Source organism: Halichoerus grypus, chromosome 5 (genome assembly GCF_964656455.1).
Source record: "Halichoerus grypus chromosome 5, mHalGry1.hap1.1, whole genome shotgun sequence".
NCBI classification, from domain to species: domain Eukaryota; kingdom Metazoa; phylum Chordata; class Mammalia; order Carnivora; family Phocidae; genus Halichoerus; species Halichoerus grypus.
This window is the reverse complement of record NC_135716.1, coordinates 107,941,593-108,085,771: the sequence shown is the minus strand read 5'-3', so window position 1 is coordinate 108,085,771 and position 144,179 is coordinate 107,941,593. Positions and strand designations below refer to the sequence as shown.

Here is a 144,179-nt window from a genome sequence, read left to right as displayed (position 1 = left end):
TGAGAGAATATAAACCCCTCAGGGGCAGGTGTCTTTGCAGATTTTGTTCACTTATGCACCCAAGCACCAAGAATAGTGACAGGTAGAGAGTAGGCACTCAAAAAATAACTGTATTGAAAAAATAGGTCTCCTCCCTCAGGAGACTGTCAGACCCTCAGGAGTAAAAATCATGTTTAATCAGGCTTTGTAAATCCAGCATCCAGTTCACTGACTGAGACTTTTTCAGCATCAACGAATACATGTTGAATTAATTGATTGATTATTTAGAAATAGAATTAATAGAAAAAAACTTTTCCTCCCAATTCAGAGACAGCACATTGGAAGATATCTTTGAGCCACATGTATGTGGCTTTTGATTATCAGGTTTCCTGCAAACTTTTCTAATCAGCTGTGAGTTTCAAGGACAAGAATGAGAAGGTAATTCATTTTTCTATGGTATCCACGCAGAAGTTGATGCAATTCTCAGGACAGAGCATGACTGAGGGTGACACTTCCTAGAACTCAAGCATTTAAATATCACTTCTAGAGTTGCTGCTTCTCCCTGCACCTCTGCTGCACTAATATATTTTTCAATTATTTACTATGAAATTTTAGATTTACAGAAGAGTTGTAAAGATAGTAGGATAGTTCCCATGCACCCTTTACCCAGGTCCCCCAATGGTGACATCTTACATAACAATGGTACTTTGGCCAACACTACAAAATTAACATTGATACACTATTAACTAAGTTACAGACTATTTGCATTTCACCACTTTTTCCACTAATGTCCTTTTTTTATTCCAGGACCCAATCCAGAATACCACGCTGCATTTAATCATAATGTCTTCTTAGTCCCCTGTAACCTATGACGATTGCTCACCTTACATCGTTTTTCATAATCTTGACTGACAGACACTGGAAGATTCGTGGTCAGGTATTCTATAGAATGTCCCTGAAGTTGGGTATATGTATTGTGTCATGATTAGATAAGACTATAGATTTGGGGAAAGAACAGCACAAAGGTGAAGTGTATTTGCCCATTAATTTTTTTTTAGTTTTTTTTTAAAGAATTAATTTTTAAATTAATTTTAAAGGATTTTTTTTTTTAAAAATTGAATGGTTGGGTGAAAACACCTGCTCCTGTTTTGATCCTTCTAGTTACTGATCTCAGCAGCTGCTAGAAAAGAGGAAATAAGAAGGAGACTACTTGGTGGGCATATATCAAGTTACTTATATTGATGTCATGGGGGATGAGATGGTATAGTACTTGACACATAGTAACTGTAATAAATGTTTGTTGAATTAATAAGTAAATGACTAAACAGCCAAGTCACAAAAGCATATCTCCTGGTACCAATGACAGAATATTGGGCTTTGGGGACAATGGATCTGACCCAATAAGTCTGCAATTTTTCTCTTCAGAGGTCATAGTGATCTGAAAAATTAGCTTTATAACAGGTAGTTGAAGAGAAACTGTGAGAAAGATCTCATCAAAGATTACATTGAGTATAAAAGCTAGAAATTAAGTTGAGATACACATAATAAGTTTCTTCTTGCTTTCTTTTTGAACCAAAAGGAAGAGTCTAGAAAAAAATACTTTTGTTTCCCCTATTTTAATTAGATCTATGTATCTAACAACCTTATGTCAAAGCCTTCACATGTTTGACATTGAAATTAAGTGCACTGTGGTCAGTGCTGGCCAGAATTTTCTTTCTCTGGCTAAACCTAACTGTTGTATATATTATTGGTAGTATTTTATTTTTTATTATTTTTAGCATTTCACTTGGAGGAACCTAAAAATTCACATATCACTGAAAAGGCAGTTTTTCTATTTCTGGAATAATTCCTCATTAAAGAATGTTCCTGGCTTAAAGAAAATTTGGAAAAGGTTTTCTCTTTGAAAAAACTCGTACGGTTGAAGAGATTTCACCTTCAAAGAGTTTTACTCCAGAGGGAGCCCCCTTTGAGAATTTTAAGCATTGCATGGGAAATGTATGCTTTGAAGATTTTCATGTTAAGAAACAGTTGCATGACTTGGGTATCCTCTTTGAAGTTTTTTAAAAAACAATATTGAAAGGATTTCCCCCTTTGAATGTTTTCTTGTTACTAAGTACTGCTCATCTGAAAAATGTTACTCTCCACTCAAGTGGTTTGCTTCTTTTCATTTTTTCCCCATTATTACCATACCTTTTATTATTTTAGTCTAATAAGAGGGATAGAAGATGCTACTCTACCAGGGCTCCTCCTACATACTATAAAACTAGAATTGGTTTTCCCAGCCTCACCCTGCATCAGATCAGAATCAGAAGTACTGTAAAAATTACTACTCCATATAAGGAACCAACATGGAAATGTGACCTCATATAGGAGATTTTATAAGAATTGGTGATGTCTGGATGAATTACTCAAGAACATTATAAATTGGTTATAGGTAACAGAGAACATCTCAATGAATAATCTCTTCATATTATCCCTAAATCAGACACTGCTAAAGAAGAGACCAAAAATCAGATGAGGCATATCATGACCAATAGCAGGTTTCCTTCATTTGACTAACTTCCAGTGAGACTCTACTACATCCTGGGTGCCAAAGAGGACATGGAATAAATAAGACATCAACATTACCCTAAAGAAATTTACAATCTTTCAAGAAGGGATAAAATTCACAAAAATAGCTATAACCTAGGGTCTTGTGTTAATAAGTGCATCAATACTAAAAAGCCCTTATCAGACTTTAGAGAAAGGAAAGGCTGTTGGTGATTAGGGGGATAACAGTCTTCACACAGAAAGGAACATTTCAGATAAGCATTAAAGCAATGTTTTCAATTGGAGAATAGTAACTCATTGGGTCAAGACTCAATCTGATGGGATAACATTATCATTCTCTTTTAATGAAATAGAATGGTAGAGAACAGAATACAGTATAATAAAAAAGAAATTTTACACCACTCAAAGTAAGGGGAAAATGTGCTTTCATGAAAATTGTGTTGCATTTTATTTTTATGTACATGTATGTGCTTGTATTAATTGCAATGTAAAATACATTTCCTACAGTGAGTCTCGGTAAAACAAAACAAAACAAAAACCACTTGAGAGCCATCACTTTTTTTTTTAGATTTTCTTTATTTGAGACAGAGAGAGAGAGAGAGAAAATGAGCAGGGGGAGGGGCAGAGGGAGAGAGGGAGAGCAGCAGAATCCCTGCTGAGCAGGGAGCCTGATGGCAGGGCTCCATCCAAGGATCCAGAGATCATGACATGAGTGGGAAGGCAGTCGCTTAGCCGGCAAGTCACCCAGGTGCCCCTGGAGAGCCACTACATTTTTTGGCAACCCTAACAGGTGTTCACTAATGTTAAATGAATGAGTGAATGCTTATATGTGGGGTTTCTTACTGTGACAAAATACATGTAATAAAATGTACCATTTTAACCACTTTAAATGTACAACTCAGTGGCATTTAGTACACTCACATTGTTGTGCAACTATCACCACAATCCATCACCAGACTTGTTCACCATCCCAAACTGAATGAACCTCTATACCCATTAAACAATAACTCCCCGTTACCCCTTCCCTCAGCCCCTGGTAATCACTATTCTACTTTCTGTCTCTATGAATTTGTCTATTCTTGATCTCTCACATAAGTGGAATCATACAATATTTATCCTTCCTCATCTGGCTTATTTCACTTAACATAATGTTTTCAAGGTTCACCTATGTTGTATCATGTATCAGAATTTCCTTCCTTTGTAAGGCTGAATATATGTGTTTTTATTAGAGCATCTTCTTAGAATGCTGGCATAAAGACCACCCTGTAATCCTCATACAGCCTTTCTAGCTTTGCCCTGATTCCAGCACTTTGAGGGCCAGAGTGATGATTCTTCCTACTGCCTATTTACAACTCAACAGCTTTCCACTCCCTGCCAGAAGCCCTAAGTGGGGTCAGAGGTCAAGACCACCTGTAACAGAAGCATGCCACAAACTCATTCCCTTCTTCTTTCCCTGAGTGTTCCTAACTTCAGCAATCATATCTTCATTTTCTGGACTCTGTAGCTTATCACCCCAATTCTTCCAGACCAGCCACCTGTGTTTTCTAGCTTGGCTGAATTTCCTGAACTCCTGACACATTGTCTGACCATAGATCCCTAACAACCTTCTTTCCAACTGCTATTCTGTACTGGGGGTGATACTCCATTACAATATGTTCAGTAAGCAACTTTAGTAAGTATTTGCTAGCATAAGTTGAATTCTTTTTTATTATTTAAAACATTTGTAATCACTGACACATCATTGGCCATTTGAAATGATGTTTAGTTGACTATACATTTAATTCCATAGTAAAACTTTTAAAAATCTTTGGATATATGTTTATATAATAATATTTTGATATAGCTGAGATTTGTTTAATTTTCAGCTCTATTAAAGCAATTTTGTACCATTCTCCATATATATGAGATGGTTGCTAAGGAACTATTCAATGTAAATATCAAGTAATTTAGGTTTGTGCTTCAAAGGGCAAAGAGCTAAATTTGAGAGATCAGAGGAAGATAATAGTGAGTTTTTTTTCTTTCTTTTTTTTTTTCTTTTTTTTTCCACTTGAAAATGCAGAGAGACATTGCAAAGTCTCCTTTTGTTCCTGTGCAAGATGAATCAACCATGGCACCTCATGACTTGCCTCTCATGATACTTACAATGATTGTTTAACAGCTTTCCTCTGGGCTGGGCTATATATATGCTACATGGGGACTGTCTTGTGTTCCTTCTTGTTCCCTCCCCAGTTTCCTGGGCCTAACACCTAGCCAGACCTGTTGTAGGCTCTCCATAAATACTTCTTGTTTAAGTGAATAAAGGGATAAACTGGCTAGACAAATATAGCAGCTTCTTTGCTTTTCCTCAACTTTGCCTGTATTTTTCTTTCATCTAGAAGAAACAATCAGTTATGCAAGCAATCCAGTGCTGGGCAATGGTCATCCTGACCTTCACTCTAAGTGATTAGCTCAGGAATGGGAATGTGACCCAAACATGGCCAAATCATGATCAATTTTGGATTTTTGCTGGAACTCCTAGACAAAGAGAAACCCTCTTTCCTCTGGGTCACTAAACTAAGGGATTGTAAGCCTAGAGCTTCAAGGGGCCTCCCTATGAATAAGGCCAACATAGAGGACAGCAGAGTTGAGAAAGCCTGAGGCTTCCTGACAAACCCTGAGTACCTGAATCCAACTTTGCGTGACCTTTTCTATCTCTGTACTTTTCAGTTTCATGAGCCAATGTATTCCCTTTCACTGTTTAAGAGTTTGAATTTTCTAAAAAAAAAAAAAGAGTTTGAATTTTCTGTCACTTGCAAACAAGGATCCTGCCTGAAATAACAAGTTTTAAGGTCAATGGCCCATTTGAAAAATCATAGTAGTTATGAGCAAAATTTCTCATTGTGGAGGTAATTTTAAATAACTCTCAAAGTTGCCTGCTGTTGTTGTTGTTGTTGTTGCTAACCATATAGTTTTGAGAGAGGACATTGTTGGTGTCCTCTCCCAAAGGTATTTCACAGCTTCACAATGTGAATTAGCCATGCAATTTTAGTAGAATCAACCTTACCTCTTGCTGTGTTAATCTAAGCGCTTGAAATTCCTGGCTCACAGTGATAGTTTAAGTATAGGCATGTGGCCTAAGTTGATCCAAACAGAGTGAAAACTAGAACTCTCATTCAATGGTTGTGAAAAGAAAATCTCCCTTCTGAATGAATGTGGTGTACAGCTATGACCTGGATTTGCTGCAGCCATTTTGCCACCATGAGGAAAACCAGCTTGAGGAAAGAGTCAACACATAGAGGAAGACAAAACTGTGAAAATTAGAAAAAAGTAAAGTCTAATCTTTAATCAATTTAGTCTACCTCTGGACTTTTTAGTTCATGAACCAGTATATTCTATTTATTGTTGAAGCCAATTTAATTTCGTTTTCTGCTATTTGGGTTTGAAAGTATTCTATTAAAATGTCTTAATTAAACCACCAATCAGTCAACTGATAAGAAAATTCACTGCAAAGTGCCTTATTTTGCTAAAATACCTCTTCTGAGGACGCAAAAGTAACATATGTGAAAGTGCCTACCAAAGATCATGGGACATAGGAGTATAAGAAATGTTGATTGAATTGGTGAGTATTACTTTGAATAATAGCTATCATTTTAGTTACACCAGGCAATGCTAAGGACTTGACATGCACTTCTTCATTTAATTCTCACATCAAATTACAATAACCATAATGATTAGTTCAGGGATGGACATATGACCCAAGCCATCCAGAATGAATCCCAAAACTTTTGTAGGAGCTACAGAGAAAGAGGGTTACTTTTTCCCATTGGACATGAAGTTGGAAGAATAGAGGCCAGAATCATCTTCACACACTTGATGAAGGTCCTCTCTTTCTCTTTTTTTAAAGACTTTATTGATTTATTTGAGAGAGAGAGCACGCACGAGAGGGGGGACGGGAAGAGGGGGGAGGAGAAGCAGACTCCCTGCTGAACAGGGAGCCTGAGGTAGGGCTCGATCCCAGGACCCCCAGATGCTTAATGGATCGAGCCACCCATGTCCCCTGATGAAGGTCCTCTCCAAGAATGGGACCCACACAGAAGAAACAGAGCTTAAGAGTTAAAAGAAAAAGCAGATCTTAATGTAATTGTTTCAAGTTCCTGTGCTCAAAGTTTTCATGTGTTCTGTATCAGTTATCTGCTGCTATGTAAAACAAAACAAAATTCCAAAGCTCAGTGGTTTAAAACAATAAGCATTTGTATTTGCTCATGAGTCCATGCATCAGCTGAATAGTTATGTTGATCTGGTCAGGCTGGTTCATTTTGACTAGGCTTACTTTATGTATATGGTCATCTGGGGACTGACTGGTCTATGATGGCTTCATTTACATACCTGGTGGTGAGTTGTTTGTAGGCTTGGGCTAAATAGAACTATAACTGATCTTTCATCGTCTGACAGGCTAGTCCATGTTTGCTCACATGGCAATGACAGTGTTTCAAAAGAGAGAGTAGAGTGTACAAGGACTGTTTACTCTTGTATAAGAACCATCACTTCTACCAAATGGTGTTGGCCAAAGCAAGTCACAAAGTAAGTCCAGATTCAAGTGGGAGAGAATAGACTCTGTCCTGATAGAAGTCCCATCAGAACAGATGTGGATACAGGGAGGCATGAAGAATTGGAGACAGTTTTTAAATAACTCTACCACATGGGCCTAAATTGAGTTTTACTCTTAGAGGTCTCAGTTATATGAAGCAATACATTCATTTTTTAGTCAAGCTTATTTAAGTCTAGTTTTCTATCTCTCATGTCTATCAGAGTTTTAACTGATACAATGATTGCCTCTCCTTTGTAGCCATATTTTGGGTTACTGTAGGGTGAGAGTCACATACATTTATGTCCCTCAAAGTTACTCTCATTAGGTGTTTGAAAATTTTACTATTTTAGGCTACTGTAGTGGAGGAAATATACCGGGACTGTCCAATAGTAGCCAATAGTTTTATGTGGCTATTGAGCACTGATGTGTGGCTAATTTGTACAACAAACTGACTTTTTTTTTTTTTTTTAAAGATTTATTTATTTATTTGAGAGAGCGAGAATGAGAGAGAGAGAGAGAGAGTACATGAGAGGGGGTAGGGTCAGAGGGAGAAGCAGGCTCCTCGCTGAGCAGGGAGCCCGATGCGGGACTCGATCCCGGGACTCCAGGATCATGACCTGAGCCGAAGGCAGTCGCTTAACCAACTAAGCCACCCAGGCGCCCAACAAACTGACTTTTAATAGTATTCAATTTTTTTAATTTTATGTTTAAATAGCCACATGTGGCTAATGATTAGCCTAAAAGCACAGGTCTAGACTGATAATCTCACCTATGCCCCAGGCTAGCTGAATGACGATGGGTCAGTCATATAAGCCTTCTAGTCATAGGTCCCTTACCTATTTGATGAAGTGATCAGACAAAATGTTTTCTAAACAAACTCTTAACTTTAATATTTTATGATTTTAAGTAATTCAGTAACTTTTGCCAGAAGGATGAAAAATTCTGTAGGAAGTTTGATATTTTGTGAGGTTATACAAATGGTATGAAAGATTTTTTTTTCTTTTTTAAAATAGTATGTATAGCTCTTTTTCCTGTAGTAAGAGTAGTACATGAATGCTAGGGAAAATTGATAATAAAGGAAAGAGGAAAATAAAAGTCGACTATAACTGGGATAAGCATATCATTTATTGTCCAAACACAGACACTTTTGAGAGTGGACAAGTGGAATCCAGACTATCCCAGACAAACTAGGTTATATGGCCACTCTGTATATAATCCACAGTATGCCTTAATATAAACTAACAACATAACATGGGGCTAACATAATGTGTCCAGGTGTATATGTTTTCTGATGTTCTGTCATACTATAGGGATAGATTTTATAGTATATAGGGAAAGAAATGGATGACATAGCTTTCAGTCAATTCTTCAAAAATAATTGTTTCCTCTGGCTAGAGCTTCAAAAGGTATTGAACAACAATGAATTAAAGATCAGTATATCAGAGAGAGTCTCTATAAAATATTGCAGACTAAAACCAAATGCACATCTTCTAACAGCCAGTCAAACACAGGGTAGAATTTGCCTCTTCTATTACTTAGAATTAAGTTTCTTGTGAAGAAAATACTTACTATTGCTTTAATTCTAGGAAAATAGGGGAAAAAATTTCTCATTTATGTGAATGATAATTTGCTTACAAAATGAGAAGGTAGTTTAACTATGACAATAATAATGGTGTTTTAGACTTCTTCATTACAATATTAGAAATAATTTTGCTTTGAAAATAAAATGGACCTTAAAAAGATCAAGTACTATCATTTTTATGTAGCATTTCAATCTATATTAACTAATTTATTTTCTTTCTCAACCTAACAGTATCTTTATATTTAAAGTATGTTTCTGGTGGACAGTATATAGTTGGTTCTGCTTTTTATCCAGAAACTGATAATATCTACCTTTTAGTTGAACTGTTTAGCCATTAATATTTAATGTTAGTATTGATAAAATTGGGTTTAAATCTACCTTAGTTTTGCTTCCTCTTTATCCTATCTGCTTCATCATTTTCGTTTTCTTTTTTTGTCTTTTTTTTGGTTTTTGTTTGCTTGCTTTTAAATTTTTATTTAAATTCCAGTTAGTTGATATACAGTGTAATATTAGTTTTAGGTGTACAATACAGTGATTCAACACTTCATATAACACCCGGTGCTCATCACAAGTGTACTCTTTAATCCCCATCCCTACTTCACCCATCTCCCCCCTACCTCCCCTCTGGTAACCATCAGTTTGTCTCTGTAGTCAAGAGTCTATTTCTTGGTTTGCCTCCCTCTCTCTCTCTTTTTTTTTTTCCCATTTGCTCATTCATTTTGTTTCTTAAATTCCCTATATGAGTGAAATTGTATGGTATTTGTCTTTTTCGGACTGACTTATTTCACTTAGCATAATACTCCATAATAGCTCCATCCACATAGTTGTAAATGGCAAGATTTCATTCTTTTTTATGTCTGAGTAATATTCCATTATATATATACAAAATCTTCTTTATCCATTCATTAGTCCATGGATACTTGGGCTATTTCCATAATTTGGTTATTGTAGATAATGCTGCTATAAATATCAGGGTGCATGTATCCTTTTGAATTAGTATTTTTATATTCTTTGGGTAAATACCTAGTAGTGCAATTGCTGGATCATAGGGAGTTCCATTTTTTTAAAGATTTTATTTATTTATTTATTTGAGAGAGAGAGAGAGAAAGTGCGAGCATGACCAGAGATAGACAGAGGGAGAAGCAAACCCCCCGCTGAGCAGGGAACCCAATCTCAGGACCCATGAGATGATGACCTGAGCCAAAGGCAGCTGTTTAACTGACTGAGCCACCCAGGTGCCCCAGGGTAGTTCTATTTTTAACTTTTTGAGGAACCTCCATACTATTTTCAAGAGTGGCTACACCAGTTTGCATTCAACACTGCAAGGGGGTTTCCTTTTTTCCACATCCTTGCCAGCACCTGTTGTTTCGTGTATTGTTGAATTTAGCCATTCTGACAGGTATGAGGTAATAAATATCTCATTGTAGTTTTGATTTGTATTTTCCTGACAATGAGTGATGTTGATATCTCTTCATATGTCTGTTGGCCATCTGTATGTCTTCTTTGGAAAAATGTCTATTCATGTCTTCTGCCCATTTTTTAATTGGATCATTTCTTTTTTGGGGGTGTTGAGCTTTATAAGTTCTTTTTAGGGGTGCCTGGGTGGCTCAGCCATTAAGCGTCTGCCTTTGGCTCAGGTCATGATCTCAGGATTCTGGGATCAAGCCCCACATCAGGCTCCCTGCTCAGTGGGGAGCCTACTTCTTCCTCTCACACTCTCCCTGCTTGTGTTCCCTCTCTCACTGTGTCTCTGTCAAATAAATGAATAAAATCTTTAAAAAATATATGTTTCTTTGTATATTTTGGATACTAAACCTTTTCAGATATGTCATTTGCAAGTATCTTCTTCCTTTCCATAGGTTGCCTTTTAGTTTTCTTGTCTTCTTTTGGATTGAGTATTTTTATGACACCATTTTATCTTTTCTGCTGACTGCTTAGCTATAATTCTTTGTTATATCCTCATAGTGGTGGCTGTAGGTTTTACAATATGCATCTTTGATCACAGTCTCCCTTTAAATATTATACCACTTCATGCATAATGTTAAAAAGCTCACATTATTCTTCCTTTCTTCCCCTTCCATCCCACATATTATTGTTGTCATACATTTACTTCTACATATGATATTTTTTTTCATTACAACATTGGAAAATAATTTTATTATTGAAATAAATAAAATAAATTAAAATGAAATACATGAAAAGACCAAATTTTATCATTTTATATACCATTTCAACCAATATTAATGACTTTCTTTTAACTCACAGTAAGTTGTTATTAATTTCTGCTTTAAGTGGTCAATTATCTTTTGAAGAAATTCTAAAAATAGAAAAATTTAAACATACCCACATATTTACCTTTTCCAAAACTTTTTATTCCATTATTAAGACTCAATTTCTATCTAATATAATTTCTTTTTATCTGAGAAATATTTTTCTTGTTGTGTAGATCGGCTGAGAAATTTTTTCAGCTTTGTCTGAAAAATAATTTTTTTCCTTAATTTTGGAAAGATATTTTCTCTGAATATTGAATTCTAGTTTGACAGCAATTTTTTTCAACACTTGAAAGATGTCATCGTATGTCTGGATTGCCATTTTTTTTTTTCCAGTGAGAAGTCTGTATCCATTATTTTCTCTGGCTGCTTTTAACAGTTTGTCTTTATCATTAATTTTTAGCAACTTGCTTTTGATGGGTCTTTACGTGGGTTTTTGTGTGTTTATCTTGCTTTTGTTTGTTGAATTTGTGGACTTGTGGTTTTATAGTTTCTATCAAATTTGGAAAAATTTTTAGCCATTAAAATTCCCATCTTCCCCTGCAAGTCAAAACTTCAATTGCATGTGTTTCAGACTACTTAATATTGTACCATGGGTCCCTGAAACTCTTCATTTTTTTAGTCTTTTCTTTGCTTTTTGTGTATCAGTTTGTATAGTTTCTATTGATTTCTATGTCTTCAAGTTCATTGATCTTTTCTTCTGCAGTCTCTAAAAACTCCATTCAGCCCATCTGCCAGTTTTTTCAAAATTATCTTTTTCAGCACTAAAATTTCTGTGTGATTTTTTTATTTTGTTATATATGTTATATAATAATAATTTTATATATAATAATCTTTACACTTTTATTTCTGTCATTACATTTATGTTTTTCTTTAAGTGCTTGACTTTATTTATAATACCTATTTAATGTATGTGCTAAAACCCCTCATCTCTAGAGGTTTTGGGTATATTCCTATTGATTGATTGATATCTCTCTTAATATGAGTCTCATTTTTCTGCTTATGTACATGTCTTGTAATTTTGTATTGAGTTCTAGACAGCAAATTTTATGTTGCTGTGTGTCTGTGTTTTGTTGTCTTTAAAGAGTATTGAATTCAGTTTGGTAGGCATTTAGGTTACTTTTGGATCAATGTGACTCTTTCATGATTTTCTTTTTGTGACTTGGTCAGGGATGGTCAAGAGCATTCTTAACGCTAGTGCTAGTTAGCCCTACTGTTAAGGTGTGAGCTTTTTGGGTTTTCTGTTGAATGTCCAAGGAGTTCAACAAAGGCTCTGTACTATGGCTTATTAAAACTCAAATTTCTCCCACTCCTGTGTATCTCCTGGCCCTGTGTGAGTAATGGACATTGCTTAGCCTATAGCTCCTGAATCATTTTTGACCAGCCTTATGGAGTTTCACCCTATGCATGTGTAGCTCAGTATTCACCAGTAGACTCAAGAATAACTCTTGCAGATTTTTGGAGCTCTTTCTCTGTTCTCTTTCCTTTCCAGTTCTCATCAGTTCAAATTTCAGGTGTTTAGCCTCTCTTAAGTCTCATATCTGTCACCTCAACTTATTGAGAGTGTCATATTCTGCTTTGCTTACTTCTCTCCTTACCATATTCCAGGAAGTATCTTCAGGCACAAAGCTGAAGAGATCATAAAGTTCACCTCATTTATTTTCTTTTTTCTCACTTATGCACTGCCTGTTGTCCAGTGTATGAAAACAGTTGTTTCTTTATATTTTTTCAAGTTTTCTAGTGTTCATTTTATTTTATTTTTGTATTTTTTAAAAAAGATTTTATTTATTTATTTGAGATAGAGTGAGAGAGAGTGAGAGAGAGAGAGAGAGCATGAGCAGGGCAGAGGGGCAAAGGGAGAGGGAGAAGCAGGCTCCCTGCTGAGCAGGGAGCCCCATGCAGGGCTCAATCCCGGGACTTAGAGATCATGACCTGAGGTGAAGGCAGATGCTTAACCAACTGAGCCACCCAGGAGCCCCTCTAGTGTTCATTTTAATGGAGGGAGGGCAAGTCAGGTCCCAGTTATTCTTTAATGGCTAAGGATGTTAATGAGCCTAGCCTAGATTCTTATCTGTGGTTGAAATGTCTTGACTGTTTGTTAGGGAAGTTATTGTTTTCCCCTGCATGCTGCTATATTAGTTGAGAACCCTGATTTTATCATACAGAAGTATGTTCTATTTGATTTACTCCTGAGAGCTGGAGATGGAACATAGCAATCTTAGAAAAAAAAGAAAGAAAGAAAAAGAAAAGAGAGTGGCCTACTCCCTGTGGCCATTATTTCTGCTGTAGCTCAAGGATCTTGTCCCCAGTACAGCTAAGCCAGATGCCCAGACTGGTGAACTTTGTTGCTACCAGGGACTCACTCAGGAATTTTGCCATTATTTTTTAACCCAAATGGTATTAATGGTTAATTTCATTAACACTTTCTAAACTGTTTATGAACATTTGCATGCAGTATGTATGAAATATTTCACAATATAAATTAAGAGTTTTGCTTACAATAAGGATAAAATGTTGGAATTATGAAGTTCACATTTTGTATTTTAACCATTGTGAGATAAAAACATTCTGGTGGGCACAGTGCTACCATAAAACAACAAGCAAGCAAAGAAACAAACCAAGAAATAAAAACTTACTTGCCAATGGACCATGAACTCTAAAGGTATCCAGAGGAAATTTTTAATTATTATGATGAATTTGATTAAATATATTTCATATTGTAGTATGGTAAAAAGAATTGGTGGATCAAGGTGAAAAAATGTAGTTTCTACCCTTAAGGACCTACAGGGTATATGTGGTGGTGGAGTTGGGGAACCCAAGCTTAAGGAGATAATTGGAAAATAATAGATAAGAATGGGTGATGGAGAACCACAGAATATTATTACATCACAAAAGGAAAGATTTCATGTTGAAGTGACATATTAAATGACTCTGATAAAATAAGCAGAAATTAAATTAGGGAAAGGGCATATGCGGTGTGGTGTGGTGTGGAATGGCATAGTGCGGGAAAGTTGGAAAAGTCATAAACAGACATAAACAAAGGCATTGAGGTGAAAATGGAATGATGGGTGCAGGATATTGGTGTTCTATCTGTCTGGAACATAAAGTGGAAGACTGGCAATGCCTGGAAATGAGGCTCAACACTATGAAGAGTTTTTACACTATGTTAACAAACTTGGACTTCACCTACGGTGAAATGGAGCCATTAGAGGATTTTAAGAAAGTTAGTTCCATATACAGACTTATTTTTGCACAGATGTCATGGAGTGTAGCATTCATAGGAATAAGAACAGTGGTTAGAAAAGTCAAATGATTATTATAGTAATTGAGTTAAAAGATGCCTGCCCCTAAAAAAGTTTAATGATAGAAGAGGGGGAGTAATTGACAGATCAAGGGCCCAGATAGTATAGCATCAAGGAACTGGAAAAGGCACCCTTCATCCTCAAAACTAGAAGAAAGGTATACATGTGAATGGTTTATGTAAATTATTTCATAGGTGAGAGATCGGCAAATTCAGAGAGATTATGCATTATGACCTCAGTTTTGTCAATGAAAGTGGCCTGAAAGTGAGTGGAGAATTGGATGAGATTTGTGCAGATTTGGAATAGTAGTCGAGGGAGAGGAAACAAAATACAGCTTAAGGGATTAGTAGAAGAAGCTGAGGATCCAGCTGCAGTTTGAAGTTACGATTTTATGGTGGCAGCATCTATAAAACTGGGGGATTTTTCACCTAGTGGCACTCAACTGCTCAGGTGTAGGAAAGAGAAGATGGTAGATTAAAGCTCTGATTCGGTTTTTGTTGCATTGAGTTGAGACAGTAGGGGTTCAGAGTTTTTCTGAGTAGCAATTAAAAGCTTTCTTTTGATAATCAAAACCTACCTTTTAAAACTTCTTTCTCATCTCCTATAAGGAGGGAAGAAAATGTATTCATCAGGGGTCCTCTTGGGAAGAACAAAGTATAGAAATATTTGGAAGAATTAGTTCTTGGAGTTGTGACATCCAGTTGTACATTGAAGCAATAAATGATGCTCACTAGAATGATACGCATGAGCGAGGGAGGAAATTTTGGTTTGCTTCAACAGAGAGAAGGGAGAGTACAAAAACAAGAAGAAATAAAGCAGGAAGAGAGAGGGGCTGCAGATACCTAACCTGCACAATATAACTCCTCATTGTCACCTCTAAATATTCAGGGACAATCTAACAAATACTTGGTAGAAACTAATTTATCATGTCAATTAGACAAGGGACTGAATTTCACCTACAGGTTAATGCAAAATGTACAAATGCAGGAAACACAAACATAGGAACTAGAGACAGAGTAGATTATGAGAATTCAAGCTCCCAGGAATGGACATTGGTGATCCATGACAAGTTTACCTACAGTGTCAGGAAAGCCCCCCTAATAGCTTCTGAAGGACAGGATTCAAACTGATCCCTCGGTATCTCCTGACTGCTTAGCATATGCCTTATACAGAGGAAGCATTCAATAGATAAACTCTATTCTGAGTCATCCTTCCAAGGATGAATGCTACCTTTTACAAGAGGAACAGAAGGAAAAAAAGTGACTGGATCTCTGACCTTTCACTGCCTTCAAATAAACAACTCAAAGCACAGCTCAGCACTGTCATTTTCAAATAACAAGGGCATGACATTTTCAAACATTGGAATACTGTGATAGCACATGTAAATTTTCTAAGAGAGACTGTATAACCAGAAACATATGTGCATTCAGTAACTATTATAAATTCCTGTGGCTAGGCTACAAGGAAAGCCACCCTTGTAACAACTCTGTACCAAAAGCCACAGACGCCTGTTCTTAAAGGTAAGTGCTGGCTCTCAGCTCTCTGGTTGAGGTCATTGTCTGGAAAAAAATTTGTTAGGTCGGTCAGTACAGCAGTTAGTACTGGATTAAGCAATTATCAGGTTAAGTTTGTGTTTAGGATGCCAGCAAAGCTGGGGCACCACATTTTTTTTTTTTTTTTTTTTTAATGAAAGGCTTCCAAGTATAGTATAGGAAAATTTGTTGGGCAAGGCTTACTTTTTGTTTTTTAGATTATACTGGGAGCTGATGAGATGTGTAGGAGAGGAAAAAGTTTTCCTCAGCCTTCTTAGGATCCTTGGCTGGGTCTGAAAATTAAACTGGTAAAGATAGATTAACAGAAGAAAAGTATACACATTTTATTGACTTTTTACATGTATATGGAAGCCTTCACAAGAGAATGAAGAACTGAAGAAGTGACAGAGTAGGAAGCTGTTATTCCTTTTAGGAAAAGAAACAATAAATTTGTGAAGAATTGACAAAACAGAGGGGTTTGAGTTAGGGGTAGCAAGTGGTAAAGTAGTCACTGGGAAGATAAGGATGAGTTTAGTAAGATGAGTTGTACAGATTTCTTGACCCCAAATTCTCCATCTCTGGTGATAAGAACGTCGTCCTTCTTCCTTGTACTGGGAAAATATCTTTTATATGGGAGTTTCATGATCTGTTTCAGGGAATAGGGGTGAGGAGGATGGTGGAAGGTCAACATGATCTTCCTGCTTCTGCCCTTTTCTCAAAATCCTCCAGCTTAAGATAGTCAACATGCCAAGTTCCCATATTTTGCAGTAGCATGTCCTGAGCCCCATAAGATGGAAACCATACTTTTGTTAGTTTTGTTAGTAATTATGTCTTCAAAAATTACACTGTAGGTAGATATTTTCAGCAGACACAATGGCGTTGCATCCTAAACAAAGAAGTGGCAAACAAGTTGGGGTAGTCCCTGAGGAAAAAGAAAATATCCAAGTTCAATTTGATAAAGATAAAGGGCAGAAAATATGTCAGAATTTTGCCTTACTCATTCAGCTATCAAGTCTTAAGCAACTCAAGCTTACAGCTAACAATATGTTGACTGATAAAAATCCTTGGGGGACTGATTTAATGAATAGATAAGAATTATTCACATATTAATTATAATTAGCATATCAACTGTATGTAAATTACTTCTGAAGTATTTGAGGGTATTGAAGGTGCTTAGAAACAGTTGATAGTCTATGTTATCTTAAACATTCTGCTTACACTTATACAATTAAATTGTACTGTTCGTAAGCAAGGAATTATTTTGACAAAGATGAACTTTATTTAAATTTAACTCAAGCTCAGACCTTCTAAATTACACAAAATCTGAATATTGTGGAGTATGTTGAAAGGTTTTGTTGTAGCTGTTAAATTCTCTTTTTTTTTTCCTTTTTTTCTCTTTTTAGTGGTATCAGGAAGGAATTCCAGAAGATGTGCCCATGCTTGACATGAGTAAAAAAGGCCCAAAGATTTATTTCATAAATTATTAAAACCTTATCTTAAAATATACCCTAATTGGTCACATTGCATTCCACAGCCGGTATAACATCTGAGTGGCCAGATTGGTATCTTCTTTTTAACTATATCCTTGTGCCCTATGGGATACAGGAAAAGAAAAAAAAATCTCTTCCTCTGCCTACCTGAAGTTCTCCAACTGGAACCCTGTAAGTTAGGCTGACAAAAGACAGAATGAAGGGGGGGAAATCGGAGGAGGGACGAACCGTGAGAGACGATGGACTCTGAGAAACAAACTGAGGGTTCTAGAGGGGAGGGGGGTGGGAGGATGGGTTAGCCTGGTGATGGGTATTAAAGAGGGCACGTTCTGCATGGAGCACTGGGTGTTATGCACAAACAATGAATCATGGAACACTACATCAAAAACTAATGATGTAATATATGGTGATTGACATAACAATAAAAAAAAGACAGATTAATAAGAGAAAAACAAATGGAAGTTTACTAATATGTGTATTTCATATATACATGAGAGAAACTCAAGGGTTACTAACTCAAAGGGGTGGCTAGACCTTGGGCTTATATAGCATTATAACAAAGGAATAATACTTTTTTTAAAGAAGTAGCAAGACAAAGGAAAAGCACCTTGAGATTCTAGGACTCAAATCATGGGAAGGCAAATATCTGGGAAACTAACAATAGATAAAGGCTATTTAGTAAAGTTGTTATGTAGATTCTTCCAGTGCTGTTTCCAGGCTGATAAGGGTCTAAAGTTGTCTCCAGTGATTCACTTTTGTTGTTCCTAGTGGAGGGGAGGAAGGACATCTTTATAAATTTATGTCCTGCTTTTAGACAAATAGGAGAGCAGATTACATTTTATAAATTTGCTTCTCAATTGCCTTCAGCTCAAAATCATCCTTTTGCCAAAGTGGCATATTTTGAGTGGCAAATTCTTCTATGCTTCAAGGACAAGATTTTGCTTATTCCTGCCCAAACTTCACAAACCTCTCTGTATTTATAGAAATTGTGAGAAAAGGATAGTTTTTTTATGAGATATAAATAAACTGTTTTTCTCATTAATACCAAAGGAAAGTCCATCAGTCCATTGCATTTACCAGGTAAAATCAAGGCAATATTATCATATTATTAGCAATAATATCAGTGGGAAAATATCCTATTGGCCTATTATAGAAGCTTCAAATCAAAGATAGCTTCCAGGCTATACTTTCCTGAAAAAGCAACTAATATAAATATCTTGCTTAAATATCCTTGATGTATTCCAATGTTAAAGAGAAACTATAAATTCATTGTATTGGCTTTTTTCCCTTCTGAGATATCAAATGTGTCCAACAGGTAACAATTTTATGAAATAGTCTTATGACTTCAAAAAAGTTAAAATTTCAATGTCTACCCTAAATGTCTACCCAAATATCTTATAAGGACCCCATGTCCTCCCCTGCTTAAAACCTTCCAGCAACTTCTTATTGCATTGCCTTTAGGATAAGGTTCAAACTCATCAGCATGGTATATACAGACATTTTAGGATCTGGTTTCATCTTCATTCTCCATTCCTTACACCAAAATTCTCAACACCATTAATATCTCTCTGTGGACAGGTTCTGAGCACTTGATATTCTCTCCTGACTCCCTGCTTTGCAGATGCTGTTTCCCCTATAGGTGATGCCTTCTCTGCCTCGTCTACTGGCAACCAGAAAGCTTCAGCCCCCCCCAGAAAACCTGATCATGTATCCTCAACATTCTCTAGCTTACATTCAAAAAAACATTGTGTGGGAGACATCTTTTGTGCTTTTCCTGGTTGTGCTGGTGCTGCACTGATTTTTTTTTTTTTTTTGCACTGAATTTTAATAATCGATTTTCTCATCTCTTCTCTCTACCAGAAATCAAATTAACTGAGGTTGAGGACAGTTAGTTTTTTTTGTTTGTTTTCAGTATCTTGCACAGAGATTGAAATATGATTGTTTTTCAATAAATAAATAAATGTTAGATACCTTAATTTTCAAAAATTTTGAATAGCCACAGTCAATATATTTCTATACCGTCATAACCCAGATTATCATACCTGCAATCTCATTCTCTTCTCTTTATCTTCTTTCAAGTCTCTGCTTAAATGTCATGTTATCAGGATGGCCTTTCCTAATCTCCTTGTTGAAACCTATCACTCAATTCTCATCTATTACCCTCTTTCTACACTGCCTTGCTATTTTTCGATATAGTAGTTATCATCTCCTGACATACATACATACATGCATAAATATTTTTTCTTGCTCTCCCCCTTGAATGTAAGTTCCTTGAGAGCAGAGTCTTTGTTTTGTTCTCTACTATATCTCTAGTCCCTAAAATAGTGTCTGAAACATAGAAAGTATGAATTTCATTCATTTAACAAATATTTATTGAGTGCCAGGTACTGTTCTAAGTGCTCAGTGTACATTGGTGAACAAAGTAAGCTCTTTCCCTTGTGAGTGGCCAGGGGGAGGCAGTGGTGAGGGAGGAAAAAAAAAAACAATAAAAAATCAACATAATAAATAAGGAAAATATTTGCTATATTGGAAGATGTTATGAGAAAATGAATATAGAGTGAAGAGGATCAGGTGTGCTAAGGGAGCAATTTGCACTATTAAATAGGGTGGTCAAATAAATATTTATGAATAAATAAATGTTTATTGAATAATACATATTTGTTCAATGAATGAATGAATATCTTCTATTGCATATGGTCAGCTATTTTATATATACTTAAACTTGGATTAGTTAAATAACTTCAGCTCACTAACAACCACAACACGAACGGAAACCTTTGGAATAGAAATTATTTTGTTTGAATGGGGTATTTCACCTAATGTAAAAAAAAAAAAAAAAAAAAGCTAAATGTTTCATCCTACTCAGTTTAGGCAGCTAGAGGAATAGCAAACTCTGATAAATTGCCAGTCCATTGTTCTTTCCATTATATCAGACTGGTTCAAATTCAAACTTTCATTTCTGAGTTTACCTACTAGCCTTATGGAAAGACAGCACATTTTATGTATGTAGGTAAAGTCAACTTTTTCTGTATTTCAGTCTTCCAAGCTATGAAATAGGATAAGGAAGAAAAGATTTGCCATCTGGTATGCAGGCATATCACTAGAAATATAATGTTCCTAAATGAACCTTTCTGCTAACTTCCCACTCTAGCTCATTTGTCTTATATATCTATGTAATTACTTATTCATATATTCAAACATTTTTATTGAGTGCCAATTCTGGTCCAGGGACTGTGCTAAGTAAGCACTTAGGATGTAGAGATGATTACCACTTTATTTAAGAAAGTCTGTTCATTAATTCATTCCACAATTATTTATTGACTATTTACTTTGTGCCAGGCATTGTTCTAGGTGTTGAGAGGGCAGCAAAGAACAAAAAATGCAAACTTACTGTTCTCATGTAGGTTGTACTTTGGGAGGAGAGACAAATAATAATTAACTAAACATATAGATACACGATATAATATTAGGCTCTTAATTCCTAAGAAGAGCAATAAAGTAAGGAAGGAAATAGAGTAATGGGATAGAGTTGCTATTTTAAATAAAATTCTCCAAGGAGGCCCATCTGAGAGGGTCATTTCTGAGCAAGACTTGAATGAAGTAAAGGAGAAAACCCTGTGAAGATGTAGAGAAGAGCATTCATGACAGAAAGCACTGCCTGAGGCTGACTTTCTTTGGCAGTGGGTTCTAGACACAAGGTAGCCTGTATCAGTAGGTATACCCTCAAGAGCCAACTATGCTAGGATAGATTATTAATCCATGTTTAGTCATGTTTGTAGCTTGAAACCGACCATGGTGGAAGTATTTATGTCGTGCAAATCAACAAACATAACAAATCAGAGTTTTTCTCCCAGAGAGCCACTTCTTAAACATTTACTAACATATCACTGACTTTGTTCCCAAGTACTGAGGGAGGGGAGAGTGGTAGAGGTGAAATAATTTCCATAGGGGCCAGATCCGACTTCTGTGAGACCAGTTCTCTTGGTGGAGACCTAGCCAAAAGGTTCTGGTTGTTTCTTTATGTATCACTTCCTGGACCCCAGTGTTTGAGGTGGGGGAGTAAACTTGGTAGTCACTGCTCTGAGTAATTGGTAAATGGCATCAATGAAAAAGCCCTTCCTCCCTACCCTTGCACTTCTATGCCACTCTCAATTTTTTTTAAATGTTTAGTCCATAACACCTGTTTTATCATGTTCACGGTACCACCACCAACTAAACCTGAAAGAATAAAAAAGCTAAGTGGAGGACCGAACAGAAAATACTACCACCTCCTGCTCCCGCCAAAAGTGAACAGAACATAACAGCATTAAGGTACCTAAATAAAAATATACAGTTCATTTGTGAAGCCCCCAAATACTCAACATTTTAGAACTGTTATCACAATTTTTTAAGACTTTATTTCAAGTATTAATATGATGGAAATGATGGTAAGGCAACTAATACATTGCAAAAAAAAGTCATACAGCATATTTTTTTTTCAATTAATTGACAGTATATGCAGTTACAGTTAATGTGTAGACAGAATCTTATTTTTACCCATTTTATATAAATGATAGAAGATTTAGTTTATTAACCCAGATCCTATACACATAAATAATACTTTAAAGCAAAATGAAGTGTTATTGATTATAACTCTTTGGTTGCAAGTAATAGAAACAACTTGACTGACTTACAGAAAAGAAAGAGAGAAAGGGAAAGACCTTAGGAAGGACTGGAACTAGGAACTAGAAAGCCTGATAGCCAGGTAGTGCAAGTATAGTCTCTGTTACTTAGTGTTGCTCTCTTCTTTGTATCAGCTTCAATCCTTTATTCCTTCTGCAGACCAGTTATCTACACTCCTTAGCTCACATAGTAGAATAGAGTTGTCCTTTACTTCTGAGTTAAGATGTTACCTTTCTAATCACTTAAGAACACCGACTGAGAGTTTTTCCTCCTATATCTAAGTTTCGAGGTGGAAGAATTTGATTGACACACTTTGCTAAGCTGCCCGTTCTTGGTCTAACCAGCTACGGCCAAAGGAACTGGGCTTTCACATTACAAATAGGGCTGCTGAAAGCCCATCATGTGAAGAGAGTCAGGGAATTGAGAAAGAGATAGTTCACAGAGAAAAAACATGTATTTATGGGCTAAGCAAATATACTATAAGTGCCCACATCAAAATACTTCATAGCAAATTCAAGAGTAGAAAGGGACTCAAAAAATCACCTAGTTCAATCCACTGCCCTGTGCAGTGATCTCTTCCATCCTGTCTCTGATGGATGCATTCAGCCTCTGCTTGAACATATAATAACAGAGAGCTGACTAAAGCATGAGGCCACTCATTCCAATGTGAGGCACTTTTATTGTTAGAAGGTTCATTCTTGCACTGAGCTGAAATTTGCCTCTCTGTAACTTTAATCCATTCTACTTTGTGGAACAATAAATAATATGCTTAATTCCTCTTTTTACATGACAGCCCTTTATTTATTTAAGGATGACTAACATATTCTTCACTGGTTTTCCGCAGGGTAAACATCTCCAACTCTTTCAAACATCCTTTCTCTGATACGAATCCCTCATCCTTCCCTATTTTAATGGCTAGTTTGCTTTCAATTGTCTAGAAAAGATATTCCTACTCCAAATGTATAAAGCAGTAAAGGAATCTCCCTGGCTCACATCACTGGCAGGTCTACTAGAGTCAGTCTTCAGAACGTAGGTGATCCAGCAGCTCAGTTATTCATTCATCCTTCAGCAAATGCTTGGGGAGCCTCTACTTTGTGCCAGGAATTTGTTCTAGGCCCGTGAGATACATCAAGGCCAAAACAAACTGTTGGTTCTAGAGCTTATATTCCAACAGAGGGAGACAGATGGTAAGCAATAAATGTAGAAAAAATAAATTATACAGTACATTAGAATGTGGTGAGTGCCTTTAATAAAAAGAGTAGATAGAGCAAGGAAAGGGGGACTGAGATGATTGGAGCAGGGTGGCAGGTGGCTGTATTTAGTAGTGTGATCAGTGTGCATCTCATTGAGATTGCCAACAATAACGCCCTCTACAATTATCCTGGTCTAACATTTTCTTAACATTTATTCTAACTAAACATAATCTGTGGGCAAAATTTGAGTACAATACTTTCATTTCATAAACAAATCCTAAGATTATAATTATTTTGGTTCAATACTTTATGATTTCTTTATAGGGTCTGTCATCAAACCATGTATCCCCTAATGTGTAGAGTATTTTGCAGCTATTTCTTTTAACCTAAATAGGAGACCTTACACCTATATTCCTGTTGCATTCCTTTCAATATAAACTTGAATGCTGATTCTATCTTCCTAGTATAGATTATCTGTGATTTGCAAATTTGGTAAACATACTTCATTGTAAATATTAAATAAGGACAAAATCGTATTCTTCTTTTCTTAAAAAGACACTTTGTTTCTTTAATAGAATATGGGTGTAGGGGGTCGGGGAATCATAGACAGAGGTGACAATGCTCCAAGAGAGACATCTATTGCAAAATAATTAAGAGACTTAACCAAATCTGAACTATTTTCAGCTCTCAATTCTCAGTTTTTCATTGCTAGTGTTAAGGAGCAAATGTATCCAAACTACTTTTAAAACTTTCAAGATATTGAAAGATTTTGAAAAAGCTGATGGTTTCCATTTGTTATTTGGTTCCTTTCTTTGTGAAGTTATCAAAGAAGAATTCAGCTGGGAAGAGTTACTCATTCCAGGAATGAGTTTAAAACCTGTATTTTTATTTGCAAATCGCTTGTCAGTTATCATTTATGTGGCTATTTACATAAAGCCACATAACTTATAATGTGGATTTTATAATATATTTATAACATTTCATAATTTATAATATTTTAAAGCAAAATGATGTTGTTTTCTTTGTATGTAGGATTTTTTTTTCTCATCTTTTACTTTTCTGTGTATTTTTCTTTACTTTTCTCATTCTCTCCCCTAGTTTAGTCCTTTATGCATGATCATTCTAAAAACTGCTGATCCACTCAAACTATTGTGTTCTCTTCCAAGAATAATCTCTATTATATGCACAGTATAGGAAGGACAGCCAGCTATGATGAGCTTTTTTCAGTGAGCATGTAGATAAGCAGTCACTTTTGCTGAATACAAAAGAGGCAATGTTTGTGCTAAGACAGTCCTTTGCTCGCTGCCATCTAATCCTTTCGTTTTTTAATGTAAAATGTATTTTTATCAAAGTAACACATGCACAAAGCTTAACAAGTAAATAGTTCTGGAAGATTTATTATGAAATAAACAAAACCAAAACTATACTCTTCTGTCTCACCCTTTTCTTATCCCCAAGTACCATTCCCAGAAACAACCACTTTGAACTCTTTTCCCTGATTCTCCTGGTATTTACCTCTATGCTTCTGAGTGATATGCTCACTTGCTATTTTCTCAACTATCAATTCTAGACATATTCTATTGACTTCCTACTTTGGAATATGAGAATTTATATTCCTGCCACACACACAGACACACACACATACACACATCCATACTTCTATCCTCCCATGAAATTGTTTCATAACCTTAATTTTATTAATATTCAGTGCTTACATTATTATGAAGATGTAACTATTTTTATGATTGATCCAGAGTGCATTGTGATTTATTTACTTACAACTTTTTATTTATCTCAGAGTTAATTTTTTTCCTCTAAGCTTGCCAACAGCACTACAAAACTCTGCTCAATATAGTCAGACATTTTTGGTCTACATAAGTTCCATGCTTTTTCTTGGAGACATCTTTCCTGGGGCCTTCTGTTCTCATATTGTATTGGAACCCGAGGACTGTTGTACCACTGTATAGCTCTTGGCCTAGGTCTTCTTTGATCAATATCTAATTTACTTTTCCTCTCTTATATGTTGTATCTCTGGCTTCCTGGATACCATATGTTCTTTACTGATGTATTCCCTCATTGGGAAATATATCTTCCAGAAGATTTCCAAGAAGAAATGCATAGGGAACAAACTTTCTGACATACAAATGTAATATATTTAGAAGTGTGTTTATTCTATTTTTATACAAATTGATAGTGTGGAAAGGAATCCTTGTTCTCAGTACTTAGGAAGCTTTGTGCTATGCCTACTGGGGAGGGAGACAGGTGGGCATTGACAGGTGAAAAAGGGTATCTTAGTACAGTTTTATCTTGAATTTCTCTTATAAGAGAGGTTGAGCATTTTTGTTTTTACTTTTCTGTAATATTTATCCATATTCTATTTGTATGCTTACTTTTCTATTTGGTTGTTGACTTTTTTATTTGTAGGAACTCCTTATATATTAAAGAAATCAGGCCCCCTTTTTACAATAGGAATTGCTAATATTTTCTCACAAGGGCTCAAGGACCTGGAAGATAATTTGATAGCATTTTTAAAGATTGAAAATACATTCTACCCAGGAATTTAGTTTGTGGTATTTTTCCAGCAGATATATTCACACATATGGAAAATGACTTAGAAGCAAGAGTTTTGATTGCAGAATTGCTTGTAAATAGTAAGATTGGAGGCAACCTAAATGTTCATCAGTGAGATCCAGTGAAATAAATCATGATTTACTCATTTGGTGGAATATTATGCAGCCATATATGAAGAATGAGACAGTTCTAAATGTACTGATAAGGAAAGATCTCTATGACATATTTTTTAAGTTAAAACATAAGTTGCAGAAAAGTGTATACTGTAATTATTACTTCAAAATAAAAACTAAAACTATATATGCAATCAATTTATGCATTAGAACATTATGCAATAAACTGGTAAGATGGATTGCTTCTGGAATACAGTAGCTGGGGAGCAGGCGTGGAAGGTATATGCCTTTTCTTTTTGTAACCGCTTTACTGATATATAATTTATATACTATGAAATTCACCAATATTAACTGTATAATTCAATGAATTTTAGTATACTTAGTATATTGTACAACTATCACTACAATCTAGTTTTAGAATATTTCCATTAGCCGAAAAAGAAACCTGGGTCCATTTACAATTAGTCCCCATTTTCACTCTCACCCTTAGGCAACCATTAATCTGTTTTCTGTCTGTCTATATTTGCCCTTTCTGGGCATTTTATATATGCTTTTATATCTTTTGAATTAACTTTCCCTATTTTGAATTTATATCACCTATTCAAAAATACATACCAAAAAACCTGATCTAATTGATCATATTATTATTCCTTCTTCTCATAAGAAGAAACTGCTTTATGAAAAAGTTAAAGGAAGTCGTTGGTACTACCAGCCGATGAGAGGTGGAGATAGGAATAAAATCAAAACATTATGAACAAGATCCTATTTCCTACTTTTATTGCATCCTTTAGATCTCATTTTGACTTGGCATACACTGAAATTTAGATTTAATCATTGTTCACATAAGTGTAAATCTCTGTAAAAGGTCAAAACATTTACCACTCAGAAGGGAAAGAACAAATCATTACACTGAAAAAAGATATGGGTATGAAAATAATATTCTACAGGCACTTCACTTTTTATTGCCTTATTTTGTTAGGAATCCATAAACACTAATATAATCTTGTCATATATTAAAAAGGCTGGCCATCTGCTAATGTTGAGATTAATAATCTGCCCCATGGTTCACTCATAAATTCATACAAATTTAGATTTGGGTGAGGTTTCAGAAATTTATCTATGACATCTTCCCAGATTTATTCCACTAGATACCAGCCAATCTAATTACTTCAGTGACATGTTTAACCTTTGTGAAAATCTCTATATAGATTTATTTATACCAATATTGTTGGCTGTTAACAATCCAAGAGCTAAATTTGTTACTGGTTTCTTGTCAAGTGAATAATAATAGTTAATAACAAAAATAGTAAATATGATGATAGAACCCTTTACTGAATATTTACTGTAACCCATCACTGAACTAGAGGGGTGTTTTACATACATTAAGGCATTTAGACTTCAGAACCGTCTAGGATGAAGGCCCTATTTTTAATCCCATTTTCATTTTCAGTAAAGTAATCCCATTATTTTCAGTAATGGAAACTTTTTCCTGGAGAGGTTAATGAACATGCCTAATGTCACACAGCTGCTAAATGAAAGAGCTCAAATTTGAACCCAGTTTTTAATCAACATGCTTTTGTGATATACATTGCTGCATTAGCCTCATTCCTGACTCCATATTATACTTTTGTCCTTTTGCCTTATTCCCTCTCATTTGACTTTGTTATTTCATCTGATATTTTATATGACTTGACTTGTAAAGAATCTTAAATTTTTTCTAGATAGTGATGGGTTTAAATAAGCAAGCATATTGACTATTGCTTGTTCATAGTCTTGCACTTTATTAGGAGAAAAAAAAATAAAGAAAAACGTGTTTTTGTGAATACTGTAATTTCTTTTGGCACCTAAGGATAGGCTTCCCCTCAGGAGATAGTTTGTCTTTGCCAATAGATCAATATTGATTGAGTCAATGTGGAGAATACAGAAAATTATGCTAGAGTTCCTGCCCTTTGGGAGCTTACATATTGTTGAGGGAAAATACATGTACAAAACCACGAACAGGTGAAAAGTGATTATTAATGGCATATAATGGGTCCTTTATGTACTTACTGTAAGTCAATGGTGAAGGCAAAGGAAAGGCATTGTTGGAAATAGATACTTTTAAGGATTGCCAATCCCTGAGGTAAGTCAAGAATTTTTAACATTTGTGTGCTTTGAAGAGTTCTATAGCAAAACACTTGGACAAGATGCTCTTTAAGTTCTGTCCGCCTTAAAAATAATATAATTTTATGAATTATACAGAAAGTACCATTTAGTACAGTGAAATTCCCGTTAGTAATGGGGTAAGAGGGTTGCATCAAGGATGTATAGGAAAACCAAACTGGGCACTGAGAATAACTGGAGAAATATAGGGAATATTTTTCGTTTCTCAGGATTTTAAGTACATTTGTGTTTGTGTTGTGGTTGGGGGTGATGGGCGGAGAAGAGGGTAAATTGCTGGCAAAGCAGTCACCCACTGAGCGAATTTCTCCCAAATGGATGCTTGTTCAAACTTTGTTGAACCTCTGAAAAACAAGTTAAAGAAAAGGTCCAATATGGTATTAGAATTAAAATGGAGACCGTGAGATACATGGACAAGAGAGTCAATTTGTGTAGCCCACTTTAATGTTCCTTTCCTCTCTAACCAATGGTGAAGACTGAGGTACCACTCTCATCCCCACTTTCCCTTTCAAGCCCCCAAATGGTAGATCCTAATTTATCCTAGCATTTTTCGTAACTACTCTTCACCACATGGCTCAACCGGTCTTCTCTTCCATCCAGGGCATTGTGACTATTTCCTACAGGTGCCCACTAATCATCAGCTGAGGTGAGAATCACATTTTCCTCCAGTTGGCGTGAAACTACAAGTGTCTGGAAGCAAAAGCCTAGGTTTCAGTCTGATATCCAATAAGCAGTGGTCTCATTTAATGGGGATAAAGGTGTTTTGTTTTTTGTATCTGTTTTTGTTTTAGAGGATGGAGAGGGTCTGCAAATAAAAGATGGCGTAAGAGGAAAGCTATAAAATAGTTTTTCCTTGGCCCGAGTAGGTCGAGGGTAGCCAAGTTGGGACCTGGTTTGGAGCGAAAAGTGGAGGCTGCCTGGGAACACTCCTACGGTCCCGGGACCACCCTCCTGAGGTGCAGGGCAGTGGGTGTGGAGGGTTGAGAGGTGTACCACCCACGCCTCCCAAGAAGGACATCAGGGACTTCTCAGAGGACCGTGCAGAAGGAAGCCAGGCCGCCGAGCTCCACAGCAGCAGACCCGAGCCCAGAGGGCGGAGGGCGGAGGGCGGAGGGCGGAGGGCGGAGGGCGGAGGGCTCCAGGCGCGCGGCGGCGCGGAGGAAGCGACGGCGGCAGCGCCCACTCCCCCTCGTCCCCGTGCCCCGCCGCTCGCCTCCCGCAGCCGGGCGCCGGCGCGCTCGGCTCTTTCCGCCGCCGCCGCTGCCGCGCGCTGCCCCGTGCGCTCCGGCACCTTCGGCAATTTCCGTCGGGCCCTGGCCGCCATTTTCTCGCCGCTTGTGTGTCTCGCAGGCTGCGTGGCTCGGTTCTTGTGAGCGAAGCTTTGTCCGGTTCGGCAATGGACGGGTATGTAATGGGGCCGGCGAGGAGGTGTGTGAGAGGGGAGTTGGACGGTCCTTCGGCCCGGTCCGGGGTCGGCCAGAAACCCTCCGGCGGCCCCTCCCAGGGCTGGGCTGCCGTTACCCAACCCCCGCCCCATCGCACACACCCCTCCCTTCGCTTCCCCCGGCGGGCTCCGGTCGAGAAAATGAGAAAGAAAGCGGGCTTGTAGACAGGAGAGGCATTGGGGCGATGGCGGGGGTGGCGACCCCGGAGGGGGAGCGGGTACGGGCTTGGCGGCGGGGGATGGGGTGGGAACCCCAGAACGTCTGGCCCGTCCCTGCCCCCTCTAGGAGCCATTTCGATCCGTAATCTGGGACCCGAACCCTGGTTAGCCGCGCCTGTGGGAGCGAGTGTAGTGCCAACCTGTGTGGGGGGTTGCTGGGGGAGAGAAGAGAGGCATCTGTGTGCACCCCAGCCGTCCCCAATCTCCCCGGCCTCGCCTGGCCCGCCCTGGCTGGGGGAGATGCCGGTGGCGGGAGCTCGGGGGAAAGCTAAGTGGGAGCCGCTGGGGAAGGCGGGGGTGGGGAGGGCTGCGGCGGCGGGAGGAAGGGGGAAGGCAGATGTCATACTCCTTTGTTTTCACTTGAGTCTGGTAGTGGGGGTGGGAGACAGAAAAAATGCCTTTTTGTGGGGGCCTAAGAATATTCAAGGCTTGGCAAGAGGGCCCAGAAATTAAATCATCTAAAAAACCAAGTGTTTGTGGTCGACATCAGTCACATGGGCAAAGGCCAACAGCCATGGCAGAAACAAGAGCAGTTAGTCAACACAGGGCCATTTTTTTAAGCCACTTTGACCAGTTTCTGGAAAAACAAAAACAACTACAAAAAGCTACAGAACCGTGCTGCATCTTTGAGAGCCCGAGTGGAGATAGAATACTGAGTGAGGTGAGGCAAGGGCTTTGGGAAATGACTCGGACCGGGGTCTCCCTGGTACTTAATGCTCTACATCTGAAGAGACTCGTAATGATTTAACTAATTGTTGGAAAAGAGGCACCCTTGAGGGCGAAAATACAGCTGTATTCAGCCTTCTGGGGGTATAAAAACTATCATTTAAAAAGCACATTTATTAGAATCAGTGACAAAATATGAAGAGCCAAATAAAATGTGAGTTTATTTTGATTAAGTATTTGGAGTTTAGTGTTTGGTTTTTTTTTTTGGAGTTTAGTGTTTTTAAAAGATACTAAGGGAAGACCTTATCAAAGTTAACAAAGTAACAAAACTTAAATTATCCTAGAGATTGTTTTCCCCATGAAACATAAATCTGGAGAAGTTCACTGTTTCACCAGATAAACATGGAAATTGATGACAAAAATTAGTAGTGGAATTAATGTTTCCTGATTCTATCAAGATAACTAAAGAGTTGGTTTAAGTTTTAAATTATTAATGTAAGTGTACAAGCTTTGCTGAAATGGCATTATACTGCTTGGGGTTTTGTTCTTTTTGATATTTAAAGGGTTGTTTAAAAAATACCGGAAGTTTAGTGAATTTATCTCAAGTTTGAAAGCAATTTCTAGAAAACCGAGTTGAAAATAGTACAAAGAAGTGTCACTAACAATCTATGTATTTGTTTTCCGTTTGCACGGTGAGTGGAGGATTTATGAATGATGAACTACCCTAAAAAGTTTGAGTCCAGCAATGATCATTAGAAAAATAATGAGGTTGAAAATTTTTTTTCTTTACAGAATTGTCACTGAGGTTGCAGTTGGCGTGAAGGTAGGAAAAAATTGAAACTGATGAAAACTGAATTGCTGAATCTACTGTTACCATTAATGAAAATTTTCAGTTAGCTTTTGAAAGTTACAGTTAACAAAAGTGTAAAGTGTTTCGTTGAATTTTAAAAGTTGAGTTATATAGTTTATAATCTATACAGACAAAAACTAAGTTTTTCTAGAAAGGCAGTCTGTGAGAACATTTTAAAGTAGGTATGAATGCTGTTCAGGGTTGAAAAATGTTTTCAGACATGGCTTTTGGTGACTGTATAAATGATATCCCAATTTTCTGAGGGGAAATTATGGTTTTAAATGGACAGATAAGTGATTTGACCTAAATCATGCAATTCTATTAATCTGAGTTTTTTTTTACTTTTGATTATGAATACTAAAATACATATTTCAGTAATGAGCCACATTAGAAATCAGTTATCTTGATACTTAAACTTGTTTAGGCAATTAGCTTCAAATTAGAGTCAGAAGTTAAGGGCTGGTTTGTCTTTCCATTAAAGGAAAATAGGCTTTATGGTAGAGATCATTTGGAATCTTTCCTCACTTTTTGGCCAGGAAAACTACTCCTTTAGACCTGCTTAGGCTTTTTATTTCCTGGAGTTCTTGCTTATTTTAACAGTGTAATATGTTAAAAATTTTTTTGCAAACCTGTCTACCTTGTTGGGGCATGGTTCTTGTCTTCTGTTTTTTTAAATTTTTCAAACCTAGCACATCTTCCAGGCCTCATACACAAATACTTGTTGATGGAATGACATTTCCCCCTTTCAAGTGTGAGTAGTCTTGAGAGGCTGTGTCCTTAGTGTAGTGATGGTGACTATTTACAATATTTTTTAGAATTCTTAAAATTTTATCCACAACAATGTGAAATTCTTTAGAATACTTTAGGAGCTATTTTGTTTTTTCATGTTCTCTGCCCTATAGTGCACTAGAAGTTTGTCCATACTTTAGTATTTAGGCTTATTTTTTGAGTTCATATTACATAGATTGGGGGAGAAATAGTGAGCCTTTTCTAGGGAAGGTATTCTTATTTGGCAATGATACTTTCTAAGTTGAGGTAGTTGCAGGATTTGAAATCAGGAATAGGTCAAGAGTGCAAGATACAGAATGTATAGTTACCATCCAAATAGGTATCCTCTGGAATTTTGTAAAAGAATGAATGATACAAGTCTGAGTTGTCCACTGTTAGTGGATGAGGAGAGAAGGAGCTTAGACAAGAGGGAAGAGAAAGGAGGAGACAAAGAATTGGATGTCCAGGTATGGTTTATTGGTTTTACCAGTTTTCTGTACTAGTAGTTCGAGGAGAAAAAATTGGAAAATGATGTAAAAATAATTGCCAACCTTTTTTTTAATCCATTGTTTAATATAAAAATTTGAATGACTGAAGTTTCATTTTATGAACTTATTCTGAGATAGTGGTTAAGAATTTTTGCTTGGGAGTCATGCCTGTGTACGAGTAATTAAGTTTTTGTATGTATATTTTTTTTAATGTGCACGGTTAAAAAAATTCATAGTGGAAAGTATTTCTACGAGTCCTAGTCCTATTTCTCAGGTGTAGGTGATTATGTTAAATTTTTTCTGGTGCATTTTTTTCCTGAAGTGTTATTAGTTTGTATATTATCAAACATTAGCATCCTAGCTTATTTATACAAATGGGTTCATACCACGTGTAGTGGCCGACATCTTGCCTTTTTAAAAAAATAGCTTTATTGAGATAAAATTTGACATAAAGTAAACACGTATCTAAAGTGTACAATTTTTTGACATATGAATACACCTATGAGACCATTACCACAGCAAAGATAATGAGCATCCATCACCCCCAAAAGTATTGTTTTGCCTTTTTGTGATCCCTGCCTTCTGCCTTTCTTTCCTGAAGCAGCCATTGCTTTCTGTCACTATAGGTTAGTTTGCATTTTTTAGAATTTTAAATGAATCAAAATGTACCCTTTTTTTTGTTTGTTTTTTGGTCTTATTTCACTCGGTGTAATTATTTTGAGATTTACCCATGTTGTTTATCAATAGTCTATTCCTTTTTCTTTGCTTAGTAATATTACATTTTATGGATATACAGCAATTTGTTTATCCATTCAACTCTTGATGGGCATTTGGGTTGTTTCCAGTTTTTTGACTATTGTAAATAAAGCTACTGTGAACATACTTGTAAAAGTCTTTGTGTGAACTTTCATTTCTCCTGGGGAAATACCTTGATTGGAATGGCTGGATCATATGGTAGGTATATGCTTTTTAACTTTTTAAAGTTTTAAGAAACTACAGACCATTTTCCAAAGTGGTTGTACTATTTTTACCTTGCCACCAGTAGGGTATGAGATTTCCAGTCCTTCCATATTCTCTCCAGTGCCTGTGATTATAGACATTCTGGTAGGTGTGAAGTGTTAATCTCCTTGTGGTTTTAATTTGCATTTCTCTCAGGTCTGTGATGTTAATTATCTTTTCATGTGCTTTTTGCCAGCTGTATATCATCTTGGGTGACCTGTCTCTATATCTCTTGCCCACTTTTTAAACTGGGTTACTGTTGAGTTTTAAGAGGTCTTCATTCTGGTTGTTATAAGTCCTTTATCAGATATATGGTTAATATTTTCTACTATTTGTGTTCACTTTCTCAATAGTGTCTTTTGAAGAACAGCAGTTTTTAATTCTAATCAACTGAAGTTTACCAATTTTATCTTGTATGTCTCATGCTTTTGGTGTCATATCTAAGCCATCTTTGCGTAACCCAAGGTCACAAAGATTTTCTCCTTTGATTTCTAATAGAAGTTTTAGTTTTTGGTTATGCATTTAAGTTTTTTTGAGTTAATTTTTTTTAATATGGTGCAAAATATGTCAACATATTTTGTTTTGGGGTATGGACTTAAACTTTTTTCAGGACCAGTTGTTGAAAAGGCTGTCCTTTGTTCATTGAATTGGCTTTGCACCTTTGTCAAAAATCAACTCTCTATGTATGATTCTATTTCTGTACTGTATCCTTTTCCATTGATCCATTTTTGTCCTTCTAGATGCCAAAAACATACTGTCTTAATTACTATGATTTTATATTAGTCTTGAAATCAAGCAGTCGTGGTCCTCTTTGTTCTTTTTCAAAGTTGTTTTGGCTCTCCCCGTGTCCTTTTTTAAATGAGTCAGTTTCTACAAAGAAGCTTGCTGGGATTTTATTGGAATTAACTTGAATGTATAAAGGAACTTGAGGTAAATTGGCATCCTAACAATCTTGAGTTTTCCCACTCATGAACACAATTTAACTTTCCATTTACCTAGATCTTCTTTTAATTTTTTTCAGCAGTGTTTTCAAAGTACAGTTTTTGTGCATTTCTGTCAGATTTATCCCTATTTCGTGTTTTTTGGTGCAGTTGTAAAATGATGATGTTTTAAAAATCTCAGTTTCTAGTGGTTATTAGTGCAAAGAAATACAAATATTTTTGCATGTTCTTGTATTCTTTACTCTTGCCAAATTCACTTGTTAGATCTAATAGCTTTTTTGTAGATATCATCAGATTTTCTATACATACCGTTTATCTTACTCATTTCCTAACTGGATACCATTTTTTTTCCTGCCTGTGGCATCTAGTACAGTGCTGAATAGAAGTGATGAGAGCAAGCATCTTTACTTTGTTCCTGATATCAGGGTGAAACCCTAAATGATACTATTTCTTTCTTAAATGTTTGGAGGCAATTCACCAGTGAAGTTGTGTGGACCTGATGTTTGTTTTCTTTGTGGAAGTTTTAAATGACACTTTTAATTTATTTAACTAGATATAGGACTATTTGGGTTTTCTATTTCTTCTTACGTGAACTTTGATAATTTGTACCTTCCATAGAATTAGTCCATTTCATCCAAGTTACTGAGTTTATTTGCATAAAGTTGTTTATGATATTAACCTTTTTATACTGTTGATATCTGTAGACTCTGTAGTGATGTCACTTCTCTCATTCCTGATACTGATAATTTGTCTTTTTTTTTCCTTGTCACTTTAGCTAGAGATTAATTTATTAATACTCTCCAAAAATCAGCTTTTGGTTTCACTGAGTTTTTGGTTTCCTATTTTATTGATATCTGCTGTTTTAGTTTCCTTCTGCTTGGCATTTCTTCTTTTTCAACTTAGTTATGTTGAAGCTGATCTCATTGACATACCTTTTCTAATATAGAGGCTTAGTGCTATGTATTTCCCTTTTAAGCACAGCTTTCGTGGCATCTCTCAAATTTTGACATTCACACTTCTTTTTATTCAGTTCAAACACATTCTGATATACTTTTTTGACCCCTCTGTTATTCAGAAGTATGTTATTTATTTAATTGCCAAATATTTGGAGTTTTCCATAGATGTTCCTGTTGTTCTGATTTAATTTCATTGTAGCTAGAGAACATATTGTAAGACTTGAATCTTTTGTAAATTTGTTGAGACTTGTTTTATGACCCAAATATATATCTTAAGTTTTATGTGTATTTTATAGGGATGTGTATGCTGCTGTTGGGTAGTGTTTTGTAAATGTCAGTTAGATTAAGTTTATTGATAACATTAAAGTGATTTCTGTCCTTCCTGATTTTTTTATTGTGCTAGCACATTGAGAGAAGGATATTGAAATCTCTTTTACTTGTGCATATGTCTGTTTCTGCTTGCACTTCTACCAGTTTTTGTTTTATTTACTAATTTTTTTTTGAAGTTTATGGTTAGTACATAAACGTTTAGGATTACTATGTCCTTTTTGTGCATTGACTCCTTTTTTTATTATGTAGTGATCATTTTTATCCCTGGTAATATTCTTTGCTTTAAAATCTACTTTTTATGATATTGGTATACCCATCTTGGCTTTCTCTTGAATAGAGTTCACATGATACATCTTTTTCCATTCTTTCACTTTCAACCTATTTGTGTCCTTAGATTTAAAATGTGTTTTTTGTATATAGCATAAAGTTGGAATTTGATTTTTACATCCAACTTAACACCCTCTTCTTTTGACTAATATGGTTAGTTTTAAAACTACTACTTTGCTGTTTTTCTTTTTGTGCCTTGTGTTCTTCCCTTTTTCTTTCTTTTGATGAGTATTTTTTTTAGTTGCATTATATTTCTTATTAGTTGATTAGCTTGTAACTCTTTGTTTTGTTATATTGGTGGCTGTTTTTAGGAGTTGTAACATAGATCTCAAACTCACCACAGTCTTCCCTCAAGGAATATATATGCCACTTCACATAAATTATATGAGTATTAGAATACTTTATTTCTTCTCTCTTGGCCTCTGTGCTGTCATTATCATACATTTTACTTCTATAGATGTTACAAATTCTATACTGTTTATTGAAACAGCCAATTAACTTTTAAACATGACTTAATAAGAACATCTTCTGTATTACCCATAATATAGTTATGTGTATGCATTGAATATCCAGGGGGGATTCTTTGCAGATTCCCAGAGTTGTCTCTGTGCAACTCTCTTTGGTACTCTGCCGTACAAACTCTCCTTGCTTTGGTCTCCTTGGACTCATGTCCTCTTACTTAATTCAGGGAGTTTTTGAAGTTTGGCCATTTTTTCCACCTGAGCTGTGCCACGTCTTGGTCTTTCTCTCAAGAGAGTAAGCTGGGAGCAGTCATGGACTCACCTCATTTGTTTTTTGAATTTCAGGGATCATTGTTCATCATTGTTTGATCTTCAGTGGTCTTGAAAACCATTGTTCTATACATCATGTGTAATTTTTTTAAAGTTGTTTCAACAGGACAGACTGGTGCATGTTACACCATCTTGCCTGAAACTAGAAGTCCACCTTTTTTTTCTTTTTAAAAAAATTACATAATATGGTCTGCACTTCTAGATCTGCCTCATTCTTTGTTACATGGACACACCACAATGTAGTTCCTACATTGATGGCATTATGGTTTGATTCCAGTTTGCAGTTAAAGACTGTGTGGGAATATTTACAATGGAAGTAAAAATGTTGTGTCACTTGAAATTTACAGTTAAAAAGTATATGAAAACCACATTGCCAAAAGGATTCTTCACTAAATGGTTTTCCACAACTGTGTATGGGAGTACCTGTTTCTCCACACCCTTACCCAATTCTGGGTTTTACAAAAATTTAGAATGTTAGCAAATTTTAGGCTAAGAAACTGCTTTATAATTTATATTTTGAAATGGGTGAGATTTTAAGAATTTGACTTTATATTTCTTGTCCTGTGAACTGCCTCTGTATACCTGACCTATTTTAATGATCATCTTTGTTAGATTTCTGTATAAAAATTGGTATATTCATTGTAGGTACATTTTCTTTCAGTTTATTCTTTGATTTTTTTTTCCTTTGAATTTCTTCATGTAGTTTTGGGCATATAGATTTATTTGTATTATTAAGTAGTATAATTTTTTCTTTTTTTAGTTTATTTGATCTTAAACATTTTTAGCTTCTGTTTCTTCTATCTTTTAAATGGGATTATAATAGTTTTGAAGATTAAATGTGATTATGCAGAAAAAGTATTTTTCACAACTAGGTCTTCAGTTAACATTAACTGATTTACACTACATACAGAATATTCAAATTTTATAGCTTTAGGATATGTTGAAATTTCATTTTTCATTATCTTTATAAATTTGCTGTAGTTACTTAGTTGATTTTAGACTCCTGTTTGGTTAGCTTAGTGAGAGTATAAAAGGAAATTTGTGAATTTTAATAAGAGGTTTGTTGCATTTCTTTAAAATGGTTTTTTACATTCCTTGTAATTTGTAATATCAGGGTTTCATTTCTATACCCTTAACCATTTGCCACTGTGAAATCTTTGCAAAACAATTGGCCTGTTACTTAGAAAACAAAAATGCCTGAAGTGATTGCATAGTAATTCAGGATGATACTCAGTATGGTAAAATGTTAACTTTTTGGATGGATATTTTAAATAGTGAAATTTGTAGTAGTTCTCTTCTAAGTTAACTAAAGGAAGCCTTTAAGACTGGATAATTAATAAAGAACATAGTTGTTAAAATAAGCTGTTAGCATTTAACAAGTTGGATTTCACTAGTATTTTGAAAGCATGGTTGTAAAGTGCTGAACTTATTGTAGAAGTTTTGATATAGCTATTGAATTTACCAACATTGGCTGTTTAGATAGTTGCAATGAAATAATGCCAACTGTTACTTTTTGTTAACGATTGAACATAACATTGTTTATAATAGGTATGTTACTAAAAACTGTTTTGTTGGGGTTTTTAGATTCTGGTATTTCTTAAAATGCTGTATAGATATTCATGCTTAGGTATTTACATTAGAATTTCAAGTTGCAGACATTTTTAGTGTGTCTACTAAATGACAACACTGTTAACTTGTAACTCAAGAGACTGAGAGAATACATACTCCTTGAAGGTAGAGGTAGGTATTATTCAACAACAATAAGTTTTACTGCTCCTCCATCATTAGTAGTACATGTTAAATAGTACATACTCAGTAAATATTTAATGACTCCTAAAGGGTCTCTGGCTTCAGTATTCTTATAAGCTCATGAGCCACTTATCAATAAAAAGATAAACCAATTTTATTTCACAACATTCTTCCTTTTTGCTGGAGATGCAAAAGAGCTGTGTCTTTTAGGACCTCATATAGTTGAAGAGGTAAGTACACAAGGTTTAAGCATGTGCCATATGGCCATGATAGGAGAGATTAGTTTGATGTGGTAGCATCAGAGCAGACTTCACAAAAGTAGTGAGTTGTGACATATGCAGTGTAAATAGTTTGGGATAGGAGGTGAGTAGTATATGTTGAGGGAATGACATGGCCAAAGTTGTGTTGATGGGCTGGCACAAATTCACAACCACTGAACAGCTTTTGTGCCAGTAGGTTTGTATATGGGTTTGTATTTGGACATGAGAGAAAGAGAAGATGGCAGATAGGTTGTAGAAGGTCTCAAGTGCAGGTTATGAAATTTGTACTTCATCTGGTAGGCACTACTCTGTATACCTGTAAGTTCCCATATATAAAAGTAGCTCACTATTAATGCTGTTTTTGGAATTTGGAGAATGAGCTCTGAAAAGATTGGCTTTGGTATTACATGGAGTGCTATGAATTAGAATAATGAGTCTCTGTAAATGTTAATATTTTAATCTCTCATTTGGTCTATTTGTGTTGCTAAAGTGTAATAGCTTTCTTAATTTAGTTTTAGACATGCTGCATTAGGGGCTAACATGGCTAAGTAATATTTTTACTTTAGAAGTAATAAAATGTCAAAACTTATGACAGGTAAGTGTTTTTGAAGAATCATTCTTTTTATATAACTATTGTGAATTTTGAACATAGAAAAAGACAATAGCTACCATGAACCATTATTTATCTGTCACTTAGTCCCAATAATCATCAGTAAACCATTGGTAAAATTTGTGATATCCACTCTACTTTTCTCCTCCTGTATTATTTTGAGACAAGTTGCAAATACTGTATTTTATTTTCATTATTATTATTATTTTTTAGGGAGAGTGTGTGCCAGAAGGTGGGGGAGGGACAGAGGGAGAGGGAGGGAGAGAGAATCTTAAGTCAGAGAGAGAATCTGACGTGGGACTTGATCTCACGACCCTGAGATCATAACGTGAGCTGAAATCAAGAGTCAGATGCTTAACTGACTGACCCACCCAGGCATCCCTGTATTATTTTATTTGTAAATGTTTTGGTGTGCCTCTAAAAGATAAGGACTCTCTCCTATTTTTTTTTTTTTAAACAATACTGTTAGGATGTACAAAAAAATGAACAGTTCCTTAATGTTATCAAGTGCCAAATTTGTGTTAAAATTTTACTTGTCTCATAAAAGTCATAGTATTTTTACAGTTTTTTTTTTTTTGTGGGGGGTGGAGATCAGGATCAAATAAGATGAACACATTCAATATATTGATATGCCTGTTTTGTTTCTTTTAATCTGCAAGTTTTCCTTTCACCCCATGGGTTTTTTTGTTTTGTTTTGTTTTGTTTTACATTGCATTTTTTTTTTGAAGAAAACTTGTTGGTCCCACAGAGTTGCCGCAGTCTGCATCTATGATTGTGTTCTGATGTTGTAATTTAAAATGTTCATGTATCATTGGTGTTGGATCTAGAGACTATCATATTCTCTTTCTGTTTTTGGTAATATTTTATGAGCTATGATATGTTTTTCCACTAGAAGACATATGCTGTCTGATTTGTGTGTATGTGTGTATGTTATTCCCAATAATATTTCTTGTAATAACTTCTTTTACCTTGTTTGTGCTCAGCATAGTCTGTGCTCAATAAACATCTGTTCATCAGTGTTCTTAAAGGATATGTAAAAGAAGTGTATCTTAAAGTTCACTTAAAATTTGTATGATAGAAACGCAATATTAAAATTTAATGTAAACTGAAATTATTGATGGTGAACAAGAATGTTTTTTCAATGGAGGTCTTGTCAGGTTAAGAACATGTGATCTAGAATTTGCTAGCAGGCTAGGGTTTGGCCTCTAACATTGAAGGTAATTTCTAAGCTTTAGTTTAACAAATTTTTAAATGGTTTTAATTTAATAGGACCTACCTCAAAAGTTCTTTTGAAGATGAGATAAAATAACACGTAAGATTTAGCACAGAATGGCACATGATGATCATGGTTGTTACTATAGCTTTTTATGTACCTGATTTGGAAAGAGCACCTCTAGATGCCAAATAATGTAAATTTTTTACATAGCTATTAGAGACAAAATTTTTTATTGTTTAAAAGTTAAATTTTCTTTAATTGAAATGTAGTTAACCTACAGTATTAGTTTCGAGTGTACGTGATTTTTAAAAAAGTTTATTATTTTTTTAGTAATCTCTGTGCCTAGAGTGGGGCTCATGACCCCAAAATCAAGAGTCACATGCTCTTCCAACTGAGCCAGCCAGGCGCCCTTTCAAGTGTGCATTAATTTTTAAGAAAGCCTGGAGTCCACGTTAAAAACAGCTAGTCGGATAACACTAAAGAGAATTGGTTAACTAAAAGAAAAAAATTACTCAATTTAACACAGAGCAACAAAGAGATGAAAATAGTAGAGGGGTTAAAAGATACAGAGAAAAGGAAGAGGAATTCTAACAAATATCTAATTAGAGTACCAGAAAGAGAAAGTAAAGATTGCAGAGAAGCAGAATATGAAAGTTTAAAAGAGTCATAATTTTCCAAAATTGATGGGCTTCATGAATTCTTAGGTTTAGGAAGCACAGGAAAACTTAGACACATCACAGTTAAAGAGCAGACCACCAGACAACAGAGAAGATCTTTAAAGCAGCCATAGAAAAATCAGATTTCTTAAGAAAGAATAAGAACTGGAAAGACACAATATGCTTCTTCAACATATGGGTACAGAAGATAGTGAAATAGTATCTTCAAAGTGTTGAATGAAAATACCTATTATTCTATAATCAGCTAAATTATCACTTAAAGAGAAAAACAGAATAGTGACATTTTCAGAAACACTGCTTCCCCTTCTTCTGCCCCAAGAAAGGCAGTTGAGGAAATTGATCAACAGACCCACTGAAGAATTTCTAGAGGTTGTACTTCAGGAAGAAGGTCAATGACTCCAGAAAGGAGGTTTGAGGTAGGAGAAGTAAGGTTAACCAAGAAATTGGTAAGACTGTGGGTAAATTTAATTACTGACAGTGTAAGAGTAATGGCAGTGATTGTTTGATTTGGGGTTTAAAAAATAGAACTAAAAATACTAAATCATAACAACATGTAAGAGAGTAGTCGAGTAACTGATGTTTAAGTTCTGATGATTCTAGTATTGTTTTGAGCTGTGTTGTCCATTATAGTAGCCACTAGTCATACATGGTTATTGAGCACTTGATGTGTAACTAGTCTAAACTAATCTCCAGTTGTAAAATGCACATAAATTTCCAAGACTTAGTATGATTAAAAAAATGTAATTTTTATACCTATTACATGTTGACAGTATTTTGGATTAAATAAAATATCATTTGTATCCTTTTTACTTTTTAAAAAATGGTTATTAGAACATTTATAAGATCTTATGTGTTGCTCATTTTACATTTCTTCTGGACATGACCAGTCTGGAGGATGTAAATTTCAAGTCCAAAGTGAATCAGATAAGTAAGGGTCAGCATAGTAAAAACAGGAATAGGGTATGTAACTTCTAAAATAATTGGAGGAAGGGGGTGACTAAAATTTTATATATTGTGGATACTAAAGCCATGTTACTTGTATATACTATGATTAACTCCTGTCTGTGGTTTGTTTTTTTATTGATGAAAAGAAGTTGGAAATTTTAACATCACATTTATGTTTTGGTTTTAAGAAATTTTCCTTTAACTCAAGGTCTTAATATAGTGGATTTTATTTTGAAAGTTTTGAAATTTTGGTTTTCACATTTAAGGCCTCAGTCTATCTGGAATTTAATTTTTGTATAGTGTATGATAAAGGTTTAATGATTTTTTTCCCTTATGGATAACAAATTTAGTACCAACTTAATTGAATAGTTCATGTTTTTTTCCCAGTGATCTGCAGTGTCAGCTGTCAGGTTTCCATACATGCATGGAACTGTTTCTCAGCTATATGTTCTGTTTCATTCGTTTGTACCACCGTGTCTTAATTTACTATAGCATCTTGGAATCTTAATGGAGTGAATTTCACAACTTTGTTCTTCAAAATTGTTTTGAAGAACGTTTTCTTTACCATGTGTATTTTAAGATCATTTGGCTGAGTTCCATGAAGACTTTTTGGGTTTTGAATAAATTGCACTAAGTTTATAAGGTAAATGGAGGAGTATTTACATTATCAACAAAATAAGATGGCAATTCTTGAACTCAAAGGGAGAGAACTATAACATTTCTTGGAAAAATTTATCTCTTCCACATAATATTTTCTCTAATTGTAGAGGTCATGCTTAATACTTCAGGCAAAAAGGAAAATAGATTACTAGTGATTTTACGCAAGTTAATCAGCACAATACGTACTTCCCATCATTTCCCCTATATATTACAATGAATTTAAGCAGCTTATATGTAAAGGGTGAGGAAAGAGGGATACTTCTTTGACAAATAGTTCAGTTTCTTCCAAAGTTACTGGTTTATTCAGTGCTTTTCTAGAAAATTATATTTTACTGGGCTTCAGATTTCTCAACATTGTATAGCATTTGTTAATTCTCCCCTTTGTATTGCTAATATTAAACATTGATATTCTGTTTATTTCTCTTATCAGAGACCTTATTTTACTAGTCTGTACAAAGAACCAGCTTTTATACTTTTTGTTTCCATAATTCATTAATCTCTATTTTTATCATTATTTTTCTGCCTCACGCTAGATTTATTTTGTTTTGTAGTCCACTTTGACTCCTGAACTCATCGACTTTCTTGTTTAAAAAATACATTCAAGATTAAGGAAGATTAGGTGATACTTTTGGCAATAAGTTTTTTTTTTTTTTTTTTAAGGATTTTTTTTTAATTTGTTTATTTGACAGAGACACAGCAAGAGAGGGAACACAGCAGGGGGAGTAGGAGTGGGAGAAGCAGGCCTCCTGCTGAGCAGGGAGCCCAATGCTGGGCTTGATCCTAGGACCCTGGGATCATGACCTGAGCTGAAGGCAGACGCTTAATGACTGAGCCACCGAGGTGCCCCTGGCAATAAGTTTTTGCTTTTAGAGTTTTTTCTTTTTTTTTAAATTGAGAAATAATTGACATATAACATTGTTAGTTTTACATGTATAACATAATGATTTGATACATGTGTATGTTATGAAACAATTACCAGGATAAGTTTAGTTAATATCCATCACCACATATAGTTAAAATTTTTTTCCTTATAATGGGACTTTTTAAGATTTTACTTTATTAGCACTTTGAAGTGTACAATTCAGTACTGTTAATTACGGTAACAATGCTGTACATTGCATCCCCAGGAGTCATTTATCTTATAACTGTAAGTTTGTATGTTTTGACCACCTCCACCCATTTTGTCCATCCTCTACCTCTGGCAACCACCCATCTGTTTTTTGTATCTATGAGTTTAGTTTTTATTTTATTTTTTTTATTAGATTTTACATATAAGTGAGATCGTACATACAGTATTTGTCTTTCTCTGACTTAGCATAATACCCTCAAGGCCCATCCATGTTGTTGTAAATGGTAGATTTCCTTATTTTTTTTAATGCCTGAATAATATTCCACACCACATTGTCTTTATCCATTCATCCATTGACGGACATTTAGGTTAGTTTCCATGTCTTGGTTGTAAATTCTGCAGTGAACATGGGCATGCAGGTATCTTTTCGAGATAGTGATTTCCTTTCCTTCAGATAAATTCCCAGAAGTGGGATTTCTGGATTGTATAATGATATTTTTAAAAATTTTTTTTGGGGGCGGGAACCTTTGCTGCACCAATTTACATTCCTACCTAGCCACATAGTGGCTGCACCAATTTACATTCCTACCGGTAGTGCACAAGGGATCTCTTTTTTCCACATTCTCACCAACACTTTTATTTCTTGTCTTTTCGATAATAGTCATTCCAACAGGTGTGAGGTGATATCTCATTGTGGTTTTGATTTGCATTACTCTGATGATTTGTGATGTTGAGCACTTTCTTATGTACCTATTGGCCATATGCCTGTCTTCTTTGGAAAGATGTCTATTCAGATCATCTGCCCACTTTTAATTGGATTATTTTTTTCTGAGTCATATGAGTTCTTTATATATTTTGGATATTATCAAATACAGTAGTATCCCTTATTCCCAGGGGGTACATTCCAAGACCCCCAGTGGATGCCTAAAACTAACTCCCTAATCTTTTTTTTTTTTTAAGATTTTATTTATTAATTTGACAGAGAGAGAGCGAGCGAGAGAGGGAACACAAGCAGGGGGAGTGGGAGAGGGAGAAGCAGGCTTCCCGCTGAGCAGGGAGTCTGATGTGGGGCTCAGTCTCAGGACCCTGAGATCATGACCTGAGCCGAAGGCAGATGCTTAACAACTGAGCCACCCAGGTGCCCCTATACAGTACCTAATTTTATATATATTGTGTTTTTTGTTGTGCATGCATACTAGTGGTAAACTTTAACTTACAAATGAGGTGTACGGTAAGAGATTAACAACAATAATAAAACAGTACCATTTATAGTTAGGTGAATGTGATCTCTCTCTCAGACTATCTTATTGTGCTGTACTCACCCTTCTTGTGGTGATATGATAAAATGGCTATGTGATGAGATGAAGTGAGGTGAACGATGTAGGCATTGTGATGTAGGATTAGGATGGTATTGACCTGACAATACTTCAGAAGAAGGATCATCTGCTTCCAGACTATGGTTGACCATGCGTAACTGAAATTATAGGTAAGAGGGGACAACTGTGTATGACTTGCAAATATTTTCTCCCATTCTGTAGGTGCTCAGGTTGCGTTTGCTTTTGTGTCAAATCCAAAAAATCATTACCTAGACTATGTTAAGGAGCTTATCACCTGTGTTTTCTTCTAGGAGTTGTATGGTTTCAGGTCTTGAATATTCAAGTATTTAATCTACTTTGAGTTAATTTTTGTGTATGGTGTGAGGTAGTAGTCTAGTTTCAGTCTTTTGCATGTGGCTCTTTTGTTTTCCTGGTATCATTTATTGAAGAGACTGTTTTCCCATTTTATGTTTTTGCCTTCTTTGTCATAAATTAATTGGCCCTATATGTGTGGGTGTATTTCTGTTCCATTGATCTATGTATCTTGTTTTTATGCCAGTACCATCCTGTTTTGATTACTAGTTTGAAATCGGAGTGTGATGCCTCTGGCTTTGTTGTTCTTTCTCAAGATTGCTTTGGCTATTTGGGTCCTTTGCAGTTACATACAAATAGTAGGATTGTGTGTTCTGTGTCTGAAAAATGCCATTGGAATTTTGATAGGGATTGCACTGAATCTGTAGATTGTTTTGGGTAGTATGAACATTTTAACAATATTGATTTTTCTAATCTGCGAGCACAAAATGTTTTTCCATATATTTGTGTCAGTTTTTTCATTTTAATTTTTTTAAGCTTCACTATTAAACTTCCAAGATACACAAAAGTAGTTTGAATGGTACAGTAATACACAAATCCTTCCTCTTAGAGAATATTAAAGGAAATCTCAGATAATTTCATACCATCCCTAAATACTTTATTGGGTGTCTCTAACAGATAAAATCTCCTAAGGATGATATTGATACCATTATACTTAAATAAAATTTAAAATAGTTTCTTAATATTATCTAATTTCCAATAGTAGTCAGAATTTCCCAATTGCCTCAAAAATGTCTTTTTCCCCCTTTCAAACCAGGAATCAAGGGAAGTCAGTATGTTGATTTATTTAGTCTTTTAAGTCTCTTTATAAATCAATTTACCTTCTCCTCTCCCTTTTTCTTTTATTGATTATTAGAGAAACTGGGTCATCTATTCTGTATGATTTTCTACCTTGTTGATTTCGGTGATTATACCTCCATGTCATTTTATACATTCCTCATATCCTGTTTTCTGAGATGAGGCTTGATCAGATTCAGGCTTAATTTTTAGCAAGAATATTTTGTAGGTGCACTCTATGTAATTCCTATTGTATCACACCAGGAGGAATATGTCTATCTCTTTGTGATGTTAACATTTATCAGTAGGTTCGGGTTTTGTCAGTGTGATGCATCTAGAATAGAGTGCTCCATCATCCTTTCACTTTCTTGGTTTTATTAGTTAATGATTGCAGTTTCATTGGGCATTGCAAAAATGGTGATATTCTTTTTTACCCCTGCATATTTTAGATGATTCTGTTAAGGCTTTACATCAAATATTTGTCATACTGGAATACCCTTTTTATAAGAAAACAGAATAGATTTTGATTTTAAAAAAATTTCCTGTTGAGTTGGTACTATAGTAACCTCCAGTGTAGCCACTGAGGTTTTTTATTGTTAGAATCATTGTGGTGGCGAGGACTTTATTTTCCAGTCTTACAGCAATGATTAAAAAGTCTTTGTTTCATCTTGAGCCAATGAGAGCTCATAATATGGGTGGCTTTGATACTTACTTGCTTGAAGTACCTTTTCTTGTTCCAGACCTTTAATTAGCCATTTCTTTAAGAAAATTCTGGTTCCTTTGGGTGGGTAGTGGTCCTTAGAGACCACAGTAATGTGGGTGCAAAGGTGCTAATTGCTGTTAGGTTGTTATTACTTCAAAAGCTCTTTTAGTGGACAGAGCTAGCAGTGTTTTGAAGACAAATACTGTGAGCTCATTTGTTATTTCCAATTCATACTTAACAGTTTTTATTTTTCTGATTTGATATTTGTACCTCTTGTGCATTGAATATTTTTGCTTGCTAATATTAACAAAATATTACATATGTACACTAGTTTTTCTTTTTTTTTTATGTTATGTTAATCACCATACATTACATCATTAGTTCTTGATGTAGTGTTCCATGATTCATTGTTTGCGTGTAACACCTGGTGCTCCATGCAGTACGCGCCCTCCTCAACACCCACCACCAGGCTATCCCATCCCCCCACCCCCATCCCCTCCAGAACCCTGAGTCAGTTTCTCAAGGTCCATAGACTCTCATGGTTCGTCTCCCCCTCCGATTTCCCCCGCTTCATTCTTCCCTTCCTTTTTTTTTTTCTTAACATATAGTGTATTATTTATTTCAGAGGTACAGGTCTGTGATTCAACAGTCTTACACAATTCACAGTGCTCACCATAGCACGTACCCTCCCCAATTTCTGTCACCCAGCCACCCCATCCCTCCCACCCCCCACCACTCCAGCAACCCTCAGTTTGTTTCCTGAGATTAAGAATTCCTCATATCAGTGAGATCATATGATACATGTCTTTCTCTGATTGACTTATTTCGCTCGGCATAATACCCTCCAGTTCCATCCACATCGTTGCAAATGGCAAGATCTCATTCATTTTGATAGCTGCATAATATTCCATTGTATATATATACCACATCTTCTTTATCCATTCATCTGTCGATGGACATCTTGGCTCTTTCCATAGTTTGGCTGTTGTGGATATTGCTGCTATAAACATTGGGGTACACGTGCCCCTTCGGATAACTACATTTATATCTTTGGGGTAAATACCCAGTAGTGCAATTGCTGGGTCGTAGGGTAGCTCTATTTTCAACTTTTTGAGGAACCCCCATACTGTTTTCCAGAGTGGCTGCACCAGCTTGCATTCCCACCAACAGTGTAGGAGGGTTCCCCTTTCTCCTCATCCCCGCCAACATCTGTCGTTTCCTGACTTGTTAATTTTAGCCATTCTGACTGGTGTGAGGTGGTATCTCATGGAGGTTTTGATTTGGATTTCCCTGATGCCGAGTGATGTTGAGCACTTTTTCATGTGTCTGTCGGCCATTTGGATGTGTCGTCTTTGGAAAAATGTCTGTTCATGTCTTCTGCCCATTTCTTGATTGGATCATTTGTTCTTTGGGTGTTGAGTTTGATAAGTTCTTTATAGAGTTTGGATACTAGCCCTTTATCTGATGTCATTTGCAAATATCTTCTCCCATTCTGTCGGTTGTCTTTTGGTTTTGTTGACTGTTTCTTTTGCTATGCAAAAGCTTTTTATCTTGGTGAAGTCCCAATAGTTGATTTTTGCCCTTGCTTCCCTTGCCTTTGGCGATGTTTCTAGGAAGAAGTTGCTGCGGCTGAGGTCGAAGGGGTTGCTGCCTGTGTTCTCCTCTAGGATTTTGATGGACTCCTGTCTCACATTTAGGTCTTTCAACCATTTTGAGTCTATTTTTGTGTGTGGTGTAAGGAAATGGTCCAGTTTCATCCTTCTGCATGTGGCTGTCCAGTTTTCCCAGCACCATTTGTTGAAGAGGCTGTCTTTTTTCCATTGGACATTCTTTCCTGCTTTGTCGAAGATTAGTTGACCATAGAGTTGAGGGTCCATGTCTGGGCTCTCTATTCTGTTCCATTGATCTGTGTGTCTGTTTTTTGCCAGTACCATGCTGTCTTGATGATGACAGCTTTTGTAATAGAGCTTGAAGTCCGGAATTGTGATGCCACCAGCTTTGCTTTTCTTTTTCAACATTCCTCTGGCTATTCGGGGTCTTTTCTGGTTCCATACAAATTTTAGGATTATTTGTTCCATTTCTTTGAAAAAAGTGGATGGTATTTTGATAGGGATTGCATTGAATGTGTAGATTGCTCTAGGTAGCACTGACATTTTCACAGTATTTGTTCTTCCAATCCATGAGCATGGAACGTTTTTCCATTTCTTTGTGTCTTCCTCAGTTTCTTTCATGAGTATTTTATAGTTTTCTGAGTACAGATTCTTTGCCTCTTTGGTTAGATTTATTCCTAGGTATCTTTAACGGTTTTGGGTGCAGTTGTAAATGGGATCGACTCCTTAATTTCTCTCTTTTCTGTCTTGGTGGTGGTGTATAGGAATGCCACTGATTTCTGTGCATTGATTTTATATCCTGCCACTTTACTGAATTCCTATATGAGTTCTAGCAGTTTTGTGGTGGAGTTTTTTGGGTTTTCCACATACAGTATCATATCATCTGCAAAGAGTGAGAGTTTGACTTCTTCCTTGCCAATTCGGATGCCTTTTATTTGTTTTTGTTGTCTGATTGCTGTGGCTAGGACTTCTAGTACTACATTGAATAGCAGTGGTGATAGTGGACATCCCTGCCGTGTTCCTGACCTTAGGGGGAGAGCTCTCAGTTTTTCCCCATTGAGAATGATATTCGCTGTGGGTTTTTCATAGATGGCTTTTATAATATTGAGGTATGTACCCTCTATCCGTATGCCCGTGAAGAGTTTTGATCAAGAAAGGATGCTGTACTTTGTCAAATGCTTTTTCTGCATCTCTGGAGAGGATCATATGGTTCTTGTTCTTTCTTTTATTAATGTATTGTATCACGTTGATTGATTTGTGGATGTTGAACCAACCTTGCTGCCCAGGGATAAATCCCACTTGGTCGTGGGGAATAATCCTTTTAATGTACTGTTGGATCCTATTGGCTAGTATTTTGGTGAGAATTTTTGCATCCATGTTCATCAAGGATATTGGTCTGTAGTTCTCCTTTTTGCTGGGGTCTTTGTCTGGTTTGGGGATCAAGGTAATGGTGGCCTCATAAAACGAGTTTGGAAGTTTTCCTTCCATTTCTGTTTTTTTGGAACAGTTTCAGAATAGGTATTACTTCTTCTTTAAATGTTTGGTAGAATTCCCCTGGGAAGCCATCTGGCCCTGGGCTCTTGTTTGTTGGGAGATTTTTGATGACTGCTTCAATTTCCTTAGTGGTTATAGGTCTGTTCGGGTTTTCTATTTCTTCCTGGTTCAGTTTTGGTAGTTGATACATCTCTAGGAATGCATCCATTTCTTCCAGATTATCTAGTTTGCTGGCATATGGTTGCTCATAATATGTTCTTATAATTGTATTTCTTTGGTGTGTTGGTTGTGATCTCTCCTCTTTCATTCATGATTTTATTTATTTGGGTCATTCCTCTTCTTTTTGATAAGTCTGGCCAGGGGTTTATCAGTCTTATTAATTCTTTCAAAGAACGAGCTCCTGGTTTTGTTGATCTGTTCTACTGTTCTTCTGGTTTCTATTTCATTGATTTCTGCTCTGATCTTTATTATTTCTCTTCTCTTGCTGGGTCTAGGCTTTATTTGCTGTTCTTTCTCCAGCTCCTTTAGGTGTAGGGTTAGGTTGTGTATTTGAGACCTTTCTTGTTTCTTGAGAAAGGCTTGTATTGCTCTATACTTTCCTCTTAGGACGGCCTTTGCTGCATCCCAAAGATTTTGAACAGTTGTGTTTTCATTTGTTAGTAGGATGCTCTTTAGCCTCCATGTATTTGAGTTCTTTCCGACTTTCCTCTTGTGATTCAGTTCTAGTTTCAAAGCATTGTGGTCCAAAAATATGCAGGGAATGATCCCAGTCTTCTGGTACCGGTTGAGACCTGATTTGTGACCTAGGATGTGATCTATTCTGGAGAATGTTCCATGAGCACTAGAGAAGAATGTGTATTCTCTTGCTTGGGGTTGGAACGTTCTGAATATATCTGTGAAGTGTCTTTGGTCCAGTGTGTCTTTTAAAGTCTTTATTTCCTTGTTGATCTTTTGCTTAGATGATCTGTCCATTTCAGTGAGGGAGGGTGTTAAAGTCCCCCAGTATTATTGTATTGTTTTCGATGTGTTTCTTTGCTTTTGTTATTAATTGGCTTATAATTGGCTGCTCCCATGTTAGGGGCATAGATATTTACAATTGTTAGATCTTCTTGTTGGATAGACCCTTTAGGTAGGATATAGTGTTCTTCGTCATCTCTTATTACAGGCTTTGGTTTAAAATCTAATTTGTCTGATATAAGGATTGCCACCCCAGCTTTCTTTTGGTGTCCATTAGCATGGTAAATGGTTTTCCACCCCCTCACTTTCAATCTGGAGATGTCTTTGGGTCTAAAATGAGTCTCTTGCAGACAGCATATCGATGGGTCTTGTATTTTTATCCAATCTGGTAGCCTGTGTCTTTGATTGGGGCATTTAGCCCATTTACATTCAGGGTAACTATTGAAAGATAGGAATTTAGTGCCATTGTATTTCCTATACGGTGACTGTTACTGTGTATTGTCTGTGTTCCTTTTTGGTGTATGTTACTTTTAGGCTCTCTCTGTGCTTAGAGGACCCCTTTCAATATTTCTTGTAGGGCTGGTTTGATGTTTGCAAATTCCTTTAGTTTTTGTTTGTCCTGGAAGCTTTTTATCTCTCCTTCTATTTTCAATGACAGCCTAGCTGGATATAGTATTCTTGGCTGCATATTTTTCTCATTTAGTGCTCTGAATATATCATGCCAGTCCTTTCTGGCCTGCCAGGTCTCTGTGGATAGGTCTGTTGCCAGTCTAATGTGTCTGCCATTGTAGGTTACAGACCTGCAAATCTCTCGAATTCTGTCCTTGTGATCCAGTAGGTATTTATCTCTCTTTTTCTCAGCTTCTTTATTTTCCATCATTTGGTCTTCTGTATCACTAATTCTTTCTTCTGCCTCATTTATCCTAGCAGTTAGAGCCTTCATTTTTGATTGCACCTCATTAATAGCCTTTTTGATTTCGGCTTGGTTAGATTTTAGTTCTTTTATTTCTCCAGAAAGGGTTTCTCTAATATCTTTTGTGCTTTTTTCAAGCCCAGCTAATATCTTTAAAATTGTCATTCTGAACTCTAGTTCCGACATCTTACTAATGTCCTTATTGATTAGGTCCCTGGCAGTCGTTACTGCCTCTTGTTCCTTTTTTTGAGGTGATTTTTTCCATCTTGTCATTTTGTCCAGAGGAGAATGGATGAATGAGAGAACAAATGCTAACAGGGTAACAACGTCCCCAGAAAATACACACTAAACAAATCAGAAGAGACCTGAAACCGGGGGAAAAGAAAGGAAAAAGAAAAAGAAAAAGATAAAAACAAACAAAAACAGAATATGATCAGATATGATCAGGGTGGTGCATAGATCAGTGCCACACACTAGATTTTGGGCATATTTTGGTCTGTTAAAAGAAAGTGCCTCCCAAAATTTTAAAGAAAAGAAAAGCTTCCGGCGCCTGGGTGGCTCAGTCGGTTAAGCAGCTGCCTCTAGCTCAGGTCATGATTCCAGGGTCCTGGGATCGAGCCCCACATCAGGCTCCCTGCTCGGTGGGAAGCCTGCTTCTCCCTCTCCCACTCCCCCTGCTTGTGTTCCCTCTCTCGCTGTGTCTCCCTCTGCCAAATAAATAAATAAAATCTTTAAAAAAAAAAAAAGAAAAAGAAAAAGAAAAATTTATATATGTACAAAAATAAGGCTTAATATGATGAAGGGATGGAATATGACTGTAAAGGTTAAAAGTATAAAAGATTTTATAAAAGGAATTGGTAAGATAATTTGGTTGAAAAAAGAAAGAAGAGGTTTTTTTAAAAAAAGAATGTGATCAGGCAGGAGACTAGAACAAAGCCATACACTAGAGATTTAGAGTATATTTTGGTCTGTTAGAAGAAAATGTATCCCAAAATTTTAAAGAGAGAACAACTTATATATATATATATATATATACCATAAATAAGGTTAAGTACTATGAAGGGATAAAATATGACTCTAAAAATGAAAAATAAAAAAGATTTTTTACAGAAGCGATTAAGATGTTGGTTGAAAAAAAGGAAAAAGAATAATTCAAAAAAAAAATAAAAAGAAAGTTAAAAAAAATTTAACTTTGAAAGACTAAAGAATCATGGGAAAAGAGCCATGAATTCTATGTACAGTATTCCCCTCGTGGTGGAGTTCTGCCGTTCTCATTGATCGATAAACTTGGTTTTGGCTGGCTGTTCTTGCTGATCTTCTGGGGAGGGGCCTGTGGCTGTGGTTCCCAAATGTCTTTGCTGGAGGCAGAATTGCTCTGTCCTGCGGGGTCCCGGCTAAGTAATCTCGGGTTTGCTCTCGGGAGCAAAGCTCTCCCTGCAAGCTTTCCGTACAGCTTTGGAGGATGAGAGTGAAATGGCGGCCTCCCAATCTCAGCCCCAGAGGAGCCGAAAACTTGGGGCCCCACTCCTCAGTGAGCCCTCAGAGAAAACAGTCAATCACTCCCGTCTCCCCGGTCTCCGGCCGTACTCCGTGCTCACCTGGCCGGTGACCAAGCATTTCTATCTCTGGCACACGACCCGTTTGGAGTCTCCAAACCCAGCAGATCCCTGTGTTGCGCTCCCGTGCCTCTCTTCCCAGGGGAGGAAGGGAAGTCTCCCCCGATCTGCCGCTTGTTGGGTCCCTGCTGGAAGAGCAGTGGCCTGACTGCTGCGGATCAGGGTTTATGGCAACCCCAAGCTGAGGGCCCACTCCTCGGCTCCGTCTGTGCAGCCGGTTTCCTCACTCCGATACCTGGGAGCTCTGCCGCACTCAGGCACCCCCAGTCTTTCTGTGACCCTGAGGGTCCTGAGACCACCCTGCCCCAGCGAGGGTTCCACTCCCCTCTTAGCCACTGGAGCGACGTCCCTAAGCAGAGCCGAGTTCTCAAAGTTCCGATTTTGTGCTCTGCTGCTCTATCACTTGCCAGTAGCGCTTGACGGAGGCCCCCTCCCCCGTGGTCTATCTTCTCGTATATCGCCTCGGATTCACTTCTCCACACTTCCTACCTTCCAGAAAGTGGTCATTTTTCTGTTCAGGGAGTTGCTGTTATTCTTTTCTTCGATCTCCTGTTGAGTTCGTAGGTGTTCAGAATGGTTTGATCCCTCTCTAGTTGAGTTCCTCGGACCAGACGAAATTTAGGCCTCCTACTCTTCCGCCATCTTGCTCCTCTAGTCCTAGTTTTTCTTTTTAAGGGAACATCAGTACTACACTGACATTGTAATTACTGAATATAGTTTAAGGTTTCTTTGCAATTATTTTTATCCTTATAGTATAATTACAGAATTCTGAAGTTTATTGAGAGAATTCTGTGTGTAGTTTTACTGTCAAGTTGATAGTTAGGTTTAATGGTTTCATTTTGGTTTTGATTTTTAGGACCCCCCCCCCAATTTTTGGCTTATTTCCCCAAGTAAAAAGTAAAACAAACTACATTTATAATGATTCTTAAATTCCTGTCCACTCTTAATTTGCTTTTTCTATCCCATCATTTTCATTAATTTTTGGATCTAATATAAACAAATGTGAATTGCTTCCTACATTTTCCCTCCCATCACCCTAGAGAGAAAGTGGCAGTGTATGCAGATTATAACAGCTATAACTTCTGGAAATCACTCCGTGGCTTGGAAATTTCTGTCTTTTTTTTTTTTTTTGGTACTGCTGTATGGAAGGTATATGAGTGTCTCTGTTCCTGATAGCCTGCCCAATAGAGTATATTGTTCAGTAATTGGGGTTTTGCTAGTCTTGATATATGAGATGGCACATAAATGTATTCATTTGAATTGGTTTTCACTGTGAGCAAGATGAAATAGCTTTTCAGTTTAATCTTTTGCCTATTATTTTAATGGGGTAACTTTCTAATTTTTCACAATAGTCTGTATTTGAAGTTTATATGCTTGTTTTGATCCAAGTTTCATCAAATTAAACTAATACAATTGAATTTTTTTGTTTTTCTTTTTCCTCATCAAAATGTCTTACTGTGAGCAAATAGGGTTTGTACAATTTCTTCTTTATGGAATTTCTTGAGTTACTCGTTACATAGATTATGATCTGCTTTTGTGACTTTCATTGTATTTAAGTACAGGGATGAATTGCACGTAACTGAAACATACCAGCTTGAGAATTTAAAAAACCATGGTACACCAATATAATAGAATGCTATGAAAATGTTGATAAAATGACATTCATTAGTAGTGTTGAGTTTTTTAAGAATCTCTAAGCTGTCTTATTAAATGAAAGGAAGACGGTGTGAAGCAGCATTTATGGTGTGATTCTCTTTTGTATGAATATTAGAAACAGATAAATACAAATTTTTGGAAAGGATTTGTAATAAATTTAATGATAATAAATTTTGAACTGGGGAGAACTTCACATTTTTATCTTTTTGGACTTGAATTTTCTAAGTATTTGGAATTAATTAGTGGTGAATGTTATCAGTGCTGTTGCGTATGCTTATGTGTTCGTTTTAATCTCCCTTCCACCCTGCCATGAGTAGTGACTGCCAGGAATTATTTTATCCTTTTTGTATATGATTTTGTCATGTATATAGCAAAAATGTATTATTCTGTGTTTTCTTGAGTCTTATGAAAATGGTATGCCCATTTTATGTTTTCTGTGCCTCGTGTTTTACTTTAACAGTGTTTTTAATTATCAGCCATGCTTTTGTAGTTATGTAATACTCATTGCAGTGTAGTATTAGTCTGTGAAAATACCCTGATATATCTCATTTCTTGTTGGACTTCACCTGGGTCATTTACCATTTTTGACTTAACAGTGGTGCTCTGAACATTTTTGTATTACTTGGTGCACGTGTACAAATGTTTTTGAGAGTATATATCTAAGAATAAGTATTGGTACGATGGAGAGTATGTTGAACTTTACAGGGTAGTACTAGATTATTTTTCAAAGTATTGCTCCAGTTTATGTTAACGGTAGTATAGAAGAGTTCTTGCAGTTTCACGTTCTGATCAGCACCTGGTCAAGTATTAAATTCCTTAATTTTGCCATTATTAATGCGGTGTTACATCTTTATTTTCCCTCAACATGTTTTTGGCCATTAGTGTTTCTACTTTTGTGAAATTTTATGAAATACCTGTTTGTATCTTTGCCTAATAAAAATTTGAATTTTGTAGGTTTTTTTAATGTATTATTGTTACTGATTCTCTGTTGGTTATATGTGTTAATATTCTCTCCTAGTTGGTAGCTTTTCTTGGCACTTCATGCTGTGTTTTGATGAACAAAAGCTGCTAATTTTAATGGATAGAGTTTCAATACGGCCACAAGTTCCCTGTGCCATCATAATTAAAATTATTTGTATGTTCCTCTTCACCCATTTAAATATTTCCCTTGTTTTTATGGGAATCTTAGCTGTTGCTTGTTGGAAATCTTTAAAGCAGTCTCTAATAATGGTTTTTAAGTTTTTATCTGTTGTTGGAATAGTTTCTTTCATAGAGATTTTGTGGCCACTCTGTAGGAGAATTTATCAGTATTTTTCATGGTTCATTTTCTTGTGTTTTAATTTAAAAAATCCTCAATATTCAGATCATGAAGGTATTTTTATACATTACAAAAATTTTTAGTTATGTTTTTACAATGGTTTCTAATCATCAGAAAATTATTTTTTGTTTGTATATTGTATTAGGGATCCAGTTTCATTTTTCCCCCCTTATAGAGATAGCCAGTTAAAATTACAGTGCCATTTCTTCATATTTTAGGTAAATATATGTTAGGGTGAAGTCTAGGGTACTGTATTAAATGCGGAATGTAGTGGTATAAATAGACAAGTTTATTTCTCATAAGCTAAAGTCCTGCTGGTTTAAGAAAATGGTATCAGTCTGCTTGGTTATTCACTGGGCCAACTTTCTTTCATCTTGTTCCTTCATTATTTTCTAAGCTTTTGTTCTTTGTCTGCAGGGTCTGATAATATAGAATTGTGCTGTCTTATTTGTTTTTTCCTTTAGTTATTCTCACCCTGAGGTTTTCTATCTGTTGTTTTGTTTAAAACTCAATTTTTGTTTTTTATTGATCCTTTTCAGAGTATCATTGCCATCCGTATTCTGTATTTTTATTGGTTGTATGAGTTAGTGCTTCCACAGCTTCTAGTAGGTAGCTAGCACCCAGTGCATGTCTCTTTGGCAGCACCACCTCTATGTTTAAAGAAATACTCACCCGAGTACCTTCTTTTCTGAGAATCTCACTTTTCTCAGGAACTTGATGTTTGTTGGCATCCTTGTCCCCATGACTTTGGGTCATGGTTCCTTCTTCTCCAGAAAAGAAAGTCTTTGGGAAGTTCTCAGTCCTGAAACCTAACAGAGCCCAGGGACTCTTGTCAAGGTCAGTCTTCAATTCTTGCTTGCCTTCCTGGTAGCTTTAAGCAGCTTTTCTACCTGGGTACTTGGATTAAACTATTATGATGAACAGGATATTCAATAACCAAGATTAAAAAAAAAGAAAAATTTCAAGTACTGGAAGGAAAATGTCATTCAATTTTTCTACTCATATTTGTAACTTTTCTACTCATACTATTTTTTACACTTATTTTTTTCTTTTACGTATAGATTGTATCTTTGCATATTAGCATTTTCCTGATTGTTTTTGTGGGATATTCACTTCTCCTGAAATGGTCGTTTTTGTTACACAGGAGAAAAAGTTTCCGTGTTCAGATTTAAAAAGGGACATTAATGCCTATCTTAACACTTCGTTTCCTTTCTTAATTGAATCTAAGATCAATTGACATTCCATCTTAGATGAATTTTAAGAATACATATTTTTAGTAGAGATTGTTAATCCGAGTTTAAGTTCTAATTCAGTTTGTTTCAGTAGCCATGACTGTGGAACAGCTATCAATTACTGTTTTTATTGAGTCATTTGATTTTTATATCTCTTCCAACTTAAGCATCTGTGCCAAGATATATAAAATAAAATTGTCCCATCAGTTAATGTGGAAACATTAATATTTTCAGTACTGTAGAATCACTTATTTTGGTCATAGAACTGGTAAGCTTGATACTCATTGGAAAGACCAACATAATTTTTTAAAAATGTTTATAAACATTTTCAATAATTTTGGTAAAAATATCTAGAATTTCAAATAACTTGATATTCTGCTGACTCAGTTATGAAGGCTGCTAAACCTACTCTTCTAGCAGTATGTGTGAAATCATTTGAGGGAGAAAAAAGCCCACAAATAAAGCATTTTTTAAAAATTGACAAGACTTTGCCATTCTTGAACATACATTGTAGGAAGGAGTGTCCTGCACGCATCACATCAGAATTACAGGCTTTCTTTTATACTTCAGTAGATCTAAGATTCCTCACTCCTCATCTCCAGAATTACTTATGAATCCACTGGGGTGGAAGGATTTTGACTCTCACAAATGTCTAAAAAGTAAACTGATAAGACATATTTAAAAAGAAGTCAGGTATACTTTTGAAAAGTATGGGAGTCTTTTTTGAGAACTAGGGCAATGGTTAATAATAAGCATTCATTCACTTATTTAGTCAACAATTATATGTGGACCCTGTGCTTGGTTGACCCTTGGGAATATTATAGTGAACACTGCTGACGTGGGTCAGACATGCTGTCTGGTAATCACTGTTCATGTATTATGACATAATCCCAAGGATTTTGATGTAAATGTTCTCTCCATATTACGAATGAGGAAGTTAAAGCTTAGAATAGTTAAGTAATTTACTAGTTACATAGCTGGTAGGTGGTAGCTAAACTACAGAGTCCTTTTTCTTAATGCTGTATCGCATACTTGCCATAAAAACAATAAAAATTAGGATAAGCTATCACATCAACAGACTAAAAAAAAAAAAAATCACATGATAATAGCAATAGATGCAGAAAAAGCATTTGACAGAATCCAACATCCACTTATGATAAAAACTAGTAATAGTTTCTAGTTTTAGGAGAACTTCTTCAACTTGATGAAAAACATCTACAGGGGCGCCTGGGTGGCTCAGTTGTTAAGGGTCTGCCTTTGGCTTAGGTCGTGATCCCAGGGTCCTGGGATCAAGCCCTGAGTCAGGGCTCCCTGCTCAGCGGAGAGCCTGCTTCTCCCTCTGCTTGCTCTGCCTGCTACTCCCTATGCTTGTGCGCACACGCACTCTCCCTCTCTCTCTCTCTCTCTCTGACAAATAAAATCTTAAAAGAAAAAAATCTACAAAGAAACTACAGCTCACATCATACTTAATGGTCAGAACCTCAATACTTTCTAAGATTAGGTGCAAGGCAAGGACATTTTCTCTCATCAGTTCCTTTCAACATTCTATTGGGAGTTTTTGCTAATGTGCTAGGGCAAGCAAAGGAAATAAAAGGTATACAGAACAAGAAGGAAAACATAAAATTGTTGTTCTCAGATGACATGATAGCCTGTGTAGAAAATCTGAAAGAAATGACAAAAAATCTGGAACTAAGAAGCAATTATTACACTGTTGCAAGATTAAGGTTAATATACAAAAGTCAGTTGCTTTTCTGTATATCAGTGGTGAACAAATGCAGTTTGAAATGAAAAACAGAATACTCTTGACAGCACCCCAGAAAATGAATAGCTAGGTATAAATCTAACACAAAATATAAGAAGATCTATATGAGGAAAACTACAAAGCTCTGATGAATGAAACAAACAAACAAAAAAAACCCCAAAACAAATGGAGAGATATTCCGTGTTTGTGGATAAGAGGACTCTATATTGTCAAGATGTGAGTTCTTTACAACTTGATCTGTAGATTTAATGCAGTCCCAATCAAAATTAGAGCAATTTATTTTGTCGATACCAGCAAGTGGATTCTAAAGTTTCTGGGGAGGGGCAAAAGATCCAGAATGGCCAACACAATACTGAAGAAAAACAAAATTAGAGGACTGACACTACCCAACTTCAGCACTTACTGTGAAGCTACAGTAATCAAGACAGTGTGGTTTTGGTGAAAGAATAGACAAATAGGTCAGTGGAACAGAATAGAGAGCCCAGTGTAGAGCCCCCGTAAATATAGTTGGTTTATCTTTGACAAAGGCACAAATGCAACACCATGGAGCAAATACAGTCTCATTAAGTGCTGCTGGAACGATTGGACATCCACTTGGAAAAGAATGAATCAAGACACAGTTAACACTCTTAAGAAAAATTAATTCCATGGATTTAAGGTTCCTCCTTATCTTTCCATGGTTTGATAGCCCGTTTTGTTTTACTTCTGAAAAATATCCCATTGTCTGGACATTCCACAGTTTAGTTATTCCATCTACTGAAAGACTTTTGGTTGCTCCCAAGTTTTGACAACTATGAATAAGGCTGCTATAAATATCTGTGTGCAGGATTTTGTGTGTACATTAAATTTTCAACTCCCTTGGGTAAATACCAAGGTGCACAGTTGTTGGATTATGTGGTAAGAGTGTATTTGTTTTATAAAACTTCCAAACTATTTTCCAAAGTAACTCTCCCTCACCAGGGATGGGTTGGGGGAAGGATGAGTAAAGTAGAGCATAGAGAATTTTTTAGGGCAGTGAAAATACTGTATACAACATTATAACGATATAAATATGTCTTTATACATTTGTTCACACCCATTGAATGTACAACATCAAGAGTGAACCCTCAGATAAACTGGATTTTCACTGATTATGATGTGTCACTGCAGGTTGATCCTTGGTAATAATTGTACCATTTTGGTCGGAGGTTTTAAAGATGAGGGCCTTAATTTATGTGTGGGGGCAGGGAGTATATAGAAATCTCTGTTGCCGCCTTCTCATTTTTATTGTAACCCTAAAACCTCTCTAAAAAATAAAAGCAAAAAAAGAAAACGTTTTTATTGTCGATAGTGAACCAATACTTAGGCGAAAGGAAAGAAGGAAAAACTGTTGGCTTTGTGGAAAAGGGAGAGATTGACAAGAAAGTGGAGTTAGTTTTCTATTTTAGGGGTTAAAATTTTAAACGATTCCCAGTAGTGTAACAGCTGACATTTGTTTTTCAGTGAATATTTGGAAAATATAGATAAGTGACAGATTCATATTTTTAAAGATGTCTTATGCTAATGTGTTTGTTTGTTTTTATAGAGAGGATCTGACGAACTACTCTCAGGCAGTGTTCTCAGTAGTCCGAACTCTAATATGAGCAGCATGGTGGTTACAGGTAAGTGTTTCTCTCTTAACAGTGTTGCTTAATTATTTGCCATTTTATGGGGCAGAATGTTAAAATGAAAATTTAGTCTTTTATCAGAATAGCCTTTTATAATTTATGTTAAATGTTTTAAATGTTTCTGTTGAAACGCTACAGAGGAAATTTTACTAGAGTATATGTGTGTGAAAAAAAAAGTATGTGAAGTGTGTAAAAAAATGTATTAAAAAAGTAAAAAACCTAAACTTGATGCTTTCTGTGGGCAAGTACCTAAGTCTGATTGCCTTTTTTTAATCACAAAAATATAACCCTTTTACTTTCATGTTCTAAGTCCCCTCATTCTTGCCTCTTTTTTACTTTTGTTTTTAGTTTTTGTGTTTGCGTTTCTTAGAATATTTTTTACATAGTCGCCCTGCTTCCCTGAGGGATATGTTCCAAGACTTGCAGTGGATGCTTGAAACTGCAGGTGGTACGAAACCCTAAATATACTATGCTTTTTCCTATATACCTTTGATAAAGCTTAGTTTATAAATTGGTCGTATTAAGAGATTAACAACAACTAAAAATGGAACAATGTAACAGTACAGTATAATAAAAAGGTGTACTCATCCTTTGTCTTCCTATGATGATGTGAGATGATAAAATGGCTGTGTGATAAGATGAAGCTAGGTGAATGATGTAGGCATTATGATACAATATTAAGCTACAGTATCTCAGAAGGAGGATCATCTGCTTCTGGGCTGTGGTTGATAACTGGTAACTGAAACCATGGAAAGCAAAGCTGCAGATAAAGGGAATTACTGTGTTTTAAGTATTCTACATCCCACAAGCCCTGAAGCCCAACTAAATAAAAATAAAAAGATTCAGCTGCATAGTTGTCTTTTTTGTTTGCTTTCACCCTTTTTTCTTTGCTCTAACAATATTTTAATTCTTTGAATTGAGTCCTTTAATGTTATCTCCCTATTATCTTCATACTTAGGGTATTTTTCTTGTATATGTCTGAAATAACATTGTTGGTTGTTTGTAATGTCTGTCTAAACAAATATAAACTAGTTTTGGACCCTAGTTTTATGGGCCAGAATTTGAATCTGATGATGATGATGACAACAACTGAATTAGTTTACTTTATAACCCTGCATTTTACATTGTTTACCTAAAACTAAAGTTCCTTTCCTGAATTACTTGCTTGAGGAATTAATTGTACTGGATAGTAAAAGGGTTGTAAAAGATTAGAAGCGTTTTGATTTACTTCAGGTAGCTATTGCTTATGTATATGTACACCTTGGCACACACATACACATTCTTGGCAGCTCAGTTAAATAAAAACTGTAATGAAGTACTTACCAAATGTAGTCATAATGATGTGAAAATGAATTTGCCCACACATCATTATTACTGACTTTTCCATGATTACAAAGCAAAATCACTAGGTCATGGTTTTGATAGTCAAAGTACGGTATACAAATAATTAAACAGGTTCAACTGTCTGTAATGCTGCTTTGCTAGTTTCATTTTTTAAAACAATATATATAGTGATGAATAGTTGAAATGTTTTAAAAAATTAATATGTAGGGCTATGACATAATAACTGATAGCAGCCTTCCCTTCTCCCCCCTGATATGCCCTCCAAAATCAACAACTATGAAACTGTATAGGATATATTGGACAACTGTTGTCTGGAATTGATGAGCAGACAGTACTAGATAATGATCCCTGAAAGAAGGGAATAGGATTATTATCACATGAGGTGAATCCCATAATCACTTTGGCTTTCTGCCTTGGGGTACTCTGCTATTATAGCACAGGAAAGGGGAATCTAAGCAGAGTATGGAAGTCTCACTGAGCCAAAAAGACAGATTGGAATTCAAAGCTGCTCAGACATCTGGAATTTGTGGAGAAAGGTCCTGAAAAAGGAAGTTCTCCGGGGGTTTGAACGTAGGGCAGGGGTCAGAATTCAGTGTGGGGATTCATTTGATCAGCATTTTTGAATAATAGCTGGGCTGCCTGTGTGCCAGTTGAGAACTCTGCATGGTCTGATGTGCTTTGGGGCTGAGAGCAAGAATGGTGGTTCCAAAGGTGGTTTAGTGCTCTGAGACCTTAGAGTTCTGGGAAGTCAGAATGCAGACATCTTGGAGAGAACCTCAGGCATTTAATTTAGACTACAGAAAGCCCAGTCGTTAAGAGAACGGATCACACACTATAGTAAGTGCCAACCTTAAGACTAAGTTAAGAAACAGATAGTTTAGGCTGACAACACATTAAGGATCACTAGTAATTTAATTGCTTGCCTAAACAAAACAGTACCCCCTAAGGAAGACATGATTTAGTCTTCATTTTGTGAACTGTCATTCACAATATCCACCATACCATTAAAAATAACAAATTATGGAAAGCATGAAAACATTCCACAAAATAGAGAAGCATTAAATAGGAGCAGATACCAAAATGATCTAGATAATGGAATTAACAGACAGGGAGACTAAATATTTTTAAAGCTATAAAGGAAAATACTAAATAGTGAACACATAGAGGCATGTGTTAAGAGAGATAAGAGAAGTAGAGAGCATATAGAGATCTCTGAAATATATTTGAGATGAAAAATTCACTGGGGCTAACAGCAGATTGGAGACAACTGAAGAAAGGTTATTGAACTTGAATACACATGGATAGACATTATTAAGTTTCCCAGAAAGACGAAAATATAGGGACAGGTAAGCTGTCTAATACATGTATAATTGGAATTCCAGAGAGGAAGTAAAGAGGATGGGGCCAGGTATATGTAATTGAAGCAATAATGGCTGAAAACTTCTAAAATTTTAAGAAAAATATCAAGTTGGATAAATAAAAAGAAACACGCTTAGGCACATAATAGTCAAAATATTGAAAACTAATGATAAAGAGCAAATCTTATAGCAAGGAAAAAGCCATCTCACAGGAGACCAACACCTTCACTTAACTAAAAGGGAAAAAAAAAAGCTAACTTTAGGTTGAATAGAATGACACTACATAAAAACTTGGATTTGCAGGAAGTAACCAGGAGTACCAGGAATGGTAAATGTGTGTGTAAATTAAAAAGGCTCCCTTTTAATTCTTTAAATCTCTTTGAAAGACTGTTTTATGTACATTAAAAAACCAAAACCTTTGTATTATGTGGTTTATTTATGTATGTGGATGTTTCTATGACAACAGTTAGCACTAAGTGAAAATAAATAGAATTTTGTAGTTGTAGGGTTTTTATTATTTATATGAAATGATAGAATATTAACTCTAACGTAGATTCTATTAAGGTTGCATGTAATCTCCAGAAAAAAAAAAAAAAGATACAAGGAAGTATAGTTAAACGTGAATAGAGAGAAAGTTGGAGGACTGATTCCTTGTTTCCAAAAGTTATTGTAAAGCTGAGTAATCAAAACAGTGTCATATTGGCATAAAGAAAGATAGATTAATAGAACAGAATAGAATGCAGAAATAAACCTACATAATTATGGACAGCTGGTTTTTGACTAAGGTATCCATATGTTAAAAAAAAAAAAAAAATACTTGGATCTGTATCTCATACCCCATAGTTAAGAATTAGCTCTGAGTGGACCATACATGATGTAAATCTAAAATTATAAAACTTCTAGAAGAAGACAGAGTAGAAAATCTTTGTGACCTTGCGTTAGGACCCCAAAAACATAATCTATGAAAGAACAAATGGGACTTTGTCAGTTTTTAAAACTTAAAGTTTTTCAAAAGACATTGATAGTAGAATGAAAAAACAAGCCATAGAATAGCTGAGCATCTTTATAAAGCATATAGCTGATAAAGAACTTTGATCCAGAATATATATAAATTTGGACTGTATAAACTCTAAAACTTAACAAGGCAACAAACAACCCAATGTAATAAATTGGCAAAAGTACTTGATAGTTCAGCAAAAACATATGGCAAGTAAGCACATGAAAAAGATACTCAAAGTATTAATCATTAGAGAAATGTAGATTAAAACTAAAGTGCGATAACATTACCACCCCCTATTATAATGGCTAAAATTTAAAAGATTGACCGTACTAAGTGTTGGAAAGGATGTGGATGAACCAAAACTCTCATATACTGTTGGTGGGAATGTAAACTTGTAGAACTACTTGGCCAAATAATCTCGCAGTTTCTTAAAAACTTAAACATCTACGAAATGATGCAGCTGTTTGTCTCTTCGTTATTGATGCATGATAAAAGAAGGCATATGTTCATTAAAAATAAAGCTAAAAAACTTAAGGTGAATGTTCATAGTAGCTTTTTTTGTAATACCCAAAGCCCAAAACAATCCAGATGTCCATCAACAGCTGAATGGATAAACAGATTGCAGTTTTGGCATTGTATTCCATTGCATACCATGAAATACCACTCAGTCCTAGAGAATAAGCTATTTTTTTTTTTAAGTAAGCTCTCCGCCCAACGTGGGGCTTGAACTCATGACCCCAAGATCAAGAGCCTCATGCTCTACTGACTGAGCCAGCCAGACTCTCCTAGAATAAGCCACTGATACATGTAGTATCAGGGATAAATCTCCAAATAATTATGCTGTGTGAAAGAAGGGGGGGAAAAGGAGTACATTCTGTATGATTCCATTTATATAAAACACAAGGAAATGCAAACTAAAGCAGTTTGGATTTGGGGGTGGGGAAGTGCAAGGGGGACATGGTTGGAAAGAGTAAAAGGAAATTTGGGGGTGATGGATATGTATACTTACAGTATTTCTTGTAGAATATTTCATGGATGTATGCATATATCAAAACTTCTCAAATTGTATGCCTTAAATAGATGCAACTTATTGTATGTGAATAAAACCTCAAAAGGTCTGTTTAAGAAGAAAAAAGCCCATAGATTAAAATGGAATACTATCAAATATTCTATTAGTGCAGTGCAAGAGAAGACCACTACCAAAAACACTGGGTAGTTAGAAAATAAATAGATGTTAAACTAACCTCTAAATACTAAACTAATGTGTTAAAAGTAAATTGGCAAAAAAAAATCCCAAAACCTTAATCTACTGTAGTGAATCCTAGCTATGCGAAGCCATGAGCACTTGAAATGTGCTATTCCTAATTGAGATGTGTGTGTGGTGCATGTGTGTTTCAAAGACTGTAGTATCAAAAGTAGTAAGAATGCAAAATACTTCATTTTTTAAGATATTGATTGTATGTTGATATGGTAATATTTCAGATATATTAAACTAAAATATATTATTAAAATTAATTTCATTCCTTTTTACTTTTTGATGTGGTTAATAGAATATTTAAGATTATGTGACTTGCTGAACGTTTCATTTGGACATTACTGATCTAAGAAGTTCATTTAAAGGCAGAGATTGTCAGACTGCATAAAGCAAGGCCTAACTGCAGTACCTATTACTAGAGTCAGACTGAGGTAGAAGGACACAGACTGAAAGTAAAAAGGATGGAAAATAATATTCTGTGCAAACAACAAGCACAAAAAAATTGATCTGGTTATATTAACTTCAGAAAGAATAGAATTCAAGACAAGGAGTATTACCAGATATAAAAAAACATATTTCATGTGTTTAAAGGGTTAATACATTGGAAAACATTTGTATGCCAGTAATAACAGAGCTTTAGCATTCATTAAATATATAAAACTAAAGAGAGAAACAGAAATCTATAATCATTGTTGGATATTTTAAAATTAATTGATTTAACAGTGATAGGACAATTAGATCTTTAAAATAAATACATAGAGGATTTGAACAATACTGTCTTTCAGCTGGGCTTAACTCATATTCACGAAACCTACACCCTGACTTCAGAATAACTTGTCAAGTGTACATAGCACCATGATAGACTGACTATATATTAGGACATAAAATAACTCAATAGATTTCAAATGGCTGAAAGCTCATTAGTATCTGATTATAGTGGAATTTAAGTAGAAATCAAAAACAGTAAGAAATCTAAGAAATTACCAAATATTTAGAAATTGAACTACATAATTCTGAACAAAATATGAATTAAGGAAAGTATAAGGGTATCTTTCTGACTGAAAGTGAAAATATATCAAAATTTGTTAGCTGTAACGCAAGAAAGTACATGGGGGAAAATACGTCTACACCTATATACATATATTAGAAAATGCTTATATTAGACAAAAAGTTTAATAATCCTGTCAAAACTATAATATCAGTATCAGGAATGAAAGTTAGAGGTACCAGTACAGATCCTACAGAATGTTAATAGGAAAATAAGGCAATATTACAAACAGCAATAATGCCAATAAATCAGCAACTTAGGTGAAATAGACAAAATCCTTCAGAAACCTAATTTATCAAAAGTGACATAAACTCTATAATATGTACAGATTAGCTCTATGTCTGTTCTAAAAATTGAACTTATTATTTTTCCACAAAGATTACTCCAGGTGATTTCACTCATAGGTGATTTTACTCAGGTATGAAGCTTCAAAGTAAGAAATGATAGCCATCTTCAGTATACTTTTTTAGAAAATAGAGAAGCAGAGAATACTGCAAATTCTACTTTATGATGCTGCTATAACTGATGCCCAAACCTAATTAAGATACAAGAAATCAAGATTTCAAACTAATATTTTTCATTAACATAAATGCAGACATTCTTAACAAAATATTATCAAATCACATCTAGCAGTATGTAAATGATAATTCATGATTATTAATTGAGGCTTACCCAAGGATTGTAAGGTTTAATATCTGCAAGTGAACTCCGTATAATTTATCACAATAATAGAATGAAGGAGAAAAAAAAAATGCCAATAGGAGAAAAAAGCATTTGATAAATACAACATTCATTCATGATAAAAATCTCTCAGAAAACTAGTAAGGTAAGGGAACTTCCACAGGGTGAATAAGGAGCATCTAATAAGAGCCTAAAACAAATTCCATTCTTTAATGGTGAAATATTGAATGTTTTCTCTTTAAAAACAGGAATGAAGTAAGGATGTCTGTTTTCACAATTTTTCCAGCTTTTTGCTTACATTAGGGCAAGTAGAATAAAAAACATAAAGCTTAAAAAGGAAGACGTAAAACTATCTTATTTATAGGCAACATTTTTATTTTTATATTTTTGAAATTGAGTTTAATTTTATTTGTATAATTACAGAGAAGTATAGATGTTTCTGGCAATTCACAATACTGCATATGGTATTTGGTTACTGTTTTAAATATCTGACTTTTTATAAACTTGCTATTCAACTCTATTTGTAATTTTTTAAAATTTAAACTAATTAGCTTAGTTAACATAGTGTAGTATTGGTTTTAGAATTTAGTGATTCATCACTTACATATAACACTCAGTGTTCATACCAACAAGTGTCCTCTTTAATACACATCACCCATTTATCCCATTCCTCCACCCTCCTCCCTTCCAGCAACCCTGTTTGTTCTCTTAACTATACAGTCTCTTATGGTTTGCCTTCCTCTGTTTTTCTTATCTTATTTTTCCTTCCCCCCCCCTTGTTCATCTGTTTTATTTCTTAAATTCCACATATGAGTGAAACCATAGGATATTTGTCTTTCTCTGACTTATTTTGCATAGCGTAATACACTTTAGTCCGTTCATATTGTGCCAACATTTTAAAAATAACCCAAAGGAATCTACAAAATGTTTCGTAGAACTGATCATTGAATTTAGAAGGTTACATAATACAAGTTCAATATACAAAAAATAGGTTACTGATATTATTAGCAAATTATTGGAAAATGAAATTTTAAAAAATGCATTTATAAAAATACAAGAAAGACAAAATATCAAGGAATAAATTTAACAAATGTGGGAGATATGTTCACCAGTAACTATACAAGACACGGCAAAGAGGTATTAGAGACCTAAATCAGAAAGAAACCATGTTCATGAATTAGAAGGCTCAATATGTTAAAATGTCATTTTCCCCTAAATTGAATGGACTTGAATCTATAAGTCAGTCAAGCTCAACAGGCTTTTAAATTGAAATTGACGAGTGGATTCTAAAATTTATGTGGAAATAAAAAAGAACCTAGATGAACTAAAACCATTTTCCAAAAGAAGTTGACACGATCTGATTTCAAGATTCACTGTAAACTTGTAATCAGTTTAATATTAGCAAGATTAGTATTTACAGAATAGTGTACAGAAATAAACTCCTACATTTAAGGTCCACTGATTACTTACAAAGGTGTCTTGGTCATTCAGTTGGAGAAATGGTGCCAGAAAACAGTTGGAAACACATATGAAAAAAAGAAACTCAAACTACTTAATACAGTACAGAAATAATAGGTGAATATATGCCTAAACCTAAAAAACTAAATATGTACAGCTTTTTAAAAAATATTATAGAATATATTCATAAACTTGAGGTAAATAAAGATTTTTTTAAAGAAGACACAAAAACACTACCCATAAAGCAATAATTTATAAACTAAACATTTTACCTACATGAAAAACTTCTCATCAGAAGACATTGTTAAGACAATGAAAAGACAAGTCACGGATTAGGAAAAGATAGTAAAATCACATATTAATACATACTTTTGACAAAGGACTTGTATGCAGATTATATAACATCCGTAAATACAAACAGCCTAATTTTTTGAACTGGACAAAAGAAGGTATATGAATGGCTGATGAGCACATGAAAATACATATTCATCATCAAGAAAACACAAGTTATAACTGCTCTGAGGTATCCTGTCATGCCAACTAGAATCTTGGTTAAAATTAAACAGATGGGCAACATAAATGTTGATGAGGATATAGAGTAAATGGAACAATTCACCATGGCTGGTAAAAGCGTAAAATAGTTTAGAAAACAGCTTGGCAATATCTTATAAAGTTAAACATAAACATGGCCTATGACCCAGTACTTCTACATCTAGGTTTTTACCTAATGAAAAAGACTTGTACAAATATGTATATAAAAAACTGTATTCATGATGGCCCCAAACTTGATTACCTAATGCCTGTCAGTAGGAAAATGGGTCAATGAATTGTGGTATAACATACAGTAAATTACCAATTAGTAACAAAAGAATGACTATTAACAAATACAAAAACGTGAGTGAATATTAAGACAGTATATGAAGCAAAAGAAGCCAGACAAAAAACAAATCACTGAAATGAATCACTGTGATTCCATTTTTATAAAGTTAAAGAACAGATAATCAATTTTTAGTATAAATAATGGTTGCCTGTGGGTGTTGGGATTAACAGGAAGTAAAAGGGAATTCTCTGCAGTATTGGACATGTTACATATCAATTAACAAATTGTACAATCCAAAATTTGTTTGAAACAGTAGGCTACCTCTGGGAATGATGAACTACCCCTAGTTTTATTAAGCTGGAATGTGAAATATGAGAGGGGGGAGTGACTAAAGTTGAGTCCTGATAGGTACGGGTTTGTATATAGGATTTGATTTGTTGAGTTTAAACTTCCCCAGATTTACATTTTAGAAAGTATTTTTCTTCTATTTGTATTTTGTGTGTGTGGGGTCACTACTATACATAGGACAGTTAAACACTTTTACAATAATCTGCTCCAAAGATATTAAGGTGTCCTGAATTGTAGGTTCTTAGAATATGGAGGAAATGATGTATCAAGAAATTTGAACTTCTGAATTATTTGGAAATAGACTAGTTTGGGAGAAGTTTTAGTTTGGAAATAGACTAGTTTGGGAGAAGTTTTAGTTTGGGCTTAGAATCACTGGGTTGATGGATGATAGTCCCATTCACAAAGGGAGAATAGGGGAAAAGGAGATTTGTTTTTGGTGGAAAGAATTATCTGTTAAAAGTATGTTTAGGGGGGCACCTGGGTGGCTCAGTCAGTTAAGCGGCTGCCTTTGGCTCAGGTCATGATCCCAGGGTCCTGGGATCGAGTTCCGCATCAGGCTCCCTGCTCAGCGGGGAGCCTGCTTCTCCCTCTGCCCGTTCCCCTGCTTGTGCTCTCTCTCTGTCTCAAATAAATAAATTAAAAAAAAAAAAAGTATGTTTAGGAATGATACTTAAGGTACTTTATGACCAAGAATGAATTGAGTCTTGGAGTGATGGAATAAAATTCCTTAAAGCCTTGTTTAAACAGAAGAAATTTACATGCATTCAATTTATTTTACCTTTATTCACCTTTATTTAAACACTGAGTTCGCTTTTTTTTTAATTTTATTATGTTATGTTAATCAGCAACATTACATCATTAGTTTTTGATGTAGTGTTCCATGATTCATTGTTTGCATGTAACACCCAGTGCTCCATTCAATACCTGCCCTCTTTAATACCCAACACCAGGCTAACCCATTCCCCCACCCCCCTCCCCTCTAGAACCCTCAGTTTGTTTCTCAGAGTCCATAGTCTCTCATGGTTCGCCTCCCCCTCTGATTCCCCCCCCTTCATTTTAGCCATCCTACTATCTTCTTTTTTTTATTAAAGATTTTATTTATTTATTTGACAGAAGAGAGACACAGTGAGAGAGGGAACACAAGCAGGGGGAGTTGGAGAGGGAGAAACAGGCTTCCCGCTGAGCAGGGAGCCCGATGTGGGGCTCAATCCCAGGACCGTGGGATCATGACCTGAGCTGAGGCAGACGCTTAACGACTGAGCCACCCAGGTGCCCCTCTTCTTTTTTTCAACATGTAATGTATTATTTGTTTCAGAGGTACAGGTCTGTGATTCAACAGTCTTACACAATTCACAGCACTCACCGTAGCACATACCCTCTCCAATGTCTATTACTGAGCCACCTCATCCCTCCCACCCCCCACCACTCCAACAACCCTCAGTTTGTTTCCTGAGATTAAGAATTCCTCATATCAGTGAGGTCATATGGTACATGTCTTTCTCTGATTGACTTATTTCGCTCAGCATAATACCCTCCAGTTCCATCCACATCGTTGCAAATGGCAAGATCTCATTCATTTTGATGGCTGCATAATATTCCATTGTATATATATACCACATCTTCTTTATCCATTCATCTGTCGATGGACATCTTGGCTCTTTCCATAGTTTGGCTGTTGTGGATATTGCTGCTATAAACATTGGGGTACACGTGCCCCTTCGGATAACTACATTTATACCTTTGGGGTAAATACCCAGTAGTGCAATTGCTGGGTCGTAGGGTAGCTCTATTTTCAACTTTTTGAGGAACCCCCATACTGTTTTCCAGAGTGGCTGCACCAGCTTGCATTCCCACCAACAGTGTAGGAGGGCTCCCCTTTCTCCTCATCCCCGCCAACATCTGTCGTTTCCTGACTTGTTAATTTTAGCCATTCTGACTGGTGTGAGGTGGTATCTCATGGAGGTTTTGATTTGGATTTCCCTGATGCCGAGTGATGTTGAGCACTTTTTCATGTGTCTGTCGGCCATTTGGATGTGTCGTCTTTGGAAAAATGTCTGTTCATGTCTTCTGCCCATTTCTTGATTGGATCATTTGTTCTTTGGGTGTTGAGTTTGATAAGTTCTTTATAGAGTTTGGATACTAGCCCTTTATCTGATGTCATTTGCAAATATCTTCTCCCATTCTGTCGGTTGTCTTTTGGTTTTGTTGACTGTTTCTTTTGCTATGCAAAAGCTTTTTATCTTGGTGAAGTCCCAATAGTTGATTTTTGCCCTTGCTTCCCTTGCCTTTGGCGATGTTTCTAGGAAGAAGTTGCTGCGGCTGAGGTCGAAGGGGTTGCTGCCTGTGTTCTCCTCTAGGATTTTGATGGACTCCTGTCTCACATTTAGGTCTTTCAACCATTTTGAGTCTATTTTTGTGTGTGGTGTAAGGAAATGGTCCAGTTTCATCCTTCTGCATGTGGCTGTCCAGTTTTCCCAGCACCATTTGTTGAAGAGGCTGTCTTTTTTCCATTGGACATTCTTTCCTGCTTTGTCGAAGATTAGTTGACCATAGAGTTGAGGGTCCATGTCTGGGCTCTCTATTCTGTTCCATTGATCTGTGTGTCTGTTTTTTGCCAGTACCATGCTGTCTTGATGATGACAGCTTTTGTAATAGAGCTTGAAGTCCGGAATTGTGATGCCACCAGCTTTGCTTTTCTTTTTCAACATTCCTCTGGCTATTCGGGGTCTTTTCTGGTTCCATACAAATTTTAGGATTATTTGTTCCATTTCTTTGAAAAAAGTGGATGGTATTTTGATAGGGATTGCATTGAATGTGTAGATTGCTCTAGGTAGCACTGACATTTTCACAGTATTTGTTCTTCCAATCCATGAGCATGGAACGTTTTTCCATTTCTTTGTGTCTTCCTCAGTTTCTTTCATGAGTATTTTATAGTTTTCTGAGTACAGATTCTTTGCCTCTTTGGTTAGATTTATTCCTAGGTATCTTTAACGGTTTTGGGTGCAGTTGTAAATGGGATCGACTCCTTAATTTCTCTCTTTTCTGTCTTGGTGGTGGTGTATAGGAATGCCACTGATTTCTGTGCATTGATTTTATATCCTGCCACTTTACTGAATTCCTATATGAGTTCTAGCAGTTTTGTGGTGGAGTTTTTTGGGTTTTCCACATACAGTATCATATCATCTGCAAAGAGTGAGAGTTTGACTTCTTCCTTGCCAATTCGGATGCCTTTTATTTGTTTTTGTTGTCTGATTGCTGTGGCTAGGACTTCTAGTACTACATTGAATAGCAGTGGTGATAGTGGACATCCCTGCCGTGTTCCTGACCTTAGGGGGAGAGCTCTCAGTTTTTCCCCATTGAGAATGATATTCGCTGTGGGTTTTTCATAGATGGCTTTTATAATATTGAGGTATGTACCCTCTATCCGTATGCCCGTGAAGAGTTTTGATCAAGAAAGGATGCTGTACTTTGTCAAATGCTTTTTCTGCATCTCTGGAGAGGATCATATGGTTCTTGTTCTTTCTTTTATTAATGTATTGTATCACGTTGATTGATTTGTGGATGTTGAACCAACCTTGCTGCCCAGGGATAAATCCCACTTGGTCGTGGGGAATAATCCTTTTAATGTACTGTTGGATCCTATTGGCTAGTATTTTGGTGAGAATTTTTGCATCCATGTTCATCAAGGATATTGGTCTGTAGTTCTCCTTTTTGCTGGGGTCTTTGTCTGGTTTGGGGATCAAGGTAATGGTGGCCTCATAAAACGAGTTTGGAAGTTTTCCTTCCATTTCTGTTTTTTTGGAACAGTTTCAGAATAGGTATTACTTCTTCTTTAAATGTTTGGTAGAATTCCCCTGGGAAGCCATCTGGCCCTGGGCTCTTGTTTGTTGGGAGATTTTTGATGACTGCTTCAATTTCCTTAGTGGTTATAGGTCTGTTCGGGTTTTCTATTTCTTCCTGGTTCAGTTTTGGTAGTTGATACATCTCTAGGAATGCATCCATTTCTTCCAGATTATCTAGTTTGCTGGCATATGGTTGCTCATAATATGTTCTTATAATTGTATTTCTTTGGTGTGTTGGTTGTGATCTCTCCTCTTTCATTCATGATTTTATTTATTTGGGTCATTCCTCTTCTTTTTGATAAGTCTGGCCAGGGGTTTATCAGTCTTATTAATTCTTTCAAAGAACGAGCTCCTGGTTTTGTTGATCTGTTCTACTGTTCTTCTGGTTTCTATTTCATTGATTTCTGCTCTGATCTTTATTATTTCTCTTCTCTTGCTGGGTCTAGGCTTTATTTGCTGTTCTTTCTCCAGCTCCTTTAGGTGTAGGGTTAGGTTGTGTATTTGAGACCTTTCTTGTTTCTTGAGAAAGGCTTGTATTGCTCTATACTTTCCTCTTAGGACGGCCTTTGCTGCATCCCAAAGATTTTGAACAGTTGTGTTTTCATTTGTTAGTAGGATGCTCTTTAGCCTCCATGTATTTGAGTTCTTTCCGACTTTCCTCTTGTGATTCAGTTCTAGTTTCAAAGCATTGTGGTCCAAAAATATGCAGGGAATGATCCCAGTCTTCTGGTACCGGTTGAGACCTGATTTGTGACCTAGGATGTGATCTATTCTGGAGAATGTTCCATGAGCACTAGAGAAGAATGTGTATTCTCTTGCTTGGGGTTGGAACGTTCTGAATATATCTGTGAAGTGTCTTTGGTCCAGTGTGTCTTTTAAAGTCTTTATTTCCTTGTTGATCTTTTGCTTAGATGATCTGTCCATTTCAGTGAGGGAGGGTGTTAAAGTCCCCCAGTATTATTGTATTGTTTTCGATGTGTTTCTTTGCTTTTGTTATTAATTGGCTTATAATTGGCTGCTCCCATGTTAGGGGCATAGATATTTACAATTGTTAGATCTTCTTGTTGGATAGACCCTTTAGGTAGGATATAGTGTTCTTCGTCATCTCTTATTACAGGCTTTGGTTTAAAATCTAATTTGTCTGATATAAGGATTGCCACCCCAGCTTTCTTTTGGTGTCCATTAGCATGGTAAATGGTTTTCCACCCCCTCACTTTCAATCTGGAGATGTCTTTGGGTCTAAAATGAGTCTCTTGCAGACAGCATATCGATGGGTCTTGTATTTTTATCCAATCTGGTAGCCTGTGTCTTTGATTGGGGCATTTAGCCCATTTACATTCAGGGTAACTATTGAAAGATAGGAATTTAGTGCCATTGTATTTCCTATACGGTGACTGTTACTGTGTATTGTCTGTGTTCCTTTTTGGTGTATGTTACTTTTAGGCTCTCTCTGTGCTTAGAGGACCCCTTTCAATATTTCTTGTAGGGCTGGTTTGATGTTTGCAAATTCCTTTAGTTTTTGTTTGTCCTGGAAGCTTTTTATCTCTCCTTCTATTTTCAATGACAGCCTAGCTGGATATAGTATTCTTGGCTGCATATTTTTCTCATTTAGTGCTCTGAATATATCATGCCAGTCCTTTCTGGCCTGCCAGGTCTCTGTGGATAGGTCTGTTGCCAGTCTAATGTGTCTGCCATTGTAGGTTACAGACCTGCAAATCTCTCGAATTCTGTCCTTGTGATCCAGTAGGTATTTATCTCTCTTTTTCTCAGCTTCTTTATTTTCCATCATTTGGTCTTCTGTATCACTAATTCTTTCTTCTGCCTCATTTATCCTAGCAGTTAGAGCCTTCATTTTTGATTGCACCTCATTAATAGCCTTTTTGATTTCGGCTTGGTTAGATTTTAGTTCTTTTATTTCTCCAGAAAGGGTTTCTCTAATATCTTTTGTGCTTTTTTCAAGCCCAGCTAATATCTTTAAAATTGTCATTCTGAACTCTAGTTCCGACATCTTACTAATGTCCTTATTGATTAGGTCCCTGGCAGTCGTTACTGCCTCTTGTTCCTTTTTTTGAGGTGATTTTTTCCATCTTGTCATTTTGTCCAGAGGAGAATGGATGAATGAGAGAACAAATGCTAACAGGGTAACAACGTCCCCAGAAAATACACACTAAACAAATCAGAAGAGACCTGAAACCGGGGGAAAAGAAAGGAAAAAGAAAAAGAAAAAGATAAAAACAAACAAAAACAGAATATGATCAGATATGATCAGGGTGGTGCATAGATCAGTGCCACACACTAGATTTTGGGCATATTTTGGTCTGTTAAAAGAAAGTGCCTCCCAAAATTTTAAAGAAAGGAAAACTTCTATATGTACAAAAATAAGGGTAAATACAATGAAGGGATGGAATATGACTGTAAAGATGAAAATTATAAAAGATTTTATAAAAGGAATTGATAAGAAAGTTGAAAAAAGAAAGAGTTTTAAAAAAAAAGGAGAGAATGTGATCAGGCAAGAGACTAGAACAAAGTCATATACTAGAGATTTAGGGTATATTTTGGTCTGTTAGAAGAAAATGTATCCCAAAATTTTAAAGAGAGAACAAGTTATATATATACCAAAAATAAGGTTAACTACTATGAAGGGATAGAATATGACTCTAAAAAAGAAAAATAGAAAAGATTTTTTAAACAGGGACTGATAAGATGTTGGTTGAAAAAGGGAAAAAGAAAAATCCAAAAAAAAAAAATTAAAGAAATTAACTTTTGGAAAGACTAAAGAATCAATGGGGAAAAAAAGCCACGAATTCCATGTGCTGTATTCCCCTAGTGCTGGCGTTCTGCCCTTCTCATTGATCGGTAAACTTGGCCTTGGCTGTTTGTTCTTGCTGATCTCCTGGGGAAGGGCCTGTTGTAGTGGTTCTCAAGTGTCTTTGCCAGAGGCGGAATTGCCCCACCGTTGCTGGGGCTGGGCTAAGTAATCTGCTCGGATTTGCTCTCGGGAACTTTTGTTCCCTGCAAGCTTTCCGTACAGCTTTGGAGGACGAGAGTGAAAATGGGAGCCTCCCAATTTCCACCCTGGTGGAGCCGAGAACTCGGGGCCCCACTACTCAGTGTGCCCCCAGAGAAAAGCAGTCAATCACTCCCGTCTCCCCGGTCTCCGGCCGCACTCCGTGCTCACCCGGCCTGTGACCGAGCGTTTCTGTCTTTGGCACCCAACCCCGTGTGGAGTCTCCAAACCCAGGAGATCCCTGCGGTGCGCTCCCGTGCTGCTCCTCCCAGGGCAGGAAAGGGAGTCTCCCCAGATTTGCCGCTTGTTGGGTCCCTGCTGGAAGAGCAGTGGCCTGACTGTGCCGCGGATCCAGGTTTATGGCAACCCCAAGCTGAGAGCCCATTCCTCGGCTCCTTTTGTGCAGCCGGCTTCCCCGCTCTGATACCTGGGAGCTCTGCCCCACACTCAGGCACCCCCGGTCTTTCTGTGACCCCGAGGGTCCTGAGACCACACTATCCCAGTGAGGGTTCTACCCTCTGCTTAGCCACTGGAGAGATGTCCCTCAGCAGAGCCAACTTCTAAAAGTTCCGATTTTGTGCTCTGCGGCTCTATATCACTTGCTGTTATCTGGGTGATGGAGGCTCCCTCCCCGCACCCCCCCCCCCGCTCGCGGTCTATCTTCCCGTACATCGCCTCAGATTCACTTCTCTGCATGTCCTACCTTCCAGAAAGTGGTCACTTTTCTATTCAGAGAGTTGCTGCTATTCTTCTCTTCAATCTCCTGTTGAGTTTGTAGGTGTTCAGAATGGTTTGATCCCTATCTAGCTGAATTCCTGGGACCAGACAAAATTTCGGAAACACTGAGTTTTAAGATTTTTTTTTCCCTTAATGATGAGAATCTGTTTATGTTCTCACAGTGTCCAATTTGAATATTGTTGCATATAAGAGCAAATAGGGAAAAAAAGAGAACTTTAAGAACTATTGATTTTACTTGCCTGGACAGATATGCCATTGTCATCCAGGTGTCTGAAAAGGTACACTTTTACAGACCATGTTATAAAGAAACTTTTATGGTTATCAGATACAGAACAGGATTTCATTCTTAATTCCAGCTTTGTCCAGAATGTTTCCTCAAATTCACTTTATTGTAGAATTTGGTTTCTAAAGGCCTATTATCTCAATGGCCTTTCCCTTATCTGTCCAGACTTTCTTTCTAAACCTGGTTTTTGTGTCAAAGAAAAAATAATTTTAGAAGTGCGAAAAGTTAATGTCATTAGAACCTTAGTCTCAGGTAAGTATTTACTAAGTCAGTGCATTAAGATTAATTTGTAATGCGTTAGTTCCTTCAGAAATAAAAGTGAAACATTTCAAAAAACCCAACTAGCTCCAACTATTATTGTGATTGGATTTTATTGAAGAGTTTGTAACTGTTTGTCAGTGGGAAGGAGCCTTGACAATTGTAAAATTTTTGAGTCATTTCTTTATAGCTATGTATATGAAATATTACTTTAAGTTAGGTATATATATTTCTGCCAGTGCTGCTAATTGTTATTCCATGATAGCAGGATTTATTATTGCTGAAAGTGTGACATTTTGCTTTATGTGAAAGAACTGAAATCATTCCATAGATTCTGATATATGTTACTCAGAACTCTTTGGGATATTCATTTCAACTTTTACGTGAAGACATTTTTATATAATGTCATTTCGTTTTGTTATAATGCTTTGAGAGTATTCCAGCACATGAGACTTCTAGTTTAGTCTAGGCTTCTATTTTTTCTAGCTCATGCGTAAGGTACTTTTGGCAAGTAGGCTGTGCAGCTTCTTAAAAATACAGTGACAGCCAGTTTTTATAATAAACCTAAGATTTTTTGTGTGGTGGCTGTTGATCTTGACTAACAGCTAGCAGAATAACAGAAGTATCTTTCTGTATATGCCTGCATTTCTGGTTAACCCTTTTTTGGAATTTCTGTTTTCCCAGATAGGAAAGTAAAAGTGTACAGACATTCATTTTTCATAACTCAGATTCTTTTTATTTTTTATTTTTCTAAAGCCAACAGCTTCTGTAACATTATGCTTTGCCCTGAAGTCTAACTTAAAACTGCTTGGAATTGAAACTGCTTTTCTTCTCAGTTTCACATTTGATAAAGGATGCTACCAGTGCTTTTTATAAATGCTTGAGTGTGAAAGACTTAAGAGATTGAACATGTACTTATATTTTGTTAGTTTCTGCTGTATAAACAAGTAGAAGTATAAAGTTTTGAAATGTACTTCAGGTTGATACACAGTGGAAGTATAGAATTAGAATATTGGTGAATGAGTGGGACTAAAATAATAGATTTACAAATTAAATAAGGTGGTTTTTGAGACCCAAGTGCTGGAGTGTTCACATGAGCAAGTAAAGATAGGACTTTGGGGCCAAAACAGCTTGAGGAACTCCAACTATTATTGGGAATGAGTACATAAGCAGAGGGTTTGAAGCAGCTTTAAATGAATCAGGGAAGTAAAAAACCTAGATATGAATTGTTAAGTGTGTTGTGAGAACAGAGAGATTTGGTAAGGATGAGAGGGCTCACAGTATTTTGACCATGAATGGATTTAAGAAATTAACAAATTAATGAGACTGTTTATGTGAAAACTGCAGGTAATGACCAGTAAAGAGCAAATGTCAGTCAAGGAAAAAAGAGACTGATCAAAGGTGAAGATATTCACTATAGAATTGAGGTAGAAAACCACTTTTGAGTTTGGAAGAGAAGTTTTCAAATAGAAATAGTTTTTACTTTTTTTTTTTTTTTTTTACATATTATTTGTTTTGAATTTGAGAAGAACATCTTAAGCAAAAGGCTTGAAGGCTGAATAACATATGGAAAATGATGTGATTAAAGATTTCTGCAATTTATATACAACCTATATGCATAAATAAAAGCATTACTACATTGTTGTTGCCTTAGTTCTTCGAAATCATTTTAATTATTATTGGTTTTACATTCACAAATCAAAAGTTTGTGGGTTTACTTGGGGAGTGGAAGGGAACAGATCATGGAAAGAAGTCCAAATTATTGTACTTTGTCTTCTGAAGAATCACAGATGTATAACCCAGAGAGACCCAGTCTTCCTTACTTCTCTGTTAGGCTAATAAATGGCCTATGTGTTTCATAAGCTAAGGGCTATACATTTTCTTGTGTCCTTTTTCTTTTCCAGGGATGGAGTGTTTTTATATATGAAAGTATGCTTAGTCATATGACTAAAAAGTCCTAATTTCCTCATTTCATGTTCTTATATTCTCATATAAAATGAAAACTTCCATAATATTTAGCACTGAAATATGAATATTTAGTAGCCACCCCTTCTAAAACTATTTACCAACTGAGGGAGTATCAGAGTATGAAGAGAATGTAAGTTTTGATGTTACATGGTCTTTGGGAGAAAAGTACAGATCTTTTGTTAGCAGTTGTATATAATGTGATATTTGTTTTTGAGATCCTCCTATAGTGTAGTGTACTATTTAGTCACCTCCCCCAATAGACTGTAAGAGAGCACTGGGGATCTTATTGATAATCTTGTTCACTGCTGTACCCCCAGAGCCTCAAATAGTGCCAGACACGTCCTTGATACTCAGTAACTTTTCGATTACTACTATTTATTTTTAGAGAGAGCTGCACACTCGAGTGGTTAGGAAGGGCGGAGATAGAGGGAGAGAGAGGATCTTAAGCAGGCTCCATGCCCATTGCAGAGCCTGACACGGAGCAGGATCTCACGATCCTGAGATCATGACCTGAGCCAAAATCAAGTCTCGGATGCTTAACTGACTGAGCCACCCAGGTGCTCCAATATTCAGTAACTCTTAAAGAATCAATGTGTGAATGAATTTTAAAGACACTTAGAGATCAAATTGATCTTAGAATTTTATAGATATTGTTGAATATATACACACATACAACACACACACATATAATGTTTATGGATAGTGTTGATTTGGAGAGTACCATGAAGTACCTAAAGCTACATACAAGTGGAGTATACATGTATATTTCTCAGCTTATTAAGTATCCTTCGTTTTAGTTAAGTTTCAGAAATATCCTTTAGTCCTTAGACCATTTGGAACCATTGATATGGAATAGTGGATAGATTGCAAGTTCTTCAAACAATTTTACATAAAACATCACCTATTTTATTGTGTCTTTAGTAGGACTTTTATTTTTGGTGAGGCTTTGGAATCAAGGCAGATAACTAATTTGTTGATTGAAGTATATCAGTTTAAAGGTCAGAGTAATATGGGCGCCTGGGTGGCTCAGTTGGTTAAGCGACTGCCTTCGGCTCAGGTCATGATCCTGGAGACCCTGGATCGAGTCCCACATCGGGCTCCCTGCTCGGCAGGGAGCCTGCTTCTCCCTCTGACCCTCCCCCCTCTCATGTGCTCTCTCTCTCTCATTCTCTCTGTCTCAAATAAATAAATAAAATCTTTAAAAAAAAAATAAATAAAGGTCAGAGTAATAGAATAAGTTAATCAAGTCCATGAGTTTTATAGTATATAGATGTTGATAGTGACAAAATAGGTAGATTAAGTGGTGGTATGAATAAATTAGGAGAGGCTCATCGTAAGTAAGCCATAATGTGGATTGTCTGCATAATTATTTTTACAGAATTGCCTTCTTTGCTCCCACTTTTGAGTATGATATTTTCCAAATTGAACCATTTATAATTTCCCAGGTAAAATTAAAATCTCCTTAATTTTTGCCAAGTCAAAAGTTTCACTTTCTTTTTGTATTTCTGTTAGTCTGTAATAAAATTATTAAATTGTAATATAATTGTGTTCTTTAGCACTGGACAATTTCTTTATGAAATTGTATTTTAATGTGTTTTTGCTTATCATTTATTACTCTTTACATATACTGTTCAGAAACATCTAATAGTTATCTTAATTGATAATGTAATTATATTTAATAGTAATTGGTAAATATGATTTTCTCTATTCCTTTGGAAGCCCAGCTTTTGAATTTTTAGGAATTATTCAGGTGTATTCAGCTATGTTTTTAAGTTCTTTTTTAAACTTTGTTTTGTGTTTTTTTTACACAAATCAGGAAAAATAATAAAGACTTTTTTAATGTCTTTCAGCCAATGGTAATGATAGCAAAAAATTTAAAGGAGAAGATAAAATGGATGGTGCTCCTTCTCGTGTACTTCATATTCGAAAATTACCTGGTGAAGTGACAGAAACTGAAGTTATTGCTTTAGGCTTACCTTTTGGTAAGGTGACCAACATCCTTATGCTGAAAGGGAAAAATCAGGTATGCTTCTTTCAGGACCTATAAAATGTTAAGCCCCAAACTACCCAGTATGCATGAATTAGCTGACTTCTAATAAAAGGATAGACTATAGTAGGTCCTAACTTTTCTAAAAGAACATAACAGAAGTCTTACTCTGACTTTTCCTGGTAATGCTGTTTGAGAAACTAATGCTAAGGAGCCAAAATGAATAAGTCACTGTAGTTTTCAATTTTGCCTTTTGAATTCACTTTTGGATTGTTACAGATTGGATTGTTAGATTTTGGATTGTGGAAAATACAAAAATACAAATGAATACAAATGAAGGATTTCTTTTATTGTGGCTCTACCCTTTGTAATATCAGAAAACAGTGGGGGCACTATCAGCCTCTTATCCTTTAAGCTTATCCAATGGAAATATTTATTTGATAGCATTAGAAGAAAATAGTCACTAATCCTAGGTATTCTTCATTGAATAAATGTACCTGTGGCAGAAAGACCAAGGCATATTAAAATAAAATTTTGTTTTAAAATTTCTAATGATACCATTTAGAATTTAGTGACATTAATGAAATATAAATAAATATAATTAATGTCACTAATAATCTGATATTTAACTTTTAATTTTTTTCTTTGTCTCTTTTGAGTTATACTGCTTTAAAAATGATTTTGAGATCTCTCATGTTCTCTAGTATCGGAATGGTAAAATTCTGATATTGAAAAATGTTTAGATTTTATTTTCTCTAGCTTTTGTTGGACTACATTTGTGGTGTATGGAAGGATAAGTAAGGATAACTTACTTGAGTGTCTAAATGTAACTGGAAAGGTTACTCTAGAGACTGATTTTTCTCATTAGCTGAATAGATTACACAGATATTGAAGTTTACCTGAATATAATTCATAGTATTCCAATTTTTGCTATTTAAATTTTCAGGCATTTTTGGAACTAGCAACAGAGGAAGCAGCTATTACTATGGTTAATTACTATTCTGCTGTGACACCTCATCTCCGTAACCAACCAATTTATATCCAGTACTCCAATCACAAAGAACTAAAAACAGATAATACGTTAAACCAAGTGAGTATGTGTAGGTACATAAACAAAATGGACATATTAATCTCAAACTTATTAACAGAAAGATGTAACTATGGGCATTTTCTTGTTGTTTTTAAGATATTTCCTTGCGGTATGTCCCTAAATATTAAATATTATGTTAATTTACAAAAAGTATGTGCAGTCTGTTTTCATGTTTTAAATAGGTACTTGATGAATTAGTTAAATAATATTTTTTCAGAGCATTAAGGTTCTGGTCAAAATGTTCATTTCCATGTTGCAAGTTCAGATTTTTGTGTAGAAACTTGTTTATGAGATTGGGCTCACTGTTCGCATAAACTGTAGAACTCTGCTGCTTAGACTTTTAAGGTATGATTTTAATGCCTTTAGTTTTTTGACTTCTTATAGGCCTTAGGTTTCTCCTGGAAATATTTTTATTGAAGATGTATTAATGGTTTTACTTGGGGAATGTAAGAATTGAGAATATATGAATATGTGGATTTATTTTTTAAAAATGTGATGTAGAAGATACTAATTATTTAAAATTAATATATTCTAGAGAATAATATAAGAATGGGTTTATACCTAAATACATAGCAATGCAGGAATGGTCTAAAAACTTTAGCTCTTTTAATATAGTTTTTAGCTAATTACATCTTTTCTGTTTCAGTAAAATCTAAACTATATCAGACTCTTTGTCTTACTGCAAATGTAATAGACTAATAATTCTTCATAGATTTTAACCATCATAAAAAGTGACCTTTCAAGATCATTTTGATATTTTATAAATAAGCATTTAAAACTTTTTGTTTGAAGGCTAAATATTCTGGGTTTTTTTGTTTGTTTTAATTTGGTAATAATTTTCATTAATTTTGAACCAGAAATTGTACTTCTAAAAATTTATCATTGGAAATATACCAAAAGAAAATATTCTATATTCATTTTACTTAGAATTTAAAATGGTATATTTCAATTTTGTTTTATATATTAGTGTTTTTAGTAAAGTAATTCATGAAGGCATTCTCATTTTAAAAGCTTCCAATGCAAGGAACATGAAAAGGATAAAGATAAGGCATCTTTATAATCTTAAATAGGGTTAGGAAATAAATGCACTTACTCTGGTCTGGGTTATTCCAGATATAGGGAACAATCAATGCAAAGTTGCTTCTGTTGAAAAACACCTGGTTTTGCAGTTATATTTTTAGTTTTCAGAAACCCTTTAATCTTTTCTGGTCATCTTTTTTTGTTAAAATTGGTCGTGTTTTATGATTTCATAATTCTTTCAGTGTACTAATTAATAGTACTTTATTTTTAAAACCATACCTTTTTTTTTTTTTTTAAAGATTTAATTTATTTATTAGCGGGAGAAAGCATGGGGGGTAGGAGGAAGCGGGCTCCCCGCTGAGCAGGGAGCCCCACAGGGGCTTGATCCCAGGACCCCCGAGATCATGACCTGAGCTGAAGGCAGACGCTTAACCCACTGAACCACCCAGGTGCCCCTAATTAACAGTATTTAAAAAAATACTTCACTATATGTAAATTATCTCATTTCCTTCAGTGTTAGCTGTTATGTTTATCTTGTATCCATCTGTCTGTCCCTCCTCCCCCAGTAGTCTTTTCATATTTCAGAATTAGGTTTTAAACTTGGTGGAATGGTATGCTTTCCTCTAGATTAAGTAATGAGTTTGGTTACTAAGCTGGGATCCCCCAAATACCAAAAAGGTCTGGGCCAATAAAACTCCCTTTAGAATTCCTGTTTCTTTGAAGGGAGCATTTTGTTGTTTTTGTTTTTTAATGGTTAAGGGAGAGGAGATGATGGGGGAGGGGAGGAAGAGGAGTTTAACTGTTCATTAGGCAGACTTTCCGTTAACCCTTTTATATCCCCCTCTCTGCCCTCTGTGACTCTCCCAGTTTCTCTGATTCACGTGGCTGTCACTGCAAACCCTGTTTGCTATGTCTTCTGTGTCATTTGTTTCTGTTCATTTTCTGTATTCCAGAAATTTGATGAAAGTATTCTCAGCTAACAACATTCTCTCTATTCAGTATTTGGGTTTATTCCATTTTGTATTCATTTTTGGGCATTTTTAATTAATTTTTTAAAAAGATTTTATTTATTTATTTGACAAAGAGAGATAGCGAGAGCAGGAACACAAGCAGGGGGGAGCGGGAGTGGGAGAAGCAGGCCTCCCACAGAGCAGGGAGCCCGATGCTGGGCTTGATCCCAGGACCCTGGGATCATGACCTGAGCCGAAGGCAGACGCTTAACGACTGAGCCACCCAGACTCCCCTTTATTAAGTTTTTAATTTTAATTCCAGTATAGTTAACATATGGTGTTATAGTAGTTTCAGGTGTACAGTATAGTGATTCAGCAATTTTATACATTACTCAGTGCTCATCATGAGAATGTACTTTCATCCCCATCACCTCATTTATAGGCATTTTCATGGGCATTCATAATAGGAGAGGCAAATGAATATGAGTCAACCATGAATTCTTCCATGATCTTTCATGAAGTTACCAACTCTTTTCAGTTTACTCTTAAAATATCTGCCTAGTTTTCATCATCTTTCTTGTTACTTGAACAGCTCATACACACACAATCACCTCTTGGCTATATTGTTATAATAGCTCTTACTGATCTATTTTTTACTTTCCCCTCTTGAATTCTTTCTCCCTGGTACCTTTCCCTCCTCTCCCTCCTCTCCCCTTCCCATCATACAAATCTGACTTAAGTTACTCCCCTGCAGCAGATCCTTTTCATGTTCACAATAAAGGCCCTCAGAAGAGGTGGCTACTATTTCTGTTTTATTGGCTATATATTTGCCTATGCTTCTACCCAAAAGTAATTGTAAACCTGGCATGCTTTCTCTTATTTCCAATATTTTGGGGCCACTGTGTTTCTGTGATGTTACTTTTGCCTGGAATATTATGGCCTGCCTGCCCTTGTACCACTTTTCCAACCCACACTTCACATGGCCAGTTGCTACACATCTTCACGTCTCACCTTAGTTCCCTCCAGAAAGCTATCTTTTGATCCACAAAGAGTGGATTAGGTTTGCACTAAGAAACCTCAACACAAATTAAAATCACAGTGAGATACTACCATGTACCATCAGATTGATGAGATGAGTGATGCCAAGTGTTGGTAACAAGGTAGAGAAGCTAGAACTTTCATATATACGTATGGGAATGTAAATTCATAGAATCATGTTTAAAAACTTGAAATATGTATTGAAGCTGAGCATATACATATTCTTTGACTTAGTAAATCTACTCCTAGTTACATACCTGAGAAAAACACATTATATGTGCATCAAAAGATATGTATGAGAAAGCTCATAGAACATTAATGCATAATAGTCCAAAGCTGGAAATGATCCAAATGTTCAGCAGCAGTAGAATATGTTGTGGCATATTCATTCGTTGGAATTTGTTAGAATACAAAAAAATGACCAAGCTGCTAGTACCTGCAAAACATGGATGCACATCATAAAAGTAGTATTTATTGAAAGAAGACAAAACAAAAACACAAAAAAATGCCAGACCAAAGTAGAACACATACTATGTGATGCAATTAAAGTTTTGATAATGTTCTATTTTTTGTCTAGTCATTTCATAGATCTGTCCAATTTGTGATGTTTTATTGAGCTTATACACTTCTGATTTGTGTCCATTTATATGTGTATGTAGTGGTTCTCTAAGTTTAATTAAAACCTAGGTTGGCAAGCCAACTCTGTTTCATCAATTAAAAAAATGTAGAAAGTTATTGTTAATGATAATGGAGAACCTAATTATTAAGCTAAAAAGAGAAGATGGAGAAAAGTGAATAATATTCGGGAAGAAGGTATGGAGTAGACATATACCTATGTGTTTATATAGACTAGATACATATATGCTCATGTGTAGATGGTATCTCTGGAAGGGATACCCACAATAATATTGGTGAGGAATGGGTAGGGGAAAGCAGATAGGGTGATAGGGTTGCAGAGGAAACTTAACTGTACCATTTGGATAGTATATCATGATCATGTGATTCCTTTAAAAAGACATTCCATTATTTGAAAGAGATGTTAGTGTTTTCCTAATTTGTGATATTTCTTTGCTTGTAATAACATAAATATATCCAAGGACATGCTTTACTAATGAAGGAAGTAATATTGCAGTATACTACTTAAAATACTTTGAGTCACTTTAGCCAATATTTAAGTTTGTAGGTCATATTATTTCATTAGCATTTAAATAATGAGGTTTAACCAGATGGGCATGTGGTCTCTGAATTCCAAAGTCTGTGATCTCCTGGTTATGTGACATTTCAGTGAACTATTTCTTTTTTGTTTCCAGATTTATTGAGATATAATCGATATATTGTGTAATTTAAGGTATATAATGTGATTTGATACACTTCTATATTGCAGAATGATTATCGCCATAGCAAATGTGCTGCTAGAGGGAGCACTATTTTTGTTTATTCTCATAAGTGTTGGCCTAATTCTTTTATGTGTTCCTTCCTTTTCATTTATCATGGTGTTCAGTTAATATTCCTATTCATCTGCCAATATAGCTTTTTCAAACTCTAAAGCAATGTAACAGTATTTGTCATTGTTACTTAATAGGTATTTGCCTTTATGTAGGTTTTTTGACTCCAGATAGGTAGAAAAATTATTTCCTTATCAATGAACCTATCACAGTAGTAATATTCTATTCTGTATTTTTTTTCACATTTTAAAATCTCAGAAATTAAAAAAAAAACTCAGAAATTGTGTCTCAATAGTAGTGGATCTCTCCTGGTTTAATTAGCAGTATCTTAGAAGTTATGCTAGTAATGAAAAAGGACTTAATATGTATCCTGAGTATTCCTCCTTTAAGATTGTATTAGAAGTAATCTAGTAATCTTGCTGAGGTTTACCATGTGCCTTTTTTATGGAGTGAATAATGTTAGGTTGAAGTTTTATTGTTCTCTAAAAGTTTCTGTTTAAAACATTTTCTGATTATGTGAATCTGCCAAACTATATTTTGTTCTTTTTTTTAAGATTTTATTTATTTGTCAGAGCACAAAGCAGGGGGAGCGGAGGCAGGGTGGGAGAAGCAGACTCTTGCTGAGCAGGGAGCCTGATGTGGGACTCGGTCCCGGGACCCTGGGATCATATGACCTGAGCTGAAGGCAGACGCTTAACCGACTGAGCCACCCAGGCGTCCCTGTATTTTGTTCTTTTGAAAATAAATTACTTTGCCTATCTTTGCTTGTTCAATATAGTTCCCAAACCCTAGATAATTGTTTTGAAGTAAATACTAGTAGAATACTTGAATTATAAACAGATAAAACCTGGCTCTTGGCAGGTGCTCAGAAAGCATTTATTGAGTGACTATTAAATTTTGTTTAATCTGTATGTGTTCTAGAAGAGAAATGAGCTAATAGTGTAACATGCAGCAGAGTAGAGTGAAAATACTGAGTGTGTTTCTAAAGTTTTTATCTTTCAATTTTCAGCGTGCTCAAGCAGTTCTTCAAGCTGTGACAGCTGTCCAGACAGCAAATACTCCTCTTAGTGGCACCACAGTTAGTGAGAGTGCAGTGACTCCAGCCCAGAGTCCAGTGCTTAGAATAATTATTGACAATATGTACTACCCTGTAACACTTGATGTTCTTCACCAAGTAAGTTTAATTTAATTTTCATGTTTACCCGTAAACTGGAGAAATAATGATACAGCAGATAAATAATACTTTGATTTTAATGTTTTAACAGATATTTTCTAAGTTTGGTGCTGTATTGAAGATAATCACATTTACAAAAAATAACCAGTTTCAAGCTCTTCTCCAGTATGGTGATCCAGTAAATGCTCAACAAGCAAAACTAGTAAGTCTGGAGCTTTTTTTTTTTTTTTTTTTTGAGATAGCGATATTTTTCAGTGGCAGATAGACATACACGCATATATGTAGCTAATGTTATTAATATTGACATAACTTGGCAGTACCATGTAGCATTATAGATGGCACAAATTGGTGTCATTTAGATACTATTAGGAAAGCTTAAATTTGTGGTAAAGAAGTGTTTCTTTTTAAGGATAGTTGTATGTGTAGTTATCTATAATACAGACTTCTGTTATTTTGCATTTTTGTTTGACTTAGGTCCAAAGTTTTAAGCTCTTGACGATAGAGCATGCACACCAGTAAAGATCCTAAATGTTTTTCAGTGGGAGTTTCAGAGTAATTAATTTAGCTATCAAGACAGTTTGGCTAAAGTATATCATCACACATGTGGCTCAGATGTTATGATAGGTTCTCAGTTTATTTAAGACTACAGTATATTTAATATTCTTTTTAAAGATTTGTTTTTAAAGACAGCTTTTGTGAATAGGTTCCTAGTCTACTTTTTATTTACATCCTTTATATTTTTTATTGTTATATATGGAGGGTAAGAAACTATTAAAAGAAGTAAAATATGTTCCCACATCATGGCTACCCTTGAAAACTGCATACCATATCTTTGCTTCTAAATGCCTTAATCTTCTGTTTGTGTATTTATTGTATTTAAATCCACCTTTGCTCTAGCTTTTTAACTTCTTGTGTCATATTATCTCATTGTGATTATTATTCTGTTAAGCCATTAAATATTCATTATTAAACCATTACATCAACTGTCTTATCTTCCTTTACCTTCTGTCTTACCTCTTTTTCTCCCTTTTACTCTTAACTTTCAAACTAATTCTGGTGTAGTACTTCAGTGCTTCCTCTAGATTAAGATAGATTATATGGAACCTAGACCATTTTTGATTGTTTCATTGTGTTTCTATCCTCAGAATCTCATTTGGGGAGCAAAAATAGCTTCAGGTAGCACAAAGTCTGCACTGTTAATATTGGCATAATTGAAATGGTTTAGCAAGTGCTGTTATCTCATTTTTTTCTGATATTTTATGTTGTAAACAGAACAGGAATTTTTCCTGTGTTACAAGGGGAGGCTAATATTTAAAGAGGTAAAAAAATTACTGATCATAATACACACTATATGTGAGGTAAACATATTTTCAGCCTGTTTTTCTCCAGTATGTTGTTACTCACTGGTTCTTAAGTTACATGACCTAATCTTACTATATTTTCCTTTTCAGGCATACATTAACACTTGGAATTCTTTTTTCCAAAAATAATTTCTCTTTACATGCCCCAGCCCTCCAACTTTGGAGATATTTTGTATTTAAAGAGTAGCCAAAATCCATGTGGTATGAAGTTTGATCAGTAGCAGACAACCTAGAAGCCATGATCTTTATGGCATTTTTTTTTTTTTTTTGTACCTTCACAACATATTTAAATATAGTGCGTGCTTTTCTTAATGTGGAATATTTTTTGTCATCCCTTCTGATGCAGAGGGATGAGTATTTGGTAAAAGACCAATGAAATGGAATTTGATTTGGAATTACACTGCATTTGGGCTATAATTCAATGGGGAAAGTAGTTTATATGTGTGTTTTATCTGAAGTAATCTATAGTAATCTAAAAGATTATGCTTTAATAATGTTACCAGGTATTTGAAGTTTTCATTTAGCCAATCTTCTGTGTACGATAATAAGCATCAGGCATTTGTTAATGTCATATACACTCACTCAGGTCTTTTCTACAAAGATGTACAATTAATTGTAATTCCAAGAGAGTAGGTAATTATTTAATATTAATTACTAATTAACTATTCTGATATCTGAACTCAACTTCATTTCACTATTATAATGAGAAGGAAAAAAGTTTATTTCCCAAACTTGCTTGCCCCATTATCTTGTAACCCTGACACCTTGTTAAAACATATAGTTTTGATGACTGTAGTAATCATTCTTCATGCCTGTATCTGGACTGTTTAGTATACCTAGAGAATATCATATAATCTAGCAGTTGGTACCGGTTGAAATTCATCATCATCAACTACAACTAGACTAGGCCCTCTACTTGAAAAATCTTACCATATTTCTCTGGTCATCATGCTGTCCCATTTTTCACAATGACTATATCAAAAAATTCTCATTCCACCAAGTCTCTCCTTACTCCCCCTTTTATGACCTTGCCTCCTGCTTCTCAGGAAAAATAGAAACTATCAGATGGAAACTCCAATCAGCTTTTCTTACAAAATCTACTTATACCACAGCTATCTTTCTCTTGTAATAAAAGGCATAGATATTTCTAAGACAGTAACACCAGATTCTGTCCTCTTCTGCCCTCCAAGAGACTTTGCACTGTCATCCCCTCTTTCTCTTATATTTTTCTCTCTGTTGGCTACTTCTCACTAGTGTTTGAAACATCCTTAAATCTCTTTCATTGTATGTGAATTTACCCTGAACTCCACGTAACTCTCCCATCTGTTCACCTATTCTTTTCCCTTTTCATTTATAGCCAGATTTAGTAAATAAGCTCTCTTTGTTTGCTGCTTATACTTACCCCCTTTTTATTTTTCTACCTACTGCAATTTGGTTCCAACCCCCCTTTACCCAAATTGTTTTTCCCAGTGTCACCAGCTATCGCTACAGTGCTAAATCTCAACAGCATAATTCAATCCTTATCATCCCTATCCTCTAGGTAACATTTGACAGTGTGAGCCATTCTCTTTCTTAAAATCATCTCTTCTCCTGGTCTCTAACACTTCTTGCTTAGATATATTCTGCCTCTCTGACTATGTCTTATCATATCCCTCCCCTTTCTGCATGGGGGACTACCTGTTCCCACATCTGTATTATACCTTTGTGACTCTGACATGCCCACATGACTCTCTAGCATCAGATCTTTTCTAAGAAATCCAGACCAGGAACTTAGTGGACCATCAGGCACCTTCAGACTTAGTGTGTTCAATTCAACTCCTGTAACTTACCCTCCCCTCCCCCCCCAAAAAAAACCCTGCCTCACCTGTGGTGTTTACTGTGGTAGTAAAGCTCAGGGTACCAAATTTGACATCAGTAACAAGCCAGAAACATGGCTTTTATTCCTTTTAGTTTCAGCCTATCACCAAATCTTATTGATTGTCATCCTAAATTTCTGTCAAATCTATCCTTTTGTCTCCCAGCTCTCTTGCCACCACCCTAGGCTAAGCCAGGTGTTACTCAGAGTGCTGGTCTCTGATGTTACCAGGAGCTTTTGCCAAAATACAAGTCAGTTTACTTCTAGCTATAGTGTGTTTAGTGTGATATTGATACAGATTCTGACATAGACTCCTTATTTTCATGCAGATGAGTTTGGGCTGCTAGTCCATGAATCACAGCTTGAATAAAGCACTATCTAAGCCATCATCTCTTAAATCTTCAGTGGCCTTCTGACTCAGGTCACCACTTTGACTTCTTCCCCTACACCTGTTTTTCCACAGAGTACTAAGAGTGATCTCAACTTAAAGTCCTATAACTTCCATTCTCAGTGCCCTTCAGTGACTGACTCTTGTCCTTAGTATAAAGTCCTCAGTCCTTAACATGGCTTACAAAACTCTTAATCAGTCCTCAGCTTGTCTCGCCTTTTACTATATTGGACTTTTTAAAATAGCTTGCAAATGCTGTATTTTCTCTGATTTCTCAGGCTTACAGCTTGATGTTGCATTTGCTTCTACTGCTTTCTCTTTGTCTTTTTATGTCCAACTCTTCCTGTTTTCTTTCAGGTTTGCAAGTCTCAGAGAGGTCTTCCATAAACTTCCAACTACATTACATCCCCTCCTTTTCTTAGTTCTCACTACCACACGTCAAATTTATAATTATTTGTTAGATGTCTGTATTTTCAGTTTTACTGTAAGTCATGTAAGAGTGGGTACCTTGTGTTCTTTGTTTTCTGCTGAATTCCTAGAACATTAGCACAGTGTATGGCACATTGTAGGTATTAGAACTTTCATCCCATGTCACAACTCTCCCAGCATCTGCTGTGTTACAGATCTCTTCCCATTTTGCAGTCATCCGTGTATGTCTCAGTATATTATGGAATGAGTTAGTTCTAAACTTTGCAGTAGAGTTGCTACATTTTTATGCTTGTTTAAACAGTGGAGGTTATATAACGTTATAGGCAAAAAATATAAGTTTAGAAAGCGAATCTCAAGCCTACCTCTCCTCTTCTAGTGACAGTTGTTCCATATGAATGGGAGATGAAAAATGTGTCTTAAGCACTGGGAATTCAGTTAGCTGGCAAGGTGTACCTTCAGGTTTTGCTGAGGAGAATTTATAGTGTTCTTCAAAGTATGGTCCAGAGCCCACCTAGGTTTTTGTCATGTAGATTACTTGTTTAAAAAAAAAAAAAAAATGGGTCTCTTAGGTATCCTGAACTAAGAAATTATAATCTTTGGGGGTGGCAGCTCAGTGCTCTGTTTCTGTTTGTTTTTGAAAGCTCTGGGAACCACTGCTATGTAAACGCAGTTTGAGTGATAGAGCCAACGAAATTCTTTTTATATACTAGTTAAAATTTTTGGCAGTTATTTTCAGTTAATTGGAAAATTTTGCCCCCTAGCATTTTGCTTTATAAGAGAATAACAGCTCAGAAAAAGATTAACAGTGGAGGTATTAGTGAGGGTTGGGGGGAAAAATTCAACAATCTCTTGAATTTGTCCTAAGGTTCCATATATATTTCAGTCCAATTTCTGAAAAGGTCATGCAAAAAAGTGTTGGTCTATTATCAAAATAATACTAGATTTACATGCCTAATGGATCTTGGTCTATATAAACATCAGGCGTAATCTATTGATGTATTCAGAAGAACTGTCATTTCATTTTCACAGTGATTTATAGAGCTAAACATTTGTCATTTCTAAACCATTATTTTATACAGTAAATGTTTATTCTTCTAATGAAAAATTAACAATATATTCCTTTGTTCTTTAGTTTGTTCTAGGCTTATATCCAGCTGGAGGAGAAATGGTGATTATGTAGGACCAGGAAAAAAAAAAAACCCATAATACTCATAACAGCAGCATATGTCTTTTATAATTCACATTGTACTTTCACATATGTGATCTTTTATTTAATCCTCAAGGTAACCTTGTGAGGATCCTGGCAGCCATTATCATCTCTGTTTTCCAGATTAAGAAAGATCCTGAGATTCAGAGAGGTTAAGTAACTTTTTCAAGATGACCTAATTGCGTGTAGGCTTTCAACTCTAGAGCTTGCACTCTTCTATTCCCGAGCTTTCCTGGGATGACGTTGCATTTTCTAATTCAACAGTCTATTTTGATTCAGGTTGAGCACCTCAAGTTAAGGAAATAATAGTATTTGCCCCAGTTCATGGGAATTGCTATTATGCATTACAGTGGTACTTATTTGGCTTGAGGCACTTCATAAAATGTGACATCAAAGTACTGCCATCCAGCAAAAAATGTGTATGTATAATAAAATTAAAGTATTATGCAGACTATTATGGTATGACTTTGGCAGGACTGACTATATTTGTAATCCTTGTTTATTTTTTTAGATTGAATTATTTGCAGATTTTTTTTGAATTAAAAGCATTAGCATATGTGTTTAACTGGTTGTATTTTAGATTTAAGTAGCACTTTCTATTTAAAGAAGATAGTATTTGTGGAAATGAATACATGTACAGTTGGGATAACAAAGAATGATGTATGATATTTGATCCCTTTCCTGGTGTCTTTTATGTGCAGGTCTTCATTGTTGGGTTTTATTGTCGAAGTCCTGTTCTTTTCATTCCTTAAGACTGCTGATATACTTTATTCACTTTTACAGGCCCTAGATGGTCAGAATATTTATAATGCTTGCTGTACCCTAAGGATTGATTTTTCCAAACTTGTGAATTTGAATGTAAAATACAACAATGATAAAAGTAGGGATTATACTCGACCTGATCTTCCATCTGGGGATGGACAGCCTGCATTGGACCCAGCTATTGCTGCAGCATTTGCCAAGGAGACATCCCTCTTAGGTATGATTTTTATTGTCTATACCACTTTTCTCCCATTTTGCCAAATGGGAAGGTGCCTGTTAAACTCCAGTAAGTATAATGAATCCCCCATTTTGGAATTTAAGAAATTGTGTTAGGCTTTATTTTATTTTATTTTTTTGGATAAGAGGCATTTGAATGCTGTTGGTAGAAAAAAACCTAAAGTGTTAGGAAAATTCTATCAGCTATATTCCTTTCACCATCCTCATTTTCTCTCAAAATAAAAGAAGAAAAGCTCTAATGAAGAAATACTGTTGAGTTCTTAATTTCATGTTAAATTTGATGTCACACTGTCTAGGTTTAAGCCAGTTTTAGAGTCCTTGTGCATATTCTTTAGAGCTAATCTAATTGTTACAATTTAGCACTGCATAGAAACGGTGAAAAGTGAACAGGCAAAACATGTAATGGAAGTAGTCATATGGATTTTTTTCAACACATGTTATAGGCTGTCTCTTAAAAAACAATTTAAACTAGGAAGAATTTTCTATAAAATTTATTTTGGTATTCACATTTTGTCTTAATCATTTATATTTCACCTCATTCTACAATGGATTTGACTCACCTCACACAGACAAGAAAAACAGTGCAAAAATTTGCAACTATTAGTTGATGGAGTCAAGATGAAATAAGGGAAAGTGTTATTTTGCAAATAAAACGAGTGAAGTGATTTAAGATGAAATTTTATGGTTTTATTTGCTGTGCTTGGGAAATTCTTGGTTTCTTATATATGTGTATTTTATCTTTAAATGAAAGTTTCTGTCCATTTGGAATTGAAGATTGATGAGTTATAAACTAGCTCTTATAGTTCAGTTTATGTCTCTCAGTAAAAGTATATTATAATGAAGTAAGTCTTGCAAGTAGATACATATTTACTGTAGATATGTAACACTTGTGCTATCCATTATAAATATGTAGTAATATAAGTGATATATCCATGAACAGAGACACCTTATGCACAAGAGAAGCAATTGATATTTGAAATTAATTCTGGTAACTCCAGACAATATTGACCCTTTATTCTGATTTTCTTATACATCTTGCACAAACCATAATTGTTTACCATGATTTTAACAGATTCTTTAGGTTAATAACATTCTTTTCTGACAGAATCTCTTATCACTGTGTGGGCTTAGTTTAAGCCTTTATTCCCTCAACTTGGCTTGTTGACTGTTTCATAGTGTACCATTTTTAAAGGTAAAGTCAAGAGTGGGACAATGAGTGATACATGATCTTTGCTTATAATTATCACTATAGATTCTTAAATTATTTACTGATAGAAATTATTTTATTTTATAGAAGAGAAAAACAGCGTTGATTGAATAACTCCCAGGTCCTAGGCATTCTACTAGGCACAGTAGATGTACTGGATCAGATACATTATTTAATCCTTAACACAAAATAGATAAATTCAAGATTTTACATACAGTTTCTGAGAAGTTTAAAAATTCACATCCAGGTCATTAAACAGCTTAGTGTAAAATATCAAGAAATTCTAGCTAGCATCAAGCACGGGACCATAACAATCCCTTCCTTGGACTTGAAGGAGTTTGTGCGTTTTGCCCATTTGGGTATAGTTAGACGTGTCTTTGTGTGTTTGGATTCTGGGTGGAGTCCTGGTTAGAAGTCACCTGGATTCTTCTAGGGAATTCATCTCTGTTTTCCTTGTAACCTCATGGCCCTGGTGAAATTTCTTTTAAGTAGTAATGAAATGTCTTTCTCATAAAAGATTATGAAGCCCTGGCATAATTGTATCCTACTCTATACATTTATTATTCATTTTTCCGGTGTTCTGCATTTTTTGCATTAAAAGCATATGAATAAAGTTCACTACTTAATAAATTTGTCTTCATCTTCTAGCTCTATTTTGAATATTTCAATATACCTTTATTTCTGCACTCTGATAAGAAAGATGAAGATAATGTAAATTCACCTGTTTTTACTAAATGACTTCATCATTTACCTGTTTTAATGGTTTTGCATCTTGTTATAACTGGGTTTTTATATTAAGTATCCCCAGATATTTTTTGAATGTTAGATGAGTTAAAAGTTTCAAAAATCAAATAATGGTATGGACTCTGGTAGTTTTGATAATTTACAAGAGGTAACCATTTTTTTTCTATGTAAATATGTAATTTTATACAAAATTAAAATCACACTGTGCAGTTCTGTGTTATGTTTTATTGTAATTGTTATTTTAGTAAAAATTTTTAGAAAATTTTAATAGCTGTCTAGCATGCTAGTGGATTTGTAGTACTTTTGAAAGTACCTTTATTGGACATTTAATCTACTTCCATACTTTTTATTAACATATATATGGCATTGTGACAAACACCCTGTAGATAACTTTTTTGTCTTTCAGATTATTTCCTGAGACTAGATTCCTAGAGCTAGATTTATTGGGTCAAAGAAAATGTTAGAGACTCCTGATTCTTACTGCAAATATCTTTCTAGAAAGATGGTATTAATTTGAATGGTATATGAGGCTGGCTATTCCACTTTTTTGTCTACCAGCATTGAGTATTATATTTTGGATTTGTTAGGATATTAATTTGATAGGAATACGAATGTGTCAAACTATTATTTTAATTTTTACTATTTTATGAGCTAGCTTACAATTTTTAAATGCTTATTAGACATTTACAAGTCTCTATTAGTTGTCTAAGTTCTTTCTATTGGGATGTACAATACATGTAAAATGTGTATTAAGGGTATTCATACTTCATAAGAGCTGAGTCTTCAACTTGATTCACAATATTTTAGACTAGCCAATTTATAGAAAAATTATTTTTAAATAATATATCTCAATCCAAAAGTATCCATCTATGGGACGTGAAGTTAACTCCCCCCCCCCCCCCCCCCACACATTTGTGGATATTGTGATCTTTATAAGGAACCACTTGTGTTTTGCCTTTTAAAGTAGTTTTCAAACACCCTTTATAGTAACATTCAGTATTACTTTAGTGAGGTCACTTCTTCTGGAATGGGAACTAAATCTTTCCTATGTTTATTTGCCTCTAGTGAAATTTAGTAAGTCAGGTGACTTCAGCATACAACAGACTAGTATCAATGGGATCCATTTCCTGCTGAGTCTTCCTCAAACAGTACTTATTCAAAATGAAATAATAGATCTCCCTTTATTTCAAAGATTCTGTAAGAACACAAATAACTAGGTGATCCTTCTTTTCTGCAAATATTTAGGGGGATTCACTTTACCTTGCATAATTTTTATATCTAAGAGCTTCACTGAATTTGGAATCAATATAATATATTTTAATTGGTTTATTTTACACAATAATTTTTTAAGACTAGCTTTTATACCTGGCTTCTCTTCTTTTTCTTTTAGTAACTAGGGATTATAGTGTCTCAGAAAATTAATTTTTTCAAGAAGGAAAACTGAGGGCTTTGTAATTAATTAGAACTCTGACATCTAAATACATAATCACAAACCTGGCAGACTATTAGTTATTCACATATTCTACTTCATAGAACAAAGTGATAAAAATCCTTGAGATTTATAAATTGAGACATCGTTACTATGATCATTTTATCATGTTTAAGAAGTGTAGTTAATTTATTAAGGGGTGGATCACTTTTAGAAAAACTGCTAGAAGTAATTTTTCATGATCTTGTTGTCTACCTTTTAAGAATTAGGGAAGATAATTTGTACAAAGAATACTTAAGTTAGAGCTTTCTATGCATTTTGAGTTGAATAAAGTAGCAGTCAGCCATCTCATCATATGGCCTTAACAGAAAGGCAAAATAAATTTTTTATGAGAAATCTGTTGACCTTAAAATAATTGATAATGGAGAACAGCTATAACAAACCTTTGTTCATAAAGGTAGATCTGTAGTTCCATAGAACAGTCTATAAAGTTTTTCTGCACATTGAAATCACCAGGCCCTACCCTAGACTGAGAATCATGAATAGTGAGTCCTAGGAGTTTGTAGTTTTTTAAGATCTCAAGATGGTTTTACTGTGTAATTAGGGAATTGATAATTACTGCTATAGAGAAAAGTTTGTAATTTTTAGATGCTAAATTTTAGCTTTTTAGCAAAGTTAAGGGCATTCTCAAAGAACTTCTTTATAGCTATTAAACAGTATTTTATACTTTGTTTATTCATGCCAAATAAATATATCTTGGTACAATTGTTCTGGTAGAATATTGTTTAGCTGTTAAGTTGAATTTGTTTTTTTCTGTGTTGGTAATATGTAAAATTAACAAGCTTTAAAATATTCTTTTAATTTTTTTTTTTTAAGATTTTATTTATTTATTTGACAGAGAGAACAAGTAGGCAGAGAGGCAGGCAGAGGGAGAGGGAGAAGCAGGCTCCCCGCTGAGCCGGGAGCCTGATGCGGGGCTTGATCCCAGGACTCCGGGATCACGACCTGAGCCGAAGGCAGCCGCTTAACCAACTGAGCCACCCAGGCGCCCTCTTTTAAAGTTATTTTTAAGTGATTTCTGAATCTTGTTTTGTTACTTTTGAATGGCTTATTCACATGGTAATTTTAAAAAACTTTTTACTGTCAAAGAGTTCAGTCATCATATAGCAATGTAGTGAATCCCACATTCGTAAAATCTTGATTTAGTAGTTTCTACACTTGTTTTATCTGTTAATTTTTTCTATTGTATTTTGAAGCAAATCCTTGACATCATGTCATGTCATCTCAAACATTATCATAATATCTTTAAAATAATGACATTTTCTTACCAAACCATAATATGATTATCATACCCATCAAGTTTGACAGTGATTTCTTAATGTCATTGAATACCCAATCCATCTTCAAATTTCCCCAGTTGTCTCAAAAAATGTATTTTAAGAGTTGATTTGTTCAGAATAGGATCCTCTCAAGGGCCATACATTTGGTTGTTATTTCTCCTAAGACACTATTAATCTGTGATAGTCCTCTCCCTTCATCTCCACCCTCAGTTCCTCTGACTTAATGAAGAAACCAAGTTATTTTGAGAAAAAGTCCTACAGTCTTGATTGGTGTGGCTGTTTCTTTGTAGTGTCATCTTAACTTGTTCCTCCATCCATTGCATTTTTTATGTAAACCAGAAGTTAGCTCCAAAAGCTTGATTAGATTTAGGTTGTGGTATTTATTTATATTTTTCAAGCAAGAATACTTTATAGGTTCTTGTGTTTGATACTGTATCTCAGTTGGAAGCATAAAACATCTGGTTATCCCACGTTTAGTGATGCTTTAAGATAGATTGAGGTTCAGGTAGTGACATTCTGATCCTTCCATTATATTTTTCTAATGGTTTGAGTAGTACCCACCAGTGATTGGTCCTTAATTTATTTCATTTGGGGGTTGTGAATGTTGCCTTTCTCCCCTAATTCACATATTTCTCTATATTAATTAGTTGAAAATCTTTGTAGAGTTTTCCTTCATCAACTAGGGCTGTTTATCTTGTAATACGGTTTGTACAGGACAGTTAAATTCTTGCATTTAGGGGCGCCTGGGTGGCTCAGTCGTTAAGCGTCTGCCTTCAGCTCAGGTCATGATCCCAGGGTCCTGGGATCGAGCCCCACATCGGGCTCCATGCTCCGCAGGAAGCCTGCTTCTCCCTCTCTCACTCCCACTGCTTGTGTTCCCTCTCTCACTGTGTCTGTCTCTGTCAAATAAATAAATAAAATCTTTAAAAAAAAAAAAAAAATTCTTGCATTTATTTGTTGGTTTTTGGTGGAAGAAATTGATGCCCAGCTTTTGTTTTTTCACTAATTTTTAAAGATTTTTTATTTATTTATTTGAGAGAGAGAGAGAATGAGAGACAGAGAGCATGAGAGGGAGGAGGGTCAGAGGGAGAAGCAGACTCCCTGCCGAGCAGGGAGCCCGATGACTAATTTTTAAACCAGTGTATGAATGGGTACAGCCTAGCTTCTTCCCAGTACTGCTTTAAACTCTAGAAACTGTAGGTTGCCTCCAGGTTCTGATAGCCCCAGAGTGATTTGAGATAGTGACTTCAGTCCAGAAGTGAGCTGTTTTTTGTTTATTAATGTAATAATCATTTTTTATTTTGGTCTTAGCCAGTGGTTCAAAAAAGGGAATGGGTAGTGGATAAGGGACTAAACAGAGTTAATTAAAATTTAGATCTGTTTCAAGAAGGAATTCATCCCCCTAAAATAAAGAACCAGGAAGCATTAGTATTTCCTTACTAAATACCACTAGAATATAAATCACTCCTCTCTTGTAGTTAATTGTGAGAGGAAAAAAAAATGATCTACAGATACGAGTGTGAGTTTTCTCAAAGGATTAAAATCCCTTAGGTGATGTTTTCCTTGTATCCATGTGTATGTGTAGTCTGTTTATAGTTTTTAAATATGATTCTATAGGATGTGCAATAAAAACAAACATCTTTTGTGAAACATTGGTATCTTATATATGCTATTTCAGTAGAGTGATGAGGGGGGAACTGCAAAGCTAGACTAATTGGAAATTAATTAGTATGTAGCAGTGAGCTAATAGAGCAGTATTCATATGTTTTCTTATATTTAAATGATGCCTATGTTTTCCCATGTGTGTTTTTAGAAAATAAGATATTCATTCATTGTTGTCTTTTAGATATTATTTAATAAATTAGGGTGTTTCAGTATCCTCCAAGGTGAATGCCATTTGGAAATTCTTATTTGTTTTTCTGCTGAGCCATTCAATAGCCACAGAGCTTAGGAAGAACAAAATTACCACCTGGTATTTTCATGAATTTATAAGGCTACTTTCAGTTAATTACTGTGATATGTAGGCCATTAAGTAGACTTTTCTAAAAAGAAATGCTGGTCAAAATGAGTCTTAAGGATACTTTATACCAGTTTCTAAAAGGTGGGGTCTTTTAGATGATTGGTATAGATAGAAGGGATTAGCTGTTTTTTTCCTACCACTATTTGTTTTCCCTATAAAAATTTGGCTCCACTGTCGAAATGCCTAGATCTTTTGGGGGTAATTCCTGTGATAGGAATAAATATTTAGAAAATTACTAGTTTAAAAGGAGTTACTTGGGTGCCACCTTAATTGCTACAGTTCTTCATATATTGTATAGCAAAAACACATGAAATACTATGGCTTAGAATGAAATTGTCTCAGTGCCTGGAACCAAAAGGTTGTCTGATGCATATGGATACTAATCACTAGCCATTTCTTGAATATGCATTAAGTGCCCACATCATTCTTAGCCCTTGTGAGTTACCCTCACATTATCCCTAAATGAAGTTATTCTTATTGTCCCCCACTTCATAGATTTAGAAACTGGGACACAAAAAGATTAGCAGTTTGCTCATATTCCCATAATTAGTGAGTGGCTGAGATAGGCATTCTGGCAGTCTGGCTCCAAAGTTCATGCTCCTAACAAACAATTGAATAAAATATACTATAGATAGCTGGGCCTTTTAGCCTGTTTTCTTTTCCCCTATAGAGTTAATGACAGAACAATGTCATACATGTAGTAAATATGTAAGTCCTATAATTTTAATTTTCCCCCATATACTAATTCTTTTTTCACCATATACTAAGGTGTTTTCTTTTGCCAAGACAGATTGTTTTTTTGTTGCCAAGTCCATTCAGTGTTTAACCTGATTATTATGATTGAAAAATCAAAAGTATTGTTCATATGTCCCTTCAAAATTGAATCCATAATAGAGATGTATATATAACACGCAAACCAAAATATAGTAAACTGAGTTTATATTTTTATGTTTTCACAAAATGTACATTAAAACTTAAAAACTAAAATCTTAATTTTAACAAAGCCCTAATCTATAATATCCCATTATAAGATTGCGTTATAGCAAAGAAAATTATGTTCATAAAATCAGACTGAATAATTCATCTACTACAGATGCATTTGCAAGTCATCGTCCAACAAAAACTAAAACAATTACAAATACACAAACATTCTAGAAGTATTTCCTAGAAATATTAAACTACATAGATTTTTAGAGTGTATCACTGAATGCCATAACATTAAAAATTTTTTTAAAAGCCATATAATTAGAAAAGCAGTATTTTATCATGTTCAGTGTATCATATTTTTGGTCAGAAGTCACATGAAAATACCTGTACTAACTCACTGTCCTATAACTTTGGCTTTCTCATTTCATTTCTGTTTTAACATGTAAGAAGTAAGAAACTATAGAAGTTAAGTTGAAACTTCTCCACGTGTGCATTCTTAGAAAATGAGTTCTTTGGATTATTGAACTATCCTCCATTTTGCTATGGCTGAATAAGTAATGAGCTGAGATAGACTTGTTCATTTACAATACCTGTCAATGGATAAAATTTTAACTTCTAAATCATAAATTAACTTGAAGCAATAACCTTTAGAGAGTTTAACTCTTTGAGTCCTTTTTAAATAATATTTGAATGAATGTGTGTTGAATAATTTTTGTTTTCTTGGTAAGGGAAATGTGTTGGTGGTAGTTGCATACTTTGGAAGTATAATGGGCCACAGGTGTGATATGAACATTAGAAGAAATAAGGTTACCATGTCGGTGTATATTTACTTATTCCCCAGCATTCTCAAATAGGATAAGCTTATTCCTGTAGGGCTAAAATGTTATTCATAGACTGCCTTTTAACTATCCAGGGTAAAATCTTCATATAAAGTTCTTAATGGATGATCACATAGCCTTTGCTTGAAATATCTGTTAGGTTCACCCATTATATTGTTCTCAGGTATAGTTTTAAGAAATTTTATTTACTTTCATTTTCAAGACAGTCTGTCAGATACTTGAATTTATTCTAGTGTTACTGTTCATATTTTTCAGGCTAAACAGCCTGAATTCAGTAGTAACCAACGCTAGCCTTTGGATATAAAAGGTAGGTTTAAATTAAATCAGACTGTAGATTCTAATTTGAAAAAGTGTTGGTTTTTAAGAGTTAACAGTTATATAGTATGGCTGAAACAAAGAAAAGCCTTTCTAAAGTATGTTACTGCTGCTTCTGTAATTGATAGAATAATAACTGTGTTCGTGACCACAGTATAAAATGTGCCTCTTTCTAAAGCAGGTGAAAATTAGGTAGAAGATTTTCACTAGTTCCTCTAAAGATACACGAAAACAATAGGTAACATATAGGAAATTTCATTTCAATTCTTCTCTTGATCTTTTTCCCCCTGAGTTCTTTCTAACTTCATTATTTTGCTTCCCTTTTAGCTTCTATACTTTTTTTTTTTCCTGTTGATCTTGATTTCAATTTAACGGTGTTACTCTCTGAGTTTACCTTTCCTCTGAGCCCCATTTTCTAGATATTTCTGAAAGCCTTGTTAAGTAATTGCCATGAGCATTTCATACCTCTGAACAGATTCTGCCTCACCTCAGTGGCATCCTCGTTAATTCATTCATTGAATTATTCAGCGTTCATTTTAGCACTGTGCTAGGCACTTCAGGGATTCAGAAGGTTTCTGTTGTGTAATCTGGTTTACAGTCTGGTGGAGGCAGCAAACATCTGAGTAGCTCTAATGTGAGGCAAAATGAAATCTGTAATAGAGTTGGTGTCATATTAGAACAAAATGAAATGTCTAATGAGACTCATTATCTGAAGGAGAAATTGGGAGGGTTTTATGGGCCAAAGGCCATTTGATTTGGATATGAATAAGAATAAAAAACAGCATGAGCAGATGTGATAAAGTATATATCATGTTTAGGGAGTGACAAGCATTCAGTTATTAACAAGCCATATTGGAGACTGGAGACTATTAATGTCTAAATAAGATGTAGTTGTGAATCTAAACCGGGGACATGAAATGAGAATGAAGAGAAACAAATATGGAAAAAATTAAACAAAAGTAATAGTTACTTCATGGAACACTACATCAAAAACTAATGATGTAATGTATGGTGAGTAACATAATAAAAAATAAAAAAGTAATAGTATTTGGCATCTTATTGATATGAGTACTTATGAATAATTAAACTTGGGGAGAAGTCCGCTAGACAGTAGGAAATTCTGCCTACCACTTGGACAATAGTTCCATGAGCTTGTGAATTTGGAGAACAGATGTGTGATATTTTAAAAGCTTGGCTTACGTTTCTTCAGGTATAAGAGGGCAAGAGGATTAATGACTTGAAATTAAAATTGAAACTTAAGCAGTGCACATTTATATTGTGGGAAAAATTAAGAAATTGAGGAATTAGATAAATAGGATTAAAATTAGAAGTTCCTATTCAGTTCAGTAGTTCCCATAAGGTTATTCATGAGAGTGGGTGTAAATCAAATTATAATGGATTAAGGATATAAATATGATAAGAAAGCATTTATTACTCTTTGAAGAAGTGTGCTATAAAAAAAGGAAAGAGAAATGGAATGGTAATTGAGTAAAACAGGGCCGGGGGAAAAATGTTTGCATTGAGGAACTATGCATAATCGAATGGGCTCCAAATCCAGATGTCCTGAGTTCAAAATCTGTGTTAGCTTCACTGTCTTGGCCTCCACATTTGTAATGGATGTAATGACAGTGTTACAAGGCTATTGTGAGGATTAAATGTGTTAGTAAGTGCAGTTTGTATAGTGCTTGGATTATAATGAATGCTCATTTCGTATTAACTAGTATTTTTTGTGGGCTTTTTTGAAGACTTATTTATTTTAGCATGAGTCGGAGGGGGAGAAGAAGAAGGAGAGAGAATCTCAAGCAGACTCCTTGTTGAGTGTGGAGCCTGACACATGGCTTGATCTCAAGACTCTGAGATCAGGACCTGAGCTGAGACCAAGAGTTGGACGCTTAACCAACTGTGCCACCCACACACCCCTAGTATTTGTTCTTAAGGCTAGCTTAAGTCCTAGAATTGATTGTAGAGGATTGGATCTAGAGTATAGTGAAAATGCTGGAGCCTAAAAAAATAAAAAAGTACTTGATTAGGATCATTGTGAGAACTAGAAGGGATTATTATCAAGCTCACATAGAAATATGGGGGGGGGGCGGTGGAATGTAGGGGCAGAGCTGGGGCCAGAACTGAAGTCATCAGCTATGTAGTCCATATTCTTTCTTCTCACCATTCTATGTTTTTATGAAGAAAGGGAAAAGGGGGAAACAGATGAAAAAAGGGAGTACTTTTGAAGTTGGTTGAAAAATTTGAGGAAATTCTGATCTCATTATTAGACTTTCTGAACATACCAAGATTGAGAGTAGGATGTGGGGCTTAAGTCTGATGGGTTTGTAGGGAACCCTTGCAGATAGACTTGGATATCAGCTAATGTTAAATACCAAAATCTTTATGGAATCAGTTTTGGGGTGTGTATGTGTGTTTTCACTGTAGTGCTCACTACAGCAGCACATATACTAAAATTGGAATGTTTTCACTCTAATACTTACCCAGATGAAAGCTTAGCCAAAATACAAGATTGGATTTATCCATGTGTGGCATTGAAGAACATCAAAAAAACACTTAGGCTACATTGTAAAGTTAAGCCAAGGAAAAATAGAAAGGGAACTAGTCAACATAGAGGCCAAAAGTGGATTCAGTAATTGTATGGAGTAGGAGAATTGAGAAAGATGGAAGAATGAAGTCAGGAAAGGGGATTTTAAATATTGGAAAAAGAGAAAAATCAAAGATGTAGCAAGAGAAGTTGCTAAAATGGATTGGTGTAGTAAAAATTGTCAAAGAAGTTTTAAAAAAATTGTGAACCAAGGGTATTTGCTGTATCACAAGATGATGATGGGCTGGGAGAGAAGGAGGAAATAAAGCCAGGTGCTAAAGTCTTTCTGTGATGAGAGAAAATGTTCCAGTGACCTGATGGTTGTTTTAATGAGAAATGATTGGTTGCAGAATCTGTCTTAATTGATGGTGGTAGAACTGCAGTACGAAAGCAACATTGGGTGGTAGGGTAGAAATGATGAATAATGCATCCTTTTTCCTTCCTTTGGGGAAGGGTTTAGGGAGATAAAAATGACTTTGAGAGGGTTATAAGAAAAGTTTCATTAGGATAAAGCAAGCTTTTAATTAAAAAGTTTCTCTAAGGAACACATTGAATAAAAATGTAGTTGTTAATGGTAGAAAAGAGAATGGATTCCAGCAGGCAAAATAAGGAAAGGAAGGTGGTAGAAGAGGAGGAATGGATTGTTTCAGGAAAGAATACCGTTTGTCATTCTTGTCAAAAGTGAAAGTTTCAGTTTCAAATCAGGAAATAAAATGTAAAAAACTGCCCTCCCCACCCAAGACCCTATACTTGATGAATTAGAAAGGGCCTCAAAGTCCCACCCCCTGTCCTCTCTTCAGTAGTATGTGAGACAACTACCAGATGTCTTGAACCAGAGTAAAGAAGTTTTAGATTGGGAAATGAAGGGATAAAACAAATTCCGTATCTTTAAAAATCATGGATAAAATTGTCATAGTCAACAGGAGCTTAAGGAGACATGACTAAATGTAATATGGGATCCTGGAACAATAAAGGATATTAGATGCACACCAAGGAGGTCTGGCAAAGTATGGACTTTAGTTAATAATAATATATCAATATTGGCTGATTAATTGCAGCAACTATACTATACTAATGTAAGATGTTAATAATAGAGGGAGAAGGAAGTACCCAGGTTATATAGGAACTCTGTAGAATCTTCAGTTTTTCTGTAAATCTAAAACATAAATCTTACTAAAAATCATAGATAAATTTGTAAATGATGTAAAGTAAGTTAACAAAAAGTTTCCATTCTTCTGAACAAGATTAAGGATGTCTATGTGACCTTAAGGGAAGAGGGACAGATAAGTAAGTTATATCCCTTCATCCCACTGGACTTTGTATCCTATACATGGCTGTGTGTTCATCCATTTCAGTGGAGTAAGGGTTAGTAATAATAATGTGTCAGAACTAACATGAGCAATTTATAAAATTGCCGAGTCACTCAAAATGTCTGGGTGGCCCACCTGATGAAGATCATTTCACATGGAAAGTATCCCTGTGATACCTTTGTATGGCAGTTTATGAAGTTCTTCAACATTATTTTGTTATAACAGTCCTGGAAGTAGAACAGGTATTTTTGATCTCTCATCATCAACATGCATTAATAATCTTTTTTTCCAGCATACCTACTGCCTTAGCTAAAGATGTAAATCATTAAAATTACAGCCAAAAATAATTTGCTGGAGCCAAATGTATGTAACATGTTTTATACTATTTTTACAAAGGGAAGATGGTAAATTTATTGACTTACAGCTAGGAGTTAATATGAAAAATACAATACAGAATTTTTCAGAATTTATTATTATGGTATAAATAGTGCATCATGAAATATTTTGTAGGTCGTTTTTATTGTAGAAGACATTTAGGTTAAACCTAAATTTTTTTTTCTTAGTTGACAGTAATTTTTCAGAGAAGAGCATACTGAGAGAAATTGTAGAATCTTTCATTAGAGGCTTTAAAAGTCCAGTAAAAACTCAAGACTAATTCCAGGGATTTAGAACTGTGTAAAGATGGCTTAAATAGCTTTTCTAAGTTATCAGTCTGGGGGGGGGGGTGGCGGCGGAGAGGAAATAGTGGAAGAAAAGTACATGCTAGTGGCATCAAGGACAGTGACTGCGTACTTTCACACCATACTCTGGGCTTCCTAAAATGAAGAAAAATGACTTGGTAGAATGAAGGGGGGGAAATCGGAGGGGGAGACGAACCATGAGAGACTATGGACTCTGAGAAACAAACTGAGGGTTCTAGAGGGGAGGGAGTTGGGGGGATGGGTTAGCCTGGTGATGGGTATTAAAGAGAGCATGTACTGAATGGAGCACTGGGTGTTACATGCAAACAATGAATCATGGAACACTACATCAAAAACTAATGATGTAATGTATGGTGATTAACATAATAAAATTTAAAAAAAAAGAATATATCATAACCTGAGACACTAGCACAGTGACCCAGATTATAAAATGGATAGGTGATAATAAATGGAAAAGTGGGGAGACATGAAGTAGCTTTTGGATAGTAGTAGCAACAGTGGGGATCTCACAGCTTACATTCCACTTTTTGCTCAGCTTCCCGGGAAACTACCTCCATACTAGGAAGGAGGTAAATTGCATCTCCTTTGAGCCCATTTTCTCACTAGAAAATTTGCAGTCTTATTGTTACTTAAAGTGCAGTGTTGTTAATAAAAGATGACATTTCCTGGCATTAAAAAAAAAAAAAAAAAAGTCTTGCAGATCTGTCGCACTAAGACTCCAGCCTGGACTTTTAATTTTCAGTTACTATTTTAAATTAATTTCAGTTTTCTTTTAATTCTCAGTGATCATTTTTCCGTAAGTCTTGTGTCTTGATGTTTTAAATAATTTTGTGCCACCAAGTTACCTACCTTCATTGTAAAACCCAGATTTCAACAAGAAATGTATTTCAAAAACAGTTGTCTTGAATATTTAAAGTTTCTTAGAACAAATTTTTGGTGAAGTTTTCATGAGATTGTTGAATTGTATACATTGTAGAGATGTATTTCAGAAGAAGCTTTTCTGCAAAAATGAAGTATTAAGCTTAGACTGTCGTGTTTAGATTGATATATCAAATTTAGGTAGATTGGTATTTTATATTTCATGAATTAATAATTTTCCTTGAAATGTCAACAGGGAAAGATGAGTAATAGATGACTTAGAACTTAATTTTGGAAGTGTCAGTAGTGTGTAATCTATCTGCATGTCTAACATTCATACTCTCTTATAGCATTTTCTTTGAAATGAATAAATGTATTTTTTTAATTCCTTAGTATTTCTTAATCTCATATGTACAAAATATCATACCAAGTATAATGGCAGTGGTTCACAAAATACCTAGAGATCTCTTGGACTCTAACAAAGTCAAAACTATATTCATGACAATACTAAAATATTGTCTTTTGACTCTTACTCTCACCTAGCATACATTACTCTGAAGGCTAATAGAATATGGGATCATGTGTTCTTGTTCTTTTTAAAACAGTTCTTGGTTTTTATTTCTGATATGTTGAATATCAGTTGATATAATCCAAATAAACAAAAGGTCTTTGTGGTCCTCAGTAATTTCTGAGTTTACTGTAAAGGGGTCCTGAGACCAAAAAGATTGAGAACTTTTTCAGTGTGGGGATACAAAGTTCAAGACAATTCTATTAAATAGGAGTATTTTAATAAACAGAAGATGGCGGTAAGAGTCAAGAGATGGACAGGGAAATGCTAGGGATTTAGGAAATTGGTTAGATTAATTTTGGTATCTAATTATAGTTAGTTGTTCAGTTAAATTATTTTGGTTTAGTGGGCCCTGAAAATTGTTTGTCTGGTAGAATTGGAAATGAAACCAGAAATTAAACTGATTTAATTTTTTATTGTGGACAAAAGCTGCTGAAATGTCTTTCTTTAATGGATTAAAAAAAAACTTTTATTCTTAAAGGAATTTGAGGATTGATACTGAACTTTTTTCTTCTGCATGCCATGTATTGTTGTTGGTGTTTGTTTTGGGCCACCGACTGGAACCCATTAAGACCAAGAAACTTAACAGAATTTTAAGTTACTTTTTCCACTGAAGAGTAGCAAATTAAAGGCAGGGAAACAAGGGAATGATTTGACAATGTAATGCCTACATCTGGAGTTTCTGCCACCAATTATTGAATAATTGTGTTATCAACTTTAGTTGAATGCTATGTACATTGAGCCACAACTATCTGAAAAATACTTTCAAGGAATGATAATTAAAGGAGGAGGGGGAGAGGTCATTTTCATTGGCAGCAAATTAAGATATCCATTGAATATTTAATGGAAACAACCTATAAAGTATAATGAGAGCTACAGTATTTAATATGGGGAAGTTTGAAATGCTGTAGAATAGTTGGTTGCAAAGGTCCACCACACTGGTGGATCCAAAAAGGCATCAAAGACTACTAAAGACATGAGAAGTTTTTATTTTAAAATTAGATACTTGTTCCTGGGTTTTACTTTTAAAATAAAAAAGGATGAAAAATAAATAATAAATACATAAAATGGATGAGCGGATGGAACAGGATTGGCCATGAGTGCCATGAGTTAATACTTTTTTAAACCAGTGTGATGGGTGTGTGGGGTTTGTTATTCTAGTCTCTCTCTTTTTTTTTTTAATGTTGGATATTTTCCATAACAAAGAGTAAAATATAAAAAAGAAAATGGAGAAGTAAGAAAAAGGGGGAATCTGGAAAAGTGGGCCAAAAGCACTAAAGCTCATCCACAAAAAGATTGAAAAAAATATTATTCCACTATTGAACTGCTCAGAGAGAAGAGAGAAAAAGAAATTGGAGGGAGGGGCGCCTGGGTGGCTCAGTCTTTAAGCATCTGCCTTCGGCTCAGGTCATAATCCCAGGGTCCTGGGATTGAGCCCCCGCATAGGACTCCCTGCTGGGCAGGAAGCCTACTTCTCCCTCTCCCACTCCCCCTTGTTTGTGTTCCCTCTCTCGCTGTCTCTCTCTGTCAAAAAAATAAAATCTTAAAAAAAAAAGAGGGAAAAAATTTGTAAGTCAAACTGCAGATATTAAGAATTGTGACTCTTAACCCTTCAGACTGTCAATGAAATCAGTTTCTATAAAGTAAAAAGATTAAAAAAAAAAAAAAAAAACCTTGGCTAAAATATTAAGAGATCTGAAACCAAAGGCAACATCACATCCTTATGACATACACAAGAAGGCTGGTGGAAAGAGAAAAGAAGAAATAGAATATGAACTTAACGGGACAACAGTACTAAGGGCCATTTCTATCCAGGTATGTCATGATTTAACTTCATGTAGGTTGGATGTTTCCTTTTTCATGGGAAGGAGAAAAATATAATTAATTAGTGAACTAGTATTTATTGAGATATAAACTAGAATGGAAGAATTGAAGGGAGGGAAGGATTTTGAGTTTATTCTTGAATAAGATGGTGAGACAAAATTCTCTCTAGAATAAATGACTGGCATATCTTAAAGATGATAGAAGAATAGTAAGTCTGGAAAATAGAACATTTGAAATAAGGTAATGTTAAAACTGGTAGGCAAAAGGTAGGAAAAGACTGAAAGAGAAAGCTTGCGTGTTAACAGTGACATTTTCTCAGTCTTTCTACTGGGGAAATGTTGTGTTTGAGAAATTTGTTGTGTTCATTATGACTACTTGAGTGTGAAATTAAGGCAAATAAACTTTGGTAAGATTTTCTTTAGGTCATTTGAATGAATTAAATAATGATGTGTTCCAGGTGATATGTCTCCAAGAACTGAAGAACTTACTATATTTGTTTCATAAACTGTAATTGTCTGATTTCAAGTATGAGTTTATGAAGAAGATAGCACTTGTATAACAATGTGTTGAGTTATTGTTGAAGATATTTATTTTAGATGTGCCTTCTTGCTATAAACCATGGAAGTGAATTTTTCAAGTTTCTGACTTAGAAATATCATATTCTTTATGCTTTGTTTGCTTTTCCATAGGAAATGGAATATTATATATTTAATTTTTTAGCATACTACAGGTATGTACCTTAGCCCTAATATTTAATGATTTCATTGAAACCAGTTAATTTTCTCTAATTACTACATTATCAGCAAACCATTTTTCTAAATGTTATAAAAATTAACTTTCAGGAACCATTTGGAATGGTCAGCCCTAAGCCATGCAGCCATCGTGCTTAAATTGGTTTTTGTAAACGACTTGTGTGTGTTTCGTAAAATATGCTTTATTTTAAAATTAGGGCTTCCTGTTGCAGCTGTTCCAGGAGCTCTGAGTCCTTTGGCTATTCCAAATGCTGCTGCAGCAGCTGCTGCAGCTGCTGCTGGCCGAGTGGGTATGCCTGGAGTCTCAGCTGGTGGCAATACAGTCCTGTTGGTTAGCAATTTAAATGAAGAGGTTAGTAAAATAATTTTCTAATGTTTATTCTTTAACTCCATTTCATTTGTGAAAGTTTCTCATGTTTATTTCATTTTGCACTTGCCTTTCTTTTTATGTACATTCATTAGTCAAAGTATTTTCTGTATGTTTCTACTTCTGAATAAAATCTATGTACTTGTTTAGGTAATATTTCCTTAGACAGTCATATCTCTTTATATATATATAATTATTATTATTATTTTTAACCTAACTACCTATTTTTCCTAAGAAAAATATGGTGAAGTACTAAAGTATGGCTTTTTCTTTTTGTTGTTCTCAAAGGCAAATGTGATCTAATTTGCAGATTTAATTGTAAAACAATTTTGTTCTTTGCCTTTTCTAATTATTTGCTTGTTCATTTCATGCTTATGTGTCATTGCATTTTTTTAAATCTTATTTTATGTGAACTACTCTAATACATTTTTCTTTGAAGGTTCTTCCAAAGATCTTGACGAGGCACTCTTCCAGTCTTTCTTAGTAATTTTTTCTTTGCAGTTATTAGTCATTGTCTTCTAAAAATATTTTTCAACTTTATCCCCTCCCCCCCCTTGTTAAATAAAATTTATTGCTGAGTTATTTTCTTTAGTTGTACATTTTATGTCTGGTATATTTTATTTTGATTGCTATGAAAGCTGGTATGAAATGTGGGAAGCTCAATGTATCAGTTTACAATGTCTAATTTGAATATTTGTTTCATTTTTAATTGGCCTCTGTTAATACGAACATTAAGCTTATTTTATCATTTAATACTATTGTCATTCACAGTTCTGCATGCTAAAATGTTTGAATCAGAGTGCCTTTGTTTTTCTTTTAAGAATTTTGCCTGCATTTCATAACCAGCCATGCTTATGCAGTTAAAGTTCAAAGTTTAAAATTCCTGTGCATGCTTTCCTTCCCTATGTTGAGATGAAATGCTGTAATTTACTCTTTGATATAGATGTACTTTACCCATATTTGTCTTGGATGACTACATTTTACTCAGTTTTTCTTGTACAGTACATAAACCAACCATTTTCTGACCAAATTCCTGCATTTCCTATGTACTGACCTATATTTTATTTTTTTTTTGTTCCCCAATTCCTTATTTTTTTCTTCTGCATTGCTGTTTCCCTTCCCCATTTCATCCTTTTCCCCTGTGTGTTCACCTTCCCTTTCCTTGTCTTTTCCCAAATGCCCATTCCCTTCCCTGTCTTATCCTTTATTTTCCTTGTCCTTGTCTTCATTCCCTGTCTCCATTCCCTATGTTCATGCTTCTGTGCTTGAACAAATGTTCCTCGGACCAACTTGCCCCAATTAACCGCCTTGAACCATGATCCATGACCACCTCACCATTCTGCGGGAACCACCCTTCGTTATGGATGATCTGTTCATCTCCGCTCTTCCTCGACTCTTCTCTCTTCTTGTCTTACGCTGCTTGCTCTTCTCTCCTTCTAAAGATGGTTACGCCCCAAAGTCTGTTTACCCTCTTCGGTATGTTATTGTTAGCACTATACTTTTATTATTGATTTGATTTTTGTTTCACCTTAATTCTTATTTGTAGCTAGCACTTTGGCTTAAAGTTGAATAGTAAATCTTTTGCTATTTTTCTTTGCTATTTAAAACTCTCCATAGACACAAAATTTGTTTTAATGCATGCTGATTTATTTTGCATGGTCTTTAATTTAATATCATTCACATAGCTTTGAGGGTTTATCAAAAATTATTCTTTTCAAAATTCACTGTTCAAAATCTTGATCTTCTTTATTCATTTGTGAGAATGATGAGTTTGAATGAGTGATCATGTTGATGTCTGAATGTTTCATTAATATGTCAGAAAGATAATCTTCAGCTGACTTGCATGTAAAATTAATTCCATTTTTGGATTACCTCTCTGTGGCTCCAAAAAAGGTGTTTATGGAGATGTGCAGCGTGTGAAGATTTTGTATAATAAGAAAGACAGTGCTCTGATACAGATGGCTGATGGAAACCAATCACAACTTGGTAAGATTAAACTTGTATGTTAGCTGTACATCTTTAAATCTGAATCTGTTAATAAAAACAAACCCCTTTATGGCAGTAAGAAAACTTTTTTTTTCATAGCCAGGCTGAAAATGTCATGTTAATTTTCATATTTTAATGTATTTATACATGATGAACATGTTTGCATATTCTGCTGTCCTCTTACCAATCCTCAAGTACAATCTAATGGAAAACGGTTTGGGCTCCAGTTTCACATAATAATGATAGCGTTTATATTAAAGATCTTTAGTGTTTTTCTTTCCTGGTTACTCTCTATAATAGAAGTTAACTGTTCATATAGTCTAAGGAATCCTAATTTTAATTATTCTAAGTATTTGTCTAAACTTAGTAATGGAAAGAGTCACATGGAAAATGTATTTTAGAGATACCAGGTTTTTACAAAATGAAAAACTTGTGCCACATACACCATTGTTAATCCCTTTTGGAATCTTAAAATGTACTTGATTACACATATATTCTTAGGTAAATATTTTAATTAATGTATCATGTGACTTTATATACAATGTCAGATCACATAAATCTGGAATACAAATGCATATTCACAATGTGGTAAGACTGTAAATATCATCATGTTCTTAGCTTATAATTCTGTTTATTGAGATTCAGGGATGATGATGCCTCACATTGGTTTTCACATTGTTAATTTTGAAGTTTGTTATTTTTGAGGTAAGGGCTGTGATTTTTGCTATTAACACCCAGTAAAACTCATAAACTTGAACAATGTGATATATTTGGCCTTTGGTAGCAGATAGAAGTAAGTTTGAATTTCATTGTTTCTTACCAGCTATCATGGTAGTCCAGACAACATATAAAACTATACATCAGGCTCTCCACTTTTTAAAATGGAGATATCCATCTTCAATGAAAGGTTTATAAAAGTGCTAATCATGCCCTAGATGCCTAGTAAATGTTTTCTTCTGCTGTGTATACTTCTGTGCTTGGGTAGGGGTAGTCATGGCCATTTTTTTATGTACATTGTAAGTAGCATTTTACAAAGCATTAAAGCTCTCTCAGATGTTTCATTTTTTTCTCATCACTGTGTGAGCTGTGGATGGCATTACCCTTCATATAAAGGATATACAGTCATCATAGTTGAGAAGTTTCTGAGGTAGAATTCAACCAAACTCTTCTGGATATTTTTTATATAAGGACTATTTTAAATAAGTGACATTTTAATTTTTACTGTAGTTGTATTAGTTTGCTTGGGCTGTTAAAACAAAATACCACTGAGTGGCTTAAACAACAGAAATTTATTTTCTCAGGTGTCAGCAGATTCACTTTCTGATAAGGTCTTTTTCTTCCTGGCTTGCAGATGGCTAACTTCTCCGTGTGTCCTCACATGGACTTCCTCTGAGCTCTCTGGGTTTCTCTTCCTCTTACAAGGACACTAGTCTAATTGGATGAGGGCCTCATCCTTATGACCTCATTTAACCTTCATTATCTCCTTAAAAGTCCCTGTCTCTGAATGGTCATATTGTAGGATTAGAGCTTTAATATATGACTTTTGGGAGAAAACAGTTCAATGCATAACAGTAGTTACATTTGTAAAGCTTTTACTCCTGCTTTTTGTAAGATCTTTTTAATAAAGCTTTGACATGATTTATAGTTTTTAAACTATATTTAATAGTAAATAATTTATTTCTCATTGCTAGATTTTGCTTTTTTGAAGTAGATGACCATAAAAATATGTACTCACACCATTAATGCCTTTAATATTGAAAAAAATTAGTGAGAATTTTTAAAATTTAATATGCTTTATTTCTGGGTACTGTTCTCCTTTTGGTTTTCATAGGACTCTATTTGGAAATACTCATTGCTTCATGATATAGGTAGATTTTTTTTTTTTTATGCTTAGGAAGTAGTATGGGGGAAATACGGAGAATTAAGAGATAGTAGTGTTTAAATGTGAAGGAGATTGTTGCAAGCCTTAGAGGCCATGTTAAATCATTTGAGACCACAGTTTTAAAATTTGCAAACATGAAGTTTTTTTTAATAAACATTCTACCATGCCTATTTCAGTGTTTTCTTAAATTGGATGTCTTAAGAATAATTTGTGTATGTTATCCTTAAATGAACTTTAACAGAATTTTAACAAAATACCGAAGTAGTAGTTCCTTCATATTAAACTTTTTTTATTATATAGCTCCCATCTCAAAAGTAAACTAACTTAGTTCTTCGTAACAGACCTTTATCTACTAAATTACATCTATCAGAGTGTTCTGTAAAATGAGTGGAAATCCTGTAACTGTTAGGATACTTGAGTAGTTTTTAAGTATGTGTATATATTGGCTTTCACAGTGGAACTACCATGAATAATGAAGAACTGTCAGTCACACTTTGAGGTCTTGCTGGTCTCACAAAAGAGATTTCAAGAGATCTCTCCCTCTGTTCCCCCAAGGAGGGAAATAGCAAATGGTATGCAGTATAATGGGGAAACAACAAATTTAAAAATTATGATAGAATCTAAGTCCCTATGCACCAGGAATAACAACAACAAATGTAAAGGAGTAAATGCATCAGTGAAAAGACAGTTTATTAGATTTGAGTTTTTAAGAAGTTCGTTATAAGAAAACATATAAAGCACAAGGATGTGGAAAGGTTGAAAGTAAAAGGGATATAAAAAAGATAAATCACCAGGAAGATAAAACAGTTTTATATGTGTGTACCCCTAATGAAAGAGCCTCAAAATACGTAAATCATAAATTAATAGAACTAAAGAGAGACTTGAGGAAATCTTCTCTTATAGGGAGAGATTTCAACACACCTTTCTGAATTATGTCAGGCAGACAAAAAGAATATCAACAAAGATACAAATGGTATGACACAATTACCTTAACAGAATTACACACATCTATACATAGAGACGGTGGTTCCTACCTTCATGTACTTTGCAGTTGGAAGGAGGATTTAGATAATTAAATTGTGATGAATTATGTATAGATGTATAGAATTACGCATTTAACACATTGTTTTTTAAGTACATGTGGGAATATTTATGAAAGCAGGCTTCAATAAAATTAAGTATCCTGTAGACCCTATTCTCTGACTGTTGCACAATTTAGAGTTAATAACAAAAAGATATATTTAGAATTTTCCAATCTCTCATGGACCAAGCAAGTTACTTTAATAATTTAGATTACTTAAAACTAAAATGATAATGAAAGTACTATACGAAGTAGATATGTGTAATACAGTGAAAGTGGTGTTTTGACAGGAGGTTAACTTTATGAATGTTGGTATAAACCTAAGGAAAGGAGATGATAATAATAAAGACTAGAAATCATTGGTATAGAAGACAGTTGAGAGAGAAAAAAAAAAGCTAGAAGCTGGGTCTTTGAACAAATAATAAAATAGACAAATGGATGTTGAGATTCATTTTTTAAAAAATGAGAGGCAACACAAATAATACTTTGAATTATAAAGGGGATAATTGTTGATAGCTCCAGTTTCACATTTTATAAACTCCTCCTGTATAAAAATCTATAAATTTTTTTTTTTTTACCATCTTTTGACTTTCCGTTACTCATTAATATCTTCTACAGAGATTAAGGGAAAAGTAAAAAATTATATGTAACCAAAAGTGCCATTTCCACTGTGCAGCATTGGCCTTTTCCATCATTGATTGCTTTGCCTGTTTACACTATATTCCTTATAACCGATTTCAAGATAGAGTCCTGTTACTTAAACTTGATTCATCTTAAATTAGTAATTCAAATAATCTCTTTTTGTTTAATCATTGTGTGCCTCAGTTTTTGACAAGCTTTTTTTTTAAAATACTTAAAAACCATGAAGACCCCTCATCTTCAGCCCTCATCCTCTTGAGATTACTTCAGATTCTTTTGTCAAGTCAGCTGACTAGAACTATAAGTCTCATTACCTGACTACTTCCAGAGTTAGCTCTTTGATTATTTTGCTTTATTTTAATCCCATTTCTCTATCATCCATCTCCTCTTGGTTACAGCTACTATGCCTAGGACTTTTTATTGTTTTCTTATTTCCGCCCTTCGGTATATCAAAACTCAGCTGTTTGTGCAGTCTTCTCATAACTTTTCAAAACTGAACTAAGGTAGTTTTCTTTATAACAGCCTTTATCTGCTTCTTTATACCACTTTATTCCCCAAATTCATTCCTTATAACACATTTGTATGAGCTAGTAGTACTTTATCATAAGCAATAGAATGATAGAACTTTAAAAATTTTGTAATTCAAGTAAGTTTTATTATAAAGGTGTATGTACCGTCTCTATGAATAATTGAATTGATTTTATAAGTGAAAATTTAGAAGTATATGTGAAATGCAGTGGAACTAGTGAGAATTCAGGACTAAGATGATTTTTTTGTTAGTCTCCATTGAAAATCTAAGAAAAAAACATTACAAATACGTAATACTACAGTAAAAAGTTGGGAAGAGTAAACTTGTTTTTAAAGATTAAGGAAGCTTTAAGTGAAAAAACATAGTTTTGATTCTTTTCTGAATGGTACCTTACTTCTTACCAACACTTACCAACACTTCCATAGCATTTGGTACTTACCAACACTTCCATAGCATTTTCTTTTTCAGACCTGTTTTATATTTAACTGGTTTATATTCTATACAAGTACGTATGACAAGATGCACGGAATTAGTAAATTGTGCATCTCCGATGTCAGACTGTGTACTGCAGTATACTAATCAAATTAAAAACATTTTGAGAGTAAGGATTTTGTTCTTGTTTCCCTGCTCTTCCATATTGCCTTTATGTCTCTCCTGTTAATACTCTAATACTTTGATTTAAGTAGTCAAATCAGACCTTCAGTTTAAAGTGTATATGACTTATGAAATGGTCTTCAGTTGTGACTAGTGAGTAAAACATAAAACGTAGAGGGGCGCCTGGGTGGCTCAGTCGGTTAAGCGGCTGCCTTTGGCTCAGGTCATGATCCCAGGGTCCGGGATCGAGCCCCGCATCGGGCTCCCTGCTCAGCGGAGAGCCTGCTTCTCCCTCTCCCTCTGTCTGCCGCTCTGCCTGCTTGTGCTCTCTCTCTCTCTGTTAAATAGATAAATAAAAATCTTTAAAAAAAAAAAAAAAAAAAAGTAGAGAACTCTTCTGTAATCTCAGATCGGTTCATTTAGCTTAAAAATAACTGCTACCTCAAGAAGTAATGTTCTGTGTTTAAGCACTGTGCTTTGTGCTGCGATAGAGACAGTGGTTCCTACCTTCATGTACTTTGCAGTCGGAAGGAGGATTTAGATAATTAAAATAAATTGTGATGAATTTAAAAAGAAGTAAAGGATGAATATTTAATGAGGTTCTGAACCTTTCCAGAGAAGAACGATGATGAGAAAGGCTAGGAGGAATAATGAATGAGTTGGGAAATTGTTACAGATAGAACAGCATGCACACAGGGCTAAAGGTAAGAAAAACTAGCATGTCAAGGGGATAGGTTTTGTATAGCTGGAGCTTAAAGTGCGAGGAAGTACGGTACTAAAAAACCGTAACTTACATGAGGGGTAGGATGGTTCTTGTCTTACACTTGATTATCAGCACTAACAAAGTAGTTGGTATTGTACATCATCAAGAAATACTTTCAAAGAGGCTGGGGAGATTTCATTCCTTAATATGGCTTGTACCTTTCCTAGTCTGACCTTAAGATTTTAGGCAGGTAATGACATCAGATTTGCAATATACAGAGTTCATCCAGGTGCTATGTGTAATAGAATGGGTTGGAGAAAAGTAGAAAAAATCCAACAGGAAGATAAATTAAGAGACTGAGTTACGCAGATCAAAACATTGTGACAGTGAAAAGGGGAGAATGGAGAGATGAATTGAGGAATAATTAGGAAGAAGAGTATTCTAGGACTTGGTAGTTAGGTTGTGGGGCAGAAGGGAGAAAAAGTTACAGATGAATACTAGTTTCTTTCTGCAACTAAGTGTATGACTTAGCAGGATTGGCAAGGAAGAGATTCATAATCAGGATTTTCATCCTATGAAAGAAACTGGCTTTTTTGCCAGAATGCTTGTCTAGTGCAATTAAATTTAAATAATCTTTCACCAATGGCTGTTGTAAACTTATGATTTATTTAAAAATCATAGAATTCAGTTATTTCTGCTATTCTAAAAGAAGAATTCTTTTTGCCTTGGACTTGTTAATATTCTTAATAGGCATTTTTTCTTTTTACAGCCATGAATCATCTTAATGGACAGAAAATGTATGGCAAAATTATTCGTGTTACTCTTTCTAAACATCAGACTGTACAACTACCTCGAGAGGGACTTGATGATCAAGGGCTAACAAAGGATTTTGGTAATTCCCCATTGCATCGTTTTAAGAAACCTGGATCCAAAAATTTTCAGAACATTTTTCCTCCTTCTGCAACCCTTCACCTATCCAATATCCCGTAAGTATGAAAGTTGGAGTTTAAGGCTATACATTTTAAGAATAAAACCTAAAATTTATTATTAATCTTTACCTTTTTTTTCCATCCAATTTTCCTAGTCCTTCAGTAGCAGAAGAGGATCTACGAACACTGTTTGCTAACACTGGGGGCACTGTGAAAGCATTTAAGTTTTTTCAGTAAGCAAGCTTTCTTGTTTTTGAATTAGTGACTTCATAGAAGTTAAGAGTTGTCTTCATAGTTTTTATCCTTTTTGTTTATGGGTAAAAATTCAAGTATTTAAGCCCTTCCTAATTTTTATGAAGTATCTAATTTCATAATTTTGTTTCAGAAGAGATCACAAAATGGCTCTTCTTCAGATGGCAACAGTGGAAGAAGCTATCCAGGCCTTGATTGATCTTCATAATTACAACCTTGGTGAAAACCATCATCTGAGAGTGTCTTTCTCCAAGTCAACGATTTAAAAAGGGGGAGGTGAAGATTGAGGGTGTATCACATTGTTTGGTGTCATCACCTATTGACTGTTCAGAAAAGTGGGGACCAGAGTTTGATTTTTTTTGTTGTTTTTTTTTTTTTTTCATGCTGTTATCATTCCTTGGTTATAAAATGAAATGGCATACATAAAGGCAGAGTTGTTAACTGCTGTATTTCATCTGTTCTATAGGGAGGCCATTTTTATTGTATGTTTATCATTTTAGTTTAATTATACTTTCCTTTTTCAACTTAGTTGACATACGTGCCTTAAAAAGGAAAACTAGTGTTGCTATTGTGCATTTACTAGGAAAAAGGAATTGGTTGTCTAGGGCACATTGTTATATGGGAATTCAATATGTTTAGGCAGGGGTGTGTAAAAAGGTTAAGTTTTTGTTTCTCCTGCTTGGAACTTATTTAGAATTATTGGCTTGTCACATTTCTTTCTATTTAATCAAATAAGATACATGATACTGAAAGAATTAAAGCAGCATTTTTTAGTTTTTACTACCTTAGGCTTTCTTGCTTTAAAAAAACATTGGCCTTTTGTATCTCACAATTCTGGTCTAGATTCAGTTATGAATGTAGGCATTAGTTAAAATTAACAAGATGCAGAGTATTAATTTCTTAAGACAACAAAGTGGTTTCTGTAAGTTTGAGCCCTATGTGGAAAGCATTGTGGAATCTTAACCTTTTTGTACACACTCTTGTGGGACGTATCATATAAATGTCAGCACTAAGTAATGTCTTGTTTGTGGCTGAATATTTTTCGTAGATGTTTTTGAAGTTGACATGACTTACGTGCATTTAAATATATATTGCCATCCTTAGTTTGTAATTAAGATTTGGAATATGGTTGTGGATTTCTGAGCATGTGCAGACTGGTCTAGCTAGTTCAGGAACTGGTGCATGTATTTTTCAAAGATAAAGAAAGTGTACTGCGAAAATTTGCAGGAAGATTAATTTTGTGGCAGTTTTCTAAAACTGACAACCAGGTGGGACCAAAGTTTATGTGCCTTTAGTCTTAATTTACCTTGCATTGTAATATTCAGTTTTAATAAATCTTCAAAATATTTTGTATTTAGGAATAGATCTGACTTTAATAAAAACATGGCTCAGAATCTACAGGTCAAATTAATTTGAACAGTTCTTGTCAATCTGAATTGTTGATTCTGTTTAAATGACCAATACTTTTTGAAATTGATGTACTTAGTTTCAAGATTCATAGATTCTGTTATCTATGTAGACAGAATGGTCATGTATATTTTCTATTAGTTGAGTTTTTACATCTTTAGAAATGTAAAATTCAGTATAGTTTGAAAGTGGCACAATTAAAAATTAATTTTCTAACAAAGTTGGGAGGTTTGATGGTTGTTTAATTTCCTTTTGTGTGTACTCTGCTTACCTCTGTAGCATGCTCAATAAACACTTCTGTAGCTCTGTATTCACCTTTTCTGTCTTTCTCTGCTGCCTTTTCTCTCTCCTCTTCTTTGTTTTTCACTCCACTGTGCTTCTGAATTCATGTTTATTCTCTGCCAGGGTGGGAAAGGAGTAATAATAAATATTACAATTCTATGGCTTTATACCATAAATAAATCTAGATGCTGTGAAAATATACCAGCTGGTTTTTTTTTTTTTCTTAATTTAAAAGACAGTAACTGCTTTTCAGGAGGACACATATTAAACATTTCCCACCCTGTTATAATCTACTGCTTTAAAGACATAACTTTTATTGTATCTTGTTAATTCTTTCTATCTCTTTTGTTGTTGTTTTTTTTTTTTTAGTAGATTTATGCACTAATAGATCTTTTGGATTTGCCATGCTCTCTTGCTGCAGTTTCATCTTTCATCTTTTGTGTCTGCTAAAGATTTCCTACTAATCTTAGATTACCTTGTGAGTTTTAACAAAGAAAGAGTACTAGATGTTATTCGGAAGAAACAAACAGTAACATTTGGTCTGTTTTTGCCATGGGTGGGAAGATAATACATTCAGGTATTTTAAAATTTAAGGGTAATTCGTGATGTTACAACTTTCATTTTTTTTTTTTTTTTAAAGAGTTCAGTTAGGGTGCTATTTGTGTTACTCATAATATTTTTGGTCACTTTTTAAAAATATATTGGTGTCAGGTAACTTTAGAGTTAATACATATTCTATAGGTTTGTTTTGTTATGAAATAACTAAGAATTATGCAAAACTCATACATTAGGAGAATAAAAAACAAATAACTTTAAATGTGCCATATTAATACAATTCAGTTGCCTCCAAGAAAGAAGAATGTAGTAAATAAAACAATTGCTTACATTTGAGTCAGCAACATTGGGGTTCTTTGGAAGATAGGTGATCTCATATTTTTTCTTCTTAAAATGGGATTGTACTAGAGAAGCACTAAGAGCAACAGCAGATGTGCCTAAAGTATGTAAAAAACCAATACCATGGCTAGTGAATAGGAATTGAACAAAATTTCTTCTAAGTGAACTTTTTTCTCAGTATTGGGTGGTGGTTGATACACCTGAAAGTAGGTACTTAGCCACCTTTCAAGTTATTCTTTGTGGCTGGCTTTGGGTCGGAAAAAGAAAGGAAGGTCCTGAAATGTGCATGGGAACTGGATTGCTTCAGTCGCTGAGCTGGGGAAAGTTCACAATACCTCTGATGGAGGATAACCAGACACCAAAGTTCTTCCTGCCCAGGGAGTGGCAGATTCTTCAGTCTCTTAGAGGACACTGTGATACACAGCCTTCCTTCCAAAGCACCAAGTCAGTGAAGTGGTAATTTTGACATTGTAGAATATTTAAAATTTGGTACCTTAACCCAGTCCTTGACATATGTAAGTTGCTGAAGTGCTAGGTGAAAATACTATCAGCATTGTCATCATTATTACCCCTATATGCCTCAGTCTTTTACAGTGAACTAGCGAACAGTGAAGTGTTCTTACAACTTAGCTGCTTGTTAATAGAAGCCTTACCTTGAATACTTAGTTGTTTGTTTTTATGACTGCACTAGAAAACCTGTTTTTTTGACATTAAGATTTATTTGGAAATGGGTTTCAAAGCACCTACTTAAGGAATGGATTCATATGTATTTATATTGAATGTTATATTTAACATGAGAAATGTCATAAATAACATTAGAAATGTCATTTGGAAACCCCTAAGAATACCTTGGCTTAACCAGGAAGGGTAACAAATCATTCTCTTCATTACGTTAGGAATATATTAACTCAGACTTTTGAGGCATTTTAAGATTTAAGGTGATTCTAATCAAATTACAATAAACTTACTTTGTTCCTGTAGTTCTATTTGGATCACCATATAGTTTCTAGGCAAAGGACAAGTCACGTTTCTAAGCCTCAGTAGCCTTCATCTATAAAATGGAGGCAATAAATTCTGCTCTGCCCACCTCACAGAATTATTGTGAAGCTCAAACAGAATAAATGCAGAAATGCTGTGTGGTAAACTATGTAGGAGAAAATGTAACAGTGTCAAAGTTCTAGGACTGCCAGATTAGCCTGTAGTAAAACTTACCCACAATAAATCTTATCCTACTGCCTTTTTTTTGCTACAAGGAAGTATTTTTTAATGGTCTAAATTTTTTTTTTAAGTGTCCAGTAAAGCAAAAAGATGGAGAATGCAAGTATATAATGCATCTCAAAGCCAAATGAAAGGAGACTGGATTTATTAGTCTATATTTTCAGTTTGAACTATTTGATAACCCAGTAATTGAACAGATACATACTTAATTTTAGGCTCCACTTAATGAGACGATTTTTTTTATATATATAACTTTAAAGGTTGCTGTGAAACTTGGAGGTAATTCCAACACTGAAAGACTTTGAAGGCTATGAAAAGAAAAGATTCTCATGACTAGCATAGGACTTCAAACTAAGTTTCCTCACTGATGTAATATTTTAAAATGGAACATAAATCTGAAAACATGTTCAGGAAAAAAGGGTACAATATTGTTTAGTGAACATGAGGGTATGTAGGTTTCTATTGTAGCTGTTTCTAGAAAATCTTAATTTTAAGCAACAGTATTAGAATTTGTGTACTAATTATCAAAAAATTTTATATTTTTTATTCTAAAATATATTTTTTTTTCACTTTAGGTTTTGCAAATTAAAGTATTACACATGTTGAAATGTCAGGTTATTCACATTAAGGACAAAAAGAATTGTTCAGATATGCAGAAGAATACAGAGAAAATCGAATGAACACCTATGCACTTAGCACTTGATTCTTTCACACGTAACACTTTCCATACTTTATGTATAATTTTAATATATGACTTAAAACTTACAGATTGAATTGACATCCCTATGTACTTCCCTCCACCGTCCCTTCCCCGGAGGTAATCATTATTTGAATTGAGTGTTTTGTTTTAATTCAGCGGTTGCTCTTGTTCTGTATTCTATAGCCTAAATTTTCTCTGCACATATACTCTTAATATTCATGATGTTTGGATGGTATATTTTGTTGTCCAACACACAAACTATTATATTTTAAGACTGAGATATTTGGACATCCATACGCCCCTCATCAAATCTCATGACATTTTAAGGTTTTTAAATCAGTTTTTTAAAAATAAATATTGAATAAGTTGTTGGAGTATTAAGTTTCTCCTAATGTAAAGTTGTAAAAAGTAAGCAAGGAACTGTTGACAGTATCTTAAAAGCTGAAATTATGTGTAAGATTCTTAAATACAAATATATCCTTTCTAGCTACCCATAAAATCCACCCTTGTGACTTCCCTCCCTCCCCATTTCAGTGGAAAGGTGCTTGGCATGTTGTTTTCATCCCTTTAATTGGTGTTAGTGTTGTATAGGATTTTTTAGTGAAGGCATGTTACTTTTTTATTATGAAACATTTCAAACATACAAACAATAGAAGACTATAACCCCCATCATTCGACTTCATTTACCAACTTTTCTTGTTCCTTTACCCACTTTTAACCTCCCATATTAACACAAATCCCAAATATATTTCATCATCAGACTTTCTGGTATATTTTCCTTGCATTCCTCGTCATAGTCACTATTCTATAATAACTTCTGGGCTAGCCTCACTTGTCAGCATTACAATTTCTTCAGATCCTAGAAGCTTGCTACTAAAAATGCAGCCCCCAGATCAGCAATTAGTATCACCTGGGAGCTTATTAGAAACTCAATCTCTGGCCCTGTCTCTGACCTGCTGAATACATTTTGACAAGATTGGCAGGTGAGATCCATTTGGACATTAAAGTTTGAGAAGCATGCTAGCAAAATATACTTTTTTCAGTTTCATGAAAATCAAAATTTTTTTCTAATGTGAAAATTTTATTAGTAATTTTAAGTACTGTTAATAACATTAAGGAATAACTAGAACTAAAAAGGACCCTATATATGTATTATAGTTTCTAACTTCGTTTTAAATACAAACTTCTAAAGAAGTCAAATGAATAGTTTACAACATATTTCTATTGACTGACCTGTAATTAGAATACAGGTCCTTGGGTTCCCAGTCCAGTCCTCCAGTGTGTTCTCCCAATTACAGGAAATACAGGCCTGCTGTTATCAAATTAAAACTAATTTAGTGTACAAGTTAATAGGTAAATAGCTATTAATAGAAATCAATATATTTATTTCTAAACATCAAATTTAGCTTGACAGGGAAAGAAATTCCATGTGAATTGATTTTAAACGATTAGAAATTAACACTCTTCTAAGTGCTGACTCAAAGTATGGTATAATAAAAGTATGCCCTTGGGTCATTTTAGTAAATAGGCAGCTTTTCTATTCACTGAATGCTTCTTCAGTCCATTTCCTGACTCCAACTGGATAGCAGTTTCATGGTTGAAATACCTAAGCTTCGCTGAGTAATATTGCAGATACAGTTAGAGCTGTGTAGATACAGATTTAACTTTGCCATAACATGCCTTTAGGGACTCTTACGTATTCTTAGCATAGTTCTTAATGTTCTTGTGACTAGCAGTTTTCTCCACTGTCCTGTCTTGAATTTTTCCTGCTTACCAACTCTATTGCTGTCCCTAAACCTTGCTGCTTTAGCTGTCATTTACACTGTTTATTTCTTCATTTTTCATCCATCCTCTTCTTTGTGATTAAGTTTCTTGCTCCTGTGACTTTGGTTTTTATAACCATAACCAACCACTGACAAATGATAGTGTGTTGTATATAATATTCAGATGTTTCCCTGTTTTTGTCTGGTTCATCTTAAAATCCTTTTATTTTGCTTTTTAAATTTTGGGATTGTAACAGTTCCAGATGGTTCAAATCACAAAATCTTCCAGAAACCTGAAGCATTCATGCATTTATTGCTATGTTTAATTCTAGTGGAGGGGAATCTGTCAAAGAATTGTGGTTAAAGAGCTCCTTTAGGGAGACTTGTAAACTTCTAAAAGGTGATTTCAATTCATTTAGTCATGATTCCAAGAAAGTAAAGCATATATGTTCAAAGGAATAATATTTTCTAAAGATGTAAGTGAAAGAGCTCCAGGGGGAAATAACATTACAATAGTTCTCTCTTCCCTAAGTTTGGAATTTTATAATGTGAGATACTGTTTTTTGTTTTTGTTTTTTCTGGAAAAAAGCATAGGCATTGATGCTAGACTAAACTGTATTCAGGCCTTATTCTACCTAGTAGCTGTGAAACCTTTACAAGCCTTAACTTTCCCATCTGTAAAATGGAGATAACATGTACCTCAAATGTGCACTCTGGGGGATTTATGTGAAATACAGTTTCATTCCATTGAAAGTTTTTCTTTTGTCTTGCTTGGGGATTTTTCACCTTCCATTTATGGAGGGTTTTTTTTTCTGTAAATATTAGACCTCTTATTAAAAAGGCATTTATTGGACACTTGCTACGTGCATCATAGGGAATACAAGGAAAAATAGAACCACAGTACAGCTTTGTAACACTTGGAAAAGGCAAACTTGTTCCAACATATTTGATAAGTATTGGAATTTAAGCATTATGTGAGTTTCACATTTACTTATGTGCAATTTCATCATGGGAAACATTGATAAAAGCGAAAAACTGTACCCAGCTAAACGAGCTGTGTAGAAATATGTAGAAATTTACATAAAATGTGCTCATGTATACTCCTCAGACATCTGTTAGCTACTTCAGTTCTCCCCATGTATTAGGTGCCACACTTAATCCACATCTGGTGTTAACTTTTGGCCCAGTTTGAGGTAATTCAACCAACACTTTACAATAACTAACTAACAAGCTCCAACACCACTTCCTATACGCACTTCTACAAAAGCAACCTAAGATCTTTTTCAAGATGAAGTCATATTTATAGCAGTATTTATATATATTTTTAACCACTTAACATATGTAAAACTGTGCTGCCATTTTTTACTGTTTTTACTTTCATGTTCCTGATGAAGTTTTTGAGTGTTGTGCCCCAACCCCATTTTTTTCCCATTTTAAGCCCTGTGGTTTTTATTTTGTGATTTTGCATATGTGGAAGTTTCTGGAAATGTTTATGCTATGTTATAGTAGAACTGTCTACTTTCAAGGAGCTTCTAGTCTAATTCACATTATGACAAGACAGTATATGGCAAAATATCGGACACTAGACATCAGAAAACAGAATTTGATGTTGGGTATCACCATTTACTGATCCTGGTAGCTAGCTGGAGCAAGGCCAGTTAGTTTTCTGAGCCCCTTTTCTCGTTCATATCCTTTCTGTTTTACGGGGTTATTTTTAGTTTCAACCAAGATAATTTATGCAAGCACTGTATAAAATATCAACCCCTGTAGAAATAATAGCTTTGGGAATGTCTGTAGTGGTAGAAAAATTGCCTTTTGGGCCAATTTTAAGGTGGGGTGATTATAAAAATTTTTCTGAGCTAATGGAGATATTTTTTAACCTCAAAGCCCATGCTCTTTTTACTTAATGCCACGGTGAATAATAACAATGTACGTAAGTTGCTTGTGGTTAATTTATTCCCTTACCACTTTTGTTTTTTAAATAGTTGAATTTAATAATTTGTCTTTAAAATTAACTCAGGAGAACTACCCCTTGAAGGGGTAGATTCCAGTTTTAAAGATTGTCAATATAAAAAAATCCAAGTATTGTGCTTTCAAATGAAATACTAGCCCCTAAAATTATGATTTCTACCAACTAGAAATATAAATCAATTTTAAAAGGATTTTATACTATATCTAACATCTTTTAACCTCTTGAGAATTCATTCTTTCATTCAACAAATACTACCTGCTAACCATGTACCACCTTAGATGCTGTAAATGGCACATAAAACACAGTCCCTTCTTATCATGGGGTTTTCAGTCTGCTGTGAGGTAAGTAAACAAGCACTTAGATAGTTTGATACGTTTTATGGAGAAACTACTGGGTGCTATTAGATCATACTTAACCTTTATCAGGTAAGGATTCTTGGAGGTAGTTACACTTTAGAGCTGGGTTGGAAGGAGGAATGAGGAAGGGAACTGTTGAAGACAAAAATAGTGCGTTTAAAAAATAAAGAGATACCTGAGTCAAGATGATGGCACCCTAGAGAAACTAAAAGTTAACCTGGCTAGGTTGTAGATTATGAGACAGAGACGCAGTAGAGAAAATGTGTTTTGATAGGAAGAGGTCAGATTATGGGCCATGCTAAAGAATTTGGACTCTAAGATCAGTGATTTTTAAAGTTATTGGTAAAATGGATTTAAGAGGTAACATGGATGATATGGCAATACTGGTAAATTTACCCTGCTTATTAAAAAATACCCCTTTAAATACGAATTTTTTCTAATTCTAAAAAAAAAATCACAAAAATTAAATTTATTTAAAACCTATCCAAGAATCTCAAATTTCGATACTAAATTATTTTAAAGAATACAAAGTTAAGACTTCCAAAAGTATTTTTTGTCAAATGCCATTAAAAGGAAGGCACCCTAATGCATTATCCTGACAATCTAAACCCCATGACCATGCTTCTCTGATTATATGATAAGGATTAGCCAAAACCATGGAATGCTGTATGTTTTTGAATTGTCTTTTTTAAAATGGTAATTAAAACTTTTCTCATTAAAACAAACATGGATATGTCATTGGAAGAATGCAAAACATAAAGCCTGTAAGTTGAAACATAAGATTTAAAATGAAATTTCAAAGCCATTTTAGCCACCATGCTTTAAGGACCATTTTAGTTTGTGCATCGTAATAACCCAGGAATACTGGTTCACTTTCCTATGCTGTTCAGGCTGCTGTTTGGCTTTAGAATTCTGAGAATCCCTACTCTTAAGTAATATAGAAGTTTTAAATCTGAAATGCCAATTTTGTTGAGTCAAAAGAGTTGGTGTATATGAACAAATATCCCTTTATAAAAACGTTTTAACCATTAAAAAGGAAGTCTCAAAGCAAGTCTAAATGTTATTTGCTAATAAGATAGAAAAGATAGAAGTATGTTAACCATAATTTGTCTTTTAGCTAGTTTAAGTACAGTTATACTTGCAACATATTCTTGAGTTTAAAACCACACTCATAACCAGTTTAATGGATTGAAAATTCAACATACTTTTCTTTACCACCTGTGTCTCTAAATTTGCTATCTACTTTGGCTTATCAATTTGTATACTAAAGCCATATGTAATTGAGTTTAGTGAAAATTATTTGAAATCAAGAAAACAAGATCTCTATGGAAATATTGAACTTCATAATAGATAAACAGAATGTCCAAAAATACTTGTGTTAGCATTTGCTTTCTTTCTGATCACTGAATTACCATACTTAACCTAGAACTCTATAGAGGTTCCTTACCAATATACTCTCTCTCCCTCAAGTATAGTCTCTTTCTGTGTCTCTGTTTTTATTAACCATTCTTAACTGGGATGAGGTATAGAGTTGATACCCAGGCCAAATTCCAGTTTAGGAACTCCAAAAGACTCACATTTTTGACACATATTTAAATGAATTGTTCTTGAACAGGTGTAATTTAGTTGTAAGTAAGTTTAATACTGTTTCACCTAAGGAAATCAAAGAACTCTCATTCATTCTTTAATATATTTACTGCATAAATTTCAGACCATCTTGGTCTAAGGTGGCCTAATAAGTATAAATAAGTATAAAATAACTGGCAAAATCCATCCAAATTTTGTTTTCACTTACTGCCTATTTTTATTAAATTCTATATCTGAGCGTGGGTGCGAGGATTATATACTAGCACACAAGAATTTATTTTCCCCAAGAATAGTTAGAATGTTGTCTTCCAATGGGGTTGGAGAGCTGAAGTATTTAGTTCCTTATAGATTCGTTGAAGCAAATGATAGGAAATCATTTAGCTTTTAAAGACACAGAAGCAGCCAAGTCCTATAACATGTAACAATTTCCAAAAGACCACAAACGGTTAGATGTGTCCCTCTTTTATATCTATACTCAACAATCAACACTTAATGCATGGAGATCTGAAATTAAGGTGAACCCTTTTCTTGCCCTTTCTTACTTCAGGGGGAGGGAAGAAGTATTATGTATTCTTTAAGAACCTAATTTGCTGTGATAAAGACATCAGAGTCAACCATGGACCTAATTTAACTTTGTTAGATTCACAGTGCCAAAAGAAGACAAATTCCTTTAATTTGACTATACAATGATAACTAAAAGCAAATTATCCGTATGGTAGCTCTTCAGCCAAAGAGAGATGAAGAAAAGATCTTTATTGAATCTATCCATCTTGGTCATTTATCTGTATAACTCTTATCCCTGACACAATTTTACATTACTTAACATTTTTTCTGTCCTTTGGATGTAAATCTCATACATTTTTATCATAAGATCTAAATGGATTTTTGCACTCGAGAGCCAGAACTTTCTCTCAGCTGCCCTCTATCTTTCCCACAGGATGAGCATGACAACATCTGTTTTTTTAGGAAATAACACACATGGTGGAGCAGTGGTGACAGAAAACACAAATCTGATGTCCACTAGGTCTTATTTAGTTCTAGTCCTGTAGTAAATTTTAAAAATTTAAAAAAATATTTTCTAGTAACACTTATATATTCTGTACTTTATATGCATTTGTACATGATTCCTGTTGTAACAGTGTGAAGCAATTATTTCCATATTAGAGAAAATGAGGATTAATCAGTGTTACTACCAAAGTCACATAGTAACTGGCAAAGCCTGAGCCCATGTTTTAAACACTAATCCACTATCATCTCAGCCCATAGACTGTTAGTGATCACATTTTATCATATGCCTTCATAAATATGAACAGTTTTGTTTAAACACATTTACTTTTAAGCCTGTCTTATTGCCTTGCCTACCTCAGGCTCTAAGTTTCAGAGCCATGTGATGGGGCAAATATACAAAAAACTAGGCTCACTTTTCAGTGGGAGTGTTTTAATCAGGGTCCAAGTGATGGGATTCTTTGCTATTGAGTCTTTAAGCTGGCTATTTCTATTTTTATTGACTATCAATGTCATGAGGCCTCAAGTCTGAGTTTCTGAAAACACTGGCCTCCATTTCCACCAGGGACCTAATCTGGGACTGGCTTCAATGTCCACTGATCAGACCTTCATTTTCTAGGGCCTCAACCTATACCAATTTATAAAACAGGCCTGTGACTGGCTTCATTTAACTTCCAACAACTTCCTTGGGCTTCAGCATATTAATAATACCTAATAATTAAGAATTGCTCTGTGCAAACTCTACACAAAGCATTTTATATAATTCCCAAAGTCGCAGAGTCTTTAAAGTGGTAAAGCTGAAATCTACCTTATGAAGTCTGTCTCTAGAACCTGGACTCAACCTGTCGTACCTATTTGAGACATTTTTGAAATATTTGAGTCAGCTAAGTCCATCCCTTGAACACTGCCCAAAGTGTAAGGTCTGCTGTATATTCACCCTACTTTTCTTTTTTTTTAAGATCTTATTTATTTATTTGACAGAGAGAGACACAGCGCGAGAGGGAACACAAGCAGGGGGAGTGGGAGAGGGAGAAGCAGGCTCCCCGCGGAGCAGGGAGCCCGATGCGGGGCTCGATCCCAGGACCCTGGGATCATGATCTGAGCCGAAGGCAGACGCTTAACGACTGAGCCACCCAGGCACCCCATCATCCTCATACTTTTCTGTGCTTTCTCTTTTCACTGGGCTGTGGAAACCTCACTCCTCACTCCATGGTCAACAAATCCCTCAGAGAGTTCATATAATGCTTTTTCCACTTCCTTAATTAAAACCTGGTTCTTCTCATTTTACATGTATCCCACAGGATCAGAAGTTAGGGCATGCTCTTTTCTCTCAACTACTGCTTCTATCTTCTACTTTCAAGTAAACATTACCACTCCATTGAAACTTGTGCATCTCACTATGCCTTCTGCCCATTTCCATCTCTACAATGTAGCAACCTCCTGTTCACTCCCTTACATTCATTGAAGACTTTTGCATCTGGCTTTTTTTCTTATCACCCAAGTGCTGACAATGGCCTGATTGATTTCCTGTCCATGTTCATAACTTATGGCATCTAGTCTCCTCAGAGTTTCTTGCTTTCCTAAACTCCAGTGACCCAGACCACAAAACTTCAGCCATCTCTTCCATGGCACATCTCTCTGATTTTTTAATCTTCTAGAACTACTTTACCTCTGAAAATTTGAACTTTGAGAAATACCTTGGGGACTTTTGTCTTTTAAAAAATCTGCTGTTTCCCTGTGCTTAAAACAGTATTTGGCACATATTAAGTGTTTAATAAATACCTATTGGATCCACAAATTCCAACTTTTGGTTTTTTAAAGATTTTATTTATTTAAGGGAGAGAAAGAAAGAAAGAGGGAGCAAGGATCTCAAGCAGACTCTGTGCTGAGCACAGAGCTCAATGCGGGGCTCAGTCCCATGACCCTGAGATCATGATGTGAGCCAAAATCAAGAGCAGATGCTTAACCAACTGAGCCACCAGGTACCCCAACAAATTACAACTTTTAATTTCTTAATACCAGTATACATGATTTTTGGAAACAGCCTGTGTCCTTTGATTCTTCCAGTTCTTATACCTCATCTGAAACACCTCACTATAATCTCCGTTTTCCTTATACTTGCTATTTATATCATACCTGCCCAGCAAATCTCAAGTCAGATTGATATCAAAATCTAAATTCTTTGCTCGATTTACTGAGTATAGTTGAACAAAATTGTGTACTTTTAAAATATTAGTTCAACTCATCTGAGTCCTTTGCAACATCGATTAAACATTTTAAGGATCAAGGTCAATTCCCTTTTTCTATTTCCTTTAGCCTATATACACATATTTCCAACTTTGCCTCTATCAAATACTGAGGATTCACAAAACATAACTTCACTTTTGGTACACATTTGTCCTGTTGTAATGTTCTAACTTTCCTCTTTCCTAGTCTAGACTTGTCTTTATTATTATTTTTTTTAAGTAATCTCTATACCCAACGTGGGGCTCAAATGCACAATCCTGAGATTAAGAGTACTCCACTGACTGAACCAGCCAGGCACCCCGACTTGTATTTATTCTTAAAACGGAATTGTGTTAGGGCGCCTGGGTGGCTCAGTTGGTTAAGCGACTGCCTTCAGCTCAGGTCATGATCCTGGAGTCCCGGGATCAAGTCCCGCATCGGGCTCCCTGCTCGGCAGGGAGTCTACTTCTCCCTCTGACCCTCCCCCCTCTCATGTGCTCTCTCTCTCATTCTCTCTGTCAAATAAATAAATAAAATCTTTAAAAAAAAAAAATGGAATTGTGTTACTGGGAATTCTTACCTGATTTCTCAGCCTAGATTTGGTAATTTGTCTCCCTGAACCAAGTGTTTATTTGTATCACTGCACATGCCAAATTTGTTCTATTCAAGCAAAAATTACAAAAATGACCCACAGTCTAGCAAAGAAAAAACCCACATTGCCATTATTATAATAGAGATGTAGATATAATTGTGCTATGAGAATACATGGAAAGGATAAATTAATGGCACAAGGGATGTAACATTTGACTAGAGAACTGAAGGGTAAGTAAGCATTTGCCAGAAGGAGAAATGGATAAAGAAGGCATCCTAGGTATGGTGAAAGATTTAGGCAAAGGCACAGAGTAATGGAAAGATATTTTATCTTTAGCTCATATGAATAACACAGTATTGATGAAGTATAATATGGGAGATGGGGAGTGGTAAGAGATAAGTCTAGAAAAGTTGGTAAGTTTCCTCTTTTATGCTGAGGATTTTAGTCTTCCTTATAGATAAAAGTTGTGAATATTTAAATTGGGGCTCTGTGGCCTCAGGAACCCCTGTCTTATACCCACTTCAGCCTCAGCTGTCCTGCCAGGTTGCTTTCTTCACAGAAAGCCCTAGGAGCACCCCCGCCCATGCCCCCAAGCTTCAGCTGTCCTGGTAAAGCCCCCTCTGTATGGAGAGCCACAGGACCCACCAGCTCATATCCAATTCAGCTTCAGCTGTCCTGCCAGTACGTCCCCTGCCTGGAGAGCATAGGGACTACCCCAACCTGTGCCCACTTCAGCTCCAGCCATTCCACCAGGGAGACCCCAGCCCAGAGTACCCTAGGATCCCAACCTATGCAGTTACATCTCCAGCTAGCCAGCCAAAGTCACCAGGCACACAATCTACTCAAGGTCTGACCACACACAAGATCATTCCTTCAAGTTTAGGAGAGCTAACTTTTCCACCTAATTCATAGAAACAAACACAAAGTCAAGTAAAATGGGGAGAGAGAAATATGCTCCAAATGAAAGAAAGATAAGAACTCAGAAAAAGAACCAGATGAAACCAAGATAAACAATCTATCTGAGAAAGAGTTCAAAGTAATGGTCATAAAGATGCTCACCAGATTGGAGAGAAAAGTGGATGAACTCAGTGAGAACTTCAACAAAGAGATAGAAAATCAAAAACAAACCCAAAAACTGTCAGAGTTGAAGAATACAATAACAAGAATGAAAAATACACTAGAGGGAATTTACAGTAGATTAGGGAATGTGGAACAATGGATTGATGATCTGGAAAACAAGGTAATGGAAAGCACCCAATCTGAACAGCAAAAAGAAAAAAGAATTTTTAAAATGAGGATAAAATAGGGGATCTCTTGGGCAACATCAAGCAAAAAAAACATTCGCATTATAGGGATCAAAGAAGGAGAAAAGAGAAAGGGGCAGAAAACTTACTGGAAGAAATAATAATTGGAAACTTCCCTAATCTGTGGAAAGAAACAGATATCCAGGTTCAAAGAAACAGCTCCAAATAAGATGAATCTAAGAAGGTCCCTACACCATGTAATCATTAAAATGTCAAAGATTAAAGAGAGAGTTTTTAAAGCAGCAAGAGAGAAGCAACTAGTTACATACAAGGGAAATCCCATTAGGTTATCTGCTGATCTTTCAACAGAAACTGCAGACCAGCATCCCCAAAGTGCTGCAAGAAAAAAAAAAAAAAAAGCAAGAATATTCTTCCTGGTAAAGTTATTCAGAATTGAAGATGAATTAAAGAGTTTCCCAAACCAAAAAAAAAAAAAAAGGATTTTATCATCACCAAACCAGCACTGCAAGAAATGTTAAAGGGACTTCTTAAAGTGGAAAAGGAAAGGCTATAATTAAGAAATAAGAAAATTAGGAAAGGAAAAAATGCCATGAGTAAAAGCAACATACAGGAAAGATAGTGTAGCAATCACTTATAAAGCTAATAGGAAGGTTAAAAAAAAAAGTAGTAAAATCAATTATATCTAAAAAATTAGTTAAGGGGACTCACTAAATAAAAAGATGTAAAATATGACAACACATACATAAAATCTGGAGGGGAAAATAAAAATGAAATTATTTTAGAATGTGTTTGAAATTCAGTGACCATCAACTTAATAAGGACGGCTATATACTTAGGATATCATATATGAACCTAATGGTGACCACTATCCAAAAACCTATAATAGATAAACAATAAAGAGAAAGGAATCCAAGTATAACACTAAAAAAAAAAAAAAAAAAAAAGCCATTAAATGACAAGAGAAGAGCACAAGAAAGGAATAAACAACAAAAACAAGCAGAAAACAATGACAAAAATGGCAGTAAGTACATACCTTTCAATAATTACTTTAAATGTATATGGTCTAAATACTTCAATCAAAATATGTAGGGGGACAGACTGGATAAAAAAAAAAAAGATCTATTTATATGCTTCTTATAAGAAACTCACTTCAGACCTAAAGACACATACAGACTGATATGTCATTTGCAAATATCATCTCCCATTCTATCAGTTGTCTTTTGGTTTTGCCCACTACTTCCTTTATCTTGATGAAGTCCCAATAGTTTATTTTTACCTTTGTTTCCCTTGCCTTTGGAGATGTGTCTAGCAAGAAGTTGTTGTGACCAAGGTAACAGAGGTTGCTCCCTGTGTTTTCCTCTAGGATTTTGATGGATTCCTGTCTCATGTTTAGGTCTTTCATCCATTTTGAGTCTATCTTTTTGTATGGTGCAAGGAAATGGTCCAGTTTCATTCTTCTGCTTGTGGCTGTCCAATTCTCCCAACACCATTTGTTGAAGAAACTGTCTTTTCCATTGGATGTTTTTTCCTGTTTTGTCGAAGATTAGTTGACCATAGAGTTGAGGGTCCATGTCTGGGCTCTCTATTCTGTTCCATTGATCTATGTGTCTGTTTTTGTGCCAGTACCATACTGTCTTGATGATTACAGCTTTGTATAGAGCTTAAAGTCTGGAATTGTGCTGTCACCAGATAAGGGGCTAGTATCCAAAATCTATACAGAACTTATCAAACTGAACACCCAAAGAACAAATAATCCCATCAAGAAATGGGCAGAAGACATGAACAGACATTTCTCCAAAGAAGACATACAAATGACCAATAGACACATGAAAAAGTGTTCCACATGCCTTGGCATCAGGGAAATACACAATGAGATACCATCTCACACCAGTCAGAATGGCTAAAATTAACAAGTCAGGAAACAACAGATGTTGGTGAGGATGCAGAGAAAGGGAACCCTCTCACATTGTTGGTGGGAATGCAAGCTGGTGCAGCCACTCTGGAAAACAATATGGAAGTTCCTCAAAAAGTTGAAAATAGAGCTACCCAACAACACAACAATTGCACTACTGGGTATTTACCCCAAAGATATAAATGTAGTAATCCAAAGGGACATCTACACCCCAATGTTTATAGCAGCAATGTCCACAATAGCCACACTATGGAAAGAACCCAGATGTCCATCGACAGCTGAATGAATAGAGAATACTACTCAGCCATCAAAAAATGAAATCTTGCCATTTGCAACAATGTGGATGGAACTAGAGAGTATTATGCTAAGTGAAATAAGTCAATCAGAGAAAGACAATTATCATATGATCTCACTCGTGTGGGATTTAACAAACAAAACAGGATCATAGGGGAAGAGAGGGAAAAATAAAAAGACAAAATCAGAGAGAGAGAGACAAACCATAAGAGACTCTTAATCATAGGAAACAAACTGAGGGTTGCTGGAGGGGGGTGAGGGGGGAAGGGGGAACTGGGTGATGGACATTAAGGAGGGCACATGATGTAATGAACACTGTATATTGTATAAGACTGATGAATCACTGACCTCTACCTCTGAAACCAATAATACATAATTGAATTTAAATAAAAAACAGAAAAGACACATACAGACTGAAATTGAAGGGACAGAAAAAGATATTCCATGTAAATGGAAGCAAAAAAACAAAAAACAAAAAATAAAACAAAACAAAAACCCAGAGTTGCAATAGTTGTGTCAGACAAATAAACTTTAAAACAAAGACTGTAGGGTGCCTGGGTGGCTCAGTCATTAAGCGTCTGCCTTCGGCTCAGGTCATGATCCCAGGGTCCTGGGATCGAGTCCCACATCGGGCTCCCTGCTCGGCAAGAAGCCTGCTTCTCCCTCTCCCATTCCCCCTGCTTGTGTTCCTGCTCTCGCTATCTCTCTGTCAAATAAATAAATAAAATCTTTTTAAAAAAATAAAAATAAAACAAAGACTGTAAAAAGAGACAAAGAATGGCACTACAAAATGATAAAGGGATCACTTCAAGAAGATAAAACAACTGTATATATGTATGCACCCAACACTGGAGCACCTAAATACATAAAGCAAATTTAATAGACATAAGTGAATAAATGGAGAGTAATAGTAGAGGATTTTAACACCCCACTTACATCAATGGATAAATCATGCAGACAAAAAAATCAATAAGGAAACAGTGTCTTTGAATGATGCACTGGACAAGTGGATCTAACAGAAATATACAGAACTTTCCATCCAAAAATAACAGAATACATGTTATTATCAAGTGTAAATGGAACATTCTCCAGGACAGATCACATGTTAGACTGCACCGCAATGACAGTCTCAACAAATTTAAGAAGATAGAAACCATTTCAAGTATCTTTTTGACCACAAGGATATAAACCTACAAATTAATTATAAGAAAAAAAAAACCTGGAAAAAACACACAACATGCTAAACAACATGCTGCTAAACAACCAATGGGTCAGCCAATAAATCAAAGAAAAAATTTAAAAAAATACATGGAGACAAATGAAAATAAAAGCACAATGGTACAAAATCTTGGGACATGGCAAAATCAGTTCTAAGAGGGAAATTTATAGCAATACAGTCCCACCTCAAGAAACAAGAAAAATCTTGATTAAACAATCTAATCTTACACATAAGGGAACTAGAAAAAGAAAAACAAAGGAAACCCAAAGTTAATATAAATAAGGAAATAGTGAATATCAGAGCAGAAATAAATGATATAGAGAATAAAAAAAATAGAAAAGATTAATGAAACCAAGATCTGGTTCTCTGAAAAAAAGACTAATAAAACTTTAGCCAGACATATCAAGAAAAAAAAAGACAGAACATAAATAAATAAAATCAGAAAGGAAGAGAAGTAAAAATCAATACCACAGAAATACAAAGGATTATAAGACATTACTATGAAAAAGTATATGCCAACTAATTGGACAACCCAGAAGAAATGGATAAATTCCTAGGAACATACAATTCTCCAAAACTGAATCAGGAAGAAATAGAAAATCTGAGCAGAATGATTACTAGTAACAAAATTGAGTCAGTAATAAAATAATCCACAAAAAACAAAATTCTAGGACCAGGTGGCTTCACAAGTGAATTCTACCAAACATTTAAAGAAGAGTTAATACTTACTCTCATCAAAGTATTCAAACAAACCAAAAAAACTGAAGAGGAAGGAAAATTTCCATATATATTCTACAAGGACAGAATTACCATAATACCAAACCCAGACAAAGATAGTACAAAAAGAGAAAATTACAAGCCAATATCCCTGATAAACTAGATTCAGGGATCTGCAACAAAATATAAACAAACCACATTCAACAATACATTAAAAGGATCATTCACACAATCAAGTGAGATTTATTCTGAGGATGCAAGGACAGTTCAATGATTGCACATTAATCAACATAATACATTAAACAAAATGAAGGATAAAAATGAGATGATCATCTCAATAGACGCAGAAAAGACTTCACAAAATTCAACATCCATTCATAATAAAAACTTTCAACAAAGTGGTTTTAGAGGGAATGCACCTCAACATAATAAAGTCCATATATGATGAACTCACAGCTTATATCATCTTCAAAGGTGAAAGGTAGAGTTTTTCTTCAAAGGTCAGGAACAAGACAAGGATGTCCACTCTTACCACTTTTATTTTACATAGTACTTGAAGTCCTAGCCACAGCAGTCAGACAAGAAAAACAAATAAATATCATTAAACTTGACAAGGCAAAAGTAAAACTGTCACTATTTGCAGATGACGTGATAATATACATAGAAAGCGCTAAAGACTCCACCAAAAAACCTGATAGAAGTAATAAATAAATTCAGTACAGTTGCCAGATACAAAATTAATATTCAGAAATCTGTTGTTTTTCTATACACTAATAACAAGGTAGCATAAAGAAAAAAACAAAAACCAATCTCATTTACAATTGCACCAAAAAGAATAAAATATCTAGGAATAAAATTAATCAAAAGGTGAAAGACCTGTACTCTGAAAACTATAAAACATTGATGAAAGAAATCGAAAACACTAACAAATGGAAAGATACACCATGCTCTTGGATTGGAAGTATTCATATTATAAAAATGTACACATCACCCAAAGCAATCTACAGATTTAATGCAATCCCTTTCAAAATACCAATAGCATTTTTTTTTTTTTTTTTTTTTTGGAGACAGCATATGCATGGGGGGGGGAGGGGCAGAGGGAGAGAGAACGAGAATCCCAAGCAGTCTCCACACCCAGTGCAGAGCCTGACACAGGGCTCGATCCCATATCCCTAAGATCATGCATGACCTGAGCCAAAATCAAGAGTTGGCCACCCAAGTGACTGAGCCATCCAGGCACCCCCCAATAGCATTTTGCACAAAACCAGAAAATTAACCCTAAAATTTGTATGGAACCACAAAAGACCTCAAATAGCCAAATGCAAGCCTGAAAAGAATGAAGCTGAGGTATCACAATCTCAGAATTCAAGATATACTACAAAGCTATATTAATCAAAACAGTATGATACTGACACAAAAACAAACACATAGATCAATAGAACAGAATAGAGAGCCCAAAAATAAACTGATGCATATATTGTCAATTACAACAAATGAGGCAAGAATATACAATGAGCAAAAGACAGTCTTTTGAACAAATGGTACTGGAAAAACTGGACAGCAACATGCAAAAATACACCATACACCATACACAAAAATAAACTCAAAATGGATTAAAGACTAAAAGTGAAATCTGAAACCATAAAACTCCTAAGGGAAAACATGGGTAGTAATCTCTCTGACATCAGCCTTAACAACATTTTTCTAGATGTCTCCTTGGGCAAGGGAAATAAAAACTAAAGTATTAAGACTATACCAAAATAAAAAGCTTTTGATTAGTAAAGGAAACCATCAACAAAACAAAAAGGCTACCTGCTGAATGCAGAAGATATTTGTAAATGATATATGTGATAAGGGATTAATATCCAAAATGTATAAAGAACTCATACAACTCAACCCAAAAAAAACCCCCAATAATTCAATTGAAAAAAGGGCAGAGGGCGCCTGGGTGGCTCAGTTGGTTAAGCGACTGCCTTCGGCTCAGGTCATGATCCTGGAGTCCCGGGATCGAGTCCCGCATCGGGCTCCCTGCTCGGCAGGGAGTCTGCTTCTCCCTCTGACCCTCCTCCCTCTCATGCTCTCTGTCTCTCATTCTCTCTCTCAAATAAATAAATAAAATCTTTAAAAAAAAAAAAAAAAAAAAAAAAAAAAAAAAAGAAAAAAGGGCAGAGACCTGAATAGACATTTTTCTTCAGAAGACATACAGTTGGCCAACAGACACATAAAAAGATGTCAACATCACTAATCATCAGGGAAATGCAAATCAAAAGCATAATGAGATATCATCTTACACCTTTCAGAATGGCTGGTATCAAAAAGACAAGAAATAACAAGTGTTGAAAATGTGGAGAGAAAGGAATTCCCATCATGCATCTCTGGTGGGAATGCAAACTGGTGCAGACACTGTGGAAAACAGTATGGAGATGTGCCCAAAAAATAAACATAGAAATATATGATCCAGTAATTCCACTACTGGATATTTAATCAAAGGAAATACAAACACTATTATGAAAAGATATATGCACCCCTATGTTTATTGCAGCATTATTTATAATACCCAAGATATGGAAGCAACACAGGTATCCACAGAGAGATGAATGAATAAAGAAGATGTGAGACACACATACACACACACACAATGGAATATTTCTCAGACATAAAAAAAAAAGAATGAGATCTTGCCATTTGTGTCAACATGGATGGACCTAGAGGGTATTATGCTAAGTGA

At 35.1% G+C, this 144,179-nt stretch overlaps 1 protein-coding gene across 6 annotated transcripts; it reads left to right on the top strand.

The window, feature by feature from the left end:
* The first annotated feature begins 29,103 nt into the window (after positions 1-29,103).
* On the top strand, positions 29,104-123,669 carry PTBP2 (polypyrimidine tract binding protein 2). 6 transcript variants are annotated; one of them, XM_078072721.1, is made up of 14 exons: positions 29,104-29,375; positions 31,093-31,123; positions 61,227-61,302; positions 82,567-82,739; positions 83,650-83,793; positions 89,256-89,420; positions 89,512-89,622; positions 95,444-95,639; positions 113,278-113,432; positions 114,890-114,923; positions 115,341-115,433; positions 121,631-121,847; positions 121,946-122,023; positions 122,176-123,669. In XM_078072721.1, exons 1-14 carry the CDS (start codon positions 29,368-29,370, stop codon positions 122,306-122,308), a joined length of 1,614 nt encoding a protein of 537 aa, XP_077928847.1. In that variant the 5' UTR covers positions 29,104-29,367; the 3' UTR covers positions 122,309-123,669. The 6 variants fall into 6 exon arrangements, with proteins under 6 accessions (XP_077928847.1, XP_077928848.1, XP_077928849.1 ...); XM_078072722.1 differs by having other exon boundaries at positions 29,106-29,375; positions 122,179-123,669; XM_078072723.1 differs by having other exon boundaries at positions 29,111-29,375; positions 113,293-113,432.
* Positions 123,670-144,179: the final 20,510 nt, after the last annotated feature.

What these genes read in the sequence shown, in the direction of transcription:
- PTBP2 (XM_078072721.1), top strand. An exon ending in GAGCAGCATGGTGGTTACAG is followed by an intron (nt 61,303 to 82,566) that starts GTAAGTGTTTCT and finishes AATGTCTTTCAG; the next exon opens with CCAATGGTAATGATAGCAAA. An exon ending in ATGCTCAACAAGCAAAACTA is followed by an intron (nt 89,623 to 95,443) that starts GTAAGTCTGGAG and finishes TCACTTTTACAG; the next exon opens with GCCCTAGATGGTCAGAATAT.